The sequence below is a fragment of the Gobio gobio genome, assembly GCF_949357685.1.
Source record: "Gobio gobio genome assembly, chromosome: 6".
In the NCBI taxonomy this organism is placed as follows: Eukaryota; Metazoa; Chordata; class Actinopteri; order Cypriniformes; family Gobionidae; genus Gobio; species Gobio gobio.
In genome coordinates, this window is record NC_137102.1 from 52,175,264 (window position 1) to 52,294,993 (window position 119,730).

General features: G+C 40.6%; 3 protein-coding genes across 4 annotated transcripts; all 3 read left to right on the forward strand.

Moving 5' to 3' along the window:
• The first annotated feature begins 28,995 nt into the window (after positions 1-28,995).
• Positions 28,996-51,478, forward strand: LOC307127650 (uncharacterized protein). The gene is made up of 4 exons (XM_079819042.1): positions 28,996-29,063; positions 47,629-47,946; positions 48,222-48,615; positions 50,658-51,478. The coding sequence occupies exons 1-3, from the start codon at positions 29,003-29,005 to the stop codon at positions 48,305-48,307; spliced, it is 465 nt and encodes a 154-aa protein (XP_079675168.1). The 5' UTR covers positions 28,996-29,002; the 3' UTR covers positions 48,308-48,615; positions 50,658-51,478.
• Positions 51,479-51,705: 227 nt separating this feature from the next.
• Positions 51,706-64,079, forward strand: LOC307127651 (CD48 antigen). Of its 2 annotated transcripts, XM_079819043.1 has the most exons (7): positions 51,706-51,907; positions 61,284-61,586; positions 62,380-62,655; positions 62,748-62,873; positions 63,015-63,058; positions 63,250-63,375; positions 63,746-64,079. In XM_079819043.1, exons 1-7 carry the CDS (start codon positions 51,853-51,855, stop codon positions 63,896-63,898), a joined length of 1,083 nt encoding a protein of 360 aa, XP_079675169.1. In that variant the 5' UTR covers positions 51,706-51,852; the 3' UTR covers positions 63,899-64,079. The 2 variants fall into 2 exon arrangements, with proteins under 2 accessions (XP_079675169.1, XP_079675170.1); XM_079819044.1 differs by lacking the exon at positions 51,706-51,907 and having other exon boundaries at positions 61,463-61,586; positions 62,751-62,873; positions 63,746-63,974.
• A 2,135-nt stretch (positions 64,080-66,214) lies between these two features.
• LOC307127281 (SLAM family member 5-like) lies at positions 66,215-78,228 on the forward strand. Its single transcript, XM_079818414.1, has 6 exons — positions 66,215-66,345; positions 72,449-72,745; positions 73,349-73,615; positions 73,778-73,900; positions 74,483-74,514; positions 74,781-78,228. Exons 1-6 carry the CDS (start codon positions 66,291-66,293, stop codon positions 74,946-74,948), a joined length of 942 nt encoding a protein of 313 aa, XP_079674540.1. The 5' UTR covers positions 66,215-66,290; the 3' UTR covers positions 74,949-78,228.
• Positions 78,229-119,730: the final 41,502 nt, after the last annotated feature.

The following is a 119,730-nucleotide window of genomic DNA, read 5'->3' on the forward strand; positions in this document are numbered from 1 at the left end:
ATGGTCTTATGCATTTGCAGAGCAGAACAGCAGCTTTTCGGCTTCAATTTGTACAGAGACTTTTGACTGGGCCAGTGGACTCAAACTGGAGATCAATAGCTTTTATGGTTTTGCAGTCTTTTGGAGGCTTAGACATGGACAAATCTCTGTTTTGGTTGAATCCTAAAAAGATGGATTTATCCAAGCTTCCGATATTTTATCGTAATATTTTTAAGGTTTGGACTTTGTTCACTGTGCAAAGACCTTACGGCATAAGTTCCTTATACTGGTTGTTACAAGAACCTTTAGTCTGTGGTTCACGCTTGGACTTATCTCTTAAGGGCCCCTTCCATGCACTCAATGGGATTCTTCTCTCGTCTAAAGTAACAACTCTTGGGTGCCTATTACAATCAGCTGGAAAGGACTTCAAAAATGTTGATTCAGTTGCTGGACATTTGGGCCTTCACTCAAAACGTACAGTTGCTAAACTTCTTGAGCAATGGAGAGCTGCTCTTACAGCAGAAGAACTCAAGATGCTGGAGGACTATCATGAGGGGCTAACTGTTCCTAACTGTGATGATCCTTTTCCTGTTTTGTCATTATCTCTAAATTTAGAAGATTGTAAAGGTGTTTTTTTGCATTGTAAAGATGTGACCCTAATCGGCCTAGATCCAGCTTCTGGAAAAGAAATGTATAAAATGTGTGTGAAATCTTTGAACAAAATGTTTTTAAATAATCGAGTGGATACTCCCTGGCGTAATGTTTTACAGCTGGGAGAGGGTGAGTTTCCTGAATGGAGTACGTTGTACAAGTCACCATTAGCTAAAAAACTTGGGGATCTTCAGTGGAGAATTTTGCATGGGGCAGTTGCAGTCAATGCTTTTATCTCAGTTTTAAATCCTGATGTTGGTCATGATTGCCCTTTCTGTCTGCAAAGAGAAACTGTTTTTCATACATTTATGCACTGTTCTAGACTTGAGACCCTGTTCACTGTTTTACAAAATTTATTTTTGTGTTTTGGTGAGACCTTTTCTATTAAGACTTTTATTTGTGGGTTTAAATATGCACAGAGAAAACGGTTTAAATGTCAACTTTTGAACTTTTTATTAGGTCAAGCTAAAATGGCTGTCTATGGTACTAGGAAAAACAAAATTGAACGGAACATGAGTTACAATTTATTGGCATTTTTTTTCAATTCGGTCAAATCCAGAATCTTTATTGATTTTCGTTATTTCAAAGCTATGGATGATCTTCTTTCTTTTGACTTGATTTGGTGTTACGGTGGGGCTTTGTGTGAGGTTATTGAAGATAACTTGGTCTTTGCGCCCATCTTGGAATAAGCGCCCATCTTATTTTTACTTTTTTAATTTTAACCGTTACTTTTTTTTTAAAATTTAATTTTATTATTAATTAATTTTCATTTCATTTTTTTTTGTTAAGAAGTATGTTTTTGACTTGATTGTCTAAACAGTGTGTTAATATTTGTAATAAAGTTTTTTGAAAATCAAAAAATCTCTCTCTCTCTCTCTCTCTCTCTCTCTCTCTCTCTCTCTCTCTCTTTCTCTCTTAGGTAACATTGTATTCATGCTGTGTACGATTAATGGTATAAGTTTATCATCTCATCCATCCATTTTGAAACTATTTTAAGTGTAACCATAACCAGATTTTGTCATTAAATCCTTTCTATTACAAATACTGTGCTAACTAGTTTTGATTTAGTATTGACTTTGAAGTGCTCCCTATTGCAATACAATATAGTCATATTATAGCAACGCTCTCCCACATATTTTGCTATTGTAACTGCGCTTATCTCCGTCGTTGGTATGAGTTGCAGTGGGTGGAAATAGACAAGAAAGGTACAGTTTTCTTCCATCTTTCTGATAACGTTTTTTAGTCTAATGGCAACCCTGTAGATTGAACCATCTACAGGAGTCCACTCTTACATCTGTTATAGGGTTTACGGAATTGTCCGTACAATAACGCAAAAATTTACGGAAAATACAGAATTTTCCATTTTAGGTTTGACGGAAGTGTCCGTCAATGGTACAGAAAAACTCAGGTAAATCTACGGAAATATCCGTTTTAAGGTTTACGTAAGTGCCCGTACAATAACGGAAAAAGTGCTGGTAATTAATTACCAGCCCTTTTTCCGTTTTTTAACGGAACTTTTTTTAACAGTGTATCCACAAAAGCTGCCTCAGCGTGCTGAATGCCCAGGCACGTGAGACAATGATTGTGACCGTCAGCGGGCGACAGGGAACGACCGCATCCAGAAACACATGGGTGGAATGACATCTTGAAAAGATGCAGTGTTACACCCGTGTTGCTCTTTTTGTGAGGAAACGTTCTTTTCCGAAGTGCTGAAGCATGCAGGGGAGACCGCGGCAACACACGGGGAATGGTGCAGCCCGTGGTTGCACTCACAAAAGGAAACGCCCTCGCCGAACCAACAGGTTTTGCTGTGAGAACAGCAGTTGGTTTTAGCAGCAGTGAGCACGTGGTCGCGCTGATTTGTGCCGTCACACCAGCACAGCGTCCCTCTCGTTCTCTGGTCTTCTCTCATACTGACAGGAAACTCTCGGAAAGCAGTCTATCTTCAATGCCGTTCGGCTCCGAAGTGAATGACTAGTGCGCTGCTCTCGCTTCCTGTTTATACCCGCGGCGCGGGGCTGAGCATGAGATGCAAATCTTGCACGCCAATGGCCCATTGGCCCGTTCTCTATATCTCGAAGCTGATAGGGGCTCCCTGAACAGAACAATACCACATAATTGTACTGGACAAGTGTGCAATTAATGTGGGAAAAAATACTCCCTGCATTTCAGAGGTGAACTTTCACTGCATGAAAAAAGGTGTATCCGGACCAGGATACTCCTGTATACACTGCTGAAATTCGGAAGAATCCAGAAGTATACTGGCAAAACATGACAGTGAATTAACCACTAAAACTCAGAGAGTGGTATAGTAACATTCTGGAGGGAAAAGCTTAACCGGTTTCTTAACTTACCCGTCTCTTTCTCTGACGGTTCTGTGTGATGTTCTTCATAGTGTTTCTTTTCTGGGCCTTTTCAGACTGAGCCAAAGAATACTTCCTCAGCAAAGTCTCACAAAATAAAATACATCTTGCGACCTGCCAAATAATACATTAATAATATATAGTTAATGCCAATAAAAGTAAGTAAAACAATTCAATTAAAATGTATTTGTATAGCGCTTTTCACAATACATATTCAGGGTTTTTCCTGGGTCAAAAATGGTCTTCGGTGGTGGCTGACAGACATGGTCATCCATACACACACATACGCACAGTAAAAAAAAAATACCCTACCCACTTGATCTGCAAGCGCAATACTGACAATAAATTTGAAATAAATTCAAAGAAAGTTTGTAACTTTTGCTTATCTTATTTTGATACCTTGATGTTTGTTTTTGTTCCTCATTTTTACACTATTTACTGATAATTGTTTTGGTATATAATCATATCAATATTAAAAAAATAGTATTAAAAAAATGGACAAATAGCCTAATTTTCTGCCATATACAATTTTCTGCCATATACAATCAGCTAGCTAACAACAAATTTGTTCTGGGTTCACCTCACTCCAGTTAACTAAATGATTTTAGGCTATTTATTTTACTACACATTGTCCACATAAATAAGCTGAAAGACTGTTGATAATTAAAAATAATTCTTACTATCCACTCTTGCTAAAGTAGGTAAGCACACTTGTGTTCTCATTTCAGGTGTTGTTCTGAGTAAATGATTAAACTAATTTGTGAGTTCAGTGTTGGACAGATCAGTTCTAACCAGTCGTTAAAATGATTCGGTTCAAAGGAGTCATTAGGTGGCGAATCGGACATTAGCAGACGCGTTGTGTGTGAATCCCGTCTTTAGAAAATCGCGAAAGATTTGTCAACACACAGAAAACACTTCATAACTGGATAGGATTTGTTTCCTGTTTATTTAAAGTATGCTTTATGTCAGCTGGTCAGAGAATCAGTCAATGTTTTTTGAGCGCATTTCACACCCAGCGGTAATTAAAGGAAGACGTCTGATAGCGCCACGTGCAACATGGATTCGGTCTTCCGACCTTTTGATTTTGATTAACGTAAAATGTGAAACATTAGAAAGCTAAGAATGCTTATTTTGAAGACAGAGAGAGTGCGAGCGAGGGATGAGCTCACTGGTCGTTCTCTCTGTCACTCAGTTAACGCAAGCGCAGCAGTCATCTACTACATCACTCATAAATCACAATAACTCATCAAATAAGGCTTTGGCGGGACAAAAATTTGTTTTGGCGGCCGGCAAAAAATTTTCAATGTAGGAAAAACCTTGATATTGTTTCAAAGCAACTTCACAGAAAATGCATGCGTCTACACTACAGAAAAAAACAGAGAACATTAAAATAATGACAACATTTTTAAGATTACCTTTTACACATTCAGGGTCAACATCTGTAAAAGTTCTTCAGGATCATGGATCCAAAACTTCTGGATCATGAGGGGGGAAGAAACATGCACACACACAAATGAATATTAATTTGTTTGATAAAACATTAATATTAATTATCAACTTACGGACATGGACTTGCAAAACATACTCACCAGGCCCATACAAACACTTTAAAATAGATCCAAAATCATGGTTTGCCTATAATTCTTCAGAGTCCAAGTATGGTGGTTTCCTGTCCTCTCTGTTGAACAAGTGTACATGACAGTGTTCTCAGATTACTCATTCCAAAACTCTGTTACATTTTATGACAAGCTTGATCTTAAAACTGGCTGACAGTAGGGATGGGCATTATGACCATATAATTATACATACATGAGACATTTTATTTTACAATAACGATATCACAATATTACGGAGCCCGGCACGTCACCTATAGGAGAAAAACTATCAATCCGTGCCGACGGTTTTGCAATCCGTTCCCTCAGTTTATAAACCGTGATCACGAATTCTTAAACTGTTCCCTCGGTTTAACAAATCGTGCCCACGGATTAATAAACCGTACCCACGAATTTCCAATCCGTGCGCTCAGATTTTGCAAACCGTACCCTCGGTTTTTAAATCCGTTCCCACAAATTCATAATCCGTGCGCACGCTTTAACAATCCGTGCGCACGGGTTTGTAAAAACTTTACTCACGGATTCATTTTAGAAGAAGAACAGCAAACTCCCAGGTAGCCTACAACGAATCTTATTGTTTTATTGTGTATTATTCATAAATGTATATTAACTGCAGTGATTCTCTATAAACGGGTGGCGGAATACAACGATTTAATAAGAATTATGTGCGTCAAATCTTGTTTAACTGTAATAATCTTAGCACTTTATTATTATTGCCTAATAAACCTGACATTGTGTATTATGACTGACTTTTAATTTCTTTGTTCCCTTTTCTTCTTCTAAATGCATGTAGCCTAAATGCAACAATAGGCAAATAATAATTATAATAATAATAATAACAACAATTATTATTATTTATTGTATTGATTTTTTTAAATGTATTTATTTATCAAATATTTTTTAATTTATGACTATAAATGAGTGCAATTAAAACAGTATGTTTATCATAAAATAATTAATGAATGCTTTATTTAAAAAAAAAAGTTTTTACAGGGCAATGGGGGGGTCCTGGTCATTTCAAGGGGGGGGTCTCATGAAAACCAACAAAAAATATAGTGGACATGGCTAATAACTGCATATTACTGGTACTAAACAACAATAATATAAATTGTACCAAATAACTTTTTCGATTTGGTTGACTGCATTTTTAGTTTGATGATGATTAGACTGTGAAGTTTGGATTTTCCCCTTAGGTCTATAGCAGCAACAACTTATAGCCTACTCCTTAATTTATGGTATTGTAGCTTGTCTAGGCTACGTGTTGAAGGACTAGCATATTTGAGGGTTTTTTTATTATAAGTTGTGTATTTGTTTATTATTATTATTAGGCTATATGTTACGGTGACACATTGCTGCCACATATATTATTTTTTTCACTCAATTATGTCGTAATAACGAGATCTTATGTCGTTAAAACGACATATTTTCTCCTAATAAGGACATGTGTTGTACAGTGATGTCTACAACATATGCCTGTATCCACATTAGAGAATTCATATAGTCCATGTGCATTTGGCACACTTCCATGTCTGAAAAGCAGAAGCAAGCTCAGCGTAAAATAGGCTCTTCCGCTGCCTGTATCAATGGCAGTGCCCATAGCACGAAAGTATTGTAATTTATTGATGTAGCCTGCAGTTCATAACAGCCACGGGTAACACATGGACCGCTCATGTTAGCATCAGTGGCATAACTTCATCATAACTATCTATAATAGGCCTACTGTAATATATTGTATGTTATACTGTAATACATATATTCTAGAAATATATTAAAAAGAAAGACGCTTACAGCCTTACTCAAAGGCCGCGGAAACAGGCTAGTGGGTTCGTTATGCACGTCAATCCAAATTCCCGGCGTTCTTATTTTGCTTCTTATTTATTAAATATAGGCTACAGGCAATTCGTTTATGAAACCTTGATCAAAATTAAAATACAATTTATAGAAAACGAAATTCACTTTAAAGAAATTATTTCTGCAAAACAACACTCAATAAAAATCATGTCTGACCCCACTCCATGTCTCCAGACATATTGCGTGTCTTGTAGACTATACTCATGCCAACGAAAGCGCCCGCGTCCACTTCATTATTTTGGCTTGGAATTTCGTTTGTTGGAAATATGAACTGAATTTTGAAATTAAAAACTTTGCGTTTAATAAACAAAATAAATTTTTGAAGCGTTTGGATTGGAGTAGGCTATGTAGCTACATGCTAAACGTAGCCTATTAAGATTCATAGTTAGGCTATATGTTTAAATATTAGCCTATTATATTATTGTTTTAATTGCATATGTTGATGATGAAAAGTGAACAGCATGAGTAGGCTATAAGATGCGCAATATGTCTGGAGACATGGAGTGGGGTCAGACATGATTTTTATTGAGTGTTGTTTTGCAGAAATCATTTCTTTAAAGTTCTATAAATTGTATTTTAATTTTGATCAAGGTTTCATAAACTAATTGCCTGTAGCCTATATTTAATAAATAAGAAGCAAACCAAGATCGTCGGGAATGTATTGAGGTGCATTCGAACCCACTGGCCTGTTTCCACGGCCTTTGAGTGTCTAAGCCCGTCTTTCTGTTTTTAATACATTTTTTGAATATATCTCTTAATTACAGTAGGCCTATAGATAGGCTAGTTATGATAATTGTGGCTGCACCAGGGTCCACCATAAGTTATGGCTCTGCAAGGCGCAGCGACGTTCATGGGGCATCGCAGTGATTCTTATGTTTATATTTTTTTTATATGTCGAATAAATTATTAATCATTATTGTTCTGTAGTTTGAAGAGAAACATTTTTATATCTTCATCCCGGATATATATTTTTTAATCAGGAAGAGGGTGTGTGTGTGTGTGTGTGTGGGGGGGGGGGGTCAAGGCGTTTTTTTGGAGGGTCTTGAGACCCCCCAAGACCCCCCCTGGCGCCGCTGGTGTCTTCGGATGCGGAGCCGCGCGCGCTGTTACAAAACAAATAGTTGGCTACACAAACATTTCTAAAACTGTAAAAACTTTTTTTTTTTTAAATAAAGCATTAATTAATTATTTTATGAATAACATACTGTTTTAAGTGCACTCATTTATAGTCATAAATTAAAAATAATTGATAAATAAATACATTTAAAAAATCAATACAATAAATAATAATTGTTGTTATTATTATTATTATAATTATTATTTGCCTATTTTTGCATTTAGGCTACATGCATTTAGAAGAAGAAAAGGGAACAAAGAAATTAAAAGTCAGTCATAATACACAATGTCAGGTTTATTAGGCAATAATAATAAAGTGCTAAGATTATTACAGTTAAACAAGATTTTGACGCACATAATTCTTATTAAATCGTTGTATTCCGCCACCCGTTTATAGAGAATCACTGCAGTTAATATAATTTGATGAATAATACACAATAAAACAATAAGATTCGTTAACACGTAGGCTACCTGGGAGTTTGCTGTTCTTCTTCTAAAATGAATCCGTGAGTAAAGTTTTTACAAACCCGTGCGCACGGATTGTTAAAGCGTACACACGGATTATGAATTTGTGGGAACGGATTTAAAAACCGAGGGTACGGTTTGCAAAATCTGAGCGCACGGATTGGAAATTCGTGGGTACGGTTTATTAATCCGTGGGCACGATTTGTTAAACCGAGGGAACAGTTTAAGAATTCGTGATCACGGTTTATAAACTGAGAGAACGGATTGCAAAACCGTCGGCACAGATTGGTTTTTTTTCTCCTATAGGTGACGTGCCGGGCTCCGTACAATATATTTATTTTGATGGATATTTTATTAAAATGCTACAGAATAATACTGCTTTAAAAGTCTTCAATGTATGATATTCAATTAATTAATATCACATGATTCTTAAAGAAGCAGAAGGTCTTCTCTATTCTTTTGTTTTATTAAAATTACGACAAAGCTGCAGCCCCTTTAAGAACGGATGCACAGAATGGGCAGGTTTCCCCACGTTAACTTGAAATGTTTGACTTTACTTAAGACATAACTGACTGTTTAAATCAAGTGAATACCTCACATGACGAGGTTTCTGAGATAATTGTGTGCATTTTACAGAAAGATAATTGATTTCGGGATCGCCTGCTGTCTGAGAGAGGCTTATTTTAACACATGCATGTCCCGTTCATTATTCTACATTCATGCATGTTTCCTTGTCAAAATGTCAAAAAGTTTTAGTACAGTCAGTGCTGCGTTATATACGCTATATTCCCATTCCGCAATATAAAAAGGTAATGTTAACGTTTACAGCAAAATCGCTAACAATAGTCAGTATCATCAGATCACCATAACACCCAGCCCTATCTTAACAATATTACAACAAAACACAGAAACAGAATATGTAAGTTAATCACGATTAGCGTATGACTTTAATGCTCTAACGTTATATCTTGATGACCAGTAGAAAAAATATAAAGGGATTTACGTTACCTTCTGCCGTCTGCTGTCCGCCATTGGAAACGTCTCGGTTACGGATGTAACCCTCGTTCCCTGAGGAGGGAACGGAGACGTAACGTTAGTGACTAACGAATGGGGGTTTCGCTTAGAAGCCTATCAACTTCGAGTTTTGAGAAAACGCCCAATGGCGTGCCAATGCCATGGGGCATGCGGAATTTGCATACGTAGCTCCGCCTCACTGCGTGAGTATATAAGGAAGTACGAGGCAATATCGCATTATGTTACCTGCTTGAGGAGCCAAGACTGAACTCCTGCGTTCCAGGCAACACAGCTCGATGTGGCAAGGGGACGTTACGTCTCCGTTCCCTCCTCAGGGAACGAGGGTTACATCCGTAACCGAGACGTTCCCTTTCGTTCAGTCACTACGACGTAACGTTAGTGACTAACGAATGGGGGTCCCAATATAATCCCGCCACTCAGCTGTCTTCCAGTGCCCTGCGTAAGTGTGAGTACCCTGTCGTAAGACTAGTACGGACGAAGGACTCCCACTTAACACAGGAATACCAAGGTACACTGGGAAGCATATCCCAGTGAGGGAATGCCAAAGATGCCTACCCGTGGGGAGGACTTAAGAGACACATATGACCCGGAGAGGGTTGCATATGGAAGATCTCTAGGGTACCAGCCGAAGGTGGATTTTTAACCCTAGGGGTGGCGGGGACACGCCAAGGGAAGAAACCCGCTCATTGCGGAGACTTACGGTGAAATACACATGTGGGGGTCGCCGGAGGGGAACCATGCACATGGGGCACCTGGCCGGACATGAGGGTCTGGGCTCGAAAGGGCAGACAGAACTGATGTCGGCGTCGACAGTGCTGGAGGAGCTCAGGGCTCTCGGGGAACTCACCTGAGGAAATATCGCACGTATCCAGTCCGTGGAGTGGAGTGGCGAGCAAGCGAAGACACCTGAACCTGGTCCATCACCGGCCCCTCGGGGGGGCGAGTACATAGTCAGACACTGGCTCCACTCGGAGATTGTAGAATCTGGCGAATGTGTTGGGTGTCGCCCAGCCTGCAGCTCTGCAGATGTCTGCTAGCGAGGCGCCATGCGCTAGAGCCCAAGAGGAAGCCACACTCCGGGTGGAGTGTGCCCTCACACCAAGGGGACATGGTCGGCCTTGCTGCTGGTAAGCCAAAGCAATGGTGTCCACTATCCAGTGAGACAGCCTTTGCTTTGAGAGAGCACTTCCCTTCCGCTCTCCACCATAACAGACAAAGAGCTGGTCTGAGGTCCTGAAACACTGCGTCATGTCTACGTAGGCGCGAAGGGCGCGTACTGGACAGAGCAATGCCAAGGCTGGGTCTGCCTCCTCCAAAGGCAGCGCTTGCAGGTTCACCACCTGGTCCTTAAACGGAGTGGTGGGAACCTTGGGCACATATCCAAGCCGGGGTCTCAGGATCACGTGAGAGTTAGCCGGCCCGAATTCCAGGCACGCTTCGTCAACCGAAAATGCCTGCAGGTCCCCGACCCTCTTGACTGAGGCCAATGCGGTCAGCAGAGCCGTCTTCATAGACAGAAACTTAATATCAACCGACCGCAAAGGCTCAAAGGGAGGTCTCTGCAGAGCAGTTAACACTACTGCGAGGTCCCAAGAGGGTACGAGAGGAGAGCGAGGAGGATTCAGTCTCCTAGCTCCCCTCAGGAACCTGATGACCAGGTCGTGCTGACTTACCTTTTTGTTCTCCAAGAGATCGTGGTGGGCAGATATTGCGGCCACATATACCTTGAGGGTGGAGGGAGACAGCCTTCGCTCCAGCCCCTCTTGGAGAAACACAAGCACGGACCCGATCGGGCATTTCCAGGGGTCTTCTTGGCGGGAAGAGCACCAGGTGACGAATAGGTTCCACTTCAACGCATAGGCATGCCGAGTGGACTCTGCCCTAGCGGAAGTGATGGTGGCGACCACCGTAGGTGGTAGGCCACTCAAACCTGCCAGGTCCCGTCTAGGAGCCACACGTGGAGGTTCCAAAGGTCGGGACGCGGGTGCCAATGGGTGCCCCATCTCTGAGTAAGGAGGTCCGGTCTCAGAGGATTAGGCCAGGGAGGGGCTGTCGCAAGGAGAATGAGTTCGGGGAACCAGGTCCGGCCGTGCCAGTACGGGGCGACCAAAAGGACCTGCTCCTTGTCCTCCCTGATCTTGCACAGAAGCTGTGCGAGTAGGCTCACTGGGGGGAACGCATATTTGCGTAGGCCCCGCGGCCAGCTGTGCGCCAGTGCATCCGTGCCGAGCGTGCCCTCGGTCAGGGAATAATACAGGCTGCAGTGGGAAGAGTCGTGGGAGGCAAACAGGTCTACCTGTGCGTCGCCGAACTGTTCCCAAATCAGCTGAACCGTCCGGGGATGGAGTCTCCATTCTCCCGGGAGAGGCTGAAACCGCGAGAGCTCGTCGGCTGCGTGGTTCAGGACTCCCGGAATATGGACAGCACGAAGGGACCTCAGGCGCTTCTGACTCCATAGGATGAGATGGCGGGCGAGTTGAGACATGCGGCGGGAGCGTAGACCGCCCTGGTGGTTGATGTACGCTACTACGGCCGTGTTGTCTGTCCGGACAAGCACATGTTGGCCCTTCAGCAACGCTCGGAAGCGGTGCAGGGCGAACCGTACTGCCAGCAACTCGAGGCAATTGACATGCAGGAGGCGCTGGGGTCCTGTCCAGGAGCCCGCGGCTGCTTGTCCATTGCACATGGCACCCCAGCCCGTGGCAGAGGCATCCGTCGATACGACAACATGCCTGGAAACTCGTTCTAAGGGCACACCGGCCCGTAGAAAGCTGAGGTTCGACCACGGGGTGAGTGTCTGTAAGCAGGCCCGAGTGACTTGGACCCGGAGCGTGCCAGACTGCCATGCCCATCTCGGGACTCGATCGCGAAGCCAGTGCTGAAGCGGTCTCATATGAAGCAATCCGAGCGGCGTTACCGCGGCTGCAGATGCCATATGCCCCAGGAGCCTCTGAAATAGTTTCAGTGGAACCGCATTCTTGCTCTCGATTTGTCGGAGGCAAGTCAGCAGAGACTGCGCGCGCTCGCTCGAAAGCTGCGCGTACATGGCGACCGAGTCGATCTCCATACCGAGAAAAGAGATCCTCTGCACGGGGCAAAGTTTGCTCTTCTCCCAGTTGACCCGAAGGCCCAGACGGGTTAAGTGGTGGAGAACCAGATCTCTGTGTCCGCAAACCTGCTCTCGAGAGTGGCCTAGTATGAGCCAGTCGTCGAGGTAGTTCAGGATGCGGACCCCGTGCTGCCAAAGGGGCGCAAGGGCTGCCTCGGCGATCTTCGTGAAGACGCGAGGGGACAGAGATAACCCGAATGGGAGAACTGTGTACTGGTATGCCCGCCCCTCGAAAGCAAACCGTAGGAACGGTCTGTGTCGAGGAAGGATGGAGACATGGAAGTAGGCGTCCTTCAGGTCGATCGCTGCAAACCAATCGTACGGACGAACGCATTCGAAAAGGCGTTTCGCAGTCAACATCTTGAACGGAAGCCGGTGAAGGGATCGGTTCAAGATGCGAAGGTCCAGGATTGGCCGTAACCCACCGGTTTTCTTGGGTACAATGAAGTAGGGGCTGTAGAACCCCGACCTCATTTCGGCTGGAGGGACAGGCTCGATCGCACCCTTCGCCAGTAGAGTGGCAATCTCCGCACGCATGACGGGGGCATGGGCCCCGGTCATGGTATAGCGGACTCCCCTGTAACGGGGAGGAGCCTGCGCGAACTGAATCGCGTAGCCGAGCCTGATGGTCCGGGCAACCCAGCGGGACAGCCCCGGAAGCTGAAGCCAGGCTTCCAGAGACTGCACCAACGGGGTCATACGGACAACAGACGTACTCTGGGTGGGGCAGCGAGGCAGCGTTACCGGCGCGGACAGGGGAGGCTGTTGGGCGTCCCCGGGTCGGAGCACGGTTAACGGCTGCGCCCTGACAGAGGAGACCAGGGAAGGACTCGCGTTCCACTGGGGTCTGCTCTGCCAGGGGGCTGGCGACAGAGAGGGACGAGAGTGGCGAGACCCGAGGGTGGCGCGCACTGCCGTCACCGATCTCTGGGGGCTCAGGGATGGGGTTGTCAGTTCTTTCTTTAACCACATTAGGGTGCTGCTGACCCGGGGGCCAGCAGCTGAACAAAAGATTCTCCCCCGGCCCTCCACCGGGGGAAGGAGCGGCCCTGCCGCCGTCTCCTGGAAAGAACTGCCCATCCCTGAGCCGTCCGCATCAGGAGCGCCGCTTAGCCTGGCGTTTCTTCGCGGGCTGCGGGGCTGGAGCGGACTGGGACGCCTTCCTGCGGCTGCCTCTGCGCGGCCCGGGTGGAGGCTGCTGCTTGGGTGGCGCAGAGGCGGAGGAAGCCGCGGGAGGGCGTCCTCGGCGGCGAGCAGGCTGAGGCACCTGCGCGGGCGGTGGGGTGGAGGCAGCAGCTGACCGCCGGGGCAGGATGTATTTTATAGCCTCAGTCTGCTTCTGAGCGGCCGAGAACTGTTGGGCGAAGCTCTCGACCGCTCCGCCGAATAGCCCATCCTGCGATATGGGGGCGTTGAGGAAACGTGTTCGCTCAGCGTCGCGCATATCGGACAGGTTGAGCCATAGGTGTCGCTCCTGGACCACGTTTGTGGACATCACCTGACCCAGGGAGCGTGCGGTCACCTTCGTCGCCCGGAGAGCGAGGTCGGTGGCGGCACGCAACTCATTGCTGAGTCCTGGATCAGCCCCTCTCTCGTGCATATCACACAGCAACTTGGCTTGGTAAGCCTGAAGAGTTGCCATGGTATGCAAAGAAGCGGCGGCCTGCCCCGCAGCTCTATAGGACTTCGCCACCAGGGATGACGAAAACCTACAGGCCTTGGAGGGGTGCTTTGGGTCACCACGCCAGGACGAAGCGCTCTGAGGACACAGTTGCATCGCAACAGAACGTTCGACTGGGGGGACCCCAGTGTACCCATGAGCCGCGGCTCCATCAAGAGAGGTGAAGGCGGAAGAGGCCGCCAAACGTTCACGGGAAGACAACGGGGCCTTCCAGGAACGCGCGACCTCTTCATGTACCTCAGGGAAGAAAGGTATTGGAGGAGCGGCCGGACGGGTGTCCGGACGCGCCGCCCCCAAAAACCAATCATCCAACCGCGAACGCTCGGGCTGAGGCGGAGGGTTCCACTCCAGTCCAAGCGCTGCGGCGGCCCGAGATAGCATGGCTGTCAACTCTGGGTCGGACTCGGGCAATGCTGGCGCACCCGAAGGTGGCAGCACAGCCGAATCATCATCCTCAGATGACTCCAGCCCACCTTGTGATGCGGCGATAGACATTACCTCCTCCTCCGCCGCGCCAAACGCCACAGTCGGGACAGCAGGAGCCGGCCCCGATGTAGACGCCTGAGCGCGGGCCGGGTCAAGTGCCTGAGAGGGGGGTGTGGGCCGAGGAACTAGCGTCGGAGCTTTGTTCCACACCGTCACCCTCAGATCACCCTGGTCACCAGCCAAAGTGCCGCCTCCAGAGGAGACCGCAGATTGGGGGGTGACGGAGGGGACTCTCGTTCCGGCATCAGCACGGAACTCACGGAGTCTCGATCGAAGCACTGAGATGGCCAGGTTCCCGCAGAGAGAACATGAGTCATCCACGAGCGCTGCATGAGCGTGCTGAAAGCCCAAACACGTCACACAGCGCTCGTGCCCGTCAAAGGAGAAAAGCGATCTACCGCACCCAGAAGTGCACGGACGAAACATCCTGAAAAGGACGTGTCACGTGCAAGCTCTTTTATGAGAGGAAACTTTGCAGCCGATGCCGAAGCGCCCAGGGAAACACACACCAGCTGGATGCAGACCACTGCACAGATCAGCAGGCAGGAAGTATGCGATCACTGGAACGCGCCGTCACACCAACACCGACTGGAAAGCTGCTCGTCTCGAAGAAGCTGACAGAGTCTCAGAAGGCTGTAGGAGTGAAGAGGTAGGTACTCTTGGCTCCGAAAGCAGAAACATAATGCGATATTGCCTCGTACTTCCTTATATACTCACGCAGTGAGGCGGAGCTACGTATGCAAATTCCGCATGCCCCATGGCATTGGCACGCCATTGGGCGTTTTCTCAAAACTCGAAGTTGATAGGCTTCTAAGCGAAACCCCCATTCGTTAGTCACTAACGTTACGTCGTAGTGACTGAACGAAAGGGAACTTAGTCTGTTCGTATTCATGTTTTTTCGTTCTCAGTCGACATCCCACAATCAAAATTCGTCCAAAATAAGATTTTAACAGGTTTAAAATGATCCATGCAATGCCATTAATGGACAGAAGAAGCCGTCCTGTTGAAGATTTGAAGCCGCGATCGCGTCGCGTCCCTGCGAGCCACGAGCAACTCCAACGACAACGGGTGTACTGTATAATTCAAACTGAAGGCGCGCACTGTCATTGGCCAGATTTCTGGATGACGTTCAGATTGACCAATCACGCTCAAAAGAACACGGAAAGACAGCAAATAGCCTTGCAAATAAAGAAAAAAACTTGTTTTAAACAACAGTTAGAAAATGTGTATATTTATTTTTATTTGCTGTTATATTTAATTAATTGGTCAAATGGTGTTTTGTGGTGTGGGCAGAGGCCTGGAAGATTCAACCTGGAGAGCAGTGCAGATTTGTACTCTTTAAAAACAATTATTGTTTGATATTTAGTTTGCTATATATTTTGTTATATTTGTATCCAGAATTGAATGTAAAACCAGTTTGAATGTAAAAATACACCTTCACTGTAAAACAGAAAATTAAAGTAAAATATCTTAATTTAAATAAGGAAAAATCTGTAAACTAATAGTGTTTTCTCTAAAACGTTTAATGTAAATTTCTGTGAAGTTTTTTAACTTTATTTGACTTAAGATATTTGACTTATTTTACGGCTTTTGTTTTGCAGCTGTAGCTGCTGTTTTTTTTAGGTTTTTATTTTTACAGTGTAAATATAAAACTAATAAGATTTACTTTAAAATGACAAAGAATAATGTTAAATTGTTAGTATGGACATAAACATAAACCTTTAATATAATGAGCTAAATATTGTATTACAGTTGTTAATTTATAGATATTGTTTGTAATTTTGCATGAATTTGTTATTTATGAAAACAGAAAAATAATACAGTGATGTTCCTGTATAAAAAAATGAGAATTACTGTAATTTGTCATTAATGATATAATCCTTAAAATAACAGTCAAGTTGTTTATTTAGATATTGTTTGTAATTTTACATAGTTTTAAACATAATTCAAAATTACAAGAAAATACTGTAAAAAACCTGAAGTTTTTTTCTGTAAAATTAGGATTATTTTTATTGGTTGCCTTATTTTTATTGGTAACCTTATTGGTTGCACCTACATCTATTGTGAGTGGTGGATTTCAAACTTCAAAACGCCCCTCTTTTGCAGCGTGTTAAAGTTAAGAATCTTGGAGTGACACTTTTTGTTAACAGTTGCAGAGCTGAAAGATCTGCTTGTGTTTCTGTGTTTCTTGAGCAAGTGAATCCCTGCTCTTTTTTATTCCATATTTTTATTTTGAGCATATCAGTTTTTGGTGTTTTTAAAACAAACTTTTTCATTTTCCACATTTCATCTCCTTTTTATTTAATTATATTATTGCCTACAATTTGTAAAACTTTGCAAAAATTGTTTGGGGATAGTCTAAAATGTTTGGTTAATTATCCTTTGTTAATTCCATTACATTTCTTTGTTTATTTCATTACATATTCAGATTTTTTTGTGAACGTATATGTTCAGACAGGGTTTTTATTTTGTACTGTTTTTATAAAAAATATTTGATTAAGAGACTCTTTTCATGCAGTGGTTTTAAGGCCCTGCCACACCATTCTGATGGTTTGGCCCAGACCCAGGCAACGTGAACCAACCCCACAGTCGGCTTTAGTCATTGCTAGTTCAGTTTAGTGTTTCAGGGCCTTAAGAATTCTTTTTTCTGTGTAAAAAGCTTGTTTGCTGTAGCCTACAGTAGACCAGAGATAATTCTCAATCCTGAAGTCCTCCCCTGCCCCCCTCCTTCTGAGAACAGCCAGCACAAGTGTCAGTCATTAACATATGAAAGGTCTTCTTCACACCTAACAGTCTTCAGTCCTAGCACACCCAGCAGTGTTTCAGCTGTATATGTCCGTGAAATTTCACGGATTCCTTTATACGTCCGCATACGTGAGGTTTCCGGATTTTTCGGGAAATATACTGTTCCGTGTTACTCTGATCCGCTTTTTCCCACATACATCCGGTAAACATCAAATTACACAGGAGTATACCATGCCCGGATAGTGCCGGATTTCAGTGTTTTCATGCAGTGTTTTTAATAAACGAGGCCCAGTTCAACTCCGGATTTGCAGATCGTCTAATGCTGAAAGATGGAGCGGTCCCAACGATAAAGTTCACGGTCATGCATTGGAACTGCAGGCGGGGAGTAAAACTGCTTGAAATGACTGTGTATTGATGGCTATCGGCGCGTAAGTGCACATCAAGTAAACAACATGTACTCAAACTGCCCGCGCTCGTGACTCTTTAGCTCCGCCCACACGATACGCTTCCAGCAGCTATTTTATAAAGACTTATCGGAGATATGAAGGATGCAATACTACTCTATAGGTACTCAAGATTGACATGAGACAGAAACAAAGCCCCTCCACCGAAGAAAGGTGACAACACAAGGAGGGGTAAGCGAACTCTAGCAGCGAAAATAATTACATATTGTGGCATTAATTTGTACAACAAAATCTTCAAAACAAATAAAACACACTCCCCTTATACATTTTCATCACATATTGATTGGGTGTTTCCTTTGAGCCAATACACATCTGGACTCTTACATACTACTTACATTACTACTTAACTAGGCTACTTACATTAACCTCCTGTACTGTTGCCAGATCTCACTAGAAAAACAAGTCAGCTAGTTTGATAAAACAAGCCCAAAGTAAGCGACTTGTCTTTGTGTTTTCACTATGCCTGTGGAATAGTCTGGTGGGTAGAAGGCCTATATATATAGCAATCGACATCTGTTCGTCCGCGGGTGCCCCGAAGGTCACCGCCGGACGACCATGGGAGGGTCCAGCGGTTTCCTCCAGAAGCACCACCGGCTGCGGCGCTTGTGAGGGATCAGGGGCCCGCGGAGGTATGCTCGGCGGGTTTGCCCTGAACGTGATCCTCAGGTCACCCCGGCCATCCGTCGAAGTAGGTCTATCCAGCTGGGCAGAGATAGCTCTAGATCAAGGTATGGGGAGGGGGACTCCACCTTCCCGGAGGTAGGCGAGTCTCAACCTAAGCGCAGAGATAGTCATGTTCCCGCAGTGAGAACATGAACTATCCGCAAAAGCTGCCTCAGTGTGCTGAATGATTTTTTGTTATGACAAGACAAGTATTTTTCATATTCAAAAAGCTCATTTTCATTGAAGAACTGGTTTCTGTTGGTTAAGTTCCTGTTTGCTCTATATATATTGCTCTTGTATATCTGGTTTCCTATGTTTCCTATGTTACTCAAAAATTAGTCATTCTGATCAGCTGGTCTTGATTAGTTCCCTTTAATGCTTCCTTGACATGACATCACAAAATTAAACCCTGTTCCATTTAAGGATGCTAATGATTAATCAACGATCGATAATTTAATCGATAAAACCTATTAATCGTCAATTAAGCAAGGTCATGCACGTGCTTGCTGCTCAACGGCGGAACGCGTAAAGCAGACACAAGGAAATGAAGTGAGTAATGTTTGGGAACATTTTAAAAGGCTACACCTCGGGAGTTACACCTTCATGACTATAAGAATGCGTGTGCATTCGTAGCCTTTTGTTTTGTACAAATGTGAGTTGGATTTATCTCATATAAAATGCATTTGGTTAAGAATTAACACAGTATAAAGTGTGCCGGTGATCAGCTTCCGAGCACACAGCTCTAACAGCAATGCACAACTAATAATGACTATGACTGGGACTGTCATATTACACAACATTATAAAGAGAACAATATTGTAATAAAACATTGTGAATAAATTTGGGTTTAGTCGCTGTGTTTCAGCGGGATGAGAGAACGGCGCGAGGCCGGTGGTGTGATTGCCACAGCACGTAACTCAGTTCAGGTTCACTTGTATATATGCGTCCTTTTGTGCAGATATAATTTGTAATATTATGTTTATTTTGTATCTGAATTGTTTCGAGTTAAATAACGCACAAAGAGCTTCAGTTTACCTGTGTTCATCCAGCTTCAGTGCGCGCAGCTCAAACAGCAATGCACTACTAATAATAATGGCACTGTCATATCACATGACATTATAATGAGAACAATATTGTAATAAACCGTTGTGAATTATTTGGGTTTATGTTATATTATTTTTATTATTATATAAGTAATTTAATAAATTATCAATCACATTGACTCACTTTACAATGATACTAGCCCTTTCTTTAGACACTTCTCATTCATGAGCAGCATTTGTAATTTATAATGAGCAGCGGGGTAATTTTCATTTTTGTGTGAACTATCCCTTTAAGAGCTACTATTATGAATAGTTTAAGAGCATGAAAAGGATAAGATAACACGTGCAGATGACACACATCAAGAGCATTCAAATGAAGGTGAAATGTTTTTGTTTTTTAGGTGCCAAAAGGAATGTAATTTAACAATACATATTATCTTAAAGATCCCATGGCATGGCATTTTTCTATTATTTTATAATGTTTCCTGAGGTGTACTTATATTGTTAGTATGATTTTTACATCATAAAATGTCATAATTTAGAAATAAAAGTTAATAAAAAGAAAATACATTTTTTTCTATATTGATGTTTGCCCTGTGGCTGAATGCTCTGTTTGAAGGGGCGTGTCTGCTGTGAGACTTCAGTAAAAACGCCCACTGTTGTGATTGGCTGACATCATTTGAAATGAGTATCAGATCTTGTAGCGGAGGGGGCGTGGTTTAACGAGGTCTACCAGGCACGAGCCTGCTGCCAGAGAGACGGATGGACCTGAGTTCACTTCTCATCAGTTCATCGTCTCAGTTCAGTGAACTGTTGTAGTTACTAGCATATACTTCAGGTTATTAGTCTATTTCTAGTCGGAGGGACTGTCACTCATGTCAGAAAGTTAGTAACTTTAGTAAATTATGGATCAGCGCTGACTCGAGACGCGAACAGTTTAGAACGATTCAGTCCGATTTGGTGAACTGGTTCGACCACTTCACTAAAAAGAAATGGTTCAAAAGAATGATTAGTTCGTAAGGCGCCTCCGCTGTGGGCCAGATGCAGTACTGGGGGTCGGTGATGTTGAAGGCCGACCGGTCAGTGCAGCCCGAGCTTCAGTGTGCGTGAGGTTTATCTCTAAAGATGTGAGTCTGCCGATGTTGCGCAGAACTGACTGTATGAGTTACTCACAACTGTATGCACATTTTAGAACAGATAGACACGAGGACGTACAAAAACACTGACTCACAAGATAGAAAACATCGTTCTGTCGGCAGAGAGAGAAGCTGCAGCACGAATAATACAGTTCTGTGTGAACTTGAATAACTGGCTACACATCAGAAATCACTGATCACAGATCAGAAGGAACTGAAACAAGTTCTGTTTTCATTTGTACATCCAAACACTGAGAAACTGCCAGCATTCACTCCACAAGCCATGATCTCTTGAGGACAAATATACCGCTTGCATGGGCGTGCCAAATTCTCTGGGCGGAGGAAAGGGAGGTAACCGTTCTTGTTATGACTTCATAACAGGAAAATTCCAGATCAGCTCATCTGGGCTGAGTAGTAAGTATGCTATGCCAACTGTCAGAATGATTTATGGTTTTGACCTTTGACCTTTAGGGGGCGGGCCTTCCGGGTGAGGGGGTCATCCGGTATGGATTAGAATGACCTTTGACCTTGTTGTTTCCCCTCCCCTCCCCTCCCCTCCGGTATAATATATCATGTTTTGACAGAAAGTTTGAGTTTTTGACATACGGTTTTTTGTTTGAAGTTAGTATAATATATCATGTTTTGACATAAAGTTTGAGTTTTTGACATACGGTTTTTTGTTTGAAGTTAGTATAATATATCATGTTTTGACATAAAGTTTGAGTTTTTGACATACGGTTTTTTGTTTGAAGTTAGTATAATATATCATGTTTTGACATAAAGTTTGAGTTTTTGATGTCGCTGTACTGTGAAAACTGAAGTGTATTTCACACAAACAGGATTCACAATATATCATGTTTTGACAGAAAGTTTTTATCTTTGATGTTACGGTTTTATTGTTTGAAGTTAGTATATCATGGTTTGACAGAAAGTTTGAGTTTTTTGATGTCAGGATCTCCCTCCCACCCTACGCATTCCAGAGCATATCTGACTGTGCTGTGACAGTGTGAAACGTATCACACACATGCATTCTGTTCTTTTAAAATAATATAAATGAAAAAATACCTCACACAAGTTGAATGTTTATAAAATAGCTTACTAAAAAATCCAAATATTTACAGAGTTGAAGGAAAACAAACCTGCTTTTGAAGCAGCACAATACTAATCATGTCTTGACACAAAGTTTGAGTTTTTGAAGACTCAGGGGTGTATGTGTATGTGTGTGTGTGTGTGTGTGTGTGTGTGTGTGTGTGTGTGTGTGTGTGTGTGTGTGTGTGTGTGTGTGTGTGTGTGTGTGTGTGTGTATGTGTGTGTGTGTGTGTGTGTGTGTGTGTGTGTGTGTGTGTGTGGACTGGTAATCATCACGTTATGGGGACAAAATGTCCCCACAAAGATAGCAATATCCGAAATCCTCATCCTTGTGGGGACATTTTTAGGTCCCCATGAGGAAAACATCTTATAAATCAGACTAAGTGATGTTTTTTGAAAATGTAAAATTGCAGAATGTCTCCTGTGAGGGTTAGGTTTAGGGGCAGGGGCAGTGTAGGGGGATATAATATACGGTATGTACGGTATAAAAACCATTACGCCTATGGAAAGTCCCCATAAAAGATGAAAACACTACATGTGTGTGTGTGTGTGTGTGTGTGTGTGTGTGTGTGTGTGTGTGTGTGTGTGTGTGTGTGTGTGTGTGTGTGTGTGTGTGTGTGTGTGTGTGTGTGTGTGTGTGTGTGTGTGTGTGTGTGTGTGTGTGTGTGTGTGTGTGTGTGTGTGTGTGTGTGTGTGACAGGTGAATAAGCATACCGCTTTAGATCTCTCCTAATTTATTACCCAATTATAATATTTTAGCAGTAGTACATCCGTAGGAGCAGGCCGCCTGTGACAGTCTCAAGTGAAAAGCATTCAGTAGGCCCCAAAAGGTCATGGTCGGTCATGAGATAATGTAATAAAATTCATAGTGCAACGACGCCATCTATTGGACACAACAGTGTTTTTTCTCCAATATTTACCATGATCTATAAGTACAAGTGTGGGAAAAGCAAACATTACATATTTCTGGACAAACTTGGCTGCAGCATCTCAGCTCATCATCCCTCATCAAAAATGCAAAACGGTGAGTATTTTTTCTCTCTATATTTAATGCTATGATGTTATGCAATGGTGCTTTAAACATGCAATGTGGTATTGGTGTATTATCAGCTATAACTAAAATCTGCATTATTGTTTTAAGCATTGAGTTATTGGTGTATTATCAGCTATAATTAAATCTGCATTATTGTTTTAAGCATTGAGCTATTTGTGTTTTAATCATACATTCTTGGGTGTATTGTTTTTTAAAACATCCATTGGGTCTATGGTGTTTTCTGTAACATAGTTTTATTATTTTTTAAACAATCTTTGTCAGGCAAATATGTATTTTATTCATACTGTTTTAAACACACATGCATTATTATTTAATTATGGATGCATTATGCTATTGATTTTCATCTAAAAGTTTTATTTAATTTTTAACCATATCACATTAATATAACTGGTTTCCAGTATTGTTCTACTGCAATGGTGTTTTAATTAAAACATAATTTATGACAGACACAAGTTATTAATTCAATGTAGGGTTCGCTAGATTTCATTGTATTTAGACATCGCGTCATTCATGTTTTTATAAAGACAGCCCCCAGCGTCACTCCCAATACGTGGGTTTAGCTTAGCAGCACGTGCTACGTTGCTAACTGCTCTTAAACCTGTATGATATCGTGTATCAAAACTAGTTTTGAATGTATGTCTGTTTCACAAGTCAGATCGATCTGTTTTTGATATATTGCTAGATTATTTTAAAACATAAAAGCTTGTTTTAGCCGCTGTCTTAAACAGCATGCTACCAGAGAATGTCTAATATGGCGAGAAGTTTCACTCTCACTGAACTTCCGGCTTCTGAACTGGTTGCAGTTCCTCTCTGATTCCATATGAGGGCGCTCACAGGACGAGTGCAGAATGAATGGAGGTCTATGGCGCTATACCAATAAAAATCCACTTTTCTCAGGATATAATTTTTTATCTAGTAATTTGAATGTTGTATTCGAAAGGAAATGCAAATAAATTACACATTGCTGGGTGTTAGATTTTTTAGAGTCACTTATTTGCTTTAAAAAGTCTTTTAAAGTGTCAATGACGTCATACACATGTACGACCAGAGATACTGCTTAACGGCAATCATTCAGTCGCTCTGGTGCTTTCGCGCTCTGCACTTTCTTTTCTCTCGAGGCATCGACAACACAGCTGACACAGGTAAATACACGTGCTAGAAGAGTTTTTGTTTTGTTTGTTTCTGGTCCCGCTTCAGATGACACGATGCCATCAAGCGGGATCTCTGGTCGTAATCAGTCCTTCACTGACCAATCAGCGTTCATTAGCAGAATGCTAGCGTGTTATGGACAACAACAACTCAACCTGTAAGAAATCAAAAGGACATAAGTACTCGTTCATTCAACTTTCGACCTAAAACCCATGTTGAACTTGCAAAATCTACAATCATTTCTGAGATTTCTCAACGGCAATCGGGTGAAAGAGACAAATTTAGCCGTCAAGCCCCATTGACTTCCATTCATTTTGCACTCATGGCGATCGCCCCCAGTGGAACTCTGGTGGTACTACAACCAAAATTCTGTACAACAGGGCTTAATAGGAAGTGGGCAGGCTCTCCGTAGACGGGCTCTGATGCTACTGATACGGGAACAGACCGGCTCTCCGGCGCCACCTTGTGTCCCGGAATTAAAACTACATCCTGTTATGGCGAAATTATGCCCCCTAGCGCACCGGGGTGATATAACATTCAGAAAATAATGATTTATTTAAAGATTGACTCTTTTTTTCAACGTCTGTCTGTCTGTAGGCGTGTCATCCAACACGTATATAAAACGACTCACAATCGTTTCCATTCATAACAGGATTTTTGCTCCCCAGGTTCGAATACTGAAAGCGATGCTTTCGATGTCGTCGATGCGTGTGAGGACTGATCTTTTTTTCTATTCTTTTATAAATGATAAAAAAATGTATACTTATTTTAATTGATACTCTTTTTTATTCACAGTAGCTACTCGGGAGATTGATGCAGACAGCGCAGCTGACGGTAAAACAAGACCCATGTTTTTTTCTCAACGTTTTTGAATTTATTAATTAATTTATTTATTTATTTTAGATTTCATTCATTTTATTACGCAACCTGGTTTCCCGCGGGGGGGGACGTCGCTCAAGAAGATAATGAAGACCACACCGTCGTTGTCGTAACAGATAGACGAGTCGTACCTGACCCCACTCCGGCGAAAGCTGAGGATCAAATAGTTCCTACCGGCTCTGCTTTAGACCAGAACCCCCGGAGCATGCGGCAAGCCTTTGAGAAAGAAGGCTAAAAAAACGGATCTTTGGGATTCTTTTTAGCATGGTCCCCTACCACACGGTACCGGATATTCGGGGTCACCCCGTCCCACATTCGTTCTTAAGCTTGTCGCCGATGAGATGTTGCAGCAGCACCACGGTCGCTGCTTTTATGATTTTGAATCCAACGTCGCTGAAACATCTGTCTGTAGCGTCGCAACTGGCTTTAGCAGCGGGGAGGTAAGTCAGGTTTTGTGATCCGAGCTCCGAGCCCAATTTATCCAGCCAGTCTTTGGAGGGGTTGGTGATGTTAGCCGGACCGCCCCAGTCGTTTTCGAATTTCGATCCCCAGTCTTTGTGGAGGTCCGATGGTCCCGGGGTGAATGTCAGACTATGGCTGCTTGCGTTGTCGTCGGGGGGTTCGAGAATGCTGCCGAAAGAGATACCGCAGCTACACACATGAGCGGGGTCTGAAGCGCCGTCGTCAGTCATGGTTTATAAATGATGCTTGGGAGGGTCTGACCGTCGAGCTTTATGATGCCGGTAGTGGATGGGCGTGGACGACATAGCGTATTGACTGCTGCGCGCGCATTTCTCGGGGTGGAACAGCTGCACTTTAATTTCATTGTATCCATCATGCATGTCGCACCATTTGAACAGTTTGTTTATGGTTGAAAAAACAGACGCCAACAGATCCAGATCGCACCACTTGAACAAAAATTGCAGCTCATACAGATCGTGATGATCTTTAGGCAGGACACCTCCTGACTGATTCTTGGTGAGCTTTGTCTTGTCTTTACAACAGAATATGTAAACAGAATCTTTGGGATTCTTTTTAGCATGGTCACCTACCACACGTTCGGACATTCGGGGTCACCCCGTCCCACTCTCCAACGTACAAAAGCTCTTCATGGCTGTCATTCAGATCCCTCAAGACAGAATTGTAAAATAGAGACCAGTCTTTTTCGGGAAATACAACACATACAATACTTCCCCGGGCTGAAACTCGCCTGGACTGTCAATGGTGTAGAGCGTAGGGATGGGCGATATGGACTTAATAATTTATCCCGATATTTTCTAGTATTTATTGCGATAACGATATCAATGACGATAAATGTAGTATCATTCCCCATGTTTTATATATATATATATTTAATTAATAATTTTTTTATGTAAAATTCCACACCAGCCTTTTCAGAAATGGAAAAGTTGCAGATATAATTGCAGGAAATGTTTAAATAGTGCAACTGTGCTAAAAAACGTCACACAATACAAACAAAAATAATTTTTAAATCAATGAAAAGTTTTACATGTAAACCGATTCTGTATTTATTCATACATGGTGCAAACAGTGGTAAAAATAGCAGAAACAGCAAAAGTAATTATCCCAAAAATGTCTTCAGATTACAAAAAAGTTTAAAATAATGATTTAATGATAGAACTTCAGTAATTTGAGTTGATAATATAATAATACCACAAATTATTCTACTAATAAAAATAAACTGCACTAAGGAATAATGAGCTTCTGGGTTCATGAATATTAATCACGTTGTCAGCGTTCATTCCAACTGATTGGCTGAAATCAAAACAGGCACAGTAATAGCAGAGCCAGTAATAGGTGCGCGCCAGCCAATGAGATTCCCGTTTGTGCATTCCTTTCTTCCTGTTCACGAAAGGCTGAATAATTCCAAATAAACGCCATTACTTTACAGGAAAATGCAACAAAGGATATTGTTTACATGTAGCACGTCAATTCTGTTTGGTATAAGACTCTCTCGCTCTCTCTTTGAGTGTGTGTGAAACACTGAGCGCTCTCAGTCGCGCGCCTCACACTAGTGTTTAATGTGCGTCATATACACTGCGCATTCATTGAGATTAACTGAAATAGTGTGCTTTACCGATCGATTAAGAAAGAGCAAATCTCTTAAGCGCTTAGTCCAAGTGCTCAGCGAGTGAAAATACATCTGTATGGTTCAGATTGCCCTCAGGTAGCCCCTCGTTTAGCTATGAACTCTTCCGCAGCTTCCACCATAGTTGTTTTCGTTCTGCACGTGAGATGCGGATTCAGTGCCGCAGCTCCTATCAAGCACTGCGCGTAGAGCACCAAGTGCTGCGTGGGTCACCACAAGAAATTCTCTCTCCAACCCCCGTTCAGCTATACAGAGTGACGAACGCAGCCACCGCGGCCATCATAAAGTAATAACGTTTAGGGCATCAAGAGACGGCCAGCGGTGGCACGGAGCGGATGGGTCGTGCCATCAACTAGGCTTTATCGTTATTATCGCGGGAAGGCAAATTCTTATCGTGGGGAGAATTTTTACCGGTATATCGCAAACGATAAGATATCGCCCATCCCTAGTAGAGCGTAACAACTCGAGTTGGTTTATGAAATCTGTACCCGTATATACGGTCACTATAAGATGTAAATTCACCTTTAGTCCAGTCCGAGATTTCATGGAGAAAATTTGTCAGACGGATGTGACCGTACGGTTTTCTAGGCGCCATAGTCAGCCTGTCCATCATCCTGCTGCGCATCCCCGCCTCTGGGGATTTAGGGAGGGATAAATCGTCCGTGCTCATGTTTCTCTGTCTGATTGCTGTAGAACAAACTGACCATTTATATACGCGACTCTGGAATGCGGAGGGTGGGAGGGAGATCCTGACATCAAAAAACTCAAACTTTCTGTCAAACCATGATATACTAACTTCAAAAAATAAAACCGTAACATCAAAGATAAAAACTTTCTGTCAAAACATGATATATTGTGAATCCTGTTTGTGTGAAATACACTTCAGTTTTCACAGTACAGCGACATCAAAAACTCAAACTTTATGTCAAAACATGATATAATATACTAACTTCAAACAAAAAACCGTATGTCAAAAACTCAAACTTTATGTCAAAACATGATATATTATACTAACTTCAAACAAAAAACCGTATGTCAAAAACTCAAACTTTATGTCAAAACATGATATATTATACTAACTTCAAACAAAAAACCGTATGTCAAAAACTCAAACTTTCTGTCAAAACATGATATATTATCCCAGAGGGGAGGGGAGGGGAAACAACAAGGTCAAAGGTCATTCTGATCTATACCGGATGACCCCCTCACCTGGAAGCCCCGCCCCCTAAAGGTCAAAGGTCAAAGCCATAAATCATTCTGACAGTTGGCATAGCATACTTACTACTGGGCTGTCATTTTCTCAAAGGCAGAGAGAGACAGCCAGAACTCGGTTTTACACCGATCAAAATTTCTAGCCACTTGGGGACAATATTCAGGCTAGGGGAACTCATATTAATGTTGAAAAACCTCATAAAATGAAAATTTCATGCCATGGGACCTTTAAATAATAATTATACTCTTCATAAGGTGACTGTTTTACAAATATAGGCACACTTCAGAGAGCAATGCAAATATTATCCACTAACTTAGTGCAAAAGCACTTTAGTCATTTTATCTATTGAACAGAGCTATTTTATCAGTTTAATCTATGGTTTCCCCATTTTTCCCCATGCGTCACTTCCAACATGCTCTACAGAAACATTATTAGTCACAAACTCTCAATCACATGCTTACTTCTGTAAAATCATTCCTCTAAATTTTGTTGTTTCCCCAATACTTGATTCAAATATTCTTTTCAAACAACAATTACAACAGATGATGTTATGGAAACATTAACTAAGAAGCTAGTGAATGACCATGAGACAACTGTGCATATATTACATATTTTAGAGAACTATGTAGGCTGTTTCAACCACAGCTTGTTCAATCTAATACATCACAAGTTGTCGCCACAAGGAAGGAACCTTTTTACAAGCAATGCCTTACAGCAAATGACTGACCAGATACACAAGAACTCAAAACAAATACATACATTCACAGACAGGGATATCAATTTTAAGGCAATTCTGCTACCTACGTTTAGTAGGTCAAGTAAAAAGAGAAGCTTCAATTATAAAAATAAAAAAAACATTGAAGCAGTGTATGAAATCAACAAATAAAATGGTTCAAAGTAAAATAGTAATCACTGGAACTTATATGCCCTATTTTTCAAGCTGGTGTCACCTCGAACCAGCAGACCTGCTACTAAGTATCTGTATTTATTGCAACTTTGTGTTCTGATTTCAGTTTTAACCAAGTTCCAACTTCCTGTATGTCATACACTTCCTCTGCGTCTGGTGATATAAGTGTGAGCGTGAACCTGCTTGATGGGTTTATTAACAATGTCATTAAAGCATCTGACCCTCGTTGTGACGTTTTTCAGTCCTCTGATCGCCATCACAGGTATCTAAACCTTGTATACTATTCAAAGTACATTCTTCCTGATTAACATTTAATGATATAACTATAAGATTTTTTTGAACGAAGGTAAGGCAATATTTTTATTTTTAAATCTTATTCAGAAACACTGTTGTATTTACTTATTGAACTATTTTGGTTTCTATGATTTGGTCCTGAAAATACTGAAAATCTGAAAGCAAGATGTTATGTACCATTTCTTCATGCCTTTTTATTACCACTAAAACAACTGCACACAGAGAAAAGGGGGTTCAAAATTGTACCTTTAGGGGTACAACAGCTTGGCAGTATCCTTAAAAGGACTTATTTGTACCTTTTTTTAACACAAATAGGTTCATAGTAGTACCTTAACGTACGTCCTTGTACTCTAGGGAACTAATATGCACCTTTTAGGAGTAAAAAAGTGTACAAAAATGTCCTTTTAAGGGTACTGCCCCAGTGACAAGCTGTTGTAGCTCCTAAAGGTACAATTTTGACACCCTTTTTCCTAAAAAATACATAAATTTGTGAATCCTATAACATTTACCCTTTTGCTTTGCTTGACATTGTTATGCTGTAATTTAATTTTAATAAAATAGTTTTCTGTGCCCACTGATTTTAGCTTCTTTATTTGAGCTTTACTGTAGTAAGCAGTTACAGTAAGTATCACTTTGCTGTAATACTACTGAAAATTGTTCACTTTTCCATTTCCTATGCTCATTAAATTCATACAAGTTAAAAGGAAAAAGGCAAATCTTAGATACAAAACACCTAAATAGAAACATGTATTCACTATTCAAACATTACAAAAACAATTGCTAAGTGTGTGTTTGGAGCACAAAATGTATGGTGCGAATTTTGAGGTAGCAGAGATTAAATTTCGCGATTTCGAGCCTTTATAATGTGTGTTGTTATGTATTTTTTGGTAATCTATCGGGAGCTATCGGGAGAGTGATAAAGATCTACGTGTTGGCGGCCATTGCTTTAGATATACAAAGATGGTGCACTCATATATGAATGGTATGAAGCGCAACTTGCAATATTTCTGTCATGCCTTCTAAATAGAATAGAGCTAATTGCCCATATTGGTAAAGTTTGACATTAGAAGCTATGGTTGCCATAAAAACATTCTGAAACATGCACTTATGACTGCATGTGAGAATTTGTCTGGTCCAGTCTGATTTTTTTGTCATGATTTGAGTGTTTAGAAACAAAGTTTAGCAACCTAGGTTTCCCAAGAGGTCTCTCATCCAGGTACTGACCAGGCTCAACCCTGCTTAGCCTCAGTGGGCTACCAGACTTGGGTATTTAGGTCTCTTTAGATTCGGTGCAGCATGCCAAGTGAAACAATACCCAATTTTCACATATCTGCCATTTTGGGCGTCAGCCATTTTGCATTTTGTTGTAAAATGCTTTATTTATGAACGCATCCTTGTGAAACCTGGTAAGTGTCATCGGCACCTTGCCCAGAAGGTACTGAAAAAGTTTTGAGACAGCGCCATCTTTTGGTCTGAAGAGATGCTGATAGCTTGTGATTAATTTTAACTATTGTCATGAGACTGGTCTTAATAGATACAAATTTTGCTATAGTCTGACTAACTTTCTGTCCGTCATTTGGATTTTATTTAAAAAACTCCTGTTAGACTGTTTATCCGATTTTCACCAAATTCGAGTCAGATCATCTTCAGACTCTGTGCTGTGAAAATATGGAAGTGGGCAAACCAGACTTGGGCTACAAAAAGTGGGAGAGAGTTATAAAGGGCACATTGTGTCACTTTTGATTGATTTATGGCCCCCCTAATTAATATTCCACCCCCCTCCCTCCCACCGGACTGGACACCTGTTCTGGACACCTGTTCTGGACACCTGTTTTGGCCATCTGTTTTGACCCCCTGTTTTATTATCCTCCCCCCTGCTATTCCTCCCCATTCAAAGGTATTTACGACTGTTTGTAACTTTGTGTGTTTTTCTAAAAAGTTAGAAAACGATCAAAGAATGTTTAAAAACGAATGTGTTTGAAACGTTTTAAAATGTCAGACATTGTGTTTGGATAACAGTGACAAGATCAGGGAATAGTATTTATTAAACAAAGATAGTATTTCACATACATTTGAACTTTGAGCCGTTAAAATGTTTTTTCATAAATATAAAAACATGTTAGAGAATATCTTTGACTTACGGTTTGTAAAGATAGAGTAAACACTGTTTTAAAACAAGTATAGGCATTAAACATATCAAGTTTTTCTTTAGTTTTAGTTAAAATAATTCTCTCTTACGGACATCAGTGCGAACACGTCCTTTCAGGTTGACGACAGAAACAAGAATGTACCCGGAGGCTCGCGCGAAACCCCCTCCCTCAGCTCCGCCCCTAACACCCATACTCTGTGCGGAAAACACACCTGCACTCACAGGCCTTTGCGGTAAACTGTTAAAAGGGAGAAAAAAACAGCAGAACGCAACTTGTGATTTAACACACACACACACACACACAAAGAAGCTAATCTGCTACGATGGCCGCGACTTCACCTAAAACTCCTGAGAGAACCGTCGAGGCGGCAATGGAAAATTTGGCTCTAGCTCCTAGGAAGATGCACGGGCCTTGTCTGACCAAATTCATCCACGAGCCGTTGGAGGATATCAGATATGAGTTTCACTTGTCAGGCTCTCGAGTGTGTGCATACAATTTTGACAAAGAAGCAAGAGAGGTCAGACTGGTCAATGTGGACAACGACGAAAGATTTACAACGAAAACAACGGATGATCCAGATCTGGTTTTCTCAGAAAAAGAATGGAGTCTGTTTTACACGCGTGTGTGGCGTGATTTGAAAGACGGAGGAGACGATCCGCTGTTCATAGCAGAGTGGAATGGGTTAGTGACGGGAAGATACAGAATGTTAGCCGATCACATTAACAAACATCCGGAAGATTACGTGTACATTCTCTGCAGCGATTTCGGAAAGGGGCAGCCAGAGCGTTCATGGCCTATTTCTGAGGAGGATCATCTTAAGCTTTATGACATAAAGTTCATATTTAAGTGGCGTGATTTGCAGGTTATGGAGGATATATTTTATAAAATAGACAAGATGTTTAAGTGGTGTGAGGCGCGTGACCGATACAAACACATCAAAGTCAAACTTTTTCACCCTGAATGGTGTGTCACTAGTAGGCGTGGTGTTCATATAGCCCCACCCACATTCTACAATCATTAAATACCCACCGCAGAAGAGTACTTACACCATTCACGCACCATGTCTCAGGAAAGCGAAGCTACCTCTCTCAACACTGTACCATCATCACCATCATCATCATCATCATCAAAGCCAACGGTCGAGTGTTACCAAAGATGCAATGCATGGCTGACCACGTTCTGCACAGAGCTGGGGTATCATAACCTCGAGTTCCTCGCAAACTACGGATCTCCAGGAGTCATCACCAAGATTTCTGACAGCGCCGGTGATGATGTGGACGGCTGTATTGGCGTGACGGGTCACAAGATCATTAAATCGGTCGTCACCATCATCCTGCAACACCTGATTGATAAAAGGATGAAAAAGGATTGTGACGGTTGCGCAGTCGATCATCCGTCACAAACGAGACACTCGTGCCTGTTTGAACCTAGTCCCTATTATTTTTACGGATATTTCGATGAGATCAGTCAGGAGGTGCTCAAGCCTGGGCTAAAAAACATTTTAGCAAACGCTCTTAAACAATTCGGTCTAACGCCACATCTGCAGAGAATCCAGGGGACTGTTGAAACTGTCTTGTGCGACCTGAGAGATGAACTTTACATAGTGGAAGAGCTGGCTTCTATCAGACAGAAACTTGCGGATGAAAGCTGTGAAAAGGTCGTTTACGACGCTGTTGACAGCTGGAAGCTCACTGCTGCTACCGACTCTGCTGCCGTCTAACATGGGGAATCTCCTCTGCTTCACCTGTCTGTCTAAATATTTCTTTAAACAAAGGATCAGATGTGAAATATCAAATTTGTTGCACAAGATTGTTGTTGACGATGTAATAGACACTGATACCTCCGACGGTATACGCATAGCGAAGCTAAAGATTCAAATGAATGCTGTAAGGAGATTGTCAAGCGAATGGAAAGATATGATAAACACAACTATTGTCTGTAACGATACGCCATATACAACTATTAAGAAAGTTCTTGAGATAATGCCTGAATGTAGAGAAACCTTAAAAATAGGTAACATATTATGCCTCTGTACTTATGTAACTGATGTATGTGTAACACTTTTGTCAAGAAATGAATCTACTTATGTTTGTGAAATTATTGATACATTGTCTGAATACATGCTGGAGAAAAATTTTGTAATGTGTGTCAAATTTCTTTGTTATCTGGACGATATATGATTTGTCTGTTTGTAAACGTGTGCTTTTATATTCTGGAAATAAAAAATCTGTATGTCACTACTCGTCTGGTCATTACTTTGTGAAAAGGCGTAGAGACAACATGTCAGAGCTCATGAAAAAAATATATTATGATCCGTCAAGCCCTGGGGCTTTGGGTGGTAAAAACAGATTAAAACAAGCAGTGTTACAGGAATATGGTGTACATCTGAAAGATAACGAAGTGACCGACTGGTTAGCTAGTCAAGATACATATACATTACATCGAACCGCTCCTTTAAAATATAAGCGAAATAAAGTAGTAGTGTATGGGAAAGATGTACAGTTTCAAGCGGACCTGGTCGATATGTCTGCTTATTCAAAGGAGAATGATAACATAAAATTCCTACTAACGTGTATAGATGTATTTAGTAAATATGCATGGACACGGGTGTTAAAGAATAAGACAGGACAGGAGGTAACCAAAGCGTTTGAATCAATCTTGAAGGAGGGGCGCGTCCCACAGAAGCTGCAGACTGATAAGGGCAAAGAATTTCTCAATAAACATTTTCAACAATTGATGGAAAAGTACAGCATACATCATTTTACCACGGCCAATGATTTAGATTAGATTAGATTAGATTAGATTCAACTTTATTGTCATTACACAAGTACAAGTACAAGGCAACGAAATGCAGTTAACTCGTACCCCTTAGAGATTTAAAAGCATTTGTAGTTGAGCGGTTTAACAGAACTCTTAAAGGACGTATGTGGAGGTATTTAACGGCCGTCAATTCCAAGTGTTACTACCCTATTCTGCAAAATCTAACAGATGGTTATAACAGTAGCCATCACAAGTCCATACGAATGAGACCGATTGACGTTCATAAAGAAAATGAGACGATTGTGTTTAACAACCTGTACGGGGATCTACGTAAAGAGACACCCGTCTTTACTTATAAGATAGGTGATGTCGTCAGAGTGTCTAAAGTCCGGAGTATATTCTCTAAGGGGTACGAGCAGAACTGCACAGAAGAATACTTCACTATAGCTGCGTGTATACCACGACACCCCCCAGTATACAAGATACAAGACTACGATGGGGAGATTATTGATGGATGTTTTTATGGAGAAGAGCTGCAGAAAATTATTGTGAGTGATGATAAATCATTCAAAATAGAAAAGATTTTAGATAGACGTTGTAGGGGGAAAACTATGTACGCACTCGTTAAGTGGTGGGGGTGGGGTCCAAAATTTAATTCTTGGGTCCCGGAAAAACAGGTGGTGGATCTACAGTCACCTTTAAAGGCTCTGAGTTTGTAAGGCGCTTGTCATTTCTGAAATCGTCATCATGACCGAGGAAGGCTTCTACATCACGTTGCCATGCAATGCCTCCAGGGCCGTCTATCCCGAGAACAGTATATCTAATTACAGAACCAGGCTGGGGAAAACTATACATTTGAAGGGTCCTTGGGAGGTGGCGCTGGTTGAATTTGAATATCCAATTTCTTGGTACGCTTTTAATGAGGAGGATGCCTCTTTTATTATCAACTGCGACCAACATCTGTTGCAACCTGCTGACGAGCATTATAACGTGGGGGGTGTTATTAATATACACATCGATAATAAGGCTCAGACAATACCGGTGCTACGTAATACATTAAAGCCGGGGTATTATGAGGACGTGCCATTCCTCCTCAGGGAAATAAACGCATCCCTCCCCCCACGAGTGCTCCTCGGTTACGATCATATAAAGAATAAGGTTTTTCTAAAGGCTCCTCAGAGGACGTCATTAACGTTTTATGGGAAGTTGGCCATCATCCTGGGGTTACGGCCGGGTGTTTCTATAGAAACTTTAAATCACACCCATGAAGATCAGGAGCACAGAACCACAACGTATGCACCATTCCAATCGGATATAAGAGGAGGATTTTACACGTTATTCGTGTACACTGACGTAATCGATTACCAATCAGTTGGTGACGTATACGTGCCCTTATTAACCACAGTACATATAGAAGGGGAATCTAACGAAATTATCAGTGTTAGATACGACAAGTCTCATTACGTGCGTGTTAATAAGGATAGTATCACAGAAATTACCATCGAGGTGAAAGACGATCAGAACCAAGACGTGCGATTCACTTACGGTAAAGTCACTGCCAAGCTTCACTTCAGACCTGTGAAACAGCATTTGTTTTAAATGGCGCATTTAGCCCCGTACAGAATTGACCCCGCACGATACGTGGAATATTATCAAAACCAGGCCGGGAACGGTTTGCCCGGTTTCGTCGGATCCAATGTTATGTATGGCCGAGGGATTGGCGGAATTTTTAAGGGACTCTTTCGCGCGGCCTTACCGTTCTTAAGAAGGGGATTCAATATGGCCAAGCCCCATCTAAAAACGGCTGCGAAAAATATATTCAGCGACGTTGTTACCACAGCCCTAACAAAATCTTATAACGGTAATAATAACACTCAGGACGGTAACGGGCTTATGGTCATGCGCCGTAAAAGCTTTAAACCTCCAGGGATTAGGATGAGGAGGGGGAGTGGGCATCCTGTAAAGAAAACTAGACGCACAGCTAAGAAGCATCCAGTTGCAAAGCCCACTCGGAGAAGAACTCCTGCGAAACGTGTGAAAAAAACTACAAGAACTAAAAGACGCACAAATACTATTTTCTAAAGTATGGCTCTGTTACACAGCATGTCGGAAGAATGTGTCAAATCGGAGCTAGATATTTTCACAGTACCCATGACGCAGGCGGCTATTGAAAAAAGCACCTACGTGGAAGTACCCCCTATATCGGCTATAACTGATAGCTCCCCGATAGAGTTTTTCATCGCGGGGACTGGGGAAGATTACACACGACTCAAGATTACACGACTCAAGATTACCAATCCTGACGGGTCGGCAATCGCTGACGGGGCGCCTGTCGGACTCATTAATTACCCTGGAGCCTGTATATTTTCACAGGTTGACATTACTTTAGGAGATCGTCTAGTTTCGCAAAGCTCCAATACATACCCTTACAGGTGCATAATAGAGGCTCTCACGAATTATGGAAAAGATACTCTGGAGAGTAACTTTTCGGCAGGTCTTTTTTACAAAGATACGGCGGGGCATATGGACAGCACAGATCCGGGGGGCTCAAACGCTGGATTAACAAAGAGAGCAGCGTTCACCAATGCTGGAGCCGTCGTAGAATTACTGGCTCCTATTCATAGTGATATTTTCTTTCAGGAGAAATTAATGTTAAACGGTGTTGATATAAAAATCCGTATGACCAGAGCAAAGGATGAATTTTGTTTGATGAGGTCTGATGCTGTGGCTTATAAACTCAAACTTTTAACAGCTTCTCTTTTTGTGAAAAAAGTGGTGGTCTCACCAGCAGTTCGACTGGGCCACGCACAGGCCCTCTTATCAGCTACGGCTAAGTATCCTATAGAGCGCGTGTGTGTGAAGAATTTCTCAATCCCTGCAGGCGCGCGCGTATCTAATCAGGATAATCTTTTTCTTGGGGTTCTGCCAAAGTCCATCATTTTAGCATTGACAGATAACTCTGCATTTACAGGGGCTTATGACAAAAATCCTTTTGCCTTTAAACACTTTAATCTCGAATATTTAACATTAATTGACAATGGTCTTATGATACCCTCTCGTCCGCTGCAGCCTGACTATAATAACTGCTCTGCCGTGAGAGAATTTTACCAGCTAGTATTAGCTACCGGTAAACATCTGAAAAACCAGTCACTGATTATTGATCGTGAAGATTTCCTTAACGGATACTCCATGTACGCATTTAACCTCTCGCCGGATGACGAGTGTTCTCAACATGTGTCCCTAATCAGGACAGGAAACATCAGATTAGAAGCACGCTTCAGGGAGCCCTTCGCGCACACCGTCAGTATTTTAATATACGCGATTTTTGACTCTGTTCTCGAAATTTCTAACAGACGACAGGTGCTTGCGGACTACTGAGTGACGTGAAATGAATACAATACAGTTGACAGATGTCATGGATAAAATTTCATGTAGCATTAATTTTTTAGGCGTGCTGCCATGCGATCATCTACCCAAAGCCCTGTTAAAGGACTTACCATGCTATTGTATAGCTAACACGGACCCTGCGAACAGTCCGGGTGAGCACTGGGTTTGCATATACATACGCGAAAACGGCGTCAGCTGCTTTTTTGATAGTTTCGGCAACAAACCAGATGCGGCTCCTTTTCCAGCATCTTTTCAAGACTTTCTACTAACCAACTCTCACAGTGTTCAGTACTCTAACAAGCAGGTCCAAGATTATTCATCGGATACTTGTGGACAGCATTGTGTGTTTTTTCTGTACCACATATCGAGAGGTTGTAATTATGAAGATGTTGTGAAAATGTATCATGATGACCTAATTAAAAATGACTTCATGGTATCTCTTTTTGTGAAAAAAATTAAGCCTAATCCATGCAGCGGTAAAACATTTAAGTGTGTTCAGTGTGTACAGACTGGCAAAATGTTTCAGACATGTCAATTTATGTGTACGCGGATAAATAAATAAAGTGTTTAGGTAAATGTAATCTAGCGTGTGATGTTAATTCATGTGTATGTGTGTGTGTGTGTAACGAATAAAGAATACATAAACAGATACGACTTTTTTGTTTGTTTGTTTTTTATTGACAGAAAAATATGATACACATTTAAGACAGTAATCATGGTATACATCATTTAAAAACAAAGAAGTAATAAACACAAATATAGATGAACATACATCCAAACTTAAAAAGTTAACCACTGACTCGTGTCCAACATAGGTGAATTAAATACATTGTCATCTGAAATGTCAGACCGCGATGCTGGGGGTGTAGGGGTGTACGTCTGCTTTTGAGACTTGTGTTTTTTCGCCTGTGCAGATGAAACAGCAGCGCTGCTATCCATAGATGGCTTTCTTTTAAAAGATTCGATCATACGTCTGACATGTTGATTACTTATAGTCGAGAAAGGAATGTTTAAGCCGGCAAAGGCCTCCAGAAACTCTGACCATCCTACGGGCCTACGATCGTCACGCACCATCTGAGGTCTCGTTATGCTTTTCAGCAGATCAAGCATGTGTGATCCCTCAATGGGCCTACCTTTAAAAACAAATTCTCCAGAGTCTGTCCATGAAGACACCTGTTTAGCTTTAGACATCTTATCCAGAATGTATTTGATATTTTTTAAACTCCTCTGAGGGACATTGTTTAACACCTCGTTTACGATTTCATCCTCCTTCTCGGACCCGTCATTATCACCGACCCTATTAGTGACATCTGACCCAGTGGTAGATGCATCCCCATAGCGTGGATCGTGTTGAGGCAATGTAAGGGTTAAGGTGTTGCTCTCTGCATCGCCTTGCTTCACCACGGCTAGAAACCTTTGCAATGCGTTAGTGTAAAGCTTAGCTTTTCCGTGCGAGTCAAGATCATTCCTCTGTAATATATCCCTTATTGTTGCATCCAGGTTATCCTCAACAACTTTATGAATATTTTCACGGGGGTGTGTCGTTCTCAATCTATCCAATTGATGTTTCGGTACGAGATAAATTTTTTCTGCATACTCCATACTTGTTACTGTCTAGACGTTATCAGGCTGGTAATAAATGGTATAGCTACGCTTAAGAGGGGTAGGAGAAATCCACCTCTTTGATTAATCATGCGTCTCTTTCTCTTAACGTTAATCTTTTTATTAGCCACGTATTTGATCTCAGTCTTTCTCTTTTTTAATCTTCTGTGCTGATTCGCAGTTAGTAGAATTATGCCATGAAGGACATTAAGAGATAATTCACATAGAGCCAGTATGAACTCGTCAGAGGCGGACTGTAAAATAAGACGCCTTTGCTTCGGCGTGCCTTTGTATAATAACTTTAAAAGAGGTAAATTTCTGGACAGTCTCAAACTCATGGTCCCTACCTCCTTTTCTGCATATACACCACTGGATGATCTGAGAGCAGATCTGTTCTGAGCCGTAATCTTTCTGGTGTGTTTGCTTTATAATCTACCAGCAGGTAACCGTAAGGACGACTGGTCGCATCCTGGTACGCTTCTATGAAGAATCTCGTCTCCCCGGGGAACATTTGCCTCCCCAAAACACAAATTTGCTGCTTATCTCTAGGGTTTTTAAAAATAATTAAATAATTTGTATTGAGGCTGATAGTTCTGGTAGATTTCCCCTGGAAGAAGAGGTTTTGAATTATTAATATTGTACTTATCGCATTGTGATGTGTGTACTGCGTAAAAGCTCGTTGAACCTCTGTGTTAGAAGAGGCGTGATCCATTACGTCGTCAAGGAGTAATAGCGAATGCTTATGACGAGGAAATAAAAACTCATCATTCAGGGATTTGGGTATACCTTCAATAAATTTAATGTCAAACACTTGCATCAATTCATCATAAAGCGGCTGCCAGCAGCTGTAGATGAAGACAAAATTGTCAAATTTTACAGAACACATTTTTTCTGAATTATACATCAAAGTTTTTACAAAATATGTTTTCCCACTGTTACTGGGGCCCGAGACAACCGCTGAAAAAGGGTGGACCAATCTAAAGTCAAAATCATCTGTTTCACACATGTCACAATGATTCAAAATATTGTTAGAAGCCATAAGGAATTGTGGAATAATCAGAGAGGAGCACCCGCTTATTGTACACGACTCTGAAGCTTTTCACAAGTGTTCTATTGTGAAGTGTGAGATTTCTCTTATTCCTCACTATGGCCTCCGTATGTACTAGCAGGTGTGAGGTGTCACGTGATTTCACATACCCCCGGACTAGTGTTATCAGACTATGCAGAGTGACAATTTGAGCGTTCTCTGCATTGAGGGTGATGCCTTTAGCTTTGAGGCAGACATTACCTTTTGCAGTTCGATATCCGTACGATTTTGGCCCGCTTGAACAGAACTCAACGATTGAGTCATGAGGGTCTAATTCACTCGTGAGCTGACCCAGATACGGTCCGGTTTCAGGAACCCAGTCGCCATTTTTGGATATAAAGACGACAGAATCTGTATCTGTGTAAATGACGCGTTCGCCTAATTTATCCATCAGTTCATAAAGTTCCAAACGAGCGTACGCGGTCGTGAATGCACCGATGAACACGTTAACGTCTCGCGTCGGACACTCGTCCTGTTCAGGGTATGACCACTGAATCAACGCCACAGAATCTGAAACAAACGAGAAGTGCTTTATTACACGGCCGGGTCCGAAAATGTATCGAGCAAACTCTTCGGGTTCTGTCAGGAACACTGTTGAGGGTAAATTTTCTCTTAAGGAGAAGCGACCCCACAAAGAATTTAAGATTAATTTTGTTATCGTTCTTTTTGCCGGATTGTGAGTTATTTTATTGATGTCAAGTTCAATCCCCTCTTTATCAAGATAATCCGTGATGTACGTTTGCTTTTCATTGTCTGTGACTACGTGCGAGGGGAATCCTGACGCTTCCTGCTTGGATGTAAGAAATGTCTTTACATAGCCAGTGAATAAATTGTCTGACGTCTCGGGGAAATGCCAGACCTCGTCTATTTTCACAATCACATAGCCATGCTTAATAGCCCGCGCCAACTCGACACTAACCCAGCACCCGTTCAAATTTCTTTGCTCATCAGTGTGATGGCATTGTGTGTCCTGAATCTCTCCCTCCGCACATGTTCGACAGAGTGGAAACATTAATTTTTTCGAGCATCTGTAGGGCAACACGGGGTGAAAAAGCTTTCGCGGCGGAAGCACTTTTGCACGGATCAGGCCGAAATAATTCTCCAACGGCTCAAAATCCCTGAATATAATCTTAGGGTGTCCGATTGGGTATGTTTTATGTGACTGCACATAAGGATACAGAGAAGTGAAGTCGTAATAATCGACGCGTTCTCCGTCTGCGGTTTTGTGATAAAGTTTAATAGCATTTGTGCGACCTCCATAAAGGGCATCTCTAGGCTTCAGCCTCTCAGGTGTTTTGTATGTGCTCATAAATGTCATGACGTCAGGGTCACATTTTTTCGCACGCTCCCACTCACACTCCCACATAGAGATCACACGTAATGAATAAACATCACGCAGAGCCTCGAGCTTGTTATCAGACTGTATCCTGAGAACCCCAAAAGGCAGTTTTGAGATAAGATTTATGTCGTTAGAATCATAACGGCAATCGTGACCATGAAAGACACAACCGAGGTATTCTAAAGCTATTTTCTCACCATTCGGGTTCTCGTAATATCCGTCAACATGGTAAGGGCCGAACTTAGCCTCCCCGTAGTTAAGGGCATGATGCACATCTACATTTTCACGTTCTTTAACATACTCCAGCCATTGTATTGATGCGTTGGAGAATGTCTTGAACTGATTGACGTATGCATTATTATGAGTTAATGCTAGAGTGTCTCGGGTCAGAAAATTTGTCTTGAATACTTTCATGCATGTGCCAGCCAACGTCACGCATTTAAACGGATCGATTTTTGCACACTCAATGAACTCCTCGCGAAATCGCATACAGGCCTGACGCAGAATGATTACGTCATTGCGACCATAAAAGGCTATTTCTTTTTTGAAGTCGAATACGCCCCCCTGCACGCTTTGAAACCATTTGTCAAATTTGGATCTCTCTACCGTGCTCATCCTGGCATAACCATACAGCTCTTTAGAGGGGTATGGTCCTACATAATCAATGTTTTCCGGTCTGTTGAAGTGATGTGGAAAAAATCCTTTTCCGCACACCGATAAATTCAGCGCTGTGGGGATTTTGCTGAGAGACATGGGGAGATAACTGAACGTGTCTATGTATCTCTGCTGAAACGCTGTGTCATACATATAAATTATTCTACAGCCCTGCATTGTGATTTTCGGTGGTAAACCTTCATTTATGAAATACTCCAGCAGTATGTACGAGTCAAACCCTGAAGCGTTGTGGGCTAGAAATGTGTAATTAGCGTATTTTGGGCGTCTGAAGTGTTTGATCAGACGCTCCACACAATCCGTACCTTCAGCTGTGAATTCGTAACCGCTATGTGTTATAGCGCATACATAATTAGCCACATGTTTGCCCCCCGCGTACATCGTTTCAAAATCATAATAGATGTATTTGTCGTCAGTTTCGCTGTGCCTGTCTGGCTGTATGTAACAGGTGTGTTCCCCCTCACCCATCAAAACTACTGAACAGTGTACGCAGCGCACCGCTGGGCACTTATGAGTCCTGCTTTTATTCCCGACCCCTGTCATTCTGTAATTCATACTGCATTTGTCACAATATTTTATCACATCGCACTGTGGTCTTTCGCCTGGAATCCTTGACTGTTTATGGCTATCATAACAATACTGCGATCTGCAGAATCTCTTGCAATCATTGCATAGAAAGCTGTTTTTTGGATGTGTGTGACATGCCGAGTCTAGACAGACGTTACACGCGTATTTGCATTTATGGATCCTACGGTCGTTAAAACCTTTGTAGCAGAACTCACATACGTAGCTAGTACCAATAAACGCTTTGAGGTTTTTGATCAGATAGTAGTGTGACTCGTGGATAAAAAGATGAACTGTTTTTGGATGTATCTCATCGGTATTTTTATATACTTCCAATTTTCCTGAACACTCTCTATGAAAAACCACTATTTTCAGACCGAGTTGTGTCTCAAAAACACAGAGATCGTTAAAGCCTATTCTGGTTTGTGGTGTATCTCTAGCGGTTTTCTTCAGATCATAATCGCTAAAATCAGGGTTCATAAAATGGGCTAGACAGTAGCTGAAACACATGTTGTCTTCGACATTTACGGGGCAGAATAAATTCATTTTATTCCTTTTGATTGTCTCACTGATTGCAAGATCTGTTAACAGCCGCCTGTGTCCTCCGCCTTGCTTATCCATAGCGACCGACACCCTCAGATTCATTTGAGTATCATTTGAAAGCTCTTTATTACTTTGTATTGTCCGCTCAATCTGATCTATGAATAAATCGGCGTTGTGGTTATTTTCAGGAGTTAAAACTGCATTAATGGCCGTGGGAAGATCTTCACCTGTTAGCGAGATATTGATATATCCTGTATCACCTGCTATCAATCTGGAGAATGTGACAATTTCGTCTAACAGGGAATTAAGCTGAATATTGTACACTGCTAAGTCTGAAGTAGCTATTTCACTGAAGTCCAAAGTTCTGTGAATTTCTAGACCGTTGAATCTTGGACGTGCCACTATTGTAAATGGTCCAATGCTCCCCCCTTGTCTTAAATTAATAATTACGTCGTCAGTCAGACCCATATTAGGTGCTAACGGATCATAAATTGGTGGGGCCGCACCACCGATCTGTTCATTATTACCATTACCATCATCATCATGTGCTATATTATCGTTATTACCTGGTTGTGCAGTCATTTCTAACCATTGTTGTTGATCGTTTACGAGGTTTTGTAACGTCTCAGTTCCGTTAATGAAATTTGGTGCTATCATGCGCAGCTGGTGATTAATCATATCAACCAACTGATTTCTAGATCTTGACGGTACGGGTTCATCTTCATCACCCCCGGTTTGACTATGTAAATCACCGTGACATCTTTTAGATACCATTGTTTTGCTTTTTGTAGTTTTTATTTATGTTTGAAAAAAGACAAATGTATCTTATAACAAGCGGGTGCTCCACAAAGTTTTTTCACACAACAAAAATAACAAGTCGTCACAAAACAGATGATGCAAGGCCGAATGTTGAATCGCATAGCATAGAAATATCAGTAAAAATAATCAATAACAAATCATTGAATACCGGTCAATTACAATGATAAAATAAAATAAATGAATACAACATATTCGTGATAACCGCTGACGAAATTAGTCAGGGTAACACAAAATAATCACCTTCTTCTTCTCTCACTCATTATAACATCATACAAATCAGTCAACACTCTTTGAATAATATTCATTCTTTCGCTAAATAAGGACAGAGTAATTACTGAAAGTTGCTGCTGATCTCTTACTTCATGTAGAGCGCCTGAGACAGCGGTCAACTCGCTGTACAATCGATGATTTTCCAAAATTATCTGTTCGTGGCTGTTTCTCCAAAACTCCGCCGCGTGTTGCAAAGCGATCGTATGCTGCTGTTGAATAGCGATTATAGATTGCAGATTAGCAATAATATCGCTTTGCGAATCACGCACAATACCCTCAACTTCTTGGTAAGATAGAGGCCTCCCCACCAGGTCTAGTATGAGTTCAAAATTACGATTCGCACGGCGTAGCGTATCGTGAGACAGCCTCTGTAGATCTCTCTCGTTGAAAAGGGGTTGTATCTCTCGCAAAGGTCCTGTGTCGCTTTCGTCAGAACTCGATTCCGCCGAGTCAGTAAAGTCAGCACCATTCCATGCTTCGAGCTGGGAATTCGTGAATAAATCCAGACCTCTTTCCTCGTAATTTTGCTCTGTAAAAAAGGAAAAATGAATTATTTATTAAATATATTTATGTTAGATAAAGGTTATGATGATGTGATGCTGTTAAATATCTCACCGTTGTTTTCTGACGTCCTTAAACGCTGTGCGTCGGGAAATACTCGATCCCCGTAAACTTCTCTGAGACGCTTTTCTCCGCGGTTGCTGTTTGAGGGGCCTGGCTGAACTGTTTCTGAATCGTGAACTGGCTCGATGGAGGGCTGTCCAGTGATGAAGTCTTCAGTGACGCGGCTAGATACGAGCTCGGATTCGCCTGTAGGCGATGCATCTGAAGGGATGTCTCCATCTACTGATGTGTAGTAAACATATGATTATTATAACAATATATAGTATTTTAAATATAGTAACGATCTGAAATACTAGCTCTCACCATTAATAATGTCTTGAACAACGTCTCCGACCAGAAGAGCTTCATTGACTGAAATAGAACCATAGATCGTTATTATTATTATTATCATAGCTATGACATTTTAATAGAGAATCAGAAAATGCTTACATAGTTCCTCCAGAATAATTTCAAGACCTTCGTCAAAATATAGGCCGGATTCAGACACATCTGTAATGTTAAAACAGCGAAAACAGAATAATTAATCATGTGTATGATTCGTAAAAGCGGCTAAATAAATATGTGTAACATTTGTAAAAGAGCAAATAAAAACTTGTACCGTTGTTGTCGTTTGAAGCCATCGAGTCAGCATTAAGGAGACGATCTTGCGTGCGTGCTGTTGTTGTTTTTTCTGTAATGCTGATAACTTAGTTAGAGCATTTTAAAGAATTTTCTTACAAGAGGGGGGTTCGATGGGTAATAAAAGTTTTATCCAGATCCTCCCGTTCCAGTATCGTTCAGGTCTGGCTAATTCTCTCCTCTTATGTTTGTATGCTTTGTAGATCTGAGGACGAAAACCCCTATATATAGGTATAGATATATCTCACTAAACGTCTCATATGCAAAATGCTTCTAATAGTTTTAAACTTAATAAAATATGCGGATAGTTTAATTTAATATGTAGGCCTACATAATACGCTTTACTTGTTTAAAAAGCTCTCGATGTTCTCTCTCTCCCGCTCAAAACACCCCAGGTCATTTTCTGTAGGACAGATATCCCCCACATTACTGTTATCAAGATGGCCCGAGTGCTTTCAAGTTTTTAACACAGCAGACACATCATGCTGTGTTAAAAAACTAGCACCCATGTCCCCCGCACAAATTTGCGCGCGCTCGCACGCGTGTCTGTGTGTGTGTGTGTGTGTGTAATGTCTCTCCTGCGATAACATTCGATGTGCTCAGATGGGTGGTTTTATTATGGCTCTGAACTCTACAGGATATCACCCTGACAGGGTTCACGGGACACTGGCACCCCTGTCACCTCCGAGCGACCTCTCCAGACCCACCCGCAATAACTGATTGTAGAGCATCAAAAAGAATATTGGCATGCTGAGCTCTGCCTGCACCGCCGCAGCGTGTGCCCCCGAGCGTAACAATTTACAGACACTGCAATGGTATCGGTGGTGTGTGTGTGTGTGTGTGTGTGTGTGTGTGAGTGACTTGAGGCTGTTAGAGTTGGGAGAGCTAAGGGTGAATAACTAAATGTTAAACCAAATACTAGGCCTATTTATTAAAAGTCATTTGCTTAATTATTTTACCGTTATTTAAACGTCTGTATGACTGGGAGGTGTATTCTTCTGCGCCGAGGGGAGTGTAAGGGGCGGGGTCTGGGGCGGGTTTACGCACAGCTCACCTGAGCCCATTCATGTTTTGTCGTCAGAGAGAAAGGACGTGTTTGCTTCTTGGTGTGTAAGAGAGAGTGTGTTTTTGCCTAAACTAAATAGAAAATGAACAGTAATTGTTATGTGAAAAACTTTATATTATTCGTTTTTGCTTTATTTATTTATTTATTTATTTTATTTTCAACCTCTGCTCCGCACAGAGGGTGGGTGTTAGGGGCGGAGCTGAGGGAGGGGGCTTCGCGCGAGCCTCCGGGTACATTCTTGTTTCTGTCGTCAACCTGAAAGGACGTGTTCGCACTGATGTCCGTAAGAGAGAATTATTTTAACTAAAACTAAAGAAAAACTTGATATGTTTAATGCCTATACTTGTTTGAAAACAGTGTTTACTCTATCTTTACAAACCGTAAGTCAAAGATATTCTCTAACATGTTTTTATATTTATGAAAAAACATTTTAACGGCTCAAAGTTCAAATGTATGTGAAATACTATCTTTGTTTAATAAATACTATTCCCTGATCTTGTCACTGTTATCCAAACACAATGTCTGACATTTTAAAACGTTTCAAACACATTCGTTTTTAAACATTCTTTGATCGTTTTCTAACTTTTTAGAAAAACACACAAAGTTACAAACAGTCGTAAATACCTTTGAATGGGGAGGAATAGCAGGGGGGAGGATAATAAAACAGGGGGTCAAAACAGATGGCCAAAACAGGTGTCCAGAACAGGTGTCCAGAACAGGTGTCCAGTCCGATGGGAGGGAGGGGGGTGGAATATTAATTAGGGGGGCCATAAATCAATCAAAAGTGACACAATGGGCCCTTTATAACTCTCTCTAGTGGGCAACCAGTTTTTGGCTACACGGTGATATGGCTGTGGCAGTGCTTCCTGATACTGAATAACTCCCTTTGGAGTGACTTGTAACTTTATAGACTTTTTCACACTCAAACAACAACATTACACACTTAAACAAATGTAAAAAAGCATAATAGGTCCTCTTTGAATTCAACAACACTGTACATTGTCATAACTACGTGCTTTTTTCTCCCCACAGTATCCAGTGACATAATCCAACCATCAGCAATAATTGTGCAGAAAGGACATTCTGTTCAGCTCCCTGTTCAAAAACATGCAATTGAGACCACATTTGATCATTTGGATTGGCTTAAAGATAGTTCAAATTTTGTAGTCTCATACAATGTTAAAGCAAATACAGTAAAAAAGTACCCTCCCTTCGAGGAGAGAGGGGATTTCAATGCTGGAAACTACTCTCTAACACTGAAGAACATACAGGAGGAAGACAGTGGACTCTACACAGCAAGAACAAGTGGAGAATCCGAAATTATTATTGGCGAATACAATGTAACTGTTGGTAAGTAATTTGGGAGTTGTGTCACATTTAGAATTCAGAACCTTACAATCTACTCAACAATAAGCAAGTATTATCAGATGCATTTCAACTCGTAGTTGAATACAATGTTGTAGTGTTCAGTTTAGCACATTCTGAACTGAAATGTAAAGTCAGTGCTATATTACTTCAAAATTGTTCATTATGCAGATGAAATGTCTCAGCTTTTTGTCAAAACAAATTAATTACCTTCATTATTATGATAAGAACTGACAGATTCTTACATTTCTTCTTCTTAGGTACAAGCAGTCGTGGATCAACCACTGGATCTGTTTCTCTTACTTGGATCATATTCCTTTTTCTTTCGCGTGTAATGATGATTTGAACCAACTCGAGCTAAAGACAAACAAAAAAGTAAATTTTATTGTTTGCTTAAAAGTAATGGTAACGAAGTTCGTAGTTATGGGAAGAAGGAGGCGAGAATCGGCAAACGTTTAACAAACAAAACACAAACAAAGTTTGAATTGCCACAGAAATCATTATAGGCACAATATGTAAGATTTTGAAATAAAATATAGAAAAACCACTAAAACCATGTAATACATTTTGTTGACTTGTGTACTCACATTATCCCAAATGTTTCCAACAATGTTTAAATCCAGAGTATAAGCAATTTTACCCAGGACACGGACCGTGTCATTGCGTCACCTGTCAATGATGTCATATCCACCTTACCCTCAATTTCCGGTTTTAGTAAACCATAGAAACTCCAAAAGTGCTAAATTATGCATTTTATTAGACAAATGAGCGACTGCAACTACTTTCTCGACAGAAAACTAATCATTGTTGTATAGCTTAAGCCGGGCATACACGGTGCGATTTTTGCTATCGTGTGAGCTCGCAGACTATTTTTTTCTCTCGGGAGAAATCGCATGGACATCGTGGATGCTTGTATGTTCGCGGCTCGCAGAGTGTGAGAGGAATTACGAGACGAGCCGAGCGCGTTAAGAGAACTTCCCGACCTCACAATAATTTTTAAACATGTTTAAAAAATTCAGGGAGTCGGCCGATTTTCACCAGTGTATGGCTGTCCCCTATTGCCAAATCATGCATAACCACATCACAAAGGCTAGATCGATGAGTATTATTAGGCTATAGCTCAATGGCTGCAATCATACAGTGTGTATACACTCTCTCTCTCACACACACACACACACACACACACTCATGCGCGCCCTCTCTCTCTCTCTCTCTCTCTCTCTCTCTCTCTCTCTCTCTCTCTCTCTCTCTGGTTGTTTCTGTTTGAATGGAATGGCTGCTGTTCTCTGCTTTTCAACAAATAATTTGAACACAAATAATTTTTCTTTCTTTTTTCTATCTGAAGCTATAGCAGCAACATTGAAAGCTCCTGTATCTGTGTTTAGCGAGAAAGCTTGTGTGATTGCCGCCGGCTCGCCGTGCAATACAGTCGTGACGTGTACCAGCTGCTTTGATGCGATTATCGTAACGTGTGCAATATCTCACGACCTTCCGAGTGTCCGAATTCGCACAGTGTACGCCCGCCTTTATAGTCTTGAGCTATATGTTTGAATTGCTTGGGGGTTTTTATTTACCATGAGTAACATGTCTGTATCATGCCTCAGAGAGACAACACTATTTTGTCAAGTGGCTAGTAGCATAGCATAATCAGAAAGAGCTTTATTTGTAGTAATAGTAATACAAAACATTTTTCCACAATACAATATATTTTAAAATGAATTGCATGCTATTTAACAGCACAAGTCATCCAGTTTTTATTAATATGATATTTTAATATTGATCTAGCTTACTGCAGTGTGCAATGAGTGTCTCATACCAGCCACCAAAGTTGCACACAGAGTAACATTAAGGTATTAATGAATGTATTTTAGTATGATTGTTTTGACCAAGTAAAACAGCGTCATGTTACCCTACAATTTTGAACTTATAAACAGTCAGTGAAGCTTTACTGACTGTTTATAAGTTCAAGTGTCCATTTAAGTAATGTAATTTAATATGCTAAAATCACCTTTACCATGGGCATATGGGGAGAGCGGGGCACAAAGTAACACTTTTTGACTTTCTCAAATTGTGTAAATCCACTTGGGGTTCGTAGTATTTATTTTTTCCACATTAATTTTGCACGTCTAGTACAATTATGTGGTTTTGTTTCATTAATACAATGTATACTTTGTTTCTTGATTTACCCTGAAAGAATGGAAGTGAAATGTAACAACATGCCCCATATGTGGGGTACACTGTAACATGTGAGGTGCACATTGTAACATGACCAAATAATAGCTTAAAATGTTACCCAATATGATCAAAAAATATAGGCTATACAAGGCTAAAACTAAAATATTGTCAATAAAATACAGTTATTAACTATTTTATGTTAAAAAAAAAAAAACATTTTTTAATAACAAATTTGAGTTTGACAACAAACACTGCAAAACACAGCTATACAGCATAGTTCAAAACATATTAATAAATAATAATTTCTGAACATTGACTCTCAGTTTTTCTCATAGTTTCTCAAAAGAATTCATGAAAGTATAGAGCAGGGGTGTCCAAAGTCGGTCCTGAAGGGCAACTGTCCTGCAGAGTTTAGCTCCAACTTGCTTCAACACACCTGCCTGAAAGTTTCTAGTAGTAAGGCCTTGATTAACTAGTTCAGGTGTGTTTAATTGGGGTTGGAGCTAAACTCTGCAGGACAGCGGCCCTCCAGGAGTAGGATTGGACACCCCTGGTATAGAGTATAATATCATAGTTCTAATAGGGGCACAATGTAACGCAGTGTGACAACATGCCCCACCTGCACAACTGCTGGTTATATCAGCATTAACTCAAGCCAGTCAGGCAGATCAAAAGGAGGAAGTGAGCTAGAGAATATCCAAATAAGGAGAAGCTCAGATCACAAGACTAGTTTCACAAAAGATGCGTGTGGGAGCAAAACCCCCTAAAAAGACCCCTATTAAAGAAGCCAAGTATAACTACAGAAAATATGAGGCAAAGGTTTCTTAAACTAAAATCACATGATCTATCACAGGAGTTTTAAGAAGCAGATGTCCTCACTGAAAGAGGAAGGATATGTGGGCTTCAGCTTCTGTTATCTCATCTGTCTAACCTCTCTCTCTCTATTTGCCTATAAGCTAAACAGGCCACCATGTAAGGCAAAGTTGAAGATAAAAGAATAGCTACTTACTGGAACAGAAGAAAAAACAACCCAGACTCTTTTAAGTCTGGTTACGCAAGAGCTGCAAAATCATGAGCTTTACAAATGTATTCTCGGTACGAAGTTAAATTCTTTAAATGGTGACCTACTGTATATCCAACATTTTTTTATGCATGTGAAAAAGACTATTTGACTAAGGATGAATGAGCTGATCTAATATGCTGGCCTCCTATTTAGCTATATCAAATGCCCTTACCTTTTTGTTTTGTTTGCTTGTTTGTTTCGTTTGTGTGGTGTGGAGAACAACTTGTACTTCCCTGTTGACCTGTTGTGATAATCATAAATGGTTTGTTTTGTCAGTTGAGCGGACTTGTTTATGTGTTTGATCTTAATGTTCTTAAAATGTCCAAGCTATTGGGATGAAATACATCAAACATATGAGATCATGAGGTGAGATTCGGGTGTCTAAAACAATCTTGATAGGTTGACAAGTGCAGCCTACTTTCGTCTGCACTCACACACTGCTAAGGGCTAGTGGTTTATAAAAAAAAAAAAGCCATAACCATAAAGCAGTGAGGTCTTCCTTTGCTGATCTCTTAGAGGGGTTTGTGTCGTGCTAGCATCACTAGTTTGAGTTCAGTTTTACAGGTTCACTGAGTGTTTCAGACAAAACAATTAACTTCTTGACAAGTATAGAAGCTGTATCACCACCGCTGGATTGACTCCATCTGTCTGCAATGGAATTTATTCACCTTCTCATGCTCTTCATGACAATTCTGATCTCCTGCACAGGTAAAAGCCACTCACATGATTAATGGTTAATTATTATTTCACATATTATAATTATATGCAATACATTACAGTATTCATGACGTCCATTGCAAAAGGAGTAGGTTGTTTGCATATATTTGTGTTATAAATAATATAAATTATTTACAACTATCTGTCAAGCAAAAGTGGATTTATTAACAAGAAACAGTGAAACAAAGGGATCAAATTCAGGAGTAAAGTCTTCAGACTTCAACTCCGCAACTGACACTGACTGTTCCATCTACAGCTTGAATGCGGGTTCAGAAGTCGATAAAGATGCACATTCTGCTGAACGCACATGACTGTCAACTAGGCCACACTCTTTGAAGAGTTAGCCTTTCTTCTAGATTTCCGTTTCAAAGCAGGTCAAGCTGCAATGAGGTGCCCGGCCTCATAGCAATTAAAACATTCACAGCTTCCCATATTGCCACTATCTGCGTTATATTTAGTCCCAATCGCAACACCTTTAGAATTTTGTGTACGAACATGAGAATTGTGAGAGAAAACAGCTGCTTCTGTAAGAGTAGAAACTTTCTGTTCACTCAAATAAACCATTGAAAACATGACAGTTCTTTTTTGGTGATGATTCGATGAAGAAACTTTAACATTCATGGGAACTTTCCATTGCACAAAAGTGGTGGGGAAAGGTTATTTGGGTTATTAAATGTTTTTCAGACTAAGAAAAAATGGTTTAAGAACTGTTCACTGAAAGGTTCTTTGGGGAACCAAAAATAGTTGTTCTATGAAAATCCTCTTTTGGAACAAACAAAAGTGAGTCAAATCCATATTACAATATGCCATGTCTAACAGCTCTATAACAGCTCCACCCAGTGGAAATCATTTGCACAGTAAATACATAATAGACCATTTGGGTGTTTGCAAATATAATGACTGTTTTATGAGTTTATACCTCACAATTCTGACTTTGTGTTTTTGTTTTTGATTTAACATTTATATCAAATATTATATTATATCTCACAAAAACCCCACAAAAAATACTTCATAGTATACTTCAAGTTAATTTTATTAAGTATACTTCATGTTTATTTTTAAGTATAGGCCTACTTTATGTATACTACTAAGATCAATGTACTAGTAGTATACTTGTAAGTATACTATTTACTACTTGGGACTATAGTGGCCCACGTTTTAGTGTATAAAAGTATAAGTGTAACAGTAGCAAACTCTGGTTTACCACTACGTCTTTCTGAAACTATACAAGTGAATTTATAGGTATATACTGTACCTACTGACAGTTTAGAATTCTTTAATACTTGTTTAATACACATTTCTTTTAGTTGAAGTATACTCTCAGCAAACTACTAGTAGTTTTATACTTCAAGTATACTTGTAAGTTTTCTTTAAGGGAACTTAACATCATACTTATAGGCTGGTTTCACAGAAAGGGCTTAGATTAAGCCAGGGTTAGGCCTTCTAATTAGGACATCTACGTAGCTTTTATAAATGTGCCTTAGAAAAAAAAAACATTACTGAAGTGTATCTTGAGACAAAACAATGGCACCGACATATTTTAAGATTTCAGGCCCGGTTCCAGAATTAAATCACTGAGGGTGCTTCTGAAATCACTGAGGGTGCAAGATAGTAAAGAAAAAGATAGGCTAAGCAACGGCTCCACCATAGCCGTGTACAGTGAGAAACTTATGATTATTTATTTACAATTCATCATTTTTACCAATAATTGGAATTTCAATTTTTTTTGCTACAAATTGTCTATTAATCTATTAGTCATCCTTTACATTGCATTGCAATATACAGAATAATTTTATATACCATTTTACTTTATGCAATATGCGTGTAGGGGAGAGCGGGGCACAACCTTTTTCAAGAATTTACACAAATGGGTCTCAGTTTGTAGGTTCAGAGTATTTATTTTTTCCCACATTAATTTCACACATGTCTAGTACAATTATGGGTATATATAATATATTATATATATATATATATATATATATATATATATATATATATATATATATATATATATATATATATATATATATATATATATATATATATATATATATATATATATATATATATATATATAATAATATAATATATATATATATATATATATATATATATATATATATATAATAAAATAATGGCATTTTTTAATCATTAAAAATATAAAACATTTTGAGTTTGACAACAAACACATCGCTAAATACAGCTAAACAGCATATTTAAAAACATAATAATGATGAATAATTTCTGAACATTAACTCTCAGTCATTATTCACCCTTTTCTCATGGTTTCTCAAAAGAATTCATAAAAGTATCAGGGGCGTAAATCGCGGGGGGGAAAGGGGGGACAGGACCCCCCCAATCTGAGGGCTGCCCCCCCCTTAAAAACCATGCTGAGTATTGTAAATAATATAACAATATATACTTAAAATAAATGTGTAAGTAGTAAAACAATACAAACGCAAACGGGACAAAAAAAATTGTTTTAAGTTTCGAAACATTTTGAGTCTTGCCCCCTTTGCCTCACATTGGTTTGATCCACCGTGCACCTCAACTAACGTTACCCATAGAACGTAGAAACTACCACACAAGTTTGGGGAGAGAACAAGGCTCTTCAGACAGCAGTTGTGAAACACCAGTAAGTAGCTGTCAAGGCTATTTTATTCACTTTAAACATCAAATGAAGTGATTCTTTTCTCTTTAATACAGATTAGGCAAAACACTGTTAACATCACTTGCCCACTGCCGCCCCGCCCCGCTGTATAGTAATAAAATCATTTAGTTCAGTTAGAGAACTGACAAAACAATTAAAAACTAAACGTGTCTGCTCAATACAGCACGAGCCGAACGAGCAAACAGCGGACAGACAAGATTATCGAAGATTTGGTTTCAAAGCGTAAAAGCGCCTATTTAAGGGAATGGGCCCTATTTTAACGATCTGAAACGCAAGAGTAAAGCGCGAAGCGCAAGTAACTTTGTGGGCGGGTCTCGGCGCTGTTGCTATTTTCCCGGCGGGATAAATGGCTCTTGCGCCCGGCGCAAATCTAAAATGGGTTGGTCTGAAGGAGCTTCATTATTCATAGGTGTGGTTTGGGCGTAACGTGAATAAACCAATCAGAGCGTCATCCAACATTCCCTGTAAAAGCAGGTGCGCAAGTTCCATTATGGATTGCTATTATTATGGCGTATTTACCAGGCGCACGCCAGGAGCGGTTCACAGCCGAGGAGACTGATGTGCTTGTAAGAGCAGTGAAAGACAGAGAAGTGAAGTTGTAATGTTGTACATTATGGTAAAGGTGATTTCACAGTCTTTTTTTTTTCAGTCTTTCAGTTTTTTTCAGTTTTTCAGTCGATTTTTTTTCCTGGTTCTTGACGGACAAACCAATTTGTCAGATGTCCTTATATAAATATATGTCTCACCACTATTGGGCAAACAGGTCTTATCCTTAATTATTACAATTAGCCTGAATCATTTGTAAGCTAGATTTATGCCTATTTTTTCACATCTTCGTGGCACACCACAATGATTTCCGTCATCTCATGTGTTAATATTTTTTTAGTGTAACAATTTATGATTTGCAAAAATAACTGTTGCATCTGTGTAGATTAGCTACATGAGCAAAGTGTATGCGCGTTGTGCACGCTATACATTATGGTCAAGCATGCGCCCTTAAAATAGCATAATGAACAACGCGCAACGCGCCACTGACTTTAGACTAGGTTTTTTCTGGTCAGTGGCGCAATTGTTTAATGGAACAGCAAAATAGCACCAGGGATTGTTTGCGCCGGAACACGCCTCCTTTTTTGCGCTGAACCGCCCAGGGAGCGCAAGTTCATTCACTAGTTTAGCGACGTGCTTCTGTGGAGGGAAAAGCGCGCTTTGCGCGGGTGCAAAATAGGAATGACACATGCGTCGGTGTACAAAGTCAATTGCGCTGGGTGCAAGATAGGGCCCAATGTGTCATTGTACTGTTTTGTTGTTGTGTTTTTCATTACGAATAATAGGCTAATGAACCCAAAATTCATAGCCCGGCGTGGCCATACTCAATTCTAGTCAGAATTTGAGTCTGGTACCGCTCCATTGAGCTTTGATTATGGGGCGTGTTTCAACCGAGCCAGGAAAGACCTCAATTGGATAGACCCACAACCAATCAGAGCAACGGAGCGACGCGTAACGTTAGTTGTCAAATGTCAACAGAACTCAACTGCACTGTGTTGCCAAGTCCGTGTTTTTCTCCATGTCCGCGGGTTGAAACGACCCCAATTATGTGATTATATAAACCCAGGAATGCGAATTTTAGCAGGCAACCTTGCCAAAATAACATATTTTGCCAACCAAACGCCATTTTTTTCAGGAGAACACCCCGGAAAGTTATTGTTTTGGGCTAGAGTTTAGAGTAGCAATTGTGCGCGACATTGCAAAAACACTTGGAAACCCTGTCTGCACGCACGCTGGATTAAGTAACGTTACAAGAAAAAGATGAGTGTAAACAATCTTTGCCAGTATAAAATAATTTAAGGATACACAGAGTACTTACCAACACGATCATCATTTCTGAGAGAAATAGTGAAGGTGAATGCATATACGAACAAGTTCTCCGTTTAGGATAAGAGCAAATTCAACCCAAGAGCCTTCGATGACGTGGATGATTACGTTACTGTTTATCATCTGTCCATCATCGTCTAAAGCCCGCCCTGACAATTTCATTGGTCCGAACAGTTTCTGTTCGGGCATAATTACTCCTCTATGGAGCGAGTCCAGACCGAATTGCCCGAGCGGCGGGGCTAAATTCGGCTGGCATCCAGGCTACAAAATTCAAGCAATCCGACCCAAAATTCTAAACCGAAAGATCAGTCAGATCTGTGTTGGGTTTTGCTCAATATGATAATAAGGGGCAGATCAGAGGCTTGCTGCAGTTGAATACCTGAACATCTAAATATCATAGTATAAAATACTATGTGGAGGACGCAAGATAATTTAATAGGCCTAATTATAATATGACTGCGTGGTGAACCTTAATCGTATTTAAACTACTATCGCTTTGTTTTGTTGGTCAGATAAAATGACAGAGAAAAGAAAAACGGACATTAGATAATTTTTCAGTGCACCAAAACGCCAAATAAGTACGAAATGTTTTTTTTTTGTTTTTGTTTTTTTGTGGTAGGCTACACATATCCTTACAAGTACGATTTTGGCTGTATTATTTGTGTCCCCTTCAAAAATTGCTCTTGAGAAATTTCATGTTTATTGTCCCCCCCAACTTTTAGATGAAATTTACGCCCCTGAGTATAATATAATAGCGTAGTTCTATAGGGGCTCATTGTAACGCAGTGTTACAACGCACCCCACCTGCACAACTGGGATGTAAACCACTGCTCATGTCTTCTGCTGGTTAGATCAGCATTATAGAACAATCTCAACTGTTAAATAACTAATATAAGATTACAATAATATCAGATTTGTCTTATTTTGAATAAACACAAAAAAACAGAGATGAAAAATTTGCTTAAATTTTACTTTTGCTATGGTTATACAAATGTTCAGTAATATCTTCCAGAGATTTTTAAATTTTGGCGGAATTTTTTCTTTAAATAATGTTGTGGCAACTAGTAAATACACTAAGTTTCGTCATCCTGGCATGTGTGGAAAGTGTTAAACCATGCATGTTACAACTAAACCCACGTTAGGTTGTGCCCCACGCTCCCCTAAACATGCGGCCAAATGCCATTACAATTTTAGGCAGTGTTTTGGGACAATATATAATGTAAAAAGACATGTAATAATATTTTCATAAGAATCTCTTATATTTCATACGAATATTCAGACTTAAAACTGTGTATGTTGTCAGAGCAATACGCTAAATAATGTCCTCTACAGAGGAAAAACCTCTATTCTGGGTCTCTCAGGAGGATATTTCTGTCTCATGCAGTGGCATTTATATTTAGATGTCACTTCCGAAACTTTTCTGCATGCAATTGGCATGTCGGTCCTCTTTTTGTTTTATTTAATGAATGACTAGCCTCGAAAGTGAGCCAAGATCGCTATACGATCACTAAGAGGTGATTTGAACTAGAGATGCTTTCACATCTCTAGTTCAATTCATTTGGTCTGAACCAAGGGAAAACAATTATACATTGTAGCATTTTTCAGCTTTTTTGGTTCCTTTTCACACCACACTGATTGCATTGGTCCAAACAAGTTGAAACGAACCAAAATGCAGTCACATGACAACATCCACATCACTCATTGGCAATGGTGTATTTCCTAAATTGCGATTGTGCGGGCTGGTTTTGTCCCTGGCCATAATCTATTACATTGTTTGTATACACCACAATATGCAAACAATACATTTCTATAATGAAGCACGGATGCGGCTTGAAAACAACGTTCTAATGCACTGCAAATGGCGAGCGTGCATCGCTCGTCACTTCAAGCGAAGATCACGCTGTTCTTGAAAAGTTGTATTGTAAAAGTTCTCGAAAGTTGGGACCTAATATGGTCATCAGACCAAATTTCTATGAGGCTCCGCACCTCCTCACTACTCCAACTTTGTCTGCGAGCTACCATGCTAAAGTGCAAACTGTCAACAAACACTTCCTCATCACATAATGCACAGCGCAGCTGACTAAGGCAGCTGGTTCAGTCCAAAAATTATCATTACTTTTTGCAGTTGGGTCTGTTCGAGGTCGGATCACATTCTCACCACAAACGAACCACTCCAGAGTTCTTTTGAAAAGGTACCGGGACCACCTCTTCAAGGAGGTCTTGGTACGCTTGTTTGGTCCGCTTTTGGTGCGCATCCGAGTGTGATTGCAGCTTTCACGCCTGACCAAACGAACCGCACCAAACGGGAAAAAGAACTCTAGTACGATTCAACCGAACTAAATGAGTCAGGTGTAAAATAACCCTAAAATGATGTTGCTTTGTCAAATTCTAACAAAGTTCGTTTAAAAAAAATGAAGTTCTGTCAGGATCACTATCGTCAAAGTGATAGACAATTACACTCTAAAAAAAAAGGCTCGTAATCATAGGGGAACCTTTTTTAGTGCTATATAGCACCAATTTTTGTGCTTCAGTGGTTCTTCAGCGGTTCTTCAGAGGTGCTATATAGCACCTTAGTCAAAGAACCGGTGAAGAACCTCTGAAGAACCGCTGAAGAACCACTGAAGCACCAAAAATGGTGCTATATAGCACTAAAAAAGGTTCCCCTATGATTACGAGCCAAGAACTATTTTTGGTGCCATATAGAACCTTTTTTTTTTTAGAGTGTAGCATATAGTTTAGATTGGCGGTATGGTTCTGATCTGGGCAAGAACTCCCTGCGCATCCATGCAGCCTAGCATGGATAAGAGCAGGGAGAGCAGTGATAAACCCCCCTTAGGGTAAACAGAACAGAAGCAACAATGTATTGCAGATAGCATTAATGTCAATATTAAAATGTACAACCTAATTCGGGAATTTGGTCTGATTCGGGGGGAATCAGAATCCCAAATCCTGACTGACGAGTGGATGAGCTGGGGATGGATGAGGGTAATTAGCTCTGGAGAACGCGATAGCAGCTGATGATACTGAAGGAGCTAATATGCATGCTGTGATAGGCATCGTATTCCTATAAGTAGACGTGATCAGCTGACAGTCAGCTGATGCGAGCTTGACTAACGTGCCCTGCCAGAACTAACGCTATATGCTGGATTTGTCAACAATAAATCTCTTACTTACATCGTGTCTTGACTTTGTTTGTTAATGAGAGGTTTCGCGAAGCTGAATCAACTCAGCACTGATTAAAAACTCTGCGGTTGTGAGCGGTGAGATTCTGATAACGTTCGAGAGATCAACAACTATATCTGTGATTGGCTACATTACTACTGCTGCAAAAACACACTGTAAATAGATGCATTTGACGCAATTTGACGCAGATGCAAATGCGCAAATCTGCTGAATCTGTTTCACCAATACTATTACAGTATCAACTGAGGGTGCTTTTGCTTTCATTTAAGGGTGCTTTTAGCACCCCCATAGAACTGGGCCTGAGTTGCTTTCAGTTTGTGCATAAAAAGTAGACTGAAAGTTGACTTTCTTCTTTTTTTCTTATCTTTTTTTTTGTTTAAAAGAAGTATACTAATAACTAATAACGAAGTATAGAAGTATACTAATAAATACTAATAAAACTTGAATAGACTTCTTTTTTGTAAGGGCTGTCTGTTTAATGGCTTGCGATCATAAACATCTGCGCTTAGCTTAAAGGGATAGTTCACCCAAAAATGAAAATTAGCCCATGATTTACTCACCCTCAAGTCATCCTAGGTGTATATGACATTCTTCTTTTAGACGAACACAATCAGAGTTATATTACAAACGTCCAGGCTAATCCAAGCATTATAATTGAAATAGTTGCTCTGTTTTTGAAATTCATAAAAAATGCACCTGTCCATCGAAAAACGTGCTCCACGTGGCTCCGGGGTGTTAATAAAGGCCTTCTGAAGCGAATTGATGGGTTTGTGTAAGAAAAATATCCATATTTAAAACTTTATCAAGTAAAGTTCCAGCCGATCGCCTTCCATGGAAAAGTGTTGAAAGTTGAAAGTGAAACTCAAGATGCGTACGTGACGTCATGACGAGTGGACCTGGTTGCGTTAGTCTTTCAGTCGGCAGAGTACCTTTCAACACTTTTCCATAAATTGAACATGGAAGGCGATCGGCCGAAACTTTTCTTTATAAAGTTTTAAATATGGATAGTTTTCTTACACAAACGGCCTTTATTAACACCCCAGAGCTGCATGGAGCACGTTATTTGACAGACAGATGCATTTTTTTATGAACTTCAAAAACAGAACAACTATTACTGCTATAATAACGCTTGGATTAGCCTGGACTTTTGTAATATAACTCCAATTTTATTCGTCTGAAAGAAGAATGTCATATACACCTAGGATGGGTTGAGGGTGAGAAAATCATGGGCTAATTTTCATTTTTGGGTGAACTACCCTTTAAAGGGTGTCTTCGGAGTAACATTGTTTCGTTTCACTGTATAGTGCAACCGCAATGTATGGTGGAATGACAATAAAGTGTCTTGAATCTTGAATCTTAAAGACATCTTTTATATTCAGTTTTTTTGCATTCCGATTCTGACGTAAATGCACAAGATGTTTTTCTCTTATTCAGGGGATTACGCCTGTTTTCCTCTTGCACTGTTTTTCTGCCACCACAATGTGCATGCAGTGACATAACTGACATCTGCCCCCAAATGGTCTATATAAAAACATTTGAAGGTTAATAGAGGTTGTAGGGTTAAACATTTAGCAAATATATGAATCATATAATGATACATTCTTTAAAAATAACATCTCTTCTTTTTGTTTCTCTCCTCAGCATCCAGAAACCATGTGTTTGTACGGACGGGGGACTCTGTTGAACTGGACATAACAAATAAAACACTGCCACACTTTTCTAGATTTGTCTGGCTAAATGATAAATCAGAAAATGTAGTCAGATTTTTTTATCAAACTGGAGAGATAAAACCTTTCAGTTTATATAAGGACAGAGTGGATTTTAACAATGAAACCTTCTCTCTCACACTGAAGAACATGCAGAAGACACACAGTGGAATTTATACAGCAAAAGCAACAGACCCAAAAGAAATTATTGTTGCTGAACACAACGTATCAGTTATAGGTGATTGTTGGACAATTTTTCATTATTTTTCTTGTTGCTATGACATTTTCAGATCAGAATATCAAGAGATATGATGTTATGATGTCCTTTAGCAGACACAGCAGAATATGGAAAATATTTGCAGTTGTGCATCTACTTACAGAGTAAAAGTTTACGATGTATTTTTTTTTATCTCAAGTAAATCTGCAATGGCAAAGATTATCATTATTACATAAGCAAGCATAAATCAGATCACTTGATTAAAAATAATCTAAGAAAGTGTTATAGAAAATCTGCTCACTCACCATTAAAGGTTCAGTGTGTATTTAGCGGTGAGGTTGTGAATTGCAACCAACGGCTCAGTCCACCGCTCACCCTTAGTTTCCGAAGCACATAAAGAAACTACAGAGGCTGACACAGGACAAAAATGTTGTCATTGGAGAGAGCAGAGGGTGACTTGCGCTCTGTAGAGCAGTTTGTCCATTTACGGCTACTGTAGAAACATGGCAGTGCAAAATGGTGACTTCACTGTAAGGGGAACCTCGGTGTATGTAGATAGAAATGACTAAAATAATAAAAAACATAACGATTCATTATGTAAGGTCTTTATACGCCACTGCAAACATAGTTATGTATATTGTATTAAATTTCTGTCAATAGAGCCTCCTAAGTAAATATTACACACTGGACCTTTAAGAGAACAGAAAAACACTAGAATAATTTGCTTTATTGCATATCTTAGCTTCAGCTTAGCTTAGCTCTTTGAAAAATCCTTTAACTATATCTTCATGCAAAGTTTTCTTAAATATTTCAGATCCAGTGGATTCTCCTGTTCTGAACTGGAACGCTACCATGATCAGTGTTAACTCTTGTATTGTGAATGTCTCATGTAGTGGTCACGTCCTTACTCTAAGCACCAGCTACCACAGCAACAACTGCAGTCAAGTGGAAGAGACATCTTCTGAAATGCAGACTCTAACCTTGCGTTGCATAGAGAACTTAGTTGTTTGTAACTATAGTAACCCAGTCAGCTGGAGGAATGACACCATAGAGATTAACCAACTTTGCACACCTCATGAGCACACCTCAAGTAAATAATTTACATAATCTATCATTCATTTCTTAGCTATTTAATCTCAATACTACAAAGTCTTAATACTAATGTGACGTCTTGCTTTTCAGCAGAGAATCCCAAAGAAAGCAACAGTTCTTTTCCTCTCCATTGGCTGTTGATCATCGCTGTTGTTACACTGTTGGTTTTTGTAGCAGTTTCTGTAATACGCTGCTCTTACAAGAAGCATAAAAAAGGTATTTGTGTCTTAATGAAATAAAAAGGACTGTATGACTGTATGATACTCAAATCGACACACACAAGTCACATTTGCACTTTCTGTGTCAACAATAATGGTCAGATGATTCTTTAAAATGATACGATTCTAAATCTCTTAGGTGTCCAAGTAGAGACTGATCATACAATCTACGCACAAGTTCAGGTAAGCTTCACATCATTTTTTTGTGCAGCCATCATAGATATTAAATGCCGAATTAATGAATCCCAACACAACGCATCATTTTCTATAAATGTCAATTTATGCTGTAGAAACATCTTCAATGTCCACATAGTGTAAATATAAATGTGCATCTACAGAAGGATTTGTGATTGTTTGATTGGATTGTTCTGCAGCCAAAGAAGAAAGAGCAAAGGCCCCTGGAGATGTTGGAGAGATCGGCAAATCCTCAAACTGTGTATGGGTTTACAGGAGAGCACAAACAAACTCACAATACCAGTCAGAACAGGCCCTGTCCTGAGGTAAGAAAGAGAAAAATACATTTAAATTGCTTCATTGTGCAGAGACTTTCATACAAAGCCTTACAGACAGACAGACAGACAGACAGACAGACAGACAGACAGACAGACAGACAGACAGACAGACAGACAGACAGACAGACAGATAGATAGATAGATAGATAGATAGATAGATAGATAGATAGATAGATAGATAGATAGATAGATAGATAGATAGATAGATAGATAGATAGATAGATAGATAGATAGATAGATAGATAGATAGATAGATAGATAGATAGATAGATAGATAGATAGATAGATAGACAGATAGATCAGAAGACTAGTTGAATACATGTACTTTAATTTTTATGTATTTACTGTATATTCACAGATACGGACACAGGCGCAAACAGAAAATCAGCCCAGCACCACCTACAGTACAATAGGAAAACACCAAAAAACATCATTTTCCACGGAAACAGAACACACAATTTATTCAATAGTGTGTAAATCCTCACAAGGGAGACAACCTGGCCATTCATAACTAAGGATGAATATGTAAAAATGTGGCTGCAAGCAGTAGATGCTGTGTTCATCAATAGATATCTTAAAATAATATTTTACCACATTTTAAACCACGCACTAGCAACAATTTAAGTCAATAGTAATGAGTGATAATTGTATTGTTGTAGTTGCCTGATTGCCATTAAAATGTTTGTGTCATTAACTGTGTTCTGACTTATTACATATTTTGCAATGAATACAGTTCATAATTTGTATTAGATGTATCATATCTCTCTCTTGAGAAACAATTCTTTGTATATTAAAGGAATGTTTTAGATTAAATGCAATTTAAGTATTATTAACAGTCTTTTGTCACATTTGGAAAGGAGAAGATTTTCTCTTTTCAGTCATATTTTTGTCTGTTTTTAACAAAACAGACAAAAACAAAACTCATAAAAGTAATGACAGAATTGTACTTTTGTACACAATTTATATGCAGTACAACGTTACATTATATTTTATATGAATGATCATTGATCATTTATTGGTCATTAATTCAGTATGACAAAATGGCTGTCATTGGCCACCTAATATATTCAAGACTATATTGTCCTGATTCCCAGGAGCAGGGCCAGAGGGGTGGCCAAAATTTAATTGGCCACCCCAAGTGCCCAACCCCCCCTGTTATCTGAGACTTGTTAATAGTGGGCGCAAACGGATGGCGAAGTGCGGTAGTTGATTGGGTTCTCTGCTTTAAAGCTTTTGCACACAAAAATAAACTCCAATTTACACATTCAGGAGCCAGAAGACGCGAATGAGAAGTTGCAAACCCGCATCTCAGATAGCGCGCAACTGTTGAGTTCTCTTTTTGTGAAGTCTCACAAAAATTGTCAACATGACCGTCTTCAGTATCCTAGCAAAATAATATTTATGCTGTCTGTGTTTTTAATGTTGTAGTAAACGTTGTTTGTACGGGAAGAAGGAGGCGGGAACCGGCGGACATTCAAAATAACTTTTAATTAAACAAACACAAACTAAAATGGCGGCGACAGCCCCTCGCGGACGACTGTCGCCTACATACAAATAAACACAAAATGAAAATAATAAGCTGCAGCCCCTCACGGTCGACTGCAGCAACACATAACAAAACATAAATAAAATACAACATAAAATCCAGGCCTGGTCCTCTCTCGTCCCTCACTGTCGTCGCTCCTCCTTGAGCCATGAGTCATTTGAACAGTTACACCCCTAGTAAATATGTACATAATAAATATGTATTACAGGCCCCCACTAATTAATCTAGAAATAAGTTAATTCAACAAAGGTAACCTCTTTTTCTAATTTTCTTTTCAATATATCATCATCATTCATATCTATGCAACTAATAAATAAATTACTACTAGAGTACAAAATTATTTATAAAAAAAAATTCATCATGGATCTAGTCACTTAAATTTGCTCCCAAAATGCACCAGATTTATGCATTTAAAATTAAAATGAACAACATTTTCTTCTGGGGAGCACGCCCCAGGACCCCCTTAGAGGGACCAATGTCTACCCAGCACAGTCTCACAAAATCCTGTGGGAAACATTGAATAATATAATATATTTATAATGTAATATAAATATGAATAAATACTTCTACAGCTTCTTCATCATGTTTACAACTATATGATGGAACAAAATCTTGCTTGCATTACATTTACCACAGGCCATGTGCTTCTACTACTGTTGAGTTATTTGTTATTTCATATCACATTTCAAGTTACTCATTTTGAATTCCTTTTCACACAGAATAATAGTTGTGTTATGAATAATATACAGTATTATTACCTCCAGTGTAGGGCTATTTATACTGGTTCACTGTTTACATGTATTTAAATGTGCCACCCCTCTCTCAGTCTGTGCCAACCAAAAATTGTCTAGACCCGCCCCTGCTGATTCCACCAGGTTAAAATGCATTTTTGGTGGTTTGATTACAAGTGATCAGTGCTAAATACAGGTGGAAAAAGGGTTAAAACAAACAAAAATTTGCCAATGAACTGAGATCAACTGCTTTGAAGCATCAGCTACAGAATGTCTGGTGTTGTTATAGCGTTGTGGAAAGAAAAAAGGCCTAGAAAAGTAAAATTAGTTCTGAGAAAAGATCTAGCATCATTTGATGCCACAGGATGTGGTGAAGAATGCAACCTGTTATATAGAATGTCTTTTAAAATGTTTGTGTTAAAAAACTATTAAAAACCACTTGAGTAACACACACTCATATGGCCCATCATATATGAATGAGATGGAGATACATATGTTTGTTAAATGAGAAGACCAAATGTGCTTGCACCGTTTAAGACAGAACTTCTGAGGAACTTTCCATTTCCGTTATAGGAAGGCACAGCACTCATTTTCAGTTCTGTTTTTAATCTTTTCATTTTGTGACAATGGCAGTTCATCATCTACTCATATTTCTTCTTTTTCTTTTGACCTTCAAAACAGGTAAAAACACATGTTCATTATGTTGATTGATTATTAATGATTGTTGTGATGACTGCACATGGTTCAGAATACCTCTTTGTATACATTTTTTATACAATTATTTTGTCAATTATCTGTTGATGATTATTTATATGTTAAAATATTCTGTAAGAAATTAACTACATGCTAGTGCTTGTTTTTAGGTAATTTAGAATTAGTGTTTTCTTACTACTAACTAAAACACTGGTGTAAAATCTTCATTTGTACTCCCTTGTTTTGCCATGCTGTTGAAATATACACTCCACCATCTAGCAATAAGTGAATTTTAGAACGATTGTGCCAGTGTTAATATCTTTTTGCTCCTGAGAGGAATCTCTAAACTTTTTCAAACGTGACAGTAGTTTATACTTCCTTTTTATATTGACCTCTATTACAAGAAATTATTTGTGTGTTATTTTTAATCATAGAGTGTTGTGTAGGTGTCTGATGGTTCTAGTCACAAAATGTTTGGCAGTTCTGATCACCATCAAAACATGTAGCCTGGTTGCACACTGAGGGAATTTCTTCTATGTAAAAAGAAAGTCTCATATCAGTGACAAGACAACCTGTAATTGTTTTTACTCAGTAGAACAGTAATATTCACAACTTCTTACTACACTCTTAAAAATAAAGGTTATTTGGCGAGGTGTATGGTTCCATAAAGAACCGTAAATATCCAAAGAACCCTTCCATTGCACAAAAGGTTCTTTATAATGTAGAAAGGTTCTTTAGACTATAAAATGGTTAGAAAAAAAAAGGTTCTTAAAAGAACCTTTCCCAAAACGGTTCTTCAGGGAACCAAAAATGGTTCTCCTATGGCATCGCCGTCATAACCCCCACCCCTCCGTGTATTCTAATGGACGCGAGACAAACTACACAATCACATTACACTTCATATAATTTTTTCCCAAAGTTGGTTTCTGTCATTTTAAGCAGTTTTTATCACGCTGATTTCATTTCAAGTGTTTTTTTTTTAAATAAGTTTAGTTTTAGTTAGTTATTTGATGCTATAAAAACGGGGGGTGTGACATCATAATTTACAGCTGAGATTGACGGCTTCTCGTGAGATTGACGGGGCAGTCGTACCCTAATGGTTAGAGAGTCGGACTTGTAACCGGAAGGTTGCGGGTTCGAGTCTCAGGTCCGGCAGGAATTGTCGTTGGGGGGAGTGAATAACCAGCGCCCTCCTCCACCCTCAATACCATGACTGATCTGAGACCCTTGAGCAAGGCACCGAACCCCCAACTGCTCCCCAGGCGCCGCAGCAATATGGCTGGCCACTGCTCCGGGTGTGTGTCCATGGTGTGTGTGTGTGCACTTGGATGGGTTGAATGCAGTGCACAAATTCCAAGTATGGGTCACCACTTGGCCACACGTCACTTCACTTCTCTGAGTGAAGTTGTCACTGAGGCACCAACTGACTTTTTTCTGGATTTTCGTGAGGAGATTGGAGCTTTAGCTTTAATTCCTACATTTCCATAACTGTTTATTTCACACCGACATAATGAGTTGCTCTTCATCTGCGAGATTGTGGGCGGGCTTTTGATATCGCGGCTCTACTTCCTGCTCTCTACTACGCAGACTCCGGTCCCGAGGTCACTACTGCGCAGACTCTGTCCCAAATCTGACCAAGATGTCAGCGCCATATTCGGACCTCTAGAGGCTTAACTTCATTCTCTTCCGCTGAAGAAAAGTGGTGTCGTCCATATTTTTTATGAGCCTATATTGGTACAGAAGCATGAAACAATGGGCTCTCTAGATCAGGGGTTTTCAAACTTTATGTTGCCAAGGACCCCCAAATTTGATGACCCTTTATGAGGGACCCCCCTTCCTAAAATCCATCTATTTTTATGCATGAAAAAACATTTAAACTGTTAGATAAATAGTAAGTGTGACATTATAAATACAACATATTGTTTCCAAACTTAAATTGGATATTAATGTTGGATATATAAACCTGAAGAAGAACATTTTCAATTAAAAAGTATTTTTGTATAAGCAACTTTCACAATAAATGTATGCAAGCAACTTACGTACTGCGTTAAGAATACTGCTTTACAACCCCAGTGAGCGAGATAAATGGGACTATAGGGAGAGAACTCACTAGAAAGATACAAAGCAAACATATCAAATCAAATCAAAATCAAATCACTTTATTGTCACACAGCCATGTACACAAGTGCAACAGCAGGTGAAATTCTTGGTGCAGTTCCGAGCAACATAGTAGTCACGACATGACATGTACAACATTTAGAGCAGCATCAGATTACACTGATGCGCCCACAATTACTCACAGCACAGTAAACTCTACAATAAACAATAAATAATTTACACAATGTGAGTGTGGTTCTCACAGCTTTAACCAATATACACATACTTACAATATACATATACTTTAAACAATATACTTTAAACAATATACTTTAAACAATATACACACTAAAACATACATTAAACAATATACATTACGCTATAATAATAATAATAATAGTATACAATGTACAGTATACATTATTATTCACAGTAGAGATCCAATGTGCAATAGGTGCTATATGATAAATAATAAATTATATAATGTGTATATAATGTGTGTGTATCGACAGTGGGTTGTGCTGAGTGATATTCTGTCCAGTGTGTGTTATGATCCTGATGGATCAAGAGTTCAGGAGTCTAATTGCTTGTGGGAAGAAGCTGTTCTGGAGTCGGCTGGTGCTTGTTCTGATGCTGCGGTACCGCCTGCCTGATGGCAGCAGTGAGAGCAGCCCATGGCTCGGGTGGCTAGAGTCTCTGATGATCCTCTGAGCTCTCTTCACACACCGCCTGGCGTAAATGTCCTGGAGGGAGGGAAGCTCACCTCCGATGATGCAGCTGGCCGTGCGCACTACCCTTTGCAGGGCTTTGCGGCTGCGGGCGGTACTGTTGCCGTACCAGGTGGTGATGCAGCCAGTCAGCAGGCTCTCTGTAGTGCTGGTGTAGAACCGTGTGAGGATGTGGCGGTTCATTCCAAACCTCCTCAGCCGTCGCAGGAAGAAAAGGCGCTGATGAGCCTTCTTCACAACGGCCTCGGTGTGGACGGACCATGAGAGTTCCTCTGTGATGTGGACACCGAGGAACTTGAAGCTGCTGACTCTCTCCACCGGTGCTCCATCGATGGTGATGGGGCGGTGTTCTCTCTCATTCCTCCTGAAGTCGACCACCAGCTCCTTGGTCTTGCTGACGTTGAGGGAGAGGTTGTGCTCCTGACACCACCGTGTCAGAGTGTGCACCTCCTCTCTGTAGGCCGTTTCATCATTGTCAGTGATGAGACCTACCACCGTCGTATCGTCAGCAAACTTGATGATGGTGTTGGAGCTGTGGGTTGCCACACAGTCGTGTGTGTACAAAGAGTACAGGAGTGGGCTGAGAACACAGCCCTGAGGGGCTCCAGTGTTGAGAGTCAGTGGTGAGGAGATGTTACTGCCCATTCTGACCACCTGGCGTCTGTTTGACAGGAAGTCCAGGATCCAGCTGCATAACAGGCTGTTTAAGCCGAGAGCCCGGAGTTTAGTGTCAAGTATGGAGGGCACAATGGTGTTGAATGCTGAGCTGTAGTCTACAAACAGCATTCTCACATATGTGTTCCTCTTTTCCAGGTGGGAGAGGGCAGTGTGAATAGTGGATGAAATGGCATCATCAGTGGAGCGGTTTTTGCGGTATGCAAACTGCAGTGGGTCCAGTGAGGGGGGGAGAACAGAGCAGATGTGGTTTCTGACTAGTCTCTCAAAGCATTTGCTGATGATGGGGGTCAGAGCAACAGGACGCCAGTCGTTTAAGCAGGTGGTTTTTGCTTGCTTCGGTACAGGAACAATGGTGGACGTTTTGAAGCATGTGGGGACCACAGACAGGGAGAGGGACAGGTTAAAAATGTCCGTGAAAACTCCAGCCAGTTGGCGCGCGCACGCTCTGATGACGCGGCCCGGAATGCCGTCTGGACCCGCGGCTTTACGGACGTTCACCCGCCGGAAGGATCGGGTAACATCCGCTACAGATACGGAGAGTGCACTAACCTCTGTATCTTCAGCCACGAGCTCTCTCTCCGCGAGGGCGGTGTTAGTTCCCTCAAAGCGAGCATAGAAGGTGTTTAGCTCGTCCGGGAGAGAGGCAGCGGTGTTCACGGTGGAGTTTGTGTTCCCTTTGTAGTCCGTGATGGTGTTAATTCCCCTCCACATGCTTCTGGAGTCGGTGGTGTTGAACTGTCCTTCAATCTTGTCCCTGTACTGGCGTTTTGCTGCTCTGATGGTTTTCCGGAGGGCATAACTTGCTTGTTTATGCTCCTCCGCATTACCGGAGTTAAAGGCGAAGGTCCGCGCATTGAGTGCCGCGCGAACATCCACATTTAGCCACGGCTTCTGATTGGGGTACAGCCGTATTGTTTTGGTCGGAACAACGTCTTCTACGCACTTCCTGATGAAACACGTTACGCTATCGGCGTAGACCTCGATGTCGTCATCAGAGGCCGACCGGAACATCTCCCAGTCCGCGTGATCAAAACAGTCTTGTAGCATAGAGTCCGATTGGTCCGACCAGCACTGGATGGTTCTGAGGGCGGGTGCTTCCTGTTTTAGTCTCTGCCTGTAAGCGGGCAGAAGGATGATGGAAGCGTGATCCGATTTGCCAAATGGTGGGCGCGGGAGTGATTTGTAACCATCCTTGAAGGGAGAGTAACAATGATCCAGAACTCGGTTCCCTCGTGTGTTGAAGCTAACATGTTGGTGGTATTTGGGTGCGATGCGCTTGAAGTTGGCTTTGTTAAAGTCCCCGGTCACAATAAACGCAGCCTCAGGATGCGCGGTTTCCTGCTCACTCACTGACCTATACAGTTCCTTCAGTGCCCGGTCTGTGTCGGCTTGTGGGGGAATATACACCGCTGTGATGATGACCGCTGTGAATTCCCTCGGTAGCCAGAATGGTCGACACATAACCGTGAGAAATTCCAGATCAGGAGAACAGAAAGACTTGATAGAATGTACGTTCCTCTGATCACACCAGGATCGGTTGATCATAAAACATACACCCCCGCCTTTGCTTTTCCCGGAGAGATCTTTTTCTCTGTCCATCCGATGCACGGAGAACCCCGTGGTTTCGATGGCCGAATCTGGAATCTCAGCGGACATCCAAGTTTCTGTAAGGCAGATAATGCAGCAGTCCCTCGTCTCTCGTTGGAAAGAGATCCGTGCTCTCAGCTCGCAGAGTTTATTGTCCAGAGACTGAACATTTGCCAGTAAAATACTGGGAAGCGGGGGTCGGTTTGCGCGGCGTCTTAATCTGATGAGCACGCCGGCTCTGCTTCCCCTTCTCCGGCGGCGTTTCCGTGGTCGGGCCGCCCAAACAAAAGGATCCGCTGCTGTGTTTGTAAGCAGCGGTTCGTCACTGGAGAATTTAAAGTCCGGTTTTCGGTGTGCGATTGCCGAACCAATGTCCAAATATGACCAAATGTCCAAACATACACAATTCTGGAAAGTATGTGCACGGCAAGAAAGGAGAGAAACATTTAGAACTGAAATGGTTAGAATGTTCGTTAGACTTTATCCATTTTCGCTTTGTCTTTTTATTCTCTGAACTTTTCTGCGGACCCCTTAGAACCCTCTGGAGGACCCCTGGGGGTCCCCGGACCCCAGTTTGAAAACCCCTGCTCTAGATTATTGTTTAAACTAAAAATAAACAACAACCAGTTACTTGACTCTAATGCTGAATTATTGATATCTAGCCTATCTAGATATCGTAATAAAAAATATAACAAGTAAGCATATGTTATTTATTTTTCATAAATATGACACCTGCATTAATATTTATAACAAGAAATGTGGGACAATCAGTATGAAACAGGATACATGGTATATGCCTACTTTTCTCCCTATATTCTTTATTTTGGTAATCAGTGGCAAATACCTCCAGATATGTTCACATTTTTAATATGCTATTCTCTCTTTAATAAAAGTTTTGTATGCAGTATTTTTAAATGTCAAACTTATTATTTATTTGACCATGCCCATTTCCAAAAAATGTGTACACTCAGAAACAATATTGTATTTTTGTCTCTCCTCAGGGTACAGTGCTGAGATCTCTGTGTTTGTGAAGACGGGAAATTTGGTTCAACTGGATATTCAGACACAGAAACTACCAGAGTTTGATATTTTATACTGGACAAAAGATAAATCAGAGAATATAGTTATGTTTATACATGGAGGTAAAGCAAAGAACTATAAGGACAGAGTGGATTTCAACACTGAAACCTTCTCTCTCACACTGAAGAACACGCAGAAGACAGACAGTGGACTCTACACAGCAAAAACAACTGGAGCATCAGATAACATTATTGTTACATACAGAGTATCTGTTATAGGTGAGAGTGATTTTACTTGTTCAGATCACAAGACTCACTTATGTTCAGTCTTATATTTTGAGCAATGTTATACAGTACAAGTAGTGAAATTAAATGTTTATATGTTTTAAATAAAAGATACATTTATTAAATATATAAAAACTTGTATTCATCATCCACCACTCCATGACCTGTAAAGTTTCAGTGTACAGTTTCAGTCATGCACAGTCATGTACAGTATTCTGTAAACAGAATTAGAATTTAGCATTTAGAAATTAGAATTCTAAATTCTAGGCTTAAGTTACGGCTAAAGACAAACCAAAACTGTAACCATTTTTAAATGTTATTCCTTTTTTTGTGAGTGAGTGAGTCTGTGTGAGTGAATGGGTGAGTGAGTGTATGTTTGAAGAAATGTGAATGTTTTATACTTGCAATATGTTTTATAATGTGTTTAGAAAAGACAGGGATAGGAGTTGAGAATTAGCATTAGCTATAAACTCTATATGTTGCGCATCAGTTGCAGTAATTGGATTGTAACTATGTTTGACTACATTCAAAATTTGACAGCTTACAATAGTGTGAGGGTGTAGTATTATATTGTTAAAAAACAAATGTGTGTTTTAGACGCAGTGGAGGCTCCTGTCCTGACTGAAAACTCAAACTGGTTCAGCAGTAACTCCTGTACTGTGAACTTCACATGCAGAGCTCAAAACCTCACAATAAACTCTAGCTATCAGAACAACACATGCTTTCCAGAGGAAGTGACATCACATGAGAACTACACTCTCATCCTGAACTGCAGTGAGGAATCCATCGTCTGTAACCATAGCAACCCAGTTAGCTGGGATGAAGACAGAATAAACATTACACAGCTCTGTGTCAATAAGAAAGGTATCTGGCCAAACACACACACAACACATTCAAACTGCAAATAAGCATCTGTCGAATCAAATATCTCGTTTTGGTTTACTAAATCTAGTCTAACTGCTGATTTGATTGATCTCAGAATACCTGAACTGACAACTGTTCTTAATGATATGTATCTTTTTGCAGAGGACAACAAAGGTGTAGAGAAGATTCAATCATCTCTCCAGTTTTGGCCATATGTTGTTTCGGTGGCAGTGGGTATTTTGGCAATTGCAACAATTCTATTTCTCTACAGCAAGTGTAAAAAAGGTACGTCCATGTTGCCTCATAAATATTTTCTTTGAAAAACTGATCGATGTGCATCAGTTTGATCAAGTACTTTTGCACTAAAATAAGTCATTAAAAAGTAAGTTCACATTAGGATTACATAATTGTTTTTCTTTTTGGCCAAGTTTAATTTTGTAGAATACTACACACATCACACATTTAATACTTATTTTCACATCATTTAAATATATAATTTTTAGATCCTATATTCACCTGAATACAATGCAGCGTTTTCCACATACTAGGATGAGGACAGAAATGTATTTGTGATGGTGCCAAAAAAGAAGGAATGGCAATAATAATTCAAAAGTGTTCAGCAAAAGAAGCAGCAAAAGAATCAAATGCAATGCAAATGATTACTACTAAAAACCAATGTAATCATTATCTTATATAGTATATGAGGAAGATGCAGGACCATACTACAGAGATTCAGTTTTGGAACTAACAGCCAATATAAAAATATCTTCTGTGCTTACAAAACTGCATGCTAAATGTAAGTGGCCATTTGACTTTTTGGAATAAATTAACATATTCTTTTTTATTTGTACATTTTAAACCTTGCAGGTGGCCAAAATACAGTCTCTGCTCAAAATGAGGTAAGCTATTCATAATTTTGCTCACAGACATAATGGATATGTTGTCATGCTGTCTAGTTCTTTTTATTCATGTTAGAAATATTTTGGGAGGAATGGGTGAGAATAATCTAAAAAGATATAAAAAAGGCTTATATAAAATGCTTGTTCTATAAACTGTAGGTTAGTGGATGTTTTATTTAATTGTCTTTAGTTAAGTAATTGCTCAGCTAAACATGATTATTCAGGGGACATTTTGAAAATGCCACTTTTTATATGCATTTCATAAGGCTCAAGACCAGACGCAACAGGAAACGGAAGATAATCGACCCAACACAATCTACTGCACAGTAGGACAACACCAAAACCCAGCAGTCACCGTCGAAACAGACCGTACAATTTATTCGACAGTGTGCAAACAACCAAAACCACCCACCATTTCACCTGATGATGCATAAAATGAAGCGCTGGCTGTTTGTCACATGGGGAAGTTTCACAAGGGCTGATCTCAAAATAGGATCTGAATCTTACCATCTCTGCCATATCTGCCTATGGTAGAAATAATAAGAAAAGTATAGTATGCTATTCTGAAATTCAGCCAATGCCGTTGTCCAATTAATATATATTTTCTCTAGCATTAATGGTTTCAATCAAAATTCTCTTTTATAAGGTGTTTGAACACAGTGTGTAAACAACCAGCCTATAATGGTAAAAATCAACCCAATACTTCTTTTTTTATTATCCCCATCAATCATTATCAATCTCTCATAACAAGCTGTTCCAGATTTCCCTCTACTCCTGTGTAAGAGTAGGGAAACCCCACCCATGACTGTTAATGATCTGCCCTTTTAGCATAGACACACCGCTGAGTGAGAAGCACAGGGACCGCCATTTATGTTTACTCGCTGTATCAGTTAGGTATTACAATGTCTGCGCCAAAAAAAACATTACAAGTGTTCTGTTGTTGGATGTACCAATGAACACATGAGTCTCCGTAGACTCCTGGCATCTGAGCCATGATCGCCTACAAAGCAACCACAGGCGCTGCACCAATATACCTAAACTCGCTTGTTCAGACGTTCTGCAAGTGAATGACGCCTCGTGGTGCCATCCCAAAAAGGCACGAAATCACTCGCACAGACCTTTTCCTGGACCGTTCCCACCAGGTGGAACGACCTGCCATCTCAATTCGAGCAGCCGAGTCTGTAGCCTTTTCAAAAATACATATTTTTCAGCAGAACCTAACCAATTACACTTAACTAGTCTATTCATGTTTCTGTTTGTTTATTTAAAAAAAAAAGTGTGTACTTTGCAAGATTAACTGAAACTTTTTACAGCACTTGCATGCTGTTGCCCCTTATTTGTCGGATTGCTTCTATTGCTCTCCTCATTTGTAAGTCGCTTTGGATAAAAGCATCTGCTAAATGATTAAATGTAAATGTAAAATGTTTTATATTTGCGCAAATCATTTTACCCATGACTGCTTCACCAGCGAGTGTCAGTACAATGCTGGATTTGCGAAAAAGTTGTTTCTAAAGGTTGGGTCAATACCAACGCTTTGTGCTCTAACTTCATACCCAGAACAAGTAAGAATGGCACTTCATATTTAGTAAATGTTTGCAAATGTCCTTTCTGAATGAGCTGTACGGCTAATATGGCTAAAGTTACTGTAAGGTGGAAAATAATCAAAGATATTTGAAATAGAACAAAATCATCTGCTTTGCTGTTAGCAGCCATCATCGTGACCAAGAGATTTTAAATTGACTCAACCCCCTCCCCCCTTAACGCCATCAGAAGGGCCAGTTGGAGTTAGAAGAACAAAGTTCACACCTTTGATACAATGGGGGAAGTTTTGTCTGATTGGTTACTTTCAAACGTCTTACGGTTTGGTCTGATTGGTCAGCTTTAAAAGTCATATTTGAGTTTTGTGACATCAGGGAAGAGGATGAAAGAGGATTTCAACTGTAGCTCGCGCTCTTTTGGACTCTCTGGCTTTCTCTAGAGAGAGCTGCTCTTTGGCTCTCTCTTTCTCTCTCTCTCTATCTCACAGGTAACATTCTAGACAGAGGCCTACCTAGTATAATTAAGGGTTTATGTTTACATCTATTTGAAACTATTTTAAGTGTAACCATAATTAGAATTTGTGTTTCCTTTTAAAAGAGATTTCTGCCTATTATGTAATTGACATTTTACATTTACTTGATTGTTAATAAATTGTTACATTTTTGATCCTTTCTGAATTAATCTGTAACTATTAACTATCTCCAATGTGGAACGGTATATTTGCAACAAAGGGTTAAAACGGAATGATTAAATGTATGATTAACTATCAAATATAAATGACCAAACAACTAGTTGGCATTCTCTTCTAGATGCGACAACTATGATAAATGGAGTCAGATAAAGAATATTATAATCAAATCCATTTTTCCAGCTGAAACACTGAACACGCGTACGGCCTTCACCGTGTTTCGTTACCGTTCCTTGGAGCGAATTCATGCGGTCTTACATTACCATAGTCTCTGACTGTATGTACAGAGACTAGAGCTATGTCGTTAGTTTTAACCCAAAAACGTCTGCGTAAGTCATAAATGCACATTTATTATGCATTGTATAGAGTCAGGTGATGGATGTTACGTTCTCACTCAAGCAGCTATACAACATTTATAGATTAACATAACGGTACATGCTAGTCGATGAGCTGACTCAAGGTAACTCCACAACAACTAACGTTACATAAATGTATCAACTAACCATTCAGAAACGTCCAGGTGCAGACTAAAATTTGCAACCTCTTCCTGAGTCTCTCATCTGTGTCCGACTCCAGTTCAAACATGCGGCTGCACTCCACAACTGGTTATTTCTGACATTTTAGCTGAGTGAGATTCGTTTTGTTGTTGACGTTGTATCCGAAGCTTGTGTAAAGGAGCTGCAGGAAGGGGGGCAGAGAGCAGCAGCTCATTTGCATTTAAAGGAACACACACAAAAACGGGAAAATTTGACAAGCTATAATAAATGATCTGGGGGGTATTTTGAGCTGAAACAGACACATTCTGGAGACACCAGATATTTATATTTATATATCTTGTGAAAAGGGGCATACTATGTCCCCTTTAATTCTATTCTAAATTTGATTGTTGTACACATAACATCAGCTAAACTGTGTGACAACTAACCCCGGTCTGCCCCACAAGAAAATCAGTGTTATAAAACAGCATATGGATATAATATTGACCTCACCTCCCATTTTATATTTAACAAGTATGCATTTCAAAGTAAACAATAAAGCCAGACAAGCTATAGTACAAATACAAATCCTGTTATATAGCCGTACGTTGCAGTCAGGGACAATGTGGATGATTAGCAATCCAATAAAAATGTATCTTATGATGTGGTTTTTACAGCAATTCCATCTTTAATCTTCACTGAAAGTCTTACAGTGAGCATAATTCATGTGGTGTATGTGGACTCCTATATCCAACATTTAATTTGATGAATCACGCCATAGACAGGACAATATCAAAAGAATGTGAAAATATTATTTGCAGCTTAAAACTAATGCTTATCTAACGCATTTATCTTAAGGCCCTTTTCATTTTTTATTATATATTTCTATAATATGTGTGTAGCCTTATAACCTTTTAAACTGTATTTGTGTGAAATGTTGTGTTTTAACTAAAATGTTTTGTAGAACTGAAACTAAAACCAACTAAACACTTTAATAAATATATGAATCATGTAATTTTTTTTTAAAATTATAATATAGTACAATACTGGAATGCAGAAACTACACAGAACAAAATGCCATATTACTTGAGATAGCATATTAGAAAAAGTAAATAAATTGAATAATTTGGGGGCTTCAAAGGCTCCTGCGAAACAATTTAATGGATCAAAAAATGTATAATGTTTTGCCAGCATGGCTGATTTGTGCAAAGTTTGGTGAGGATCTGGTAGCCATGTTTTTTTTATATATATATTTTATATATATCCACCATCAGTCATATATGTCCTTAAAATCTCCTGTTGTATATGTGTATTAAGTTTTCCGATGACGTTGGACGTAGTCAAAGTGTTTTGAACTGCGAGAGGCGTTGTGGATGCAGAAATGCAGAAGGCGGTCCGCTGTAAGCTAGATATTTTACTTTATTTTAAGTAAATATGGATATTTTTCTTGCAAAAATCCATCAATTCACTTCAGAAGGCCTTTATTAACCCCCTAGAGCTACGTATATGAATTACTTTTATAATGAATGGAAGCATTTTTTTAGGCTTCAAATTTTGGGCAGCCATTCCCTGCCATTATAAAGCTTGGATGAGCCAGGACATTTTTTAATAGGGTACAATGGGGCTAAAGGCACACCTTAAGAAAAAATTGCTTTTCACTACTCATATAATGTATGATTTACAGAAAAAAAAAATATAGGTTTGTATCAAACATTTATGGAGCAACATTTATTTTATTTAAAAATCTTAAAAATGTATGGGGTGTCGAGGGGGGCATTTTACCCGACACATGGGGTAAAAGGCTCACCAGCATAGGGCAAAAGGCATACAGTAGTTAATACTTGTTCAAAACAATCACTTTAGCATAGTTTGAACTATTTTCTGTTTATTTTGAGGAATAAAATAATTCATTTTTTATCAATAAATATGCTGCCATTTTAAATATGTTAATATAGAAATTATCTGAAAAATATAGAAACAAAATCATTTAAAAAAGTAAAGATTCTGAAAGCATTGAAGGAGATCCCATAATAATGTAATTTAGATTTACAGCAGTAACGACAATACATTCTATATAAGATATGATATGATTAATATCACATTTTTAAAATGATGGTTTCATTATAAATATGGTGATTATCTCTAAGCTGGACACCCGACTTAATATATGATACTTACAATCTGAATCTAACCATGTCATGTCAACAAATGGAAAAGTCAGCCAGCTGTTTATTATCATATTAAATATGGTGTCTTTTGCTCCAACAGCAGGGGTGCCTTTTACAAATCTCCACATGCACCTTGAAAAGCATGTTTTGGAAAGGGCTGAGGCATGTTTTTGTGCCATCTAGTGGTTTAGAGGAAAATAAAAATCAAAGGAGCCTTTAGCCCTGTTGTACCCTATGATTGTATTCGTCTGAAAGAAGAATGTCATATACACCTAGGATGGCTTGAGGGCGAAATTATGGGCTAATTTTCATTTTTGAAAACTATCCCTTCAAGTTTAGTAGTTGTGCTGTCATAATTTAATTTTAAACGAAACAATCCTGCAACTTTTTAGCCCTATGAAATGTTTGTCCATCAAAAAAAAACTTTTTTATATTTTTTATCAAATATCCCAGTGTCCCACTTTAGGAATGTGGTTTCGGACAGTATGATTAGCCTAATTTGGGACAGTACTTAAATCAGTCAAAAATATATGGTGGGACATGTTTGATGGGACAAAAATGGTTATTTACAGGGTGTTGTTATGCAATATTAGAACTGCAGTTCATAGCACATTCATGAATTCTGACTCAAGGATGAATCTAGCCTAAAGTCTGTTAAAGCTGTGGGTTGTTGTTTTTCAAGTTGCAAGATTTTATATTTTGCCTTCAAATAGGCCTGCTATGTCTGTTGTGGTTGTATGTTTTTGTTTGTATTTGTTGTTACTTAAAATGAAATAGAGAACAGTTAGGATTTAACTCTACATTTAACTCTACATAACATGATAAAAGTTGCTTAATGTCTTTATAATAAATGCATCAAAACTTTCCTGTTGTATTGTTTGTCTGATGATGTCCATGTTTCATTCATCCATAACCAAGAGAATTACTAAATTAAGAAGATGTTTACTTCCTATTCTGCATGACTCAAGGTGATTTTGGCCTTTTATCATAGACTTTTCAGTGTCCCATTTGGGAGATGCAGATCTTCTCAGATGACTTGGACTAAGAGCACCAATATCTCTATCATTTCTTTTATGAATGTGTTATTGTGCATTTGTGCGAATGTGCATTTTCTCTTTTGATTTGATTAGGACACTTCCTGTGGTTTTTAAAATGGTATTGGGTGTGGATTTAATGTTTTGGCTACACATCGCAATATGTCGCAGAAGTCTGAAATGCAAAAAAAAAAGTCCCATATTAGGACCATTCACCCTACCAGAGGGAAGCATTTTAAATAGGGAACGGTGAATGAGTATAATCTCCTAGAATAGCTCTAGCTTTCTGTTAGACAAACCGTTCAAACTATTTTCCCAGTCTGCTTAATGCCAATAATCTTACTAGCTTGGTTGACAATACCATTCAATGAGTTTCAATGTTTAACACATTGCCATACCAACAGTATATAGAGAAGCAAAGAACAGATTCAATATAAGATTTATAGTACATGGTCATATGAGTCCTTCTAATATTAAAAGTATGTTAGTCTTGAAGATATTGTGGGTCCTATCTGATAAACATGACTCTAGATCTGTCAAAATGCATGTGCGAGGTTAAGGCAAATCTAAATGAAAGGTTTTCTTCTTTCTGATTGGGGGATTTTCTTTACATCATTATGGGTAATGTAGTTTTTCTCCATGAATTCTGCTGTTATACAAAATGGATATATTATTGCTGAATTCAGTATGTAAAAATAGCTGTTTTCCACCAGATGGCGACATTACAGTAAATATATTAATGACTAAATAGAATGACAATATCCACATCATTCCTAACATATTTCCAAAACATCCCACATTAATAGTAAATTAAAAAATCATCTAAACAATCAATTAGAAAGTGCTATAATGCCAACCATTGTCTAGCGCAAAAAATGTTTTGGGGTTTTGGGTGCTCGAGCCCCTTCCCTTTTTCAAAATGAATCAAAAGTGCCCCTCTCAGACAAATATCAATGATAATATCGTGGTCAATAAAACTAAATAAATGTGATTATTATAACATGACAATGTATACAATAGTAACGGACGGCTCAAAAGTCGGACAATTTCTGTTGAGGCGTTGCCATAACGCGTTGCGATGGGTTGCGTGCGTTTTGATTGACTGCTGATTTTCCACTGTTCGGAAACTGTGTGTGGCCTTACGGGAAAAAAGTAAACCAATATTTTTTTCATAATCAGAGCTAATGTGTTGATTTAATTACAAATCTATATATTATATATTTTAAAGTATTACACAAATACACCAACCAATCGTGATCTGGCAAAGCAAGTTCAAATTCCATTGGGCGATGTGAATTGGAGCGGTAATTTTCTGTTCTTATTCATAAATCGGTGGACAGACGAACTAACGTTTGTGGAACGATTTCCTGCGGTTTGTCTCATTTTATAAATTGCATCACTGACAAAATGGACCCAGATAGCACAAGTACGTCGGGCCGATGTCGACCCGATGCACAAAGTTCCATCTGCAAGATGTAGCTCAGAGAGCGTTTGCTAATTGGGAAAATGTCGCCGCGACATCGGCATCTGATCGCGAGTGCTCTCCGGCCGATGTGTGGACGATGCAAATCCTGTCCGCTCTACATGGGCTTTCTAGGACCTTTATTCATTTAGGCTGAACCTTTCGGGATACACCCAGATAGCACTGGCATAAAATCCACGTTAGGCTACTCACGGCATCAAAGACCAACGTCAGGCACGCCATTCAAAACTAACTTAAATCTGCGCAGATGTTTTGCTTACCTTATGCTGAAACGACGTTGATTTGGTTAAAGTTGTATACAGTTAACACATTTTCTGTTTTAAAAATCTCAAATACTTAATACTAATAAGATAAATTAGCCTGTTTACGTAATAATCACACATCACATTCAGTTAACATTGTTTTAATATTTACAAAGCAGTTACAGATATAATATATGTTTAAAGAATAAACCATCTATACAATCTTCAATATGACTAATAGAAAAAGGCATTTACATTCAAATACACAAAGAGGTATACAAGTAGCCTAAATTAAAGACTAATATCAACAGTCTCAAGTTAAAAAATTAAAAGCAATAGGCTACTTACTCAAGAATACAACTGATCATGTTGTTTTGTACCAAATCTCTTATTTTTATTGGAGTACATCACAAAAAGGAGATGTAAGGCAGAACCTAATGAGACTGACAGCCTTAGTCACAAATCACAGGTTTGTTTCTAAAGGTGACTGAGACTAAGTGACTCTCCTTTTGTGTTCCACAAAATAAGTGCATATGGTTGAGTAGATAGTTTATAAAGAAATCTTACCCTTTGCAACTAGTGTACAAATCAGCAAATGTAAACTCCTTAGGTGAAAAAGGTGACAAAGATGTAACCCACAATTTCAATAGCATAGATAAATATTTTTAATTACTTTAAAAATAAAATGCATATTATGGGCCAAAAAAGAGGTTTAACCCACACAGTCATTAATAAGCTAGATGTGGTTCAGCATTGGTAAATTGTAAAAAATGTAATCAGAATATCGATTCAAATTATGCATGTGCTGTATAATATGTAGTATTATTGTAGCAAAACTAAGCACCTGTGACAGTGGAGTTTGTAGAGAATATTTCAGAAAAGTCACAAGAACATGTATTAGGATTTGTAAACTTGTAGTTTTCTTTTCTCTATCACAAATACAACAGTTTGTACCCATTCTACAAATCACAAAATAAGAGATTTTTTTAGATCGTTCAAATAAAGTTGAATGAAAAACAACAAAAATATCCCTTTATAACAGTCTTAAATATTAATAGTAAAATAGTAGCATTTATAATAAATTATTACTGATTGATTAATAATGACAAGAACATGTTTATCACTGGATAGAGCATGTGTGTGAGTGTCACATACTGATATGTCATATCATTAAAAATATTATGTGAGATCTCGCATATCAGTTAACGAATTAAATTTCCACGACTTCATACTTTTGATGCAGGTGTGCAGCAACTGCAGAATAAAGGTATGGTCACACTACACTTTACATTCCATTGACAAGAAATGTTTGTAGTAAAGTTGAGAAGATATATTGTGCTGACCTCAGTAATATAATCCCATAGCGACACCTAGTGGCCATAGTGAAATTGCATTTTAAATTAAGTTTGTCCTTCTTGAGTTACCGTAGGAGGCAGGACTCGGGATGTTGATTCCCAAGGCGGTTGGCAACAGCTGGATTGTGAGTGGACAGGAGAGTATGGAGGGAAGTGACGGATCAGGAAATGAACGAGGAGAGATGGAAGTAGGTGGCGGGATGTATGAAAAATGGGAGATGACTAGGAATAATAAACGGAAAAAGAAAAGGAAAGATAAAACAGATGAAAGTGACTCGGATAGGGGATCGAATATACAGGATAAGCGGAGGGAGGAGTATGTGGTCTTTGCAAAACTTGTGGATGAAGGGGACTCGTTTGGAGGTATGAATCCAATACAGCTAACGAAATCTCTTAATAAGGAAATAGGGGAAATAAAGAGTGCTAAAGTATTTAGAAATGGAGCACTGCTGGTTGTGTGTAAGGATGAAAGACAACAGGGGAACGCAATCAAAATAAACATGATAAACAAAAAGAAAGTGGAGTGTTCTATGACTTATAGGAAATTCGCAAAAGGAGTCATTACAGGGATTCCGGTAAACGTATCAGTTGAAGAGGTGAAAAAAAACATAACAAATGTAAAAGTAAATGAAGTCAGACGACTAAAAATAAACAGGAACGGAAATATGCAAGATAGCCTTTCAGTTATGATCAATTTTGATCAGGAAAAACTCCCGGAAAGAGTGTATATTGGTTTCATGTGTTATGATGTGAGGCTCTACATACCACCTCCACTTAGATGCTTTAAATGTCAGAGATTTGGACATGTGGCAGCAGTATGCAAGGGCAAGCAAAGATGTGGTAAATGTGGTGGTGAGCATGAGTATGGAAAATGCCAAGAGGGTACAAAGCTGAAGTGTTGTAATTGTGGTGGGGAACAGTTCTGCCTACAGAGGATGTGAGGTTCGCAAGAGGCAAGCTGAAGTGCAACGTGTCATGGCTGTACAGGGAATTAGCTATGCAGAAGAAGCAAGGAAGGTTCCAGGAATTGTGACGAAGGTTAGACAACCAGAAATTAGGAGCAAAGAAATGAATATGTGTCAAGGATGTGATAAGCTGAAAGAGGAAACTCTGATAGTGAAAAAAAATTATTTTGTAATGTTCATGGCAGAGATTATAAACTGTTCTGCTCAGACAAAAAGCCGAAATGAAAGAATTAAAATAATTGACAAATCTGCGGAGAAGTATCTAGATATTAAAGGGCTGCTATGGGAGACCGTTAGAGATACCCTTAATGTAGAGACACAATCTTCTCAGGCATGTGCTGGATCATCTTAATGTTTTTGACAATACTACAGTGGAATGCAAGAAGTTTAATTGCGAACGGTCAAGAGTTTAAGAAATATATAGATAATTTAATAGAGAAACCTAATGTAATATGTATTCAGGAAACATGGTTTATACCACAATTGGATTTTTTAATAAAAGGATATAATGTAATAAGAAGAGATAGAGAATCTGGTAGAGGGGGAGGAATAGCTACATTTATACAAAATGGAATGAAATATAAGGTAGTACAAATAAATAAAGATAATGAATCAATTATAAGTAAGATATGGACTGAAAGAGGGTGTATAGATATCATAAATTACTATAATCCATGTGGAAAATTAAGTCAAAATATTTTAGAAGCTGTTGTTGGTCCTTTGTATGACAATACAGTATGGTGTGGTGATTTTAACTCTTATAATTCATTATGGGGAAATAATAAAACTGATGTGAATGGCCAACTTATTGAAGAATTTATTGATGATAATGATTTGGTGTGTATTAATAATGGAGAGGGAACGCGATATAATTGTTTACATAATACAGAAACGGCACTCGACCTGACATTTGTATCTACCATAATAGCAGGGATAAGTACATGGAGTGTGATCAAACATACTACAATAGGGAGTGATCATTATCCTGTAGTGACTACAGTTGGTTTTAAGATATGTTATGAAAAAGAAAAGAGAAGTCCTAGATGGAAATTGGAGAAGGTAAATTGGGAAGTTTTTCAAGTAATATGTGGAAATAGATGTATGACTCTACTAGAGGAGAACCAGATGGATGTAAATGAATTCAATAATAAGCTAGTAAGTGAAATAATTCAGTCAGCGGAGGAAGTAATACCCAAAACTACAGGAATTAGACGTATCAAGAACGTACCCTGGTGGAATGATGATTGTAAAGTAGTTGTGAAAGCAAGAAATAAAGCATTTAGGCAACTTAAAAAACAGCATTCTATGGATGCCATGATCAAGTATAAATGTGCCCAGGCATTAGTAATGAAAACAATAAAAATACAAAAGCGTATTTTTTGGAGGCAGTACTGTGATAGTATTGGAAGAGAAGTGCAACTGTCAGAAATATGGAATATGATCAGGAAAATGGGGGGGATTAGAAGGAATTATGAGTTACCAGTGTTGGTCGGTGCAGACAGAATGGCTGTCAGTAATCTAGATAAAGCCGAACTTCTAGTACAAATTTTTAAGAAAGTTCATAGCTCAGATAATCTTTCAGAAGAAGCTAGGAAGAGTAGGAGTAGAACATTAATGGACTACCCAAATTTATTAGAGAAAGATGAGATGTCAGATAGTTTACTTAACCTTCCTCTAAACATGTTTGAGTTAAGAAGAGCAATTATAAGTGCTCGGCAGACTACTCCTGGAAAAGATGAAGTATGTTACAAAATGTTGGCACACATGACAGATACTACATTGGAAATCATTTTAAAATTATTTAACCTAATTTGGGAGACTGGTCAACTCCCTATTGTTTGGAAACAAGCAACAATAGTACCTATTCTTAAACCTGGGAAAAACTCATCAGATCCTACTAGCTATAGGCCTATTGCCTTAACTTCTCATTTATGCAAAGTAATGGAAAGAATAATCACAGAAAGAATAACGTACTTCTTAGAGAGTAAAGATCTATTATCTCCTTATCAGAGTGGATTCCGAAGGGGTCGGAATACAATGGACTCTGTATTATGTCTAGAGTCAGACATCAGAAAAGCACAAACTAACAAAGAAGTAGTAATAGCTGTCTTTTTTGATGTGGAAAAGGCATATGATATGCTCTGGAAAGAAGGATTATTAATAAAGTTAAAATCTTTGGGAATTGGAGGTAAAACATATAATTGGGTTCAAGATTTTTTATTAAACAGGAAAATACAAGTTAAAGTAGGAGAAGAATACTCCAGTGTGTATACAGTGGAGAATGGAACACCACAAGGTAGTGTATGTAGTCCGTTATTATTTAATATAATGATTAATGATATTTTCTCTCAAGTTGAACAAAATATTGGAAAATCTTTATATGCAGATGATGGGGCTTTGTGGATTAGAGGTCGTAATATAACTTATATTAATAAAAAAATGCAAGGAGCAATAGTTGAAGTTGAAAAATGGGCTAATAAATGGGGTTTTAAATTATCTGTAGCAAAAACTCAGGTCATTTGTTTTTCAAGGCGGCATAAAGTCACACCTCTATCTTTAAAATTGTATGGGAATACTCTGGAGCAAGTCAAATTAGTAAGGTTTCTTGGGGTTTGGTTTGATGAAAAATTGACATGGAAAGTTCATTTGGATAAAATTAAGGACAAATGTAAAAAGATTATTAATATTCTTCTGTGTTTGTCAGGACAGGACTGGGGAGCAAGTAGAACATCTCTACAAAATATATATTGGGCACTCATGAGGTCTGTCTTTGACTATGGATGTATAGCTTATATGTCGGCAGCAGAATCAAATCTCAAACAATTAGATGTATTGCAAGCTCAAGCCTTAAGAATCTGCAGTGGATCATTTAAAACATCCCCAGTGTCATCAATGCAGGTGGAAATGGGAGAAATGCCTTTAGGCATCAGGCGAATGAAGTTGATGTTGACATATTGGGTTAATATCCAGGGACAAAATGTTTCGCATCCTGTCAAAAGTGTATTGAAAGAGTGCTGGGAACATAATGAAACAAACTTTGTACGTTTTGGGTGGATAGGTGATGCAAAGGCTAGGAATATAGGTTTATGTCAATTACAGTACAGCAATACAGTATCAATATCCTCCATCCCTCCATGGTTATTCCCCTCACCTGCTGTTGACCTCAATATAAAGCAGGAAATAAATAATAAATCTAAACAAACTCCAGTGTGTCATATAGTGAGGAATTATTTTGAGATGCATTTCCAAGATTCAGTGGTTTTATTTACAGATGGATCAAAAGATCCGGATACAGGATATGCAGGGGCAGCTGTATATATTCCAACATATGATTTTTATATCAAGAAAAGAGTTACCAATCATTTGTCAGTTTATACAACAGAGTTATTAGCGATATTATTGGCCTTGCAGTGGTTAGAGGAGAAAGAACTAAATAACACAGTCATTGCATCTGATAGTTATTCTGCACTGGAAAGTATAAAGTCTGGCAGGTCATCTTTTAGAATGGACATAATTAATGAAATTTTCCATAAGGTATATAATTTGAAGGTTAAAGGCAAAGAAATACAATTTATTTGGGTTCCTGCTCATGTTGGTGTGGAAGGGAATGAGAAGGTGGATATTCTGGCAAAACAAACTCTAAAATTAAAACGGATAGATCTACAAGTTCCATTAAGCAAAATGGAAGCTAAAGCATACATTAGGAAATATGTGCATTCAGTATAGCAGATACATTGGGATGATACTGAATTAGGCAGACACTTATATAATATACAAAATCAAGTTGGTTCTGGGAGGAGGGAGAGCAGGAATCGAAGAGAAGGAAGTATTATAACTCGGATGAGAATAGGTCACACAGGACTTAATAGTACACTATATAAGATTGGAAAGCATCCAACTGCACATACTGTTGTCAACAAGAAACAGTTGAGCATGTACTTTTTCATTGTATGAAATATAATAATGAGAGACATCACCTTATTCAGTCACTTAAGATAGCAAAACATCATGACTTTACATTGCCAGGTTTATTAGGGAAAACAGAAAGCAAGTTGTATGATGATATTATTACATTTTTGCAAGTAAGTAAATTATACAAAAGAATATAACGTTTTGTTTGTTTGCTTGTTTATTTATATGACGTATACAAATAATATCCTTATCCATACTCCATTCCAGTCGGTGGCGGTAATGCACCAATAAGTTAGGTTGCCAACCGCCAATAAACACCAAAGAAGAAGAAGAAGAAGAAGAAGAAGAAGAGTTACCGTAGTTGGTGTTGCATCGGAAGAAAATTCAACAGAACGCTGTATTTCCCTGCCATGCGGTTTCGTGTTACAAAGGCCTTGGAAATATATGTCTGTGAGTATTTAGTTTAATATTTTTGTTGTTAATAGAGTAAAATGCTATTTTAAGAAAGATGTGTGTAAATTGTGTTTCCAGTAATATAGTCAAGTCAAGTCAAGTCAACTTTATTTATATAGCGCTTTTAACAATGTAGATTGTTTCAAAGCAGCTTTACAGTGTTAAACAGGAAAATAATGCAGCATAATTTTATTCAGCTGTATAGCCATTCTGGAAAAAACGCTGATGTCATCAGTTCATTTCAATTATCATACAGTGACAGTGTGGGCTTTAGATCAATAATTCGATCAGTAATTTAGTTTAAATGGTTAATTTAGTTTATTAATTAGATTTATTTCAATGTTTAGTTGAAAAATTGAGTGTCCCCAACTGAGCACGCCAAGCCAGAGGCAACAGTGGCAAGGAAACCAAAACCCCATTAGGTGACCTAATGGAGAAAAATAAACCTTGGGAGAAACCAGGCTCAGTCGGGGTGCCAGTTCTCCTCTGGCCAATTAACAAACAGCGTATTATTATTATTATTATTATTATTCTGGCATCTTTACAGCTCAGAAGTCATAATAGATCGGAATATTCGAGGGACCGGGGGCAACATGCTGGAGACGGGTTTATTGAGGATGATGTTGATTAAATAATTATTAAAGTGCAATATTCGAATGATCGGAGGCAACACGCTGGGGACGGGTTTATTGAGGATGACATATCGATTTAAGTATTATTTAATTGTAATATTCGAACAATCTGAGTCAACACGCCGGAGACGGGTTTATTGAGATGCCGTGACGATGAGGCAGTTGCCGGTGGGAGTCTAATCAGGGTCTCTGCAGACACTTCGGGGTCCTGTGTTGGTTTTCTCTGGGCGCAGGTCCTCCATCTGAACTGGGTACGGCCCGGATCCGGCTGACTGCAGTAAACCTCGGGATAAAACAGAGAGACTATCATTAGCGTAGATGCCATTCTTCTGATGATGTAACGAGTACATCAGGTGTTATGGGAAGTGTTCCCGGTTCCGGCTGACCTAGTTAATGCAGCCTAACAATCATTTCATTGAAAAAGTGTTTTATGTGTATGCCACAGTAAAGAGATGTGTTTTTAGTCTAGATTTAAACTGACAGAGTGTGTCTGCTTCCCGAACAATGTTAGGAAGACTGTTCCAGAGTTTCGGAGCTAAATAGGAAAAGGATCGACCGCCTGCAGTTGATTTGGATATTCTAGGTATTATCAACTGGCCAGAATTTTGAGACCGCAGTAGACGTGATGGAGTATAATATGTTAAGAGCTCGCTCAAGTATTGGGGAGCTAAACCATTTAGTGCTTTGTAAGTAATAAGTAAGATTTTAAAATTTATGCGATGTTTAATAGGCAGCCAGTGCAGTGTTGACAGAACTGGGCTAATATGGTCATACTTCCTGGTTCTAGTAAGAACTCGAGCTGCTGCGTTTTGGACCAGCTGGAGTTTATTTATTAAGCGAGCAGGGCAACCACCCAGTAGAGCATTACAATAATCTAGCCTTGAGGTCATGAACGCATGAACTAACTGTTCAGCATTTTGCATTGAGAGCATGTGCCGTAATTTAGATATATTTTTAAGATGGTAGAAAGCAGTTTTACAGATGCTAGAAACGTGGCTTTCAAACGAAAGATTGGTATCAAAGAGCACACCCAGGTTCCTCACTGACGACGAGGACTTGACAGAACAGCCATCAAGTGTTAGACAGTATTCTAGGCTACTACTTGTGTAGCTTTTTTGTCCAATAATTAAAAATTCAGTTTTTTCTGAATTGAGTTGCAGGAAATTACCAGTCATCCAATGTTTTATATCAGCTATGCATTCCGTTAATCTTGTGAATTGGTAAGTTTCTTCAGGGCATGAAGAAATATAGAGCTGAGTATCGTCAGCATAACAATGAAAACTAACGCCATGCTTCCTAATGATATCTCCCAGTGGTAGCATGTACAGGGTGAAGAGTAGCGGTCCTAGCACTGAGCCTTGTGGTACTCCATACTGAACTTGCGATCGGTGTGACATATCTTCATTTACTACTACAAACTGATAACGGTCGCATAGGTATGATTTAAACCATGATAAAGCAATTCCACTAATACCTACATTATTTTCGAGTCTATTCAAAAGAATGTTGTGGTCGATAGTATCAAATGCAGCGCTAAGATCGAGTAACACTAATAGAGAGATACAGCCACGATCGGATGATAAGAGTAAATCATTTGTAACTCTGATGAGAGCAGTCTCAGTGCTATGATACGGTCTAAATCCTGACTGGAAATCCTCACAGATACCATTTCTTTCTAAAAAGGAACATAATTGTGAAGACACTGCCTTTTCAAGTATTTTTGACAGGAAGGGTAGATTTGAGATTGGTCTATAATTGACTAATTCTGTAGGATCAAGTTGCGGTTTTTTAATAAGTGGTTTAATAATAGCCAACTTAAAAGTTTTCGGTACATATCCTAATGACAAAGATGAATTAATTATATTAAGAAGAGGATCTATGACCTTTGGTAGCATCTCTTTTAATAGCCTAGTCGGTATAGGGTCGATCATACATGTTGTCGATTTTGATGATTTAACGAGTTTAGCCAATTCTTCTTCTCCTATAGCAGTGAATGAGTGTAATTTTTCCTCAGTGACACTACAATGCTCTGTCTGATGTGATACTGTAGTAGACGGCTGCATGGTTAACATTTTTTTCCTAATATCATCAATCTTACATGTGAAGAAGTTCATAAAGTCATTACTGCTGTGCTGTTTACAATCATCAGAAGTTGAAGCTTTATTTTTGGTTAATTTAGCCACTGTATCGAATAAATACCTTGGGTTGTGTTTGTTTTCTTCCAAGAGAGTTGAGAAATAAGCAGATCTAGCAGTTTTTACGGCCTTTCTGTATGTGATCATGTGCTCTTTCCACGAATTACGAAATACCTCTAATTTTGTTTTCTTCCAGCTGCGCTCCATTTTTCTGGCTGCTGTTTTAAGGGCCCGGGTGTGCTCGTTGTACCACGGCGTTGGACTATTTTCTTTAATCTTCTTTAAGCGCAGAGGAGCAACTGTGTCTAAAGTACTGGAAAAGAGAGAGTCAATAGTTTCTGTTGCAACATCGAGTTCTTCTATACTATCTGGGATGCTGAGCAGATGATACTGATGAGGAAGATTATTTAAAAAGCAATCTTTAGTAGCGGCAGTGATTGTCCTGCCATTTTTGAAGCGAGGGGGCGGCTTTGCAACCTTAGCTAAATTAATTATACATGATACTAAGTAATGATCTGAGATGTCATCGCTCTGCTGCAGAATTTCAACGGTATCAACATTTATTCCATGTGACAATATTAGGTCTAAAGTATGATTATGGCGATGAGTGGCTCCTGACACGTGTTGCCTAACTCCAATAGAGTTTAGTGTGTCTTTAAATGCTAATCCCAATACGTCTTTTCCGTTGTCTACATCACCAACAATTAGTACTTTATCTACGGCCAGTACTAACTCTGATAGAAAATCAGCAAATTCTTTGATAAAGTCTGTATTATGCCCTGGTGCCCTGTATACAGTAGCTAACACAAATGTTGAACGGGTTTTATCATGTACACTACATAGCGTTACATAAAGCACCAAAACTTCGAAGGAATTATATTTGAAACTAGACTTCTGAGTAATACTGAAGATATTATTATAAATTACAGCAACCCCTCCCCCTTTACCTTTCAGACGAGGCTCATGTTTATAACAATAATCTTGGGGGGTGGACTCATTTAAGGTAATGTAGTCGTCAGGTTTTAGCCAGGTTTCTGTCAAACAGAGCACATCTAGATTATTATCTGTAATAATATCATTAACAATAAGCGCTTTTGGGGAAAGGGATCTAATATTCAGCAACCCAAGCTTTATCAATTGTTCATCTGTATTATATCTTTTGTTTATTTGTTGGACATCAATTACATTTTTACTGTTGAATGGTTTTGATGTTTTTTTGTATTTACTAATTCGGGGAACAGACACAGTCTCTATATGATAATATCTAGGTGAAAGAGTCTCTATGTGCTGGGATTTATCTGACTCCGGTGACGTGAGACAGCTAGCAGACGGTCGGTTTAGCCAGTTTGTCTGCTTCCTGACCTGGGCCCTAGTGAGTCAAGGTTTAGCTCTAAGACTATGTGCCAAATTACTAGAGAGAAGAGCGGCACCACCCCAAGAGGGATGGATGCCATCCTTCTTCAACAGGTCAGGTCTGCCCCAAAAACTTTTCCAATTGTCTAGTATTGAAGTGCTGATTGTAAGACCGTCTGTATGGAAGTGAACATGCTCAAAATGTTATAATCTGAATGTAACAACTGAATTATGATGCAAAGACACATTATTTGACATTTTCTTTATTTGTATGTTCAGTTTTACAGTGCTTCCTTCAAGTAAATCAAACTCAATCAAAGTCTGGCATCTGAGTCTTTCTTGGAGGAACCTGTTAGCTATCTGCCAAGCTAGTCAGGCTCAAGTACTTCAGCACTCATCCTAGTAGGGGCAGAATAGTAAAAAGACAAAGCTTCAGACGGCCTTCAGAACTCAACGGGAAATACAAGCTCCAGCTACCAGCAATCTTCAGCTTTCTAGCTTAAATTTAAGACAAGTAGTCACAATGTCCCAACCTGGTAATGAAGAAGACATAAGCGAACAATTAGAAACAAGATCATGTTGCTCCAGGTCCTCACGTTCAAGTCAGTTTTCATCAGCCAGTGGAATGGCCATCAGAGCATGTGCAAAGGCAGAAGCAGCACAGGCGCAACTGGCATTCGCTAAGAAAGAAGCAGAGATGATGAAAGAAGAAGCATACATTGTGGAAGAAGCAGCTAGAAAGAAAGCAGAGCTTAAAGCAAACTTACACACGCTGCAGCTAAAAAGAGCAGCTGCAGCTGCTGTCGCTGAAGCAGATGTGTTGGAGGCAGCCGCTGATGAACAGCTTGGAGAGACAGACCGTAAAAGTTCTGTTAGGTTGTCGCTGCAGAACCTAGCTCAGTTTTCTAGTGAAAATGTAACCACTCCTGTCGTGCAGCACTCAGTCACCAATCCACTTCCAGACTTAAAGACACTTGATCTCTCATGCCCACCAGTGCAGCAGCAGAAAAAGGACAGTGGTGAGACAGCAAGAAGCTATATGAGAAAGAGTAATGTACAGTCGAGTGAAATCAGTGACTATGAGTTTGGTGAGTTACCTGCTCAGCATCCTGTAAAACAGAGCACTAACTGGAAGTCTGTTAACAATCCCCTTACTGCAAGCTCTTCAAGAGAACCCTACCACTACAGTGAACAGCCACATGGGGCAAGGTTCCAGCATAATGATTACCAGTCCAATCGGTGGCAAGCAAACACTTCAACTTCAATGGACTTTGCAAAATATCTACTGCGACGTGAGATGGTAAGCTCAGGCTTATTAAAATTTGATGATCATCCAGAGAACTACTGGGCTTGGAAGGCATCCTTTCTTAGTGCCACTGAAGATTTGAATCTCACACCTACAGAGGAGCTTGATTTGCTTTGTAAATGGCTGGGACCATCATCCTCCGAACAAGCTAGGAGAATCAGAGCAGTTCACATTCACAACGCCAAAGCTGGCCTTAGAATGGTATGGCAAAGATTAGAAGACATTTATGGTTCAGCTGAAGTAATAGAAAATGCCTTGCTTACAAAAGTGGAACATTTCCCAAAAATCTCAAGCCGAGACAACCTTAAACTGAGGGAACTGGGTGATACTCTGTTGGAACTTGAAGCAGCAAGAACTGATGGATACTTACCGGGGCTCGCCTATCTCAATACATCACGTGGAGTCAATCCAATTGTGCAGAAACTTCCATTATACCTGCAAGAGAAATGGATCACAACAGGAGCTCAGTATAAAGAACAAAATTGTGTGCCTTACCGTCCATTTTCAGTCTTTGTGAAGTTTGTCTGTGATCAGGCTAAAGTCCGTAACGATCCAAGTTTCGCTGATATCGCAGTTGGTAGTTCAACTGCTGTTAAAACAGAGAGATGTCCCCCATATAAGCCATATGTAAAACCTACAGTAGCTGCCAGGAGAACAGAAGTCTCCACAGATCCTGGAAATGCTTATTCAAAAGCTTCAGAGAATAAGGTAAATGATCCTGATAAGCAATGTCCTCTGCATAACAAACCCCATCCATTGAGGAAATGTCGAAGTTTCAGAGGTAAAACGTTAGAGGAGAGGAAAACTTACCTCAAAGACATGAACATCTGTTTCAGATGCTGTGCGTCATCCAGCCATTTTGCCAAAGACTGTGATAGACCTGTACAATGTAAAGAATGTTACAGCAATCAGCATTCCACTGCCTTACATCCAGGTCCAGCTCCTTGGAAAGTTAACAAACGTGCCTCGACTGAAGACCAAGGCGGGGAGCAACAAACAATTGATTTCTTGTCCGTGACATCCAAATGCACTGAAATTTGTGTAAATGGTATGAGCTCAAGATCATGCTCCAAAATTTGTCTTGTCAGAGTATATCCAGCAGGAGAAAAGGAGAAGGCTATCAAAGCTTATGTTGTCCTTGACGAACAAAGCAACAGGTCTTTGGCCAAAACCCAGTTCTTTGATCATTTTGGCATTAAAGAAAAAGGAATGCCATACACATTGAAAACCTGCTCTGGAGTGATGGAAACAGTTGGCAGACGTGCAAGTAACTTTGTTGTGGAGTCATTTGATGGAAAAACCCAAATCTCCTTACCCACCTTAATTGAATGTGACATGCTTCCAGATGACAGGTCTGAAATACCATCACCAGAGATTGCTAGACACCATCCGCATCTCAAAGCTGTGGCAGACGAGATCCCAGTATTCGACCCCTGTGCAGCTATACTCTTGCTCCTTGGCCGAGACATACTGCGAGTGCATAAGGTTCTAGAACAACGCAGTGGACCTCACAACGCGCCATTTGCACAACGTCTAGATCTTGGTTGGGTGATTATTGGAGAGGTGTGTCTTGGAAGAACACACAAAACTGCTGATGTAAGTGTTTTCAGAACCAACATTCTGAGTAATGGTCGCTCATCCATCCTTTCACCATGTACTAGTAGCATATATGTGAAAGAGAAGTTTGACAACACAATGTTGCATTACAATCCTCGAAACAATGTTGCTACAGCTGTTTCTGATAAAGTGAAACTTGGAAGTAGTGTGTTCCAAAATACTTCCCATGATGACAAAATAGGAATGTCAATCGAGGACAGAGTGTTCCTTGACATTATGGACAGAGAGGTCTACATGGATGACTCAAATTCATGGGTAGCACCATTGCCCTTCAAACCAAATAGGCCTCGCCTACCTAATAACAGATGCCAAGCTGCGAAACGACTTGAATCTCTGCGACACATTCTGAAAAGAAAACCAGATATGAAAGAACACTTCTTCAAGTTCATGCAGAGATTGCAGACAATGTTTGACTATGATCAAGCTGAAATTGCACCCCCAGTGAAAACACAGCAGGAATGTTGGTCCTTGCCCATATTTGGTGTTTACCATCCACAGAAGAAGGGCCAGATATGTGTTGTATTCGATTCAAGTGCTAAAAATGAAGGTACCTCCCTCAACGATGTGTTACTGAGTGGGCCAGACTTGAACAACACACTGTTAGGTGTCCTCATCCGCTTTCGCAAGGAACCTGTGGCAGTCACAGCAGATATACAGCACATGTTCTATTGCTTCATTGTCCGTGAAGACCATAGAGACTTCCTCAGATTTCTTTGGTTTGAAGATAATGATCCAGACAAACAGATTGTAGAGTACCGCATGAAAGTGCATGTTTTTGGTAATAGTCCATCGCCTGCTGTTGCCATATATGGATTGCGAAGAGCTGTTCTGCTGGGAGAGGACAAACATGACACAGAGGTAAAACAATTTGTGATGCGTAATTTCTATGTGGATGATGGACTTGCCTCATTTCCGTCCAGTGAAGAAGCTATCACAGTGCTGAAACAGACAAAAGAAATACTAGCAGAATCAAACATCAGACTGCACAAGATCGCATCTAACAGTAGAAAGGTTATGGAAGCTTTCTGTCATGAGGACTTGGCCAAAGATTTGCAAGACATTGAGTTACCATCAGATCCCTTACCTATGCAACGAAGCTTGGGACTCATGTGGAATCTACAAACTGACACTTTCACCTATTACGTGTCAAGGGTAGAGAAGCCGTTTACCAGAAGAGGCATCCTCTCTGTGGTTAACAGTCTTTATGACCCTCTGGGTTTCTTGGCCCCTGTAACAGTCCAGGGTAAAGCTTTGGTCAGAGAACTAGCCAATGATCAATGTGATTGGGATTCTCTCATTCCAGCTGAAAGAGAAGATCAGTGGAGAACATGGCTTGATTCACTTTTGAAGCTTGAGCAGATACAGATTAAACGACCATACCTTCCTGTTTCTCTGTGCTCTACACAATACAGAGAACTCTGTATCTTTGCAGATGCATCCACCATGGCCATATCAGCTGTAGCTTACCTTAAAGCAGTCGACTCAGAGGGATGCAGCCACGTTGGCTTTCTCCTGGGTAAATCCAAGTTAGCCCCTCGTACTTCTCTGACTGTTCCACGTCTTGAACTTTGTTCTGCGGTTTTGGCTGTGGAATTGGCAAACTTGCTAACCACTGAACTGGACATTGAACTCCAAAGAGTGAAATTCTACACTGACAGTAGAATTGTCTTAGGTTACATTCACAACACAAGCAGAAGGTTTTATGTGTATGTTGCCAACAGAGTTGCTCAGATAAGGAGGTCTACTCACCCAGAACAGTGGCACTTCATCAGTACAGACCAAAATCCTGCTGATCATGGCACACGTCCCATATCCCCTCGATCTGTTGAACCATACAAACTGGTTTAAAGGCCCTGAGTTTTTGCACAAAGGTGACCTAAACGTTGACACATTCCAGGCAGAGACCTACAACCTTATTGAGCCAGAAACAGATGCAGAGGTACGGCCACATGTGTCAGCCTTAGTTACTAAAACCTCTGAAAAGAAGCTAGATTCACAGCGATTTACACGCTTCTCCAGCTGGAAAATACTCACCAGAGCCATGGCTAGGCTTGTATGCAGGGCCAGATCTTGTTCTGGAAACCCTAACTCCAAAACAGATGAGTTAACACAAGCAAGAGTTGTAGTGATCAAAACTGTTCAACAAGAAACATTTTCAGAGGAACTAAAGTGCCTGGTCAGAAATGAAGTCGTGCCCAAGAGCAGCATCTTAGGAAAGTTGAACCCCATTTTGGATGAAGATGGAGTAATACGAGTTGGAGGACGTTCATCATTAGCTGAAACATGTTGGGAAGAGAATCGCCCCATCATCATTCCCAAAAACAATCACATCGCTACTCTATTCGTCAGACACTTTCACGAGCAAGTTGCACACCAGGGTAGACATTTCACAGAAGGTGCTCTCCGGTCAGCTGGACTATGGATAATTGGAAGCAAAAGACTAGTGTCAAGTGTCATACACCACTGTGTGATCTGTAGAAGGCTCAGGGGAAGGCTGGAGGAGCAAAAAATGTCCAACTTACCTTCTGATCGAGTTAACCCAGATCCTCCATTCACTAATGTCGGCGTTGATGTGTTTGGTCCATGGAACATCTACTCTCGACGAACCAGGGGAGATCTTGCAGAGAGTAAGAGATGGGCAGTTATTTTCACATGCTTGGGAACGCGAGCCGTGCATTTTGAGGTGATTGAGTCCCTGTCGTCCTCAAGCTTTATAAACGCATTGAGAAGATTCATTGCTGTACGAGGGCCCGTCAGACTACTTAGGTCTGACCGTGGAACTAACTTTATTGGAGCCTGCAAAGAGCTCAAGATAACTGCAGAGGATCCAGAGTTGAAAGGCTATCTACAGGATCAAGGCTGTACTTGGGTCTTCAATTTTTCCCCATTCTTCACACATGGGTGGAGTGTGGGAAAGGTTGATAGGGGTTGCACGGAGAATTTTAGATGGCTTACTTCTCAAGACAGATTCTACAAGGTTGTCACATGAGGTCCTAGTTACGCTAATGTCAGAAGTCATGGCCATAATGAACGCCAGGCCTCTGGTCCCTATCTCATCTGACCCTGAGATGCCAAATGTTCTCCCTCCTGCGACACTTTTAACTCAAAAGTTGGAGACTGTGTCCGCACCAAAAGGAGAGTATGATCTTAAAGACCTTTACAACAAAGAGTGGAGGCAAGTTCAAAGCCTTGCTGATTCCTTTTGGAAGCGTTGGCGTCAAGAATATTTAACAACACTTCAGCAAAGGAGAAAGTGGCAGGTAGACAAACCAAACCTGCAAGTCGGAGATGTTGTTCTTCTAAAAGATGCGTTACTCAAGAGGAATGAATGGCCTACAGGGGTTGTGGTAAATGCCATCCCTAGTCAAGATCTCAGAGTACGTAAAGTGGAGGTAAAAGTTATCAAACAAGGCACACCCAAAGTATATTCAAGACCAGTTTCGGAGGTGGTGTTGTTGTGCAAAGAGACAGTGGTATAGAACATACCAGACGGGGAGTGTGCTGACCTCAGTAATATAATCCCATAGCGACACCTAGTGGCCATAGTGAAATTGCATTTTAAATTAAGTTTGTCCTTCTTGAGTTACCGTAGTTGGTGTTGCATCGGAAGAAAATTCAACAGAACGCTGTATTTCCCTGCCATGCGGTTTCGTGTTACAAAGGCCTTGGAAATATATGTCTGTGAGTATTTAGTTTAATATTTTTGTTGTTAATAGAGTAAAATGCTATTTTAAGAAAGATGTGTGTAAATTGTGTTTCCAGTAATATAGTATTGAAGTGCTGATTGTAAGACCGTCTGTATGGAAGTGAACATGCTCAAAATGTTATAATCTGAATGTAACAACTGAATTATGATGCAAAGACACATTATTTGACATTTTCTTTATTTGTATGTTCAGTTTTATAGTGCTTCCTTCAAGTAAATCAAACTCAATCAAAGTCTGGCATCTGAGTCTTTCTTGGAGGAACCTGTTAGCTATCTGCCAAGCTAGTACTTCAGCACTCATCCTAGTAGGGGCAGAATATATATTTTGAATATACTATTTGTTAAATGTTGAATTCATGTTTATAAAAAGACTGCAGAGTGATGTCATATCATGACTGTTACAGTGTCAAAGTTATTTGCCGCAGCTTAAATGTGAGCATATGAATTTCTTAATTTGTTATTTGTAGAATATGACTTGTGCACCACCAGAAAAGAATTTGAAAAGGTTTAACTGTTGTGTTGTTTGTAAGAGAAAACAGTTTGCAACTTCTAAAAAACACCTTTTCTCTCTGACTTTAAGTGATGTGTGACTATTCTTTACAACTAAAAATCCCACGGTCACAGGTGCTCAGTTTTGCTATAATGATGCCCTCACAGAACATAAGAGTAATCAGCAATCCAGTAATCAAAGGTCAGTGTGGTGGACTGTTGGTACATCTGTCCAGGCCTACATCTGATGTCTTCATCTGAAGTTGCAAGTTTGTGTAAGAAACATATCCATTAAAACTTTATAGACTAAAATAACTAGCTTGCGGTGGTCAGCAAGTCGAGTTACGGCGAAAGAGTAACCCTTGACGCATGCGTAATGACAAACACAGAAGTGCGGAGGATAGAGCAAAACAAAACACCGGTCATGAATTAGAGTCTAAAACGAGAATTTTTAAAGAGAAATGGCAGAGGATTTCGATATAAGAGAAGAGGGGCTTGAGTTTGTTGTCCAGCACTCTCAGCGAGAGGCGTCCAAACTTGAGATGCTCCTGTACATCGTGTCATGGGTTACTCTTTTGTGTAAGTCAACTTGTGTACAGCTGATTGCCAGAAGCTAGTTATTTTAGTCTATAAAGTTTTAAATATGGATATGTACGTTTATGATGGATAGATGCACGTTTATGATGGATAGATGCACGTTTATGATGAATAAATGCACGTTTATGATGGATAGATGCACTTTTATGGACTTCAAAACAGAAACATCCTTTCACTGCCATTTTAATGCCAGGACATTTATTAATTTAACTCTGATTGTGTTTGTCTGAAAGAAGAATGTCATATACACCTACGATGACTTGAGGGAGAGTAAATCATGGGTTCATTTTCATTTTTGTGTGAACTAACCCTTTTAGTTCATACAACAAGATTACAACAAATCATTTCAAACAAGATTTTGTTGGAAAAATGTAATTAAATTTTGTGGAAAAATTTTCCTTAATTTAAGTTCGTTCAATAGGGTTTTTTGAGTGTATTTTCCAGGCTAATAATGTAACATTAAACCTATCCAAATAGATGAATACAGATTGAAGCCTGTTGTGTTCAGTCTTTTGATCTGAGATAGTGGTAGCTATTGGGAAACTCACCCTCTTCATGTACCAAGTGTAGATGGCATCAAGGCCTTGTCCTGAAGAATCTCAGCACCAAACGCTGGACATTATATCTCATCTGGTAACAAGAGCACAGCCATAATTCAATTCAATTCAATTCAAATTTATTTGTATAGCGCTTTTCACAATACACATTGTTTCAAAGCAGCTTCACAGAAAGTGCATTTCATAAATGTACATTGAAAAATGTTAGAAAGAGAATGTTAAAGAAAAAATGTTAGGATAAGTTAATCAATCATGTATTATTTTAGGCCATAACAACGCTGGCGTTGAGTCGTCTCTTCACAGGCGTCGAGTCGTCTCTTCACAGGCGTCGAGACGTCTCTTCACAGGCGTCGAGTCGTCTCTTCACAGGCGTCGAGTCGTCTCTTCACAGGCGTCGAGTCGTCTCATCACAGGGGCATCTGAAGTCTGAGGCTGGATACAAACTGGAGCTGACGAACTAGTTACCTCGGGACTAGTGTCCCGAGATAACAACAGAAAAGCAGATGGGAAATAATTAGCATAGCTGCTGTTCAGAATATTAATGCTGTTGGTGCGTTTTAACTGTTGTATAAAACGTATTTATAATGTGAATGCTTGGCTAAAGAGATGCGTCTTTAATCTAGTTTTAAACTGGGACAGCGAGTCTGAACCTCGAACAATATCAGGAAGACTATTCCAGAGTTTAGGAGCTAAATGTGAAAATGCCCTCCCTCCTTTAGTGGACTTGGATATCCTAGGAATGACCAGAAGCCTCGAGTTTAGTGATCTTAAAGAGCGTGATGGATTGTAGGGCGATAAAAGATCCGTTAAATACACTGGAGCTAAACCATTTAGGGCTTTATAGGTCAGTAGCAATACTTTGTAATTGATACGGAACTTAATAGGTAACCAGTGTAGAGATGATAAAATTGGTGTTATATGATCATATTTTCTTGACCTAGTAAGAACTCTAGCAGCTGCGTTTTGGACTAACTGTAGCTTGTTTATTGACAATGCAGGACAACCAGCTAATAAAGCATTACAGTAATCTAGTCTCGAGGTCATGAATGCATGAACTAACTTTTCTGCATCAGAGATAGATAGCATGTTACGTAGCTTAGCAATGTTTCTAAGGTGGAAAAATGCCGTTCTTGTAACATATGAAATATGATTTTCGAAAGACAAGTTGCGGTCTAATATAACACCCAGGTCTTTTACTGTAGTGGATAAAGCGACAGGACATCCTTCCAAGTTAAAGTTGTATTGTGAGAGGTTGTGGGCAGTTTTTTGGACCAATAAGTAATACCTCCGTTTTATCTGAATTCAATAGCAGAAAATTACACGTCATCCAGTGTTTAATATCATCAACACACGCTGTCAGTTTAGATAATTTAGCGTTTTCATCTGGTCGTGATGAAATATATAATTGAGTGTCATCAGCATAACAGTGGAAATTAATTCCATGTTTTCTTATAATATTACCAAGTGGCAGCATATATATAGAGAATAGCAGAGGGCCTAGCATGGATCCTTGCGGCACCCCATAGTCTACTGACGTTATCTTTGATTTTTCCCCATTTAGACAGACAAAATGGTAACGGTCTGATAAATACGTGCAAATAGTATTTTATGATCTATAGTATCGAACGCAGCACTAATGTGGCGTTCACACCGGACGCGTGTACATTTTGAGCTTACTCGCGCAAATCGCGCGTGACATTCACTGCACAACAGATGCGAATTCGTGTCATGGGCGGGGCTTCCGCCAGCAGCTCGTCTCGTTGAGAAATGGCTGACATGGGCTGTGTTTACATGTCTTTTTTTTGTTCATATCTACTGTTAATGTGTGACAAAACGTAGTTTTAAGACTTTTTCAGTCGATAATGTAGTTGTTTAAAGCTCAAATCTGTGGTTTATTTACATAAACAGTGCCTATTTGAACATTTTATCTACCGTTGTCGGAGCTGTGAGCTCCAGCGGACAGCGCGCTCAGCGCACGTGAAAGCCGGCGAGGGCAACCTTTCCTCGGCCAGTCCTTCTGCCGTCTACCGCTGGCTCTGATGTCTCTGTGGTGTGTCTCGAGCTATAATTCGTCTTGTAACGGCCGATCTTTGGTCTCATGGATCTATAATTTGTTCCCTGGCAAATCGTTTAGGCTGAGGGCAAAGATAAGTTTCATTACTTTATATTTTTAGGCTATAACTGTACGTTGCAGTTGTAACGTTAGCCTACTAGCACTGACTTTGAATGTTTGACTGCATTGTTTGCTTTATTTCATGTATAGCTTGTTATACATTACTGATACTTTTGTATTATTGATTATACATAAACTTGCATTTAACAAAAAGAGACTGGGTTGTGTTTCATGTCATTTAATGTTATCACAGTGATAATCATATTGTCTGAACCAGATATTAATATACAGATTTTCTCCTCATTGTTGTCACTACTAGAGCAAGCTCCTGATTGGTTAACGTGGCGCGAAATATCCGCCAAAGTTCAGATTTTTCAACTTGAGCGTTTCGCGCGATTCACGCGATTTGCGCGTTCAAAACGCTCAATTCGCGTCCTTCGCGAGTAGAACTAGTATTGAGATACAGCCTTGGTCAGAAGCTAGAAGTAAATCATTTGTGATTTTAACGAGCGCGGTTTCTGTGCTGTGATGCGGCCTGAATCCTGATTGAAATTTTTCATAGATATCATTTTCTTGCAAGAAAGAGCACAATTGAGTGGACACAACTTTTTCTAGTATTTTAGACATGAATGGAAGATTTGAAATTGGTCTGTAATTTGCTAGGTTATTATGATCTAATTGTGGCTTCTTAATGAGAGGTTTTATGACTGCCAACTTGAATATTCTTGGAACATGACCTAAAGATAAAGACGAGTTAATAATATTGAGAAGAGGCTCTTCCACTACAGGTAACAACTCTTTCAGTAGTTTAGTGGGTATTGGATCTAATAAACATGTTGTTGGTTTAGATGCAATGATAAGTTTATTTAGCTTTTCCTGTCCTATGGTTGTAAAGCGGTGTAGTAGTTCTTGAGGGGCGATAATTGCGGTTGAATCATAAGACATCATTAATGATTGTACATTTACAATTTTGTTTCTGATGCTTTCTATTTTGTCAGCGAAGAAGTTCATAAAATCATTACTACTAAACTGTAACGGAATATTTTGTTCAGGCGATGCTTGTTTATTTGTTAGTCTAGCCACAGTGTTAAATAAAAACCTTGGATTATTTTGGTTATTTTCTATTAGTTTGCGGAGATGCTCAGCCCTGGCTGCTTTTAGGGCCTTTTTATAACGTGACATACTATCTTTCCACGCGATTCTGAAGACCTCTAAATTAGTTTGTTTCCATTTACGCTCTAAGTTACGAGTTTCTCTCTTGATAACATGTGTAGCACTGTTGTACCATGGTGCTTTAGTTTTCTCTCTAACCTTTTTTAATCTAATTGGTGCTACAATTTCTAATGTACTAGAGAAAATGGTGCTCATACTGCTAGTCATTTCCTCTAGTTCATCTGTTTGTTTGGGTTCACTTAGCAGCTGAGACAGATCAGGTAAGGTATTTGAGAATCTATCTATAGTGGTTGGAAGGATTGTTCTGCCTGGTCGATAACGTGGCGCAACATGACAGATTTCAGCAGTACGCAGTATGCAAGTTACCATGTAATGGTCAGTGACATCATCACTTTGCGGTATAATATCTATATCGGTTGGGTTGGTTCCATATGATATAATTAAATCTAGTGTGTGATTAAGACGATGAGTGGGACCAGTGACGTTTTGCTTGACCCCAAAGGAATTTAATAGATTTGTAAACGCAGCCCCTAACGCATCATTTGTGTTATCTACGTGTATGTTAAAATCTCCAACGATTAATGCTTTATCGACGTTGACCAATAGATCTGAGAGAAAGTCTGCAAACTCTTTTAGGAAATCAGCATAGGGCCCTGGAGGTCTATATACAGTAGCCAGGGCTAGAGATAATACGGATTTCTTTCTTACATCTAAGAGCGTAACATTTAGCACTATTACTTCAAACGAATTAAACCTGTGACCTGTTTTCTGGGTAACATTTAGAATATCTCTATGGATTGTTGCAACACCCCCGCCACGACCAATCAGACGGGGCTCATGCTTATAACAGTATCCTGGTGGAGTAGACTCATTAAGACCGAAATAATCATTTGGCTTAAGCCAGGTTTCAGTAAGGCAAAGTACATCGAAACTATTATCTGTGACCATTTCATTTACAATAACCGCCTTAGGTGTGAGCGATCTAATGTTTAGAAGACCTAGTTTTAGAAATTGTTTTTGTTCACTAATATTGCGATTTTCTGGTTTAATCACAATTAGATTTTTCCTAGATCCTACAGATTTAATGTTTGACCTCACTAAACGAGGAATAGACACAGTTTCTATATAATGTTCTACATTGGTACTTATGTCAATTAAGTTAGGACAGCAAATACTGTGATTTGGACTTTGACTTACTAGTCATATGATGGTGTGCAGCGCTCTGGAGATGTTGTCCGACAGAAGAGCCGCTCCGATTCTGCTGGGGTGAAGGCCATCAGGACGGAAGAGCCTAGGTCGCTCCCAAAACAGATTCCAATTATTTACAAAGAGCAGCTTCTGTTCATTACACCATGACATTAACCATTCATTTAGAGCAAATAATCTACTGAACTTTTCATGTCCTAGTCGGTACGTGGGAAGCGGTCCAGAAACGACGATCGTTGCTTCAGGCGATGTTCTGCGCACCGTCTCGATCAGGCTCCTGTAGTCCCTCTTCAGAACCTCCGTCTGTCGCAGCCTGGTGTCGTTCGTTCCCGCGTGCAGCACGACAGCTCCGATGCGCTCGTCGCCGTTCAGGATCTCGGGAACCTGCGCAGCGACATCGAGAACACGAGCACCAGGAAAGCAGTGAGTGATAACCTTGCCTTTACCTGAGGTAGCGTGGACATGCCGGACGATGGAAGTACCGATGACCACAGCGTCGCGTTCCGTCTCGCGAAGAGGGGAGAAGCGGTTCCGGGTGGAAATCTCGAAGACCGGGAGGGGCGGAGAGGTCCTAGCTCTGGTCCTGGCTCGCGTCTTCCGCTGTGGAAACACCCAGGGTCCATAGTGCTGTGTCGGTGCCGGAGTGAACGAAACCAGGGATGATGATCGCGTCCTGGGTGCTTGGGTCCTGTGCAGAGAAACACGCGGAGTAGACGAGGTCGGAGTCAAAATGTTAGTATCCACTGACTTGTGCGCATCGGCGCGTGATGTTTCAAGCGCCGTTCGCCGCTCTCTCAGCACAGCTTGTCTGTCTAGAAGGCCGCGAATCTGTTTCTCCAACGACTCCAACTCCAACTGCACCGAATGCAGCTCGAACGTGTCCTCACCTGCACTCAAAGGTAACATTAGACACACATCCGAGTTATTCGCCATTGTAGCAGAAGTAGCTATCAGTGTTTACCGGGTGTAACGTTAAACAAGTTACCACGCGTGCAAGGCTAGCGGGCTACGGCTAGTAGCGGAAGTTCGGATATAAGTAGCGATATCAAAGCAATCCGATTGTTTTTTATAGAGAATCGTATCGGAGATATGTTCACACGCTGTAAATAATAGAAAGTATTCGTTTGTAAGCGAGTATTAAGAAGAAAATCAAGGATTATGAATCAATTTGACGGAGCTCTAACACAAACAACGCGCTGTAAGAATAACTGTAAGAACTCTAAAGAAATCTTTACCCCGATATTGTATTGGTGATATACTTCAAACATTTTAGAGGCTAAGAGTATGAGCAGTGAGTAAGCTGACCAGATTTAAGTGAAAAATCACTTAAATGCCTAAAGTTAGCATTTAAAGTATTTAGTAAAAAGTATTTAAGAATTTATCAGTAAAAAAAATACACACAAATAAATAGGGCTGTAATCTCCCAGTCGATTATTAGTCGATACGTTCTGGCTCGACCAAAATTCTGATTGGTCGATTTTTTGCCGCGTCCATTTCATTAGTTTTGCTGCGTTAATTTAATCAGTTTTGCCGCGCCACGTTCATTTCATCAGGTGGAAAGCACTAATTGCTAATGGGGGTGTTTTGAGAGCACCCCTGTTTCACAGGTAACAGTCTGCCTTCAGAACACCCCCATTGTTTCCACTTCTTTTAGATTAGCCCAGCCAACTGGCGAAGAGAAGTCTCTCGCGGGTCATTTGTTTTTCATTCCCCGCTGGGCGCTGGCTCAAACGCACGCCCATAGCGGTAAACTTGAGGAACGCCCATCAACATATACATGAGGGGAAGCGTCACAACACCGCGCTAAGTGGATCTGTACTGTCAGTTTTGCCGCGTTCATTTCATCAGTTTTGCTGCGTTCATTTCATCAGTTTTGCCGCGCCGCGTTCATTTTCATCAGGTGGAAAGCACTAATTGCTAATGGGGGTGTTTTCAGAGCACCCCTGTTTAACAGGTAACAGTCTGCCTTCAGAACACCCCCATTGTTTCCACTTATTTTGGATTAGCCCAACCCACTGGAGAAGAGAGACAGATCGAAGAAAGCTAGTTTTCTTTTATATTATTTATTTAATTGTGAGCGTTTTTTCTGCTCTTGATCTGGCTTGTTTAATAAATATTCCTTTTGTATTAAAGTGGACGTGCCTTTTGTGTTTAAGAGTAAAAGCTTTAAGTTAATAGTCGATTCGTGTCTCAGCCGCGGAGCTGAGTTCCATATGTTCGAGCTGCACAGAGCGGCTGAAATGATACTGTCTGTCAGTTATTATAATACATATGACAAAAACAATTGTCTAAATTATGTTGCATATTCCTCAAAAGTTCTTGTGATGATATCTAGTTGACAACATAGTACTATATTTTCGAAAGTCATAGGCTATGATATTGCACAGGTGCACGTGATGCAACGCTGTCAGAGCCGTCAGACTCGTGTCTCAGACTCATTTCAGTGCAAAATAATCAGCTCAAAAACGATTTAATATTCTGCAAATAGCCTACTAGTTTTTTATGTTTATTTATAATTAATTTAGGCAGACAACAAGGCTACCAAGTACTGCGCACAGTGTGCAGCTTATTAATTTAACGTTTTTTTTCCTAACGTCATTTTAGTCGATTTTTCATCGAAAATTTCAGGACTTCAGTCGACCAAGATTTTCTTTGGTTGATTACAGCCCTACAAATAAATAACTTTGAGTGGAGCACTGCAGAATAATATTTCTGAGAAACATAACTCAAAATAGACCTAGAGAAAATATATGAATGACTAATATATGAAACTTTTGAACAGTAGTGCATGTTTGAGGTTTTGCTTACTAGACATCTGGAGATTTTCTTCCACAGGAGTGCAGCCCATCAGCATGGAAGAATCTAGAAACATAAACAATTTACCACAGAGCCTATATAATGTCAGGTTTATTAGAAGGAAACAAGCTAGAGCAGAGGTGAAATGCAGATAAGAGAAAGTAGAATATACAGAGTATACATAGAATCATTTCTTAACAGAATTTGTTTTAGGCTTACTTGATTTTACATTGCTCAGTGTTACTTACATTTGGATGTCAGAACCTTGCAAATTGTAAAAGAAAATAACATGCATGGTGAAATAGATAATATATTTTGTGGGGTAACACTTTAGTATGGGAAACATATTCGCTATTAAAGGGATAGTTCACCCAAAAATTAAATAATTCTGTTATCATTTACTTATCCTCAGGTTGTTCCAAACCTGTATGAGTTTCTTTGTTCGGCTGAACACAAAAGAAGATATTTTGAAAAATGTTTGTATCCAAGCAGATAGAGCAAATATTGACTTCCATAGTAGGGGGAAAAAAATACTATGGTAGTTAATGGTTGCTCTATCTGCTTTATTACAAACATTCTTCAAAATATCTTATTTTGTGTTCAGCAGAACAGAGAAACTCATACAGGTTTGGAACAACGTGAGGGTGAGTAAATGATGACAGAATTTTCATTTTTGGGTGAACTATCCCTTTAACTTTGCCTCAAATTCTTAATGTACTGCTTAATAGATAGTAAGGTAACATTAGTTGTTTAAGTTTAGGTATCAGGTAGGATTTAATATGTGCTTTATAATACTAATAAACAGCAAATATGCAAGCTAAGAATTGTTCCCCTTATTAAAGTGTTACTTTTGTACAATACGAATGAAGCTATTTAATGAGCTCCTTCACCTGAGTTTCCTACTTCTCTGTCAGCAGCCCATGGGTCCTCCTTTGCCTCCGTTGTTGTAGAATCATATTTTTTACCTGAAATTACAGAAAAAACAATTATTGAATGTAATGTTATTAAATAATTAAACATTAAATGTAATCGATATAATTTATTTACCATGAAAGATAATTTCGTTCCCTTTCGTTCAGTCACTACGACGTACGTTAGTGACTAACCAATGGGGGTTTCGCCTAGAAGCCAATTACCTTCGAGGTGTTTAACAGCGCCCAATGGCGTGCGGAATTTGCATGCGTAACTCCGCCCCATCGCGTGGGTATATAAGGAAGTACGCTGGCAACATCGCATTATGTTTCTGCTTTGGAGCCAAGAGTACCTCTTCACTCCTTCAAGCCTACAACTGAGTCTTTGTCAAGCCTTCGAGACGAGCAGCTTTCCAGAGGCGTTGGATCTACGGCGCGTTCCAGTGATCGCATACTGCCTGCCTGCTGATCTGCGCAGTGGTCCGTCTGACAGCTGGTGTGTGGTCCCTGGGCGCTTCGGCGTCTCTGCGAAGCTTTCCTCTCATAAAAGAGCTTACACGTGGCACGTCCTTTTCAGGATGTCTCGCCCGTGTACTTCTGGGTGTGGCCGGTCGTTGACTTCTTCTGATGGGCACGATCTCTGCTTGGTATGCTTGGGCGTTCAGCATGCTCAAGCAGCGTTCGTGGATGAGTCATGTTCCCACTGCGGGAACATGACCATCGCGGTCCTGCGGTCAAGACTCAAGGATCTTCGTAATGAAGTGAGAGTCCCCTCAACCACACCCCGATCTACCGTGCCCCCCGTGGCCGGTACTTCGGCTGGTGGTCAGCGTGATCTGAGGCTTATGGTGTGGAACAAAGCCCCGACGCTCATGCCTCGGGCCACACCCCCCTCTAGCGTTCCGCAACCCGTGAGCGTTCAGGCTGAAATCGCGGGGCCAGCTCCGGCTCCCCCGCGCATTTCGTTTGGCGCTCCAGAGGATGATGCGATGTCGGTCACCGCATCACAAGGTGGGCTCGAGTCCTCTGAGGATGATGACTCGGCTGTGCTGCCGCCTTCGGGCACGCCAGCATTGCCCGAGTCGGACCCAGAGCTAACAGCCATGCTGTCTCGGGCAGCCACGAGTCTAGGGATAGAGTGGAACCCTCCGCCCTGTCCCGAACGCTCGCGGCTCGATGATTGGTTTTTGGGGGCCCGCGCTGACTCACGTCAGTCCCCGCCCTCAATACCTTTCTTTCCCGAGCTGCATGAGGAGATTGCCCGGTCCTGGAAGTCCCCGTTGTCTTCCCGTGACCGGTCTGCAGTCTCCTCCGCCTTCTCCATCCTTGATGGGGCCGCGGCCAAAGGGTACACTGGGGTCCCCCAGGTTGAACGTTCTGTTGCGATGTAACTGTGTCCTCAGAGCGCTTCGACCTGGTGAGGCGACCCTAAGCACCCCTCCAAAGCCTGTCGATTCACATCAACCTTGGTGGCGAAATCGCACAGAGCTGCGGGGCAGGCTGCCGCCTCTTTGCATGCCATGGCGATCCTCCAGGTCTACCAGGCCAGGATCCTCAGGGACATACATGAGGGTGGAGTTGATCCGGGGCTCTTAAATGAGCTGCGTGCCGCCACCGACCTCGCTCTCCGGGCGACGAAGGTGACCGCACGCTCCCTGGGTCAAGTGATGTCCACAAATGTGGTCCAGGAGCGACATTTGTGGCTAAACCTTGCCGATATGCGGGACACCGAGCGAACACACTTCCTCGATGCCCCCATATCCCAGGCTGGCCTCTTCGGCGGAGTGGTTGAAAACTTCGCCCAACAGTTTTCAACCGCCCAGAAGCAGACTGAGGCTCTAAAAATGTACTGCCCCGGTGGCCAGCTGCTGCTTCCACCCAGCCGCCGGCACAGACGCCTCAGCCTGCTCGCCGCCGAGGACGCCCTCCTAAGGCTCCCGCCCCTCCCACCCGGTCCAAGCAGCAGCCTTCACCCGGGCTGGGTCGCGGAGGAAGCCATAGGAAGGCGTCCAAGTCCCCTCAGGCCGCCCCGCGCCCCGCTAAGCGCTAGGCCAAGCGGCGCTCCTGAGACGGACGGCTCAGGGATGGGAAATTCTTTCGAGGAGATGGTAGCAGGACCACTCCTTCCCCCGGTGGAGGGCCGGGGGAGAATCCTTTGTTTAGCTGCTGGCCCCCGGGTCAGCAGCACCCTAATCTGGTCAAAGAAAGAATTAACACTCCCATCACTGAGCCCCCAGAGATCGGTGATGTCAGTGCGCGCCACCCACGGGTCCCGCCACTCGCATCCCACTCAGTCGCCAGCCTCCTGGCAGAGCAGACCCCAGTGGAACGTGCGTCCTTCCCTGGTCTCCTCTGTCAGGACGCAGCAGTTAACCGCACCCCCACACCGGGATGCCCAACAGCCTCCCTTGTCCGGGTCGGTAACGCTGCATCGCTGCCCCACACCGGGTACGCCTGTAGTCCGAATGACCCCGCTGGTGCAGTTCCTGGGAGCCTGGCTTCAGATTCCAGGGCTGTCCCGCTGGGTCGCGAAGACAGTCAGGCGCGGCTACGCGATTCAGTTCGCGCAGGTTCCTCCTTGTTTCCGGGGAGTCCGCTTTACTATGGTCGGTGCCAATGCCCCTGTCATGCGAGCGGAGGTTGCCACCCTACTGGCGAAGGGTGCGATCGAACCTGTCCCTCCAGCCGAGATGAAGTCCGGGTTTTACAGCCCCTACTTCATTGTACCCAAAAAGACCGGTGGGTTGAGACCAATCCTGGACCTGCGCATCTTGAACCGTTACCTTCACAAGTTTCCGTTCAAGATGTTGACAGCGAAACGCCTTTTTGAATGCGTTCGTCCCGGCGATTGGTTTGCAGCGATCGACCTGAAGGACGCCTACTTTCATGTCTCCATCCTACCTCGACACAGACCGTTCCTACGGTTTGCTTTCGAGGGGCGGGCATACCAGTACGCGGTCCTCCCATTCGAGCTATCTCTGTCCCCTCGCGTCTTTACGAAGATTGCCGAGGCAGCCCTTGCGCCCCTACGGCAGCACGGGGTTCGCATCCTGAACTACCTTGACGACTGGCTCATACTGAGTCACTCTCGAGAGCAGGTTTGCGAACACAGAGATCTGGTTCTCCACCACTTAGCCTGTCTGGGCCTTCGGGTCAACTGGGAGAAGAGCAAACTCTGCCCCGTGCAGAGGATCTCTTTTCTCGGTATGGAGATCGACTCGGTCGCCATGTGCGCGCAGCTTACGAGCGAGCGCGCGCAGTCTCTGCTGACTTGCCTCCGTCAAATCGAGAGCAAGAGTGCAGTTCCACTGAAACATTTTCAGAGGCTCCTGGGGCATATGGCATCTGCAGCCGCGGTAACGCCGCTCGGATTGCTACATATGAGACCGCTTCAGCACTGGCTTCGCGATCGAGTCCCGAGATGGGCATGGCGGTCTGGCACGCTCCGGGTCCAAATAACCCAGGCCTGCTTACAGACACTCAGTTTTCTACGGGCCGGCGTGTCCTTAGAACGAGTTTCCAGGCATGTTGTTGTATCAACGGATGCCTCCTCCACGGGCTGGGGTGCCATGTGCAATGGACAAGCAGCCGCGGGCTCCTGTACAGGACCCCAGCGCCTTCTGCATGTCAATTGCCTCGAGTTGCTGGCAGTACGGTTCGCCCTGCACCGCTTCCGAGCGTTGCTGAGGGGTCAACACGTGCTTGTCCGGACAGACAACACGGCCACTGTAGCGTACATCAACCACCAGGGCGGTCTACGCTCCCGCCGTATGTCTCAACTCGCCCGCCATCTCGTTTTATGGAGTCAGAAGTACCTGAGGTCCCTTCGTGCTATCCACATCCCGGGAGACCTGAACCGTGCAGCTGACGAGCTCTCACGGATTCAGCCACTTCCTGGAGAATGGAGACTCCATCCCCAGACGGTCCAGCTGATTTGGGAACAGTTCGGCGACGCACAGGTAGATCTGTTTGCCTCCCACGACTCTTCCCACTGCAGCCTGTACTATTCCCTGACCGAGGGCACGCTCGGCACGGATGCACTGGCGCACAGCTGGCCCCAGGGCCTACGCTTATATGCGTTTCCCCCAGTGAGCCTTCTCGCACGGGTACTGTGCAAGATCAGGGAGGAAAAGGAGCAGGTCATGTTGGTCGCCCCGTATTGGCACGGCCAGACCTGGTTCTCAGAACTGCTACTCCTTGGTAGTGTGTGATTTGAGGATTGTCGGATCGAGGATTGCTCGCTGATCGATTGCTCCTGTCTGCCTGCTGTGTCTGTTGCTCTGTAGCTCAAGTCTGTAGCTCTGTAGAGCCTTGCTTACGTTTGAATCTTTATTTTGATATTTCCTCTTTGTTCTACTGCTAAATATAACTTACTCATCACCATACATTGTTTAAAAATTGCCTATCACGTTAAATTTGACATCGCTAGCTTTTAATCTAAATCACCATCACACGTTAGCATTTTGCTAGCCTGTTAGCTTGTTATCTCTGCACCCGGGCCTCCCTTTTTCTGAGTTCATAACTTGGATTAGTAAATTGTGTCCAGCAAACGATTGTGGTAAGTGGTAAATTGGATTAATCAACAAACACGGTAAGTCATGTCTTCTCCTGTCATTATCACCTGCAGTGCATGCCACATGTTCAGTATAGGCTTCTCCGCTGGCGAACAGGGCTTCACATGTGATAAATGTAAGGAGATAGTTAGGCTGACGGAGAAGATTTCAGAATTAGAAACAAGCATCCATACTTTATCTGAGAGTAGTGAGGATGTAACAGCTTTAGACACTGATTTGGATGCGAATAGCTTAGTGAACTCTGTACATTCTTCGGTTCCGGCTGCAGGGCCCTCGCAGCAGGGAAACTGGGTAACAGTGAGGCAGCATAGTCGCAGACCAAAGAACCGCTTTTCCGTTCCGGTTAGAACATCAAACAGGTTCTCCCCTCTCAGTGAAGCACCCACTGAGTATCCTGTTGAAAGTGCCCTAGTCATTGGCGATTCTATTACACGGAACGTGAAGATAGAGACACCAGCTACCATAGTCACTTGTTTACCGGGAGCCAGAGCACCTGACATCAAAGCAAATTTAAAAGTGCTGGCTAAAGCTAATCGTAAATTCTCTAAGATTATTATTCACGTCGGCACTAATGATGTTCGACTTCGCCAGTCGGAGATCACCAAAATTAACATTAAAGAGGTGTGTGAACTCGCTAGTACGATGTCTGAGGCTGTTTTTTGTTCTGGACCGCTCCCGGTAAAAAGGAGTGATGAGATAGTTAGCAGACTATCATCACTCAATGGCTGGTTGTCTAAGTGGTGTCTGCAAAATAACATAGGGTTCATAGACAATTGGAAAAGTTTTTGGGGCAGACCTGACCTGTTGAAGAAGGATGGCATCCATCCCTCTTGGGGTGGTGCCGCTCTTCTCTCTAGTAATCTGGCACATAGTCTTAGAGCTAAACCTTGACTCACTAGGGCCCAGGTCAGGAAGCAGACAAACTGGCTAAACCGACCGTCTGCTAGCTGTCTCACGTTACCGGAGTCAGATAAATCCCAGCACATAGAGACTCTTTCACCTAGATATTATCATATAGAGACTGTGTCTGTTCCCCGAATTAGTAAATACAAAAAAACATCAAAACCATTCAACAGTAAAAATTTAATTGACGTCCAACAAATAAACAAAATATATAATACAGATGAACAATTGATAAAGCTTGGGTTGCTGAATATTAGATCCCTTTCCCCAAAAGCGCTTATTGTTAATGATATTATTACAGATAATAATCTAGATGTGCTCTGTTTGACAGAAACCTGGCTAAAACCTGACGACTACATTACCTTAAATGAGTCCACCCCCCAAGATTATTGTTATAAAATTGAGCCGCGTCTGAAAGGTAAAGGGGGAGGGGTTGCTGTAATTTATAATTATATCTTCAGTATTACTCAGAAGTCTAGTTTCAAATATAATTCCTTCGAAGTTTTGGTGCTTTATGTAACGCTATGTAGTGTACATGATAAAACCCGTTCAACATTTGTGTTAGCTACTGTATACAGGCCACCCGGGCATAATACAGACTTTATCAAAGAATTTGCTGATTTTCTATCAGAGTTAGTACTGGCCGTAGATAAAGTACTAATTGTTGGTGATTTTAATATCCATGTTGACAACGGAAAAGACGTATTGGGATTAGCATTTAAAGACACACTAAACTCTATTGGAGTTAGGCAACACGTGTCAGGACCCACTCATCGCCATAATCATACTTTAGACCTAATATTGTCACATGGAATAAATGTTGATACCGTTGAAATTCTGCAGCAGAGCGATGACATCTCAGATCATTACTTAGTATCATGTATACTTAATTTAGCTAAGGTTGCAAAGCCGCCCCCTCGCTTTAAAAATGGCAGGACAATCACTGCCGCTACTAAAGATTGCTTTTTAAATAATCTCCCTCATCAGTATCATCTGCTCAGCATCCCAGATAGTATAGAAGAACTCGATGTTGCAACAGAAACTATTGACTCTCTCTTTTGCAGTACTTTAGACACAGTTGCTCCTCTGCGCTTAAAGAAGATTAAAGAAAATAGTCCAACGCCGTGGTACAACGAGCACACCCGGGCCCTTAAAACAGCAGCCAGAAAAATGGAGCGCAGCTGGAAGAAAACAAAATTAGAGGTATTTCGTAATTCGTGGAAAGAGCACATGATCACATACAGAAAGGCCGTAAAAACTGCTAGATCTGCTTATTTCTCAACTCTCTTGGAAGAAAACAAACACAACCCAAGGTATTTATTCGATACAGTAGCTAAATTAACCAAAAATAAAGCTTCAACTTCTGATGATTGTAAACAGCACAGCAGTAATGACTTTATGAACTTCTTCACATGTAAGATTGATAATATTAGGAAAAAATTTTTAACCATGCAGCCGTCTAATACAGCATCACATCAGACAGAGCATTGTAGTGTCACTGAGGAAAAATTACACTCATTCACTGCTATAGGAGAAGAAGAATTGGCTAAACTCGTTAAATCATCAAAATCGACAACATGTATGCTCGACCCTATACCAACTAGGCTATTAAAAGAGATGCTACCAGAGGTCATAGATCCTCTTCTTAATATCATTAATTCATCTTTGTCATTAGGATATGTACCGAAAACTTTTAAGTTGGCAATTATTAAACCACTTATTAAAAAACCGCAACTTGATCCTACAGATTTAGTCAATTATAGACCAATCTCAAATCTACCCTTTCTGTCAAAAATACTTGAAAAGGCAGTGTCTTCACAATTATGTTCCTTTTTAGAAAGAAATGGTATCTGTGAGGATTTCCAGTCAGGATTTAGACCGTATCATAGCACTGAGACTGCTCTCGTCAGAGTTACAAATGATTTGCTCTTATCATCCGATCGTGGCTGTATCTCTCTATTAGTGTTACTCGATCTTAGCGCTGCATTTGATACTATCGACCACAACATTCTTTTGAATAGACTCAAAAATTATGTAGGTATTAGTGGAATTGCATTATCATGGTTTAAATCATACCTATGCGACCGTTATCAGTTTGTAGTAGTAAATGAAGATATGTCACACCGATCGCAAGTTCAGTATGGAGTACCGCAAGGCTCAGTGCTTGGACCGCTACTCTTCACCCTGTACATGCTACCACTGGGAGATATCATTAGGAAGCATGGCGTTAGTTTTCATTGTTATGCTGACGATACTCAGCTCTATATTTCTTCACGCCCTAAAGAAACTTACCAATTCACAAGATTAACGGAATGCATAGCTGATATAAAACATTGGATGACTGGTAATTTCCTGCAACTCAATTCAGAAAAAACTGAATTTTTAATTATTGGACAAAAAAGCTCCACAAGTAGTAACCTAGAATACTGTCTAACACTTGATGGCTGTTCTGTCAAGTCCTCGTCGTCAGTGAGGAACCTGGGTGTGCTCTTTGATACCAATCTTTCGTTTGAAAGCCACGTTTCTAGCATCTGTAAAACTGCTTTCTACCATCTTAAAAATATATCTAAATTACGGCACATGCTCTCAATGCAAAATGCTGAACAGTTAGTTCATGCGTTCATGACTCAAGGTTAGATTATTGTAATGCTCTACTGGGTGGTTGCCCTGCTCGCTTAATAAATAAACTCCAGCTGGTCCAAAACGCAGCAGCTCGAGTTCTTACTAGAACCAGGAAGTATGACCATATTAGCCCAGTTCTGTCAACACTGCACTGGCTGCCTATTAAACATCGCATAAATTTTAAAATCTTACTTATTACTTACAAAGCACTAAATGGTTTAGCTCCCCAATACTTGAGCGAGCTCTTAACATATTATACTCCATCACGTCTACTGCGGTCTCAAAATTCTGGCCAGTTGATCATACCGAGAATATCCAAATCAACTGCAGGCGGTCGATCGTTTTCCTATTTAGCACCTAAACTCTGGAACAGTCTTCCTAACATTGTTCGGGAAGCAGACACACTCTGTCAGTTTAAATCTAGACTAAAAACACATCTCTTTACTGTGGCATACACATAAAACACTTTTTCAATGAAATGATTGTTAGGCTGCATTAACTAGGTCAGCCGGAACCGGGAACACTTCCCATAACACCTGATGTACTCGTTACATCATCAGAAGAATGGCATCTACGCTAATGTTAGTCTCTCTGTTTTATCCCGAGGTTTACTGCAGTCAGCTGGATCCGGGCCGTATCCAGATCAGATGGTGGACCTGCGCCCAGAGAAGACCAACACAGGACCCCGAAGTGTCTGGGAGACCGTGATTAGACTCCCCCTGAAACTGCCTCATCGACACGGCATCTCAATAAACCCGTCTCCTGCGTGTTGCCTCCGATCATTCGAATATTGCACTTTAATAATTATTTAATCAACATCATCATCAATAAACCCGTCTCCAGCATGTTGCCCCCGGTCCCTCGAATATTCTGATCTATTATGACCTCCGAGCTGTAAAACTGCCAGAATAATAATAATAATACGCTGTTTGTTAATTGGCCAGAGGAGAACTGGCACCCCGACTGAGCCTGGTTTCTCCCAAGGTTTATTTTTCTCCATTAGGTCACCTAATGGGGTTTTGGTTTCCTTGCCACTGTTGCCTCTGGCTTGGCGTGCTCAGTTGGGGACACTAAATTTTTCAACTAAACATCGAAATACATCTAAATAATAAACTAAATTAACCATTTAAACTAAATTACTGATCAAATTATTGATCTAAAGCCCACACTGTCACTGTATGATACTTGAAATTTTTCCAGAATGGCTATACAGCTGAATAAAATTATGCTGCATTATTTTCCTGTTTAACACTGTAAAGCTGCTTTGAAACAATCTACATTGTTAAAAGCGCTATATAAATAAAGTTGACTTGACTTGACTTGACTTGCGACAGCCCCTCACTGGCCTATCCCTCTGAGACCGGACCTCCTCTCTCAGAGACGGGGCACCCTATGGCACCCGCGTCCAGCGCTCTGGAAGCTCCACGTGTGGCTTCTAGACGGGACGCGGCAGGTTTGAGTGGCCTGCCACCTACGGTGGCCGCCACCATCACTTCCGCTAGGGCAGAGTCTACACGACACCTCTATGCGTTGAAGTGGAACCTCTTCGTCACCTGGTGCTCTTCCCGCCAAGAAGACCCCTGGAATTGCCCGATCGGGTCCGTGCTTGAGTTTCTCCAAGAGGGGCTGCAATATCTGCCCATCACGACCTCTTGGGAGACAAAAAGGTAAGTCAGCACGACCTGATCATCAGGTTCCTGAGGGGGGCGAGAAGACTGAATCCTCCTCGCTCTCCTCTCGTTCCCTCTTGGGACCTCTCAGTAGTCCTAAGTGCTCTGCAGAGGCCTCCCTTTGAGCCTTTGCGGTCGGTTGATATTAAGTTCCTGTCGATGAAGACGGCTCTGCTGACCGCATTGGCCTCTCTTAAGAGGGTCGGGACCTGCAAGCTTTTTCAGTTGACGAAGCGTGCCTAGAATTCGGGCCGGCTAACTCTCACGTGACCTTGAGACCCCGGCCTGGATATGTGCCCAAGGTTCCTACCACTCATCAGCAAAACCTAACAAAACTCTCAAAGCCTCTCTTCTGCACATAAAGACGTGATTAGGAAGACAAACTTTCATAAGAGTTAACGTTAAGTAAGTTATTATAACGTTAGCCTATTAGCAAACCTGTTGTGAGATGCTAACAGACTTTTTCAAAGATACTGAATTATTTCAATAAAGTAAATATTCGACAGAAGCGTGTCAATTACAGGTAAGAAATGTGTCAGGA

Bases quoted from the DNA above. Each gene is read 5' to 3' on its own strand.
- LOC307127650 (XM_079819042.1), top strand. From the start codon at position 29,003: ATGTCATTAAAGCATCTGACCCTCGTTGTGACGTTTTTCAGTCCTCTG. The intron at 29,064-47,628 runs GTATCTAAACCT...TTCTCCCCACAG, and splicing joins TCCTCTGATCGCCATCACAG to TATCCAGTGACATAATCCAA. The intron at 47,947-48,221 runs GTAAGTAATTTG...TCTTCTTCTTAG, and splicing joins CGAATACAATGTAACTGTTG to GTACAAGCAGTCGTGGATCA.
- LOC307127651 (XM_079819043.1), top strand. From the start codon at position 51,853: ATGGAATTTATTCACCTTCTCATGCTCTTCATGACAATTCTGATCTCC. The intron at 62,874-63,014 runs GTATTTGTGTCT...TAAATCTCTTAG, and splicing joins TTACAAGAAGCATAAAAAAG to GTGTCCAAGTAGAGACTGAT. The intron at 63,059-63,249 runs GTAAGCTTCACA...ATTGTTCTGCAG, and splicing joins CAATCTACGCACAAGTTCAG to CCAAAGAAGAAAGAGCAAAG.
- LOC307127281 (XM_079818414.1), top strand. From the start codon at position 66,291: ATGGCAGTTCATCATCTACTCATATTTCTTCTTTTTCTTTTGACCTTC. The intron at 66,346-72,448 runs GTAAAAACACAT...GTCTCTCCTCAG, and splicing joins TCTTTTGACCTTCAAAACAG to GGTACAGTGCTGAGATCTCT. The intron at 72,746-73,348 runs GTGAGAGTGATT...TGTGTGTTTTAG, and splicing joins ATACAGAGTATCTGTTATAG to ACGCAGTGGAGGCTCCTGTC.